At 44.6% G+C, this 144,179-nt stretch overlaps 3 protein-coding genes across 10 annotated transcripts in view; 2 read left to right on the plus strand and 1 right to left on the minus strand.

Moving 5' to 3' along the window:
- Window positions 1-9,931: 9,931 nt before the first annotated feature.
- Window positions 9,932-77,711, minus strand: LAG3 (lymphocyte activating 3). 3 transcript variants are annotated; one of them, XM_056529687.1, is made up of 8 exons: window positions 77,480-77,711; window positions 32,070-32,202; window positions 29,102-29,319; window positions 22,040-22,285; window positions 20,080-20,328; window positions 18,624-18,875; window positions 11,816-11,931; window positions 9,932-10,279 (listed from the first exon to the last, which is right to left on the minus strand). In XM_056529687.1, the coding sequence occupies exons 1-8, from the start codon at window positions 77,583-77,585 to the stop codon at window positions 10,196-10,198; spliced, it is 1,404 nt and encodes a 467-aa protein (XP_056385662.1). In that variant the 5' UTR covers window positions 77,586-77,711; the 3' UTR covers window positions 9,932-10,195. The 3 variants fall into 3 exon arrangements, with proteins under 3 accessions (XP_056385662.1, XP_056385665.1, XP_056385663.1); XM_056529690.1 differs by having other exon boundaries at window positions 77,550-77,661; XM_056529688.1 differs by lacking the exon at window positions 77,480-77,711 and adding an exon at window positions 38,656-38,881.
- MLF2 (myeloid leukemia factor 2) lies at window positions 77,576-101,725 on the plus strand. Of its 2 annotated transcripts, none has more exons than XM_056529691.1 (9): window positions 77,576-77,717; window positions 88,814-88,923; window positions 89,504-89,636; window positions 89,761-89,796; window positions 91,927-91,980; window positions 92,508-92,639; window positions 94,134-94,293; window positions 95,182-95,345; window positions 100,992-101,725. In XM_056529691.1, exons 2-8 carry the CDS (start codon window positions 88,871-88,873, stop codon window positions 95,340-95,342), a joined length of 729 nt encoding a protein of 242 aa, XP_056385666.1. In that variant the 5' UTR covers window positions 77,576-77,717; window positions 88,814-88,870; the 3' UTR covers window positions 95,343-95,345; window positions 100,992-101,725. The 2 variants fall into 2 exon arrangements, with proteins under 2 accessions (XP_056385666.1, XP_056385667.1); XM_056529692.1 differs by lacking the exon at window positions 77,576-77,717 and adding an exon at window positions 77,745-77,848.
- Window positions 101,726-137,494: 35,769 nt separating this feature from the next.
- The window catches only part of PIANP (PILR alpha associated neural protein), a 53,409-nt gene continuing 46,724 nt past the window's right edge, over window positions 137,495-144,179 (plus strand). The window contains exons 1-2 of one of the 5 annotated variants that reach the window (XM_056533058.1): window positions 137,495-137,600; window positions 140,899-140,949. In XM_056533058.1, the coding sequence (XP_056389033.1) occupies window positions 140,942-140,949 (8 nt within the window). In that variant the 5' untranslated portion in view covers window positions 137,495-137,600; window positions 140,899-140,941. The other 4 variants (XM_056533060.1, XM_056533059.1, XM_056533061.1 and 1 more) reach the window with 4 other exon arrangements.

A 144,179-nucleotide genomic window follows, 5' to 3' on the forward strand; every position in this document is an offset into this window, starting at 1 on the left:
CACGTGTCTCGGGAAACGCCCAGTTTAGAAGCAAATCCCCATAGCAAACCTCTTCTAAACTGGGCAGTTCCTGAGACACCTGTCATCAGAGAGCACTTAGACAGAAAAGAACAACCTTAACTTCAGAAGCTCATAAGTACTGAAAGGATTAAGATTTTTTAATAGAAGTAATTTACAAATCTGTTTAACTTTCTGGAGCCAGTTGATATATATTTTAAAAAAATAGTTTTTTCTTGGATAACCCCTTTAACCCCTTAAGGACACAGGACGTAAATGTACGTCCTGGTGCGGTGGTACTTAACGCACCAGGACGTACATTTACGTCCTGTGCATAACCGCGGGCATCGGAGCTGATCGCAGCCAGGTATCCGCCGGCAATACAGATCCCGGCATCTGCGGCAGTGCGCGATTTGAATGAATGATCGGATCGCCCGCAGCGCTGCTGCGGGGATCCGATCATTCAGAACGCCGCACGGAGGTCCCCTCTCCTTCCTCCGTCCAGCTCCCGGCGTCTCCTGCTCTGGTCTGTGATCAAGCAGACCAGAACAGAAGATAGACGATAACACTGATCTGTTCTATGTCCTATACATAGAACAGATCGGTATTAGCAATCATGGTATTGCTATGAATAGTCCCCTATGGGGACTATTCAAGTGTAAAAAAAAATGTAAAAGTAAAAGTAAAAAAAAAGTGAAAAATCCCCTCCCCCAATAAAAAAGTAAAACGTCAGTTTTTTCCTATTTTACCCCCAAAAAGCGTAAATAACAAGAAAGAGAAAAACGGAGTCACTTATAAAATGTATATCATTTTATTAATTCCGTGGAATATAAGTACATAAAAATTGTATATATATTAGTTAAAAAATATTATTTTTCAAGGAGGAATGAGGCTAAAAGGTGGTGTCACCGGCTCTGCAATGAAGGCTGGGTATGGTGTATATATTACTGGATCCACCACAATTTGTACACAAATTTGCAAAAACAGGATGTTTTAGCAACATGTAGGAAACATGTATATGAATCTCACAGTGAGAGCGAAAAAATTATTATATATATATAACATGCAAAATAAAGTGCAGTGTGCATGTAAACAAGCATAACATTGTGGGGATACAAATCAGTATAGCGATATACCAGAGTACAGCAGCAATCAGCAGAGACCGGGACAGCACCACTCCAACGTACGTTTCGGTACGCAACCTTCGTCTGGGAGTGGCTCTATCCCAGTCCCCAAAAAGCGTAAAAAAATTTTTTTATAGACATATTTGGTATCGCCGCGTGCGTAAATGTCCGAACTATTAAAATAAAATGTTAATGATCCCGTACGGTGAATGGCGTGAACGAAAAAAAAAAAGTCCAAAATTCCTACTTTTTTAATACATTTTATAAAAAAAAATTCTAAAAAATTTATTAAAAGTTTTTTATATGCAAATGTGGTATCAAAAAAAAGTACAGATCATGGCACAAAAAATGAGCCCCCATACCGCCGCTTATACGGAAAAATAAAAAAGTTAGAGGTCATCAAAATAAAGGGATTATAAACGTACTAATTTGGTTAAAAAGTTTGTGATTTTTTTTTAAGCACAACAATAATAGAAAAGTATGTAATTATGGGTATCATTTTAATAGTATTGACCCTCAGAATAAAGAACACACGTCATTTTTACCATAAATTGTACGGCGTGAAAACGAAACCTTCCAAAATTAGCAAAATTGCGTTTTTCGTTTTAATTTCCCCACAAAAATAGTGTTTTTTGGTTGTGCCAAATTTATGATATAATGAGTTATGTCATTACAAAGGACAACTGGTCGCGCAAAAAAACAAGCCCTCATACTAGTCTGTGGATGAAAATATAAAAGAGTTATGATTTTTAGAAGGCGAGGAGGAAAAAATGAAAACGTAAAAATTTAATTGTCTGAGTCCTTAAGGCCAAAATGGGCTGAGTCCTTAAGGGGTTAAAGGGGTACTCCGGCGCTAAGACATCTTATCCCCTATCCAAAGGATAGGGGATAAGATGCCTGATCGGGGGGGGGGGGGGGTCCCGCCGTGATCTTTCATGCAGCACCCCGTTACCATCAGTCCCCAGAGCATGTTCGCTCCGGGTCTGATGACTGGCGATCAAGTGGCCGGAGCATTGTGACATCACGGCTCCGCCCCGTGTGACATCACCCTCCACCCCCTCAATGCAAGCCTATGGGAGGGGGCGTTTCACGCCCCCTCCCATAGGCTTGCATGGAGGGGGCGGAGCGTGACATCCCACGGGGCGGAGCTTTGACATCACAATGCTCCGGCCCGTGATCGCCCCCTCCCATAGGCTTGCATTGAGGGGGCGGAACGTGACGTCACACGGGGATGGAGCCGTGACGTCCCAATGCTCTGGCCCAGTTATCGCCAGTCATCAGACCCAGAGCGAACATGGGACTGATGGTAACGGGGTGCTGCGTGAAAGATCACGGGGGTCCCCAGCGGCGGGACCCCCACGATCAGGCATCTTATCCCCTATCCTTTGGATAAGGGATAAGAGGTATTAGCGCTGGAGTACCCCTTTAAATAGTTGTCTTTTTGTTTTACCTATACAATATAGGCCGCATGAACATGTTAGGCAGTATACCATGTAAGAACTATGGGGGAGATTTATCAAAACTTGTAGAAAGGAAGAGGGGTGCAGTTGCCCATAACAACCAATCAGATCGCTTCTTTCATTTTGCAGAGCCCTTGTTAAAAATGAAAGAAGCGATCTGATTGGTTGCTATGGGCAACTGGGCTACTTTTCCTCTTGACAGATTTTAATAAATCTACCTCTATATCTCTATATCACAACCTCCCAGTAGGATATTTTTACACAATAAATTATAATTCTTCCATCAGACTATTATATATTTATTTTTCCCTTTTTTTACCAGTTTTTTTTCTTGTCATATAGTAGCTCTCTTGTATTTATTTTTTCTGCTTCATTAAAAGCTTAGTTTATTATTTCCATAGGATATCCTCTTTCTATGATACTGGTTTTTTATTCTTCAGTTTACTGTAAATAAGCTGTAGGCTTATTGTTTATCCAGTTTAGTCTTAGGAATTGACTGATTGATTATTTCTGTAATTCCCCTATGAACAATTGAATAAATGAATCCATAAAAAAAAAAAACTGGTCTATGCTCGAAAAAGACCCTAAGATCTCTACAATTGCCGGGAATAAACCTATAACAACATTTAGGCATTATAGAACAATTAAAGATCACATTAAAAATAAAAAGAAGTAAAAAAAATGGTTAAATAAAACAATAACCTTAGGAAACTATGGCTGTGGGAGTTGATTGTTCTTTAATGATAAATTATCGTGCGAAAATGTCCGATTTGAAGGTTGTGATGAAGAAATTAGACAACTTATAATGTGCAGAAGTTCTTACGTTGTAGTCCATGCGGTCTATGCTATATCGGCAAAACAAAAAGACAACTCTGTAAATGGATAAGGGAACCACTATATTTAATAAAAACAAGAAAAAGAGTTTCCAAGCTTATAAGTCACATACGTGAAGTATGTGGTGGGGATAGTAGTATTCTGAAGTTTGCCGAGATAGAAAGAATAGGGATATAAAAAACAAATCCCCCCCCCCCCCCAATCCAGGGCAAAATGTGCAAACAACAACTTTTAGGGGTGCTCCCACAAAGGGGTTAACCCTAAAACTAGAAATCCCCCTGTTTAAAACTTCAATGTTTTATTGTAACTCTTAAAATGAAACAAATAGGAAACAACATTAGTGTTTAAAGGAGTAGTCCAGTGGTGACCCAGTGGTGAAAAACTTATCCCCTATCCTAAGGAAAGGGGATAAGTTTGAGATCGCGGGGGTCCGACCGCTGGGGCCCCCTGCGATCTCCTGTACGGAGCCCGCGGGAAGGGGGCGTGTCGACCTCCGCAGGAAGCGGCGGCAGACACGCCCCCTCAATACAACTCTATGGCAGAGCCGAAGCGCTGCCTTCGGCAATCTCTGGCTCTGCCATAGAGATGTATTGAGGGGGCGTGTCGGCCGCCGCTTCGTGCGGAGGTCGACACCCGCTATCTGGCCGGAGAGCCTGGCCCCCGTACAGAGAGATCGCAGGGGGCCCCAGCGGTCGGACCCCCCGCGATCTCAAACTTATCCCCTATCCTTAGGATAGGGGATATGTTTTTAACCACTGGACTACCCCTTTAATGCACATTTAAAAACACGACCGTTGCTCAGCTTATTGTATCTATGAGTCCACTAGTATATCAGCCTTTCACTCTTTCACATGGCTTTTAGCTGTGGGCTCATATATGTCTTTCTGTCTATGCTTGCATTATGGTTGCTACTTAAAATAAATCGCTAGCCATCTGCCCCCCGACGTTTCGTCAGCCCACGCTGACTTTATCAAGGGAGTCTGGCTGGGGATGCCCCATTCAGGAGAAGACATAGATACTGCAGCTCTTATGCAAAAAGGTGGATTCTCCACTTCAATACAATAAGATCGCTTGGTCTTAACAATCGATACCATCTCAGCATGTTCTTGTAGTTTTGTATGGAACTATTGTTTTTAGATTTGTCCCTTCAGTGTCCCCTGGGTCCCTTGTGCTTGTCCCCCCCCCCCCCCCCCCCCCCTATATATATGTTTTGCTATGTATTATAATATATAATGTGTTGTTGCTTTAAGATATATACCATGTGATTGTTGCCCAGGAGGTACCAGTGACCAGGTGATCCCAGGGGTGACCTATGGGCTCCCTGCTAGTCTCCCCTATATAAGCCCTGGGTTTGCTAGCTCGCTCTCTTGTTGCTAAGGTCCAGTGCAGTCAAGTCGAGTCTAGGTGTGGGTCCAGAGTCATTGGAGGCCTCAAGTCAAGTCTGCAGCCACAGTCAATTACAAGTAAGTTACAGTCATAGCTTTGTCAGTCATCAGTCAAATCAGTCCCCATCAGCAACTGTCAAGTCAGCGTGGTCTGCATTAAATTGTCCAGTCCTACTACAAGTCCCAGATAATTACTGTAGGATGTTTTGCTGCACTGTATATGTGTTGTGTTCTGCTTTACAAATAGATACTTCAATACTTCAATGTGGTGGGCTACACTACTCAGTGGTGCCACCATGTTGGAACGCAGTGGCTGGCAACAGGAATGAAGGACTTCTTCGGCCCTAAGAAAGTTGAGTGATGGCAAGTAGACCTGTCCAGTGGTATTGGTGCACCACGCCATCACATTGAAACCTGCCTGACAGTGAGTGTGAAGAGTCAGCTGATATAGTGCTGTTGGTCTGTGTGTACTTCAGGCTTGTACATCACAGCTTTGGCTTGTTCCTCTGTATTAGGAGAGGTGGAATGAAGGCTTTAAAGGTGCTGGGAGGTAGCACATAACCATGTGGAGGTGAAATGATGACCCCTCACTGAAGAGAGAGCAGTCTTGCATAGTGAGCTGGTGACATAAATGCTTCCATTGTCCTAGCTGTAAATAGGGACTGGCCATGGGTGTGGGTGGCCTGGGGTTTGTAGTGGGAACGACTTCTACAACCATTGAGGCTGTGTGCACCATCCTGGGAGTAGCTGAATGTCACATGTCCACTGGGGCTGTGATGTAAATGAGGCCCAGCAGGGGGAACATTGGAGTCCTCAAACTGTGGGGAGGCCGGACTTGGTTGTGAGGTGGGAGGGGATGGAGGAATCGGAGGAATCGGCCTCCCTGTGGGCCAGTAACGTGGCCTGGGAAGTTAGGTCTGCTGCCTGTATAATGTGGGCTATAGAGTAGCTCCTATAAATTCTGCTAGCAGTGACTACCAACAAAATTGTGCAAGTTATAAGGTTTCCCTCAATGGATTTTAATTATAAATCAAGGCATATCCTGGCTTCAGCTGTTGAGAAGGGGTTAAATACCCAGAGACCCAGATCACTGTCAGTCCATCCCTGCTCTCAATATGCCACAACACAACACATACAGGGGCGGACTGTCCCATATCCCCAGGCAGATGCTGCTTTCAGCTTTATGCGTGGTTCATGCGTATACAGCTGAAAACCTCCTCTCAGTGTGAGCCGCATATGTGGCCTACACTGAAAGGAGACATGACCTCCACCCCGCAGTGCATGCGCCGATGACGTCACTCATCAGCACCTGCACTGTGGAGGCTGAAGAATGCTGCCGGGGTAGGTCGAGGAGATCGCTGTGTGTTTTGTTTTTTACTTTATTTTATTTCTACTTGGCACATAGGGAAGGGGAGGGGGCCTCCACATACCTGGCTGCCTAACTACCTTTGTACATGTGGTGGCCCAGTACGGGAGTTGTTACCCTGTACCCTTGCAGGCAGCCTCCCTGCATTGTCCCCTGCCACCCCCCCCCTCCCCCCCTGCATCTGTTCTACTGTAATTGTATATTGTCCCCTATGTTATGTATATGAGAATGTTGTATCTTTAAGAAAGGTTAACATGTGATCATCACTTGTCATGTGATTGTTACCCAGGAGGTATCAGTGATCAGGTGACTTAGGGTAGACCAATGGGACCCCACCAGAGTCTCCCCCATAAAAGCCCTGGGAGGTGTCTCTTCTCTCTCTTAGTTCCTGAGTCTTTGCTGAGATGCAGTTGAGCCTAAGAGTCTGGAGTCCTAGGAGCCTCAAGTCAAGTCTGCAGCCACAAGATACAAGTCTACAAGTAACTACAGTCACAGCTTAGTCTGTCTCCAGTCAAGTCAAAGTGGCTTGCACTAAATTGTCCAAAGCCACTGCAAGTCCCAGCAAGCCCTTATGGTCTGTGAAGTCACCAGTTACCTCCGTGGGCCATGCTACAATATATAGACTGTACCATCTGTCACTCAGTAAAGCTACCAATGTCCGTAACTTGGCGTCAGAGTCATTATTGCCCCCATGCCTAGCCCAGGATCCAGCAGTATATAAACCACGCCCTGGTGTCATGAATTCAAGGGGTTAATGCCATCTGCCCTGCATCCCACCACATACCACATACATATTTGGCTGCCTAACCACATACAGTACCTACATACCTGGCTACCTAGCCATCTACCTATTTACCTGGCTGCCTACCTACAAACCTGGCTGCCTAATTACCTACTTACATACCTGGCTACCTAACTAGCTACCTGGATTAGTACATAATGAAATTCATACCTACCTACATACCTGGCTACCTAACTACCTAGCTAGCAACCTAACTACATATTTGGCTGCCTAACCACATAGTTAGCTACCTGGCTACATACCTGCCCTTTTCTGTGCAGGACACCAAGGAGGGCATTATAACCGTTCGGGCCCTATAGATGGGGAGATTGATAGGAGACAGCAGAACTGGAAAAATGCAGAGTCTAACATGTTTGTCCTGCAGATGTTAAGAGATGAGTTTTGGATGGATGAAGTCGTCAAGGCGGTCTGATCTGGACGGAGAAGAAAAGGAAAGAGGATGCCACCAAACAGAAAAGACGTCTGTGAGTTCCCTAAATGTAACTGCAATCACTTATATTGTGTATATATCCAGTGTACAGATGGTATCTACCTCTATATGGTCCTGTATATACTCACCTATATGGTATACTGATCCCGGTTAAAGCTGATATCTATCGCCATATGGTACGGTAAATAATCACTTTTTTGGATACAGATCCTGTGCACATCTGGCATCTACTGCTACATGGACCTGTATATAATCAGTTGCAGACTGGGCCGGTCCAAGACATTGTGCTGCCTGGGTCCAGGAGTGAAATGCTGCCCTCCCCCCTCCCAAGGAAAAAAAAAAAAGTACTATGCCATTGCACATCAGGAGGACATAATAAAAAAGAACGCAATTCTGGGGTTTTGTATTTTGTTACTTTTACACCATTTACCGTACGGGATTAATAATGTTATATTTTAATAATTTGGACAATTACGCATGTGGCGACACCTAATATGTTTATTTTTCTTATGTTTACATGTTTTTTATATGGAAAATGGGAAAAAGGGGGTGATTTGAACTTTTAATATGGAAGAGGTTAATGTGTGTTTTTTTTACCAGTTAAGAACACAGGGCGTCTGGATACGCCCCCGTTCCCAAGTCCTTAAGGACTCACGGCGTACCTGTATGCCCTGAGTATTTCCGTACCCCGCCGCTCGCTGGGCAGGGACTGGACCGGGATGCCTGCTGAAATCATTCAGCAGGCATCCCATGCAAATACCCGGGAGGGGTCCTGAGACATCGTCGAGGCACACTGGTTGGGAAACATTGTCTGTTTCCTAACTCAGTGTTACCCGTGTGCCTCCAGCTGTTGCAAAACTATAACTCCCAGCATGCACTGACAGACCATGCATGCTGGGAGTTGTAGTTTTGCAACAGCTGGAGGCACACAGGTTGGGAGACACTGAGTTAAGTAACAAACTCTGTGTTTTGCAAACACTGTGCCTCCAGCTGTTGCATAACTACAACCACCAGCATGCACGGACAGCCAAAGGGCATGCTGGAAGTTGTAGTAGTATGCCTCCAGCTGTTGCATAACTACAAGTCCCAGAATGCCCTTCTGCTGTCTGTGCATGCTGGGGATTGTAGTTTATGCAACAGCTGAAGGCACACTGGTTGCGAAACACTGAGAGTTTGTTACCTAACTCAGTGCTTGCAACCAGTGTGCCTCCAACATGCACGGACAGCCAAAGGGCATGCTGGGAGTTGTAGTTTTGCAACAGCTGGAGGTTTGCCACCCCCCATGTGAATGTACAGGGTACAATCACACGGGCAGTGGTTTACAGTGAGTTTCTCGCTGCAAGTTTGAGATGCAGCAAATTTTCCGCTGCAGCTCAAACTCCCAGTGAGAAACTCGCTGTGAACCCCCACCCGTGTGATTGTACCCTAAAAACACTACATTTTCACCTCCAACTTCAACGCAAAGTCGTCAAACACCTGTGAAGTGTTAAGGCTCACTATACCCCTTGTTACGTTCCTTGAGGGGTGTAGTTTCCAAAATAGTATGTCATGTGGGGGTTATTTTGCTGTTCTGGCACCATGGGGGCTTCCTAAATGCAACATGGCCCCCAAAAACCATGACAGCAAAATTTGTTTTAAAAAATCCCACAGTTTCTCTTGCCTTTTGAGCCATGTTGTGAGCCCACAGAGCACTTTATGTCAACATATGAGGTATTTCCATACTTGAGAGAAATTGGGCTACAAATTTTGGGGGCTTTTTCTCCTTATAACACTTTTAAAAATGAAAAAAATGAGGCTACAAGAAGATTTAAAAAAATGCAGATTTTGATTTTTCTCCTCCAATTTGCTGCTATTCTTGTGAAACACCTAAAGGGTTTACAAACTTTCTGAAAGTCATTTTGAATACTTTGAGGGGTGTAGTTTCTATAATGGAGTAAATTATGGGGTATTTCTCAAAGAAAGGCCCCTCAAATCCACTTCAAACTTAACTGGTCCCTGAAAAATTAAGATTTTGAAATTTTCGTGAAAATTTTGAAAATTGCTGCTTAACTTTGAAGCCCTCAAATGTCTTCAAAAAGTAAAATCATGCAATGCCGAAAATTTACCACTATGTTTTTACACTTTATTGGTCCCTTAGGGGACTTTTAGGAGGAATCAGTAGATTCCTCATACAGGTCAATAACTTTCCATAGAACTTCATTGATCTGTGTGCTCTGCGATCATTTGGTAGAGCCTGGTCCAGCCAGACTCTATCAAATGAAGAGTCATGGAAGGAGTGGAAGAGAGGGTTGGTAACTGTACCTGAGTATTTTTTTATTTTTTTTAAAGGAGTATTTATACATAATGTGACATTTATCTGTCTGTTATTAAATCAGACATTAGATTAGAAGCCAGATTTTGGTAATTAGGTTTTATAAATAATGTTTTTATCTTGATGTGGCGGCCATTTTGCAAAGGTGCTAACAGGAAGTGCGGCCATATTGGTTGGTAATTGTTGAATGATCTCTTAAATTCATGGTAAAAATGTTGTGATTGTATATTTTATTTAATTTTACATTAAACATACAAAAGAACCAAATAATAATTATAAAAATAAATTACAAAAATAAATGCAAAGATATTTTATATACAAAATATTGCAGGAATACAGTTTCAGCCAACGTCTCCCATTCTATGCAGGGGGTGGATACCCTACATAAGTATAAGCAAGCTGAATATGGGGTGGTTGCAGGTGAGGAGTGATAATGTTGAGGAGTCCAGATGGTCAGTAATGGCGGTATTTCCGGTACGGTCGGTATCATTCAGACACGGAGACATTCTTTGGCTGAGAGACTGCAGACGTGTCTATTGATGACAGAGCGGTAAGGTGAGACAGTCGCCGCTGAAATACACAAGACAATTGGATTAGAGAAAAGAGAGAAACAATTCTGTCAAAAAATGTAAGACGTAAAGACACTGGGGGAGATTTATCAAAACCCGTCCAGAGGAAAAATTGCTGAGTTGCCCATAGCAACCAATCAGATCGCTGCTTTCGTTTTAACAGAGGCCTTTTCAAAAATGAAAGAAGCGATCTGATTGGTTGCTATGGGCAACTCAGCAACTTTTGCCCTGGACAGGTTTTGATAAATCTCCCCCAGGAGTGAGCTGTATTAGACCCGCTGAGCAGATATGAGCATTGTGGTGCTGAAATGCTAGTAAGATGGATCTAGAGGAAGATGACTTACAGAGAGTCTGTCTCTATATTGTGGTGGCCCAGTACAGGAGTTGCACCCCTGTACCCTTGCTATCCTGTCAGGCAGCCTCCCTGCGGTGTCCCCTGGGCCCCCCTGTATCTGTCCCCCTTGCATATTCATTTGCATGTGTGTTATCTCCTGTAATATACCTGTAATGTGTTATAGCTTTAAGAATAGTTGACATGTGATTGTAACCCAGTGAGGTGTCAGTGACCATGTGACCTAAGGGTGACTTATGGGACCCCTCTTAGTCTCCCCCATAAAACCCTGAGAGGAGCTAGTTCGCTCTCTTAGCTCTTACTCTCTTGCATGCTGAGTTGCAGTGAGGTCAAGTCCTAGTGTGTGTCTGGAGTCCAGATGAGGCCTAAAGTCAGACGAGCAGCCACGGTTTCTCAAGTCCAGTACCCCACAGGTCAAGTCAAAGCCTGGTAAGCTACAGAAGGGGTGAAGTCAGTCATAGTCTGTCATAGTAAAGTCAGTCCAAGTCATCCTGTCAAACGTCAGCGCGGCCTGCATCCAAATTGTCCAAGTCCTCTATAAGTCCCAGCAAGCCCTAAGGTCTGTGAAGTCACTGGTCACCTCCTTGGGCCTAGCCAAGCTGTATAGACTGTTACACCTGTCTGACCAGTAAAGCTGCCGTTGTTCCGTAACTTGCTATCGGAGCCATTATTTGCCCACCGTGCCTAGCCCAGGATCCAGCGGTATTCCTTCAGGTGGTGTAGAGGATAAACCATTCCCTGGCGTCACGAACACACAGAGTTAATGCCATCTGCCCCTAGGATAATTCCATCTGCCCTCATCACACCCCTCACCACAATATACTAATATATACTGTCTTATTTACCTACATCATGTTGTAGAGCAGGAGAAGCTGAACAGATTGCTATATAGGGTTGAGGGAAAAGAGTCTAATTTGTATCTTATTCATGTAATTTTCTGTTCCTTCTGGGCCAAGTGTCCAGTGGGCTGTCTTACTCAGTGATTGGCAGCTTTTCCCACATTGCCATGTATACATGCAAGACGAAACAGAGGAATATGATAGAAACTTCTATATACATAAAGGGAATCAGAAAACCTCCCAGAATCAGACATCTTATCTCTTATGCTTTGGATAGGGGATAACATGTCTAACAGCGGAGTACCCCTATTAATCACTTGATTTTTTTTTTCTCTCCATTACTTACCTTATGATTACGGAAAGAAATAAAAGAAATGGCTGCCAAACAAGAAACCAGTATGATGATAAGGATGAGGAGGATGTGCCAAGAAGTGAACGAACCAACATCTGCAGTTTGGGCAGCTGGGAGAGAGAATATATAACAAGAGTCAGAACATAAGGGGGGGATTTATCAAAACCTGAGCAGAGGAAGAGTGGTGCAGTTGCCCATAGCAACCAATCAGATTGCTTCTTTCATTTTCCACAGGCCTCTTTAGAGGCCTGTGGAAAATGAAAGAAGCAATCTGATTGGCTGCTATGGGCAACTGCACCACTCTTCCTCTGCACAGGTTTTGATAAATCTCCCCCCATAATGATAGCAAAATACAATGAAACAGTAAAGAAAACGTGACAAAGAGTGAGGAAGACTATGAATCAGATATGTAGAGATACACCAAGAATAATAAATTAATAATAAAAAAGAACATAAATACACCGGCTGTTGAGATCATTCACTCTATAGTAACCAAGTTCCAAAAAGGAGTTTCCCTAAAGCACAAGTATAAAAACAGCACCAGTGTGGTATACAGCAGACAAATATAAAAAGCAAAAAGTATGAATAATATGCCATCATACAGACCAATAGCATCAGCCTTGTCACGATGCCGGCTGGCAGGTAGTGGACCCTCTGTGCCAGAGAGGGATTGGCGTGGACCGTGCTAGTGGACCGGTTCTAAGCCACTACTGGTTTTCACCAGAGCCCGCCGCAAAGCGGGATGGTCTTGCTGCGGCGGTAGTGACCAGGTCGTATCCACTAGCAACGGCTCACCTCTCTGGCTGCTGAAGATAGGCGCGGTACAAGGGAGTAGGCAGAAGCAAGGTCGGACGTAGCAGAAGGTCGGGGCAGGCAGCAAGGATCGTAGTCAGGGGCAACGGCAGAAGGTCTGGAAACACTGGCAAGGGACACACAAGGAACGCTTTCACTGGCACTAAGGCAACAAGATCCGGCAAGGGAGTGCAAGGGAAGTGAGGTAATATAGGGAGTGCACAGGTGATAACTCTAATTGGAACCACTGCGCCAATCAGCGGCGCAGTGGCCCTTTAAATCGCAGAGACCCGGCGCGCGCGCGCCCTAGGGAGCGGGGCCGCGCGCGCCGGGACAGAACAGACGGGGAGCGAGTCAGGTAGGAGAGCCGGGGTGCGCATCGCGAGCGGGCGCTACCCGCATCGCGAATCGCATCCCGGCTAGCAGCAGGATCGCAGCGCCCCGGGTCAGAGGACGTGACCGGGGCGCTGCAGCGGAGGAGGTGAAGCGAGCGCTCCGGGGAGGAGCGGGAACCCGGAGCGCTCGGCGTAACAGTACCCCCCCCCTTGGGTCTCCCCCTCTTCTTGGAGCCTGAGAACCTGAGGAGCAGACTTTTGTCAAGGATGTTGTCCTCAGGTTCCCAGGATCTCTCTTCAGGACCACAACCCTCCCAGTCTACTAAAAAAAAATTTTTTCCTCTGACCTTTTTGGCAGCCAAAATCTCCTTGACCGAGAAGACGTCCGAGGAGCCGGAAACAGGAGTGGGAGGAACAGATTTGGGAGAAAAACGGTTGAGGATGAGTGGTTTGAGAAGAGAGACGTGAAAGGCATTAGGGATACGAAGAGAAGGAGGAAGAAGAAGTTTATAAGAGACAGGATTAATTTGACACAGAATTTTGAAAGGACCAAGATAGCGTGGTCCCAACTTGTAGCTAGGGACACGGAAGCGGACATATTTAGCGGAGAGCCATACCTTGTCTCCAGGGGAAAAAACGGGGGGAGCTCTTCTTTTCTTATCCGCGAACCTCTTCATGCGTGAAGAAGCCTGTAAGAGAGAATTTTGGGTCTCTCTCCATATAATGGAAAGGTCACGAGAAATTTCATCCACAGCGGGCAGACCAGAGGGCAAGGGGGTAGGGAGGGGGGGAAGAGGGTGACGGCCGTACACCACGAAAAATGGGGATTTGGAGGAAGATTCAGAGACCCTGAAATTATACGAGAATTCGGCCCATGGAAGGAGATCTGCCCAGTCATCCTGGCGGGAGGAAACAAAATGTCGCAAATAATCACCCAGGATCTGGTTAATTCTTTCTACTTGTCCATTGGACTGGGGATGATATGCAGAGGAAAAATTTAATTTAATCTTGAGTTGTTTACAGAGAGCTCTCCAGAATTTAGACACGAATTGGACCCCTCTATCCGAGACAATCTGCGTAGGCAACCCGTGAAGACGAAAAATGTGTACAAAAAATTGTTTAGCCAACTGAGGCGCAGAAGGAAGACCAGGAAGAGGAATGAAATGTGCCATTTTGGAGAATCGATCAACGACCACCCAAATAACGGTGTTGCCACGGGAAGGGGGTAAATCAGTAATAAAATCCATACCAATCAGAGACCAAGGCTGTTCGGGGACAGGCAGAGGATGAAGAAAACCAGCGGGCTTCTGGCGAGGAGTCTTATCCCGGGCACAGATAGTGCAGGCTCGCACAAAGTCCCCAACATCCGTCTCCAGAGTTGGCCACCAATAGAAGCGGGAGATGAGTTGCACAGATTTCTTGATGCCCGCATGACCTGCGAGATGGGAGGAGTGACCCCATTTGAGGATTCCGAGGCGTTGGCGTGGAGAAACAAAGGTCTTTCCTGGAGGAGTCTGTCTGATGGAGGCAGGAGAAGTGGAGATCAGGCAGTCAGGTGGAATGATGTGTTGCGGAGGGAGATCAACTTCTGAGGCATCCGAGGAACGAGAGAGAGCATCGGCTCTAATGTTCTTATCGGCAGGACGAAAGTGGATCTCAAAATTAAATCGGGCAAAGAACAGAGACCACCGGGCCTGGCGAGGATTCAGCCGTTGGGCCGACTGGAGGTAGGAGAGGTTCTTGTGGTCGGTGTAGATAATAACAGGAAATCTTGATCCCTCCAGCAGATGCCTCCATTCCTCAAGTGCTAATTTAATGGCTAGAAGTTCTCGATCCCCGATGGAGTAGTTCCTCTCCGCTGGAGAGAAGGTCCTAGAGAAAAAACCACAAGTGACAGCATGCCCGGAAGGATTTTTTTGTAGAAGAACAGCTCCAGCTCCTACTGAGGAGGCATCAACCTCCAATAGGAAGGGTTTGGAAGGGTCAGGTCTGGAGAGCACGGGAGCCGAAGAAAAGGCAGACTTGAGTTGTTTAAAGGAGTCTTCTGCTTGAGGAGGCCAGGACTTGGGATCAGCATTTTTCTTGGTTAAAGCCACGATAGGAGCCACAATGGTAGAAAAATGTGGAATAAATTGCCTGTAATAATTGGCGAACCCCAAAAAGCGTTGGATAGCACGGAGTCCGGAGGGGCGTGGCCAATTTAAGACGGCAGAGAGTTTGTCTGGATCCATCTGTAGTCCCTGGCCAGAGACCAAATATCCTAGAAAAGGAAGAGATTGGCATTCAAACAGACATTTCTCAATTTTGGCATAGAGTTGGTTGTCACGAAGTCTCTGAAGAACCATACGGACATGCCGGCGGTGTTCCTCTAGATTGGCAGAAAAAATTAGGATATCGTCCAGATATACCACAACACAGGAGTATAATAGATCACGAAAAATTTCATTGACAAAGTCTTGGAAGACGGCAGGGGCATTGCACAGTCCAAAGGGCATGACCAGATACTCAAAGTGTCCATCTCTGGTGTTAAATGCCGTTTTCCACTCGTCCCCCTCTCTGATGCGGATGAGGTTATAGGCGCCTCTTAAGTCCAATTTAGTGAAGATGTGGGCACCTTGGAGGCGATCAAAGAGTTCAGAGATGAGGGGTAAGGGGTAGCGGTTCTTAACCGTGATTTTATTAAGACCGCGGTAGTCAATGCAAGGACGTAGGGAGCCATCTTTTTTGGAGACAAAGAAAAATCCGGCTCCGGCAGGAGAGGAGGATTTACGGATAAAGCCCCTTTTTAGATTCTCCTGGACGTATTCGGACATGGCAAGAGTCTCTGGGGCAGAGAGAGGATAAATTCTGCCCCGGGGTGGAGTAGTACCCGGGAGGAGGTCGATAGGGCAATCATAAGGCCTGTGAGGAGGTAGAGTCTCAGCTTGTTTTTTGCAGAAAACATCCGCGAAGTCCATATAGGCCTTGGGGAGACCGGTTACTGGAGGAACCACAGAGTTACGGCAAGGGTTACTGGGAACCGGTTTTAGACAGTTCTTGGAACAAGAGGACCCCCAACTCTTGATCTCCCCAGTGGACCAATCCAGGGTTGGGGAATGAAGTTGAAGCCAGGGAAGTCCAAGGAGAATCTCCGAGGTGCAATTGGGGAGGACCAAAAGTTCAATCCTCTCATGATGAGATCCGATGCTCATAAGAAGGGGCTCCGTGCGGAAACGTATGGTACAGTCCAATCTTTCATTATTTACACAATTGATGTAGAGGGGTCTGGCGAGACTGGTCACTGGGATGTTGAACCTGTTGACGAGAGAGGCCAAAATAAAATTTCCTGCAGAACCAGAGTCCAAGAAGGCCACTGTAGAGAAGGAGAAGGCAGAAGCAGACATCCGCACAGGCACAGTAAGACGTGGAGAAGCAGAGTAGACATCAAGGACTGTCTCACCTTTGTGCGGAGTCAGCGTACGTCTTTCCAGGCGGGGAGGACGGATAGGACAATCCCTCAGGAAGTGTTCGGTACTAGCACAGTACAGGCAGAGGTTCTCCATACGGCGTCGTGTCCTCTCTTGAGGTGTCAGGCGAGACCGGTCGACCTGCATAGCCTCCACGGCGGGAGGCACAGGAACAGATTGCAGGGGACCAGAGGAGAGAGGAGCCGAGGAGACGAAACGCCTCGTGCGAACAGAGTCCATATCTTGGCGGAGTTCCTGACGCCTTTCAGAAAAACGCATGTCAATGCGAGTGGCTAGGTGAATAAGTTCATGTAGATTAGCAGGAATTTCTCGTGCGGCCAGAACATCTTTAATGTTGCTGGATAGGCCTTTTTTGAAGGTCGCGCAGAGGGCCTCATTATTCCAGGACAATTCTGAAGCAAGTGTACGGAATTGTACGGCATACTCGCCAACGGAAGAATTACCCTGGACCAGGTTCAACAGGGCAGTCTCAGCAGAAGAGGCTCGGGCAGGTTCCTCAAAGACACTTCGGATTTCCGAGAAGAAGGAGTGTACTGAGGCAGTGACGGGGTCATTGCGGTCCCAGAGCGGTGTGGCCCATGACAGGGCTTTTCCGGACAGAAGACTGACTACGAACGCCACCTTAGACCTTTCAGTGGGAAACAGGTCCGACATCATCTCCAGATGCAGGGAACATTGGGAAAGGAAGCCACGGCAAAACTTAGAGTCCCCATCAAACTTATCCGGCAAGGATAAGCGTATCCCAGGAGCGGCCACTCGCTGCGGAGGAGGTGCAGGAGCTGGCGGAGGAGATGACTGCTGAAGCTGTGGTAGCAACTGTTGTAGCATAACGGTCAGTTGAGACAGCTGTTGGCCTTGTTGCGCAATCTGTTGTGACTGCTGGGCGACCACCGTGGTGAGGTCAGCGACAACTGGCAGAGGAACTTCAGCGGGATCCATGGCCGGATCTACTGTCACGATGCCGGCTGGCAGGTAGTGGACCCTCTGTGCCAGAGAGGGATTGGCGTGGACCGTGCTAGTGGACCGGTTCTAAGCCACTACTGGTTTTCACCAGAGCCCGCCGCAAAGCGGGATGGTCTTGCTGCGGCGGTAGTGACCAGGTCGTATCCACTAGCAACGGCTCACCTCTCTGGCTGCTGAAGATAGGCGCGGTACAAGGGAGTAGGCAGAAGCAAGGTCGGACGTAGCAGAAGGTCGGGGCAGGCAGCAAGGATCGTAGTCAGGGGCAACGGCAGAAGGTCTGGAAACACTGGCAAGGGACACACAAGGAACGCTTTCACTGGCACTAAGGCAACAAGATCCGGCAAGGGAGTGCAAGGGAAGTGAGGTAATATAGGGAGTGCACAGGTGATAACTCTAATTGGAACCACTGCGCCAATCAGCGGCGCAGTGGCCCTTTAAATCGCAGAGACCCGGCGCGCGCGCGCCCTAGGGAGCGGGGCCGCGCGCGCCGGGACAGAACAGACGGGGAGCGAGTCAGGTAGGAGAGCCGGGGTGCGCATCGCGAGCGGGCGCTACCCGCATCGCGAATCGCATCCCGGCTAGCAGCAGGATCGCAGCGCCCCGGGTCAGAGGACGTGACCGGGGCGCTGCAGCGGAGGAGGTGAAGCGAGCGCTCCGGGGAGGAGCGGGAACCCGGAGCGCTCGGCGTAACAAGCCTCAACACGTGTTTCACTGTGCTGCTTCCTCGGGGGGGGGGGGGGGGGCCCTACATTGCACTTGACAACCCTTTATTTGTCACCAGCCAATGAGCTTACACCAGTAAAATAATAATAGGAGGACCTTTGGCCAACCCCCAAAAATGAGATTTCATGATCATTGAATAGCATAGGGTGCCTTGGCTACCCACCTTTTTACAGTTTCTCGATATGCCCTCCCATTCCCATGATATGTGGGTGTAAGGTTTGTCTGACAATTCGGCGATGGGCGGAGCTTAAAGGAAAACTGTTCTGCGTTTGGCTAAGCTAGCTGTCACAGGTGTTGCAGGTGGGTGTCGGAGTGCGAGGAGGACCGGTTAGTAGCAGGACCTCATGCAGGAGATTATGGGGGGTCCCAGCAGTCGTAAGCGCCACCATCCCCACCCATGGGTTTTCTTTAAAAAGTGTGTAGATACCTCCCAAACCTATATACAGAATTTTTTATCTTGAACATATTTGGGTGTATATTGCTTATCATAGTTCAATAATATTATAATGTGATCAGATTTACCATGCACATAGACCCAATGCTCCACCTCTCCTAGATGTTCATTCATTCCATACACTGAGCAGGTCCAGGCCCCGGAGTCCTGTGCACGCACATCAGGCAGGTCCACTTCTGGTCCTTTGATGACAATTCTCTGTCCGTCTGGAAGGGATGGACCTGTCCATTGAAAACGCTCTTTCCCTGTTGAACCGCTGATGTTACACAGCATCTTCAGGTGGGAACCTTCTTTGGTAAACATAGAGCCGAGGGTTGACACTGTGGATCAATAAGAAAAGCATCATGTATACAAGTGTGGTGGCCCAGTACGGGAAGTGTTACCCCGCACCCTTGCTGCCCTGTCAAGCAGCCTCCTGCTGTGTCTCATTTTAATCGTATGGACCTACAGAATAAAGAGAAGGTGTCATTTTTACCGAATTACTGCGTAGAAACAGAAGCCCCCAAAAGTTACAAAATTACGTTTTTTTTTCAGTTTTGTCTCACAATGATTTTTTTTCCCGTTTCGCCAAAGATTTTTGGGTAAAATGACTGATGTCATTACAAAGTAGAATTGGTGGCGCAAAAAATAAGCCATCATATGGATTTTTAGGTGCAAAATTTAAAGGGTTATGATTTTTTAAAGGTAAGGAGGAAAAAACGAAAGTGCAAAAACGGAAAACCCCCTGGTCCTTAAGGGGTTAAGGGTGACCAATGGGACCCCACCAGAGCCTCCCCCATATAAGCCCTGGGAGGAGCCTCTGTTCTCTCTCTTAGTCTATGCTGAGGTCCAGTCTAGTCGTGCTTGGTGTGTGTCCAGAGTCATAGGATTCCTCAAGTCCAGTCTGCAGGCACAAGCTACAAACCTGCAAGTAAGACACAGTCACAGTATTGTCAGGCCCAATCAGTCAAGTCAAAGTCATCTGTCTAGTCAACGTGGCCTACACAAAATTGTCCACCTCTACTACAAGTCCCAGCAAGCCCTTAAGGTCTCTGAAGTCACCGGTCACCTCCGTGGGCCCTGGCTGAACTGAATAGACTTTTCCACCTGTCAAACCTCAGTAAAGCTACCATTGTCTGAAACTTGGCGTCAGAGTCATTATTGCCCCCGTGCCTAGCCCAGGATCCAGCGGTATACCTTCAGGTGGTATTGAGGATAAACCAAGCCCAGGCGTCACGAATACAAGGGGTTAGTGCCATCTGCCCCTAAGGTAATTCCATCTGCCCTTTGCATCACACACCCCATACCATACAAGAAAGTAATTGGAAGTAGATGAGAATATGTATCCATAAGATGGACCCCAACAGCATATCTGTCCATGAGATGGACCCCGCTGTGTCAGTGTGATGGGCTACACAACAACCTGTCTGAATGATGCACCCCTATATGACAACCAGCCCATATCATGTTCCCTTTGTCACCCAAGTTACTTGACACATTTGATTAAATGGTAAAACCATCCTGTAAAATAAGTCCACCACTTACCTTGGATCACCCTCAATTCAATATGCCTGGTCAGCCTTTTGCCTTTGTAACTGATGGAACATTGGTAACTTCCAGCATCTTCTGGTCTCACATTATTGAGAGAAACCACTTGTTTGTTTTCACGGATCGTTTTTGCATCTTTGCTCCAATGAAAACCCTTTTCCATGGGCAGGTGTGTGATGTTACAGGGAAGCTTAACAGAAGAGCCAATGGCAGTGTAGATGGCGAGAGGATCTGGACCCGAAATACCTGATAGAAGAAGATGTATGGTACAATGACTAGTGGGCAATGGATACAAAGCTGGACCATTGACAATTAACACTTTCATCTAAAGGAAGAAAGACACATCAGGGAGATTTATCAAAACCCGTCCAAAGGAAAAGTTGCCCATAGCAACCAATCAGATCGCTTCTTTCATTTTTCAGAGGCCTTTTCAAAAAAAAAAGAAGCGAGATGATTGGTTGCTATGAGCAACTGGGCAACTTTTCCTCTGGACAGGTTTTGATAAATCTCCCCCTATCTTGTTTTGGAATCTTGTCCCACCCATATATATATTTTAATCAAAATTGGCTTGGGGCTAAATTGTTGTGTTGTGAGATTACCATAACGCTGCTGCTATCTTATAGAGAAGTGTCTATTTCCTGTTGGAGTTTCCTCCCTCCAACTACAAGTCCTGGGATCCCTTGTTTGTAAGTGTGAAGTCACTGTTCTCCCTCCCACACATAAATCACCCCACCCATTGAAGCACACCTGAGCTCCCTACCATGCTGTGCCGTGTTTGAAACTACAATTCCCCAGTGGTTGCTCCACCTATGGAAGCGGACAGGCTCCCTTTCAACATCTAACTAGTGATGTAATATATCGGGTTGCACTTTAGCATGGGAAAACCTGAGATGACCTCATTTTGTATGCTGTTAAAAATAAACATTGGGACAAAGAATTGCGAGGCCAGTCATCAAACACAGGTACACACACTATACAGTATTATAAACTACACTAACTTTACAGCCCCTTTAGCATAGTCAAATAAAAAAAAAAATCCTGAAATACCCCTTTAAAGCTTGGACCCAGATTCATGGTATTTTTCTGACATGGTCAAAAACTGGTCCTAGAACCCAGTTATAGAGAAGTAAAGGCAATGCATGTTCTCTATAAGAATTACAGACAGTATCAGAATGGGCTTCATTGGAATCAAACCTATGCCACTGGTGGGGTCAAAGTCAGAACCTAATGGGGTTGTCTTCTGCTGGACCTTTCATAACCATTATTATGACAGGGCTTTGGCCCAGTAGAAGACTATCTGGTATTCTGTTACACCAGTTTGATTCAGAACACAGAATCAGTCAACTGACTGGACAATAACTGGTAGGAAACGAACTGATGTCCAACTGATACACCCTTTATGGTGAGAAAGGTTCCTCAAAGAAGTTGGGATACAGGGGGTACTCAACTGGTGCCAGAAAGTTAAACAGATTTGTAAATGACTTCTATTAAAAAAAATGTTAATCCTTCCAGTACTTATCAGCTGCTGTATGCTCCAAAGAAAGTTGTATACTTCTTTTCAGTCTGACCACAGTGCTCTCTGCTTACACCTCTGTCTGTATCAGGAACTGTCCAGAGCAAGAGAGGTTTGCTATGGGGATTTGCTCCTACTGGACAGTTCCTGACATCGACAGAGGTGTCAGCAGAGAGCACAGTGGTCAGACAGAAAGGAAATTCAAAAAGAAAAGAACTTCCTCTGTAGTATACAGCATCTGATAAGTACTGGAAGGATTAAGGTTTTCAAATAGAAGTCATTTACAATTTTTTTTTTACTTTCTGGCACCAGTTAATTAAAAAAAAAAATAATAATCTATCAGAGTACCCCTTTAAGTCCTACTACATGGGAGTTCACAAACTATAATCATTTAATAGGATTTATAGATACGTCTAAAATTATTATCCATCAATGATGACTCACCAACCACCAAAAGGGTCACACTCGATCTTACTCCATCCACCGCACAGCTCCACTCGCCGTGGTCTTCTTGAGTAAGACTGTGGAAGTGAAGATTTCTCCCGATCACGGATATTCTGCTGGATGGCTGGACAAGGTTTCCACGATGTAACCAACGAACAGAGGTGGAAGAATTATTTGGGCCGACAATTCTGCATGTGAGGTTGACTGCACTGTTCTCGGGGAGAGGACCACCGGGGAACTGTATGACTGCGCGAAAAATAAATTTAAGACCAGTGAGAACATAGAATGTGATAAAACCATTAAAAATAAATCAGCATCACCATGTTGTTGTATAAAACAAATATTTTGAGACTAAATGTGTTCATAGGATCCACCATACAGATTTAAAGGAAATCTGTCACCAGTGTCACCTGCACTAACCTGTCGGTAACGATAGGCAGTGCAGGTGACACTGATGACAACGTTACTTACCTTGTCCCGTTCTGTGAAGGGGATCTCCGGTAATCTCCTCCATTAGCTTCAGCTCTGGCCCAGCTTGGGGCATGGGCGGAGCTTAGCGACGTCATCACTGCTGTTCTCTAGCAGCGGGACTCAGCAGAGAACAGGAGCGGCTTGGTGCATGGGCGGAGCTTAGTGACGTCACCTCTGCTGAGTCCCGCTGCTAGAGAACAACAGAAGTGACATCACTAAGCTCCGCCCGTGCCCCAAGGCGGACCAGAGCTGAAGCTAACGGAGGAGATTACCGGAGATCCCCTGCACGGAACTGGACAAGGTAAGTAACGTTGTCATCGGTGTCACCGGCACTGCCTATCGGTACCGACAGGTTAGTGCAGGTGACACTGGTGACAGATTTCCTTTCATTTTAAAGTTGTACTCTGGCGGAAAACTATTCTTTTTCAAATCAACTGGTGACAGAAAGTTAAACAGATTTGTGGATTACTTCTATATAAAAATCTTACCCCTTCCAGTACTTATCAGCTGCTGTATGCTCCACAAAAAGTTATTTTCTTTTAGAATTTTTCTGTCTGACCACAGTGCTTTCTGCTGACACCTCTGTCCGTGTCAGGAACTGTCCAGAGAAGGATAGGTTTGCTATGGAGATTTTCTTCTACTATGGACAGTTCCTAACATGGACAGAGGCGTCAGCAGAGAGCAATGTGGTCAGACAGAAAAGAAATTCAAAAAGAAAAGAGCTTCATCTGGAGCATACAGCAGCTAATAAGTACTGAAAGGATTAAGATTTTTTAATAGAAGTCATTTACAAATCTGTTTAACTTTGTGGCACTAGTTGATTTTAAAAAAATTGTTTTGCACCGGAGTACCCCTTTAAATGGAATTCACTTTTAAACAACTGTAGAAAAGTATCAAAGGCACTCACCTATAAAATCACTTTACTTTATTTCCTTCATTAAAAATGGCTGGCCGCTGGCCAGTGTAAAAATGTAAATATTTCAAGATTTTTTTATGTATAATGAATCACTTTTTTAAACACTTATTTGAAATAAAAGCTTTCTTTAAAAGGGTTGTGGAACTATACCTGCTTAACTATACATTCATATATACATATGTACTATGCATTCTTATATACATCCTTAACTATGCATTCATATATACATATGTACTATGCATTCTTATATACATGCTTAAAGGGGTAGTCCAGTGGGGAAAAACTTATCCCCTATCCTAAGGGTAGGGGATAAGTTTGAGATCGCGGGGGGTCCGACCGCTGGGGCCCCCTGCGATCTCTCTGTACAGGGCCCCGGCTCTCCGGCTAGATAGCGGGTGTCGACACGCCCCCTCAATTCATCTCAATGGCAGAGCCGGAGATTGCCGAAGGCAGCGCTTCGGCTCTGCCATAGAGTTGTATTGAGGGGGCGTGTTGGCCGCCGCTTCGTGCGGAGGTCGACACGCCCCCTTCCCACGGGCTGTCGGGGCTCCGTACAGGAGATCGCAGGGGGCCCCAGCGGTCGAACCCCCCGCAATCTCAAACTTATCCCCTATCCTAAGATAGGGGATAAGTTGTTCACCACTGAGTCACTACTGGACTACTCCTTTAAAGGGGTATTCCAGGCAAAACCTTTTTTTATATATATCAACTGGCTCCGGAAAGTTAAACAGATTTGTAAATTACTTCTATTAAAAAATCTTAATCCTTCCAATAGTTATTAGCTTCTGAAGTTTTCTGTCTAACTGCTCAATGATGATGTCACGTCCCGGGAGCTGTGCATGATGGGAGAATATTCCCATAGGAACTGCACAGCTCCCGGGACGTGAGTCATCAGAGAGCAGTTAGACAGAAAACAACAACTCAACTTCAGAAGCTAATAACTATTGGAAGGATTAAGATTTTTTAATAGAAGTAATTTACAAATCTGTTTAACTTTCCGGAGCCAATTGATATATAAAAAAAAGTTTTGGCCTGGAATACCCCTCTAACTATGCATTCATATATACATATGTACTATACATTCTTATATACACATATACTATACATTCTTTTTTTTCCCATTTATTATTTTATTCCATATAAAAAGGAATTTTAGATACAAATAGTCCACTTAAAACATATAACTCCCCCCCCCCCTTTACTATCCTTTATAATAGGCTCGGTACCACATCCGACCCCATGTATATACTATACATTCTTCTATACATATATACTACACATTCTTTTATATATATATATATATATATATATATATATATATATATATATATATATATATACTACTTAAAGTGTCCAGGTCGGGATTCAACAAATGTAAAAAATTTGTACTCCCACGCCATGATCCCCCACCTCTGCTGTTCTAACAGTTCTTGGTCCCTGCTGCCTATCACTTACTGGACACAAGGCAATGCCCGCTCAGCCAATCAGTAGTTAGGTTGGTTCAGCGCCGTGATTGGCAGAGCAGCCACTTTTTTATGTCACCAGAAGGGGTGAACAGTGGGTATCAGAGATCATGGGAACAGCAGCTGCGGCAGGAGATTGTGGTGGGTAAGTACAGGCTTTAATATTTATTTAGCTCAGCCTGGCCACTTTTAGAATGCTCTAACTGCAAAGAATCCCTTCCTATACTAAACATATGGCGTTAATGTCCTAAGGTGCTATACTTTATAGAATTGTGTACTAAATCTGTTTTTAACACTGACCCTAGATAAATTTAGACCTACCAATAAGACCACCTACCTACAAGACGTCTTTTTTCCAAGCAGCAAACTTATTCAACGCTTCTCTCTCCCACTCTATGTGACCCAATTAGTTTATTTTTGTCTTTTTTTTCTTGCCCTTTCTCTCATTGTTCCCTGGTTTCTTTTCTTACACCTTCAGTCTTATTACTAATGGTTTATATTTAATATTATTACCTAAAGGAAACTGTGATAGCAGCCCTATCGGAGACCCTCACACTACGTTCTTTCGATGTGTCACCAGTTTCCTGAATCCCCTCCGCGTGCGTCAGCGGAGCCCCTTCTACATAGAAGATAATAACAGGATGTGGGGGAGGGATAAGGGGCACCGCTGTTCACATCTGCCGACTGTTTGATCTACTTTGTACCCACAGTCTTGTAGTATATCCCATTGCGATGTACAATGAAGATACTGAGAGACACATTGTCGCTTGGTGTCAGGGAGGATGGTTCACAATTTCCACCACTCCACCGTATTCCCCGCACTATTTTTAGTTTTTCAGTTTGCCCATCTCTGTACAATACTGATACATCCCACAGTAATGTGCCGCTGCCTACAGACCGCTGCAGACCCAGATTAGACATTGGAATTACGTAGCTGTTCACATAGAATGACAGATTACAATAGAGCTTTGTGAAAAATCCAGTGCCCACCTCTATTGCATTCAATCTCAGACCTAAAATTTTTGGAAATATACCCATACTACTTTGGCTGTGATCCTTTATGATAGACTTTACCCTTCATCAGGTCGCAAATATCCAAAATGTGGCCAATATATTAGTCAAAGGTAAAATTCTGCATAATTCCATTTACCATTTTTTTCTTTCAGTTTTTTCATAACTGGAAACCATAATCAAGCAGGTAACCCGCTGTTGGCAGATCTTTTATTTTCTATTTATTCTTTAGCACATTCTGCACAGCAAAATATGTTATTGTTCACACATGGTTGTATTACAGCTTCACGTGAGCGCCCTTAAAGGGGTACTCCGCCCCTAGACATCTTATTCCCTATCCAAAGGATGGGGATAAGATGTTGGATCGCCGGGGTCCCCAGCCTGCCGCACCTGGCATTTGTTTAGAGTGTCATAGGCTTGTGATGTCATGGCCACTGCACAATCGGGACATCATTACCATGCCCCCCCTAATTCAAGTCTATGGGAGGAGGCGTGAAGTCGTCACGCCCCCCCCCAATGACTTGCATTGAGGGGCGTGGCCATGACATCACGAGCTGGGCGTGGCTGACTACCTCAATGAATACGGCTGTTCAGTTTTTACAGAAGAAAACTAAGAAAAGGGACCACAGTTAGGGAGGAAGACTAATGAATAATTTGATGCATGTGTCTTTACAGAGGAAGAGGTTCTCCATTAGTTGTGTAAATTAGGACAAATAAGTCACAGGATACGCCAAATGGAAAAGGATTTAGGCCAACTAAAAAAAATGGTCAGGGCTCTGGCAACTGTGATACAGTCCTAACCTCAGTACCTGAGGAAAAGGATTTAGGGGGCAATATTTTAGAAGACTTAAAGGTAGGTAGATAAGGAAATAGAGCATCAGGAAATGCTACCAGAAAGCTTGGATGCATAAGGAAAGGTATGAGCAATAGAGAGGGAAGTGCTCGTAAGTGTATAGGGAGAGGTATTAGCAGTAGAGAGGGAAGTGCTCGTTGGTGTAAAGGGAGAGGGATTAGAAGTAGAGAGGGAAGTGCTCATTGGTGTAAAGGGAGAGGTATTAGAAGTAGAGAGGGAGGTGCTCATAGGTGTATTGGGAGAGGTATTAACAGTAGAGAGGGAAGTGCTCATGCCTCTGTACAGAACACTGGTGAGACCTCTCTTGGAGTATTGTGAACAGTACTTGAGGCCGTAGGATATAGATACTATGGAGTTCAGAAAAAACTAGTACATGGATTGCAGGATAAAACTTATCAGAAAAAGGTTAAAGGACATTAACATGTATAGAAGAAAGAAGAGACAGAGGGGATATGATAGAGACTTTTATATACATAAAGGGAATCGACACGGTAAAGGAGGAGAGGAGATTTATATAGGAGAAAAACTACCACAAGAGGACATAGTGTTATATAGAGGACATAGTGTTATATAGAGGACATAGTGTTATATTAGAGGGTAAAAGGTTTCTGCAGTAATATCAGGAAGTATTACTTTACTGAGAGAGTAGTGGGTACATGGAATAGCCTTCCTGCAGAGATGTTCGCTGCAAATACAGTGAGGAGTTTCAGCATGGGAAAGGCATAAGGCTATCCTTTATGTAACATAGGGATAGGCATAAGGCTATCCTTCATATAAGATAGGGATAGGTATAAGGCTATCCTTTATGTAACATAGGGATAGGCATAAGGCTATCCTTCATATAAGATAGGGATAGGTATAAGGCTATCCTTCATATAAGATAGGGATAGGTATAAGGCTTTCCTTCATATAAGATAGGGATAGGCATAAGGCTATCCTTCATATAAGATAGGGAGAGGCATAAGGCTATCCTTCATATAAGATAGGGATAGGTATAAGGCTATCCTTCATATAAGATAGGGATAGGCATAAGGCTATCCTTCATATAAGATAGGGATAGGTATAAGGCTATCCGTCATATAAGCTAGGGGTAGGTATAAGGCTATTCTTCATAAAAGATAGGGTTAGGCATAAGGCTATCCTTCATATAAGATAGAGATTGGTATAAGGCTATCCTTCATATAAGATAGGGAGAGACATAAGGCTATCCTTCATATAAGATAGGGATAGGTATAAGGCTATCCTTCATATAAGATAGGGATAGGTATAAGGCTATCCTTCATATAAGATAGGGATAGGCATAAGATTATTCTTCATATAAAATAGAGATAGGCATAAGGCTATCCTTCATATAATGTATGGATAGGTATAAGGCTATCCTTCATTTAAGATAGGGATAGGTATAAGGCTATCCTTCATATAAGATAGGGATAGGTATAAGGTTATCCTTCATATAAGATAGGGATAGGTATAAGGCTATCCTTCATATAAGATAGGGATATGTATAAGGCATCCTTCATATAAGATAGGGATAGGTATAAGGTTATTCTTCATATAAGATAGGGATAGGTATAAGGCTATCCTTCATATAAGATAGGGATAAGGACTATTCATATAGTATTCAGAATATTGGGCAAACTAGATGGTCCAACTGGTTCTGATCTGGTGACACATTCTATATTTCTATGCAGTCCGGTCATGCTGGTAGTTTTGAAAACCCTGGATGTAAGCTGTTTGGGAAACACTGGGTGTCCAGGTCATCAAGGACAGTGGCGCCCCCGTTAGTAATGACAGATTCACATGACTGAACGGTGGTATGACGCCCCCCTCTCCTTCTATTAGGTCCAACTCCAAACAAATGTCAAAAAATAAATGAGATACGCTTATCTGACGGACGGTGCGGGAGCGGGACTTTACCTTCCCAGCGCACATTTCATTAGCGCTGAACTATCCTTATCAGGTATCTTGAGTGGAAAATGGAAAAAAAAAAAAAACGATTCTGGCTTTTAATGTTTTATCAAATTCCTAAAAAGTGACTCAATCTCCAGAGGGACAAAAAACCTAATGGTATCTGAATGGTATTTTATATATCAACGTAGACACAGATTCAGACGTCTCAAATTAACCCAAACCGAACCCTCGGTCCCAAAAACACAGAAGGGGGAGATTCATCAAAACCTGTCCAGAGGATAAGCTGCTGAGTTGCCCATAGCAACCAATCAGATCGCTTCTTTCATTATTCAGAGGCCTTTATAAAAATGAAAGAAGCGATCTGATTGGTTGCTATGGGCAACTCAGCGACTTTTCCTCTGGACAGGTTTTGATAAATCTTCCCCAGAAGTTCTCACCTTCCACAGTTCTCAGTCTTACTAAACATTCCGTCTTGCTTTTCCCACATTTGCCAACCGCATAATACGTTCCGGCATCTCGTTCCTTCAGATTTTTCAGGTGCAGTGAAAAGATTCCTTGACCGATCAAAGATGTTTGGACCAGGGCTCGAGACACGGCTGGGAGGACTGTGTAGGTCACTCCGCTTGGAAGCAGCTTGAGCACGGTCCTTGGAGTCCTGGAATAAGGAAAGAATTGTGATCAGATAGAGGAACATGATGGAAAAGTCTAGATGGAGGGAAGATAGAAAGTAGAGTTGGGGCCTATTCACACTGCGGAATTCTGCCTCAAAGGAAAGCCCGAAAAACACTTCTATGGGATTCCGCACTCCCATTGACACTTCTGAAATTCCGCAAGCGGAATTTCAGAAGTGTCAATGGGAGTGCGGAGTCCCATAGAAGTCTATCGGGTTTTAATTTAAGGAGGAATTCCGCCACATGAATAGGCCCTAAGAATGGAAGATGACTGGGAAATTTTGAATAGAAGACATGAGCGTCAAGAAAGAAAGCCCCCGGAATGTACAGCATGGGAGAGGAGGGGGCACATGACAGGGGGTGTAGGAAGCGATAGGAAAGGATAATAGGCTAGAGTTGGAGTAATGGGTGGTAAGGGGTTAAGATAAGAGGAGCGAGGTAGTCACGGGCACGGGGTGAGGAGGAACAGGAAGAGGAGGAGTCAGTCTGCAAGGAGAAGCTGTCTCCCGCCCGCCCACCCTTTGTGGTGACGATTTGGGTATGTGGGAGTCATGGGGTTCTGTGGGGGCTTGGTTTCCTTTTGTCACGGCGGCATGAGCTGGGGGAGGATTTGGTGGAGGCCCTGGTCATAATGGTCAGGGGGGGGGGGAGCTGGGATGGTAGCCAGCTAATCATGGGAGTCCCTAGCGGAAGGGACAGAGTGGGTCTCCGAAGGTGGTGCCCTTGGGTCAGGTGATGGTCGACCAAGGGCAAAGTAGGAGACAGTGCCTGGACGAGAAGCTGCCTTCAGGTCCCCTTCCAGAATTGTGAAGATTATTTATATTTGTATGGGAGGGTATGTTACCCCTGTATGAGGTGTTAAAATATTGTTATTTATTTTGTTTATTATTTATCAAGAGAGTGTAAAGAGGTTATATATTTGTTACATGTTTAATGAAATTGTTGCTCCGCTGTGGCCCTTGCACCATACAAAGAGACTGTGCTTCTTGGTCGGAATGGTGGAAATTAGAGGGGGTGGTTAGGGTGCAATGGTAGCGTAACTCTACTCTCCCCTAGTCAAGGGACATTTGACCTATAGGCCTCTACATACTATATATATATATATATATATATATATATATATATATATATATAGACATAAAGGGTCAATGCAGAGATCTGTCTAATGATATATATACTCAGCAGTGACCACTACCTTAGGATAGAAGGATAAGAGCAGTTTCGGTGCAGATTTGGCGGCTACGGTAAATTGAAGGGAATGGGGTTTTTAGAATTGAAGAAGCTTCACTACGTTCAGGGCATGGTGCAGATCCTTATATAGCTGAATGCTCTGCAGATTTCTTCTCCAAGGGTCATTGGCTTATCTGTTCTCCAACATACCCAAACCTTTTCTCCAACAACAAGGGATGGTCAACACATTTGATAGTTGTCCAGTCCCCCCACAACTGATGGGTTCAGCCGATGTTTAAAGGGGTACTAATCAACTGATGCTAGAAAATTAAACAGATTTGTAAATTACTTCTATTTAAAATTCTTAATCCTTCCAGTACTTATCAGCTGCTGTATGCTCCATAGGAAGTTCTTTTCTTGTTTAAATGTATTTTCTGTCTGACCACAGTGCTCTCTGCTGACACCTCTGTCCATGTCAGGAACTGTCCAGAGCAGGAACAAATCCCCATAGCAAACCTCTCCTGCTCTGGACAGTACCTGACACAGACAGAGGTGTCAGCAGAGAGCACTGTGGTCAGAGAGAAAAGAAATTCAAAAAGAAAAGAACTTCATGTGGAGCATACAGCAGCTGATAAGTACTGGAAGGATTAAGATTTTTATATAAAAGTAATTTGCAAATCTGTTTAACTTTCTGGCACCAGTTGATTTAAAAAAAAAATTCCACTGGAGTACCCCTTTAATGCATCTGGCCGGCTTTAGATTGGAGGACTAGAAGGAGAGTAAAGGTGACCATCCACCTCAGATACATTTAGTCCCAACCTTCGGATTTCAATGGAATCAGCTGAATAAGCATATGGGAGTCTCCCAACTCAACATGATCCTCCTTTCTTACCATAAGAGATAAGATGCTGCCAAATCATTCAGGTAGTGAATAAAGGTGCCCATACATATGCAATCGCTGTCAGCCAACATCTCTCCTGATGCCACCCTACACGTGCATGTTTGGCTTGGTGGTGGAAGATGATTTCTCTCTTGTTTTTTGACCAGGCATCCATTTTTATTAGGGTTTCAGAGGAAAAGTTCTTGGCCAAAAGAGTCTTCTGGGACAGCCATAGAAGGTGTATGGGACAGCCATAGAAGGTGTATGGGACAGCCACAGAAGGTGTATGGGACAGCCATAGAAGGTGTATGGGACAGCCATAGAAGGTGTATGGGACAGCCATAGAAGGTGTATGGGACAGCCATAGAAGGTGTATGGGACAGCCATAGAAGGTGTATGGGACAGCCATAGAAGGTGTATGGGACAGCAGAGTAGAGGTAGAGTGGGGGGTAGAAGACTATAGCTGGGATTAGGGCAAAAGGCTAGACGTGGAAATAAGATGGGAGGATAGAAAAAAAGATATGAATAGAGATAGAAGAGGTAGAGGAGAATAGACCAGATAACTAGTAACATCCAGATAAGTACAATCACCGAAATCATGAAGAAGCCACCAAGAAGCCCGATGACCCAAGGAAAAGACAGAGAGGCATTCACATGGCTGACAAACGTATATTATTTCTTTACCTATCTTTTCTTTGCCAATGCACAGAGCTTATTGGGTATTCGGACCGACGTCCAGCGTCCACCAGATTCTTGGTCATGGTACATGGCAGAATCACTTCACCACCCAGAACACCAGTAACCTGCACAGCAGAAACTATAGAGAGAGAGAGATATCAGGTGAGACACAGAGCAAAAATCTACCACATACTACTATGATCCACAGCTAAAATCATCATTTATATCATCTTTAATAAGATTGTAAACCATGTCTGTCTGGACTAAACGGACAACCACTGCGGAATAAGGACTATTGAGAAGTATTTCTACCCCCAGAGAACTACTTTAATAATTTCACCATCAGAGTCCAGAGATGAAAAGTTACAATCATCACAATGTAGCCTGACACTAGGTAGATTATGGTTGTCCAGAAGACTGTATGGTCAAGGTAACTTCTCTGTGGAAGCAAAGTTGTCAATGAATTATAGAAATAGGTAAGACAAATGTCTAAGAGTCAAACCATAATGTCAGTAGTGGGCACAGTATGCTGCACACCATCAACAGTGGGCACAGGGTGCTGCACACCATCAGCGGTGGACACAGGGTGCTGCATACCATCAGTGGTGGACACAGGGTGCTGCATACCATCAGTGGTGGACACAGTATGCTGCACACCATCAACAGTGGGCACAGTATGCTGCACACCATCAGCGGTGGACACACAGTATGGGCACAGGGTGCAGCACACCATCAGCGGTGGACACAGGGTGCTGCATACCATCAGTGGTGGACACAGGGTGCTGCATACCATCAGTGGTGGACACAGTATGCTGCACACCATCAACAGTGGGCACAGTATGCTGCACACCATCAGCGGTGGACACACAGTATGCTGCACACCATCAGCCGGTGGACACACAGTATGCTGCACACCATCAGCCGGTGGACACACAGTATGCTGCACACCATCAGCGGTGGACACACAGTATGCTGCACACCATCAGCCGGTGGACACACAGTATGCTGCACACCATCAACAGTGGACACAGGGTGCTGCATACCATCAGTGGTGGACACAGTATGCTGCACACTTTCCGCAGTGGACACACAGTATGCTGCACACCTACAGTAGTGGACACAGTATGCAGCACACCATCAGCAGTGGACGCACAGTATGTAGCACACTATCAGTGGTGGACACACAGTATGCAGCACACCTCCAGCAGTGGACACACAGTATGCAGCACACCTCCAGCAGTGGACACACAGTATGCTGCACACCTTAGCAGTGGACACACAGTATGCTGCACACCATCAACAGTGGGCACAGTATGCTGCACACCATCAGCGGTGGACACACAGTATGCTGCACACCATCAGCGGTGGACACACAGTATGGGCACAGGGTGCTGCACACCATCAGCGGTGGACACAGGGTGCTGCATACCATCAGTGGTGGACACAGGGTGCTGCATACCATCAGTGGTGGACACAGTATGCTGCACACCATCAACAGTGGGCACAGTATGCTGCACACCATCAGCGGTGGACACACAGTATGCTGCACACCATCAGCCGGTGGACACACAGTATGCTGCACACCATCAGCGGTGGACACACAGTATGCTGCACACCATCAGCCGGTGGACACACAGTATGCTGCACACCATCAGCCGGTGGACACACAGTATGCTGCACACCATCAGCGGTGGACACACAGTATGCTGCACACCATCAGCCGGTGGACACACAGTATGCTGCACACCATCAACAGTGGACACAGGGTGCTGCATACCATCAGTGGTGGACACAGTATGCTGCACACTTTCCGCAGTGGACACACAGTATGCTGCACACCTACAGTAGTGGACACAGTATGCAGCACACCATCAGCAGTGGACGCACAGTATGTAGCACACTATCAGTGGTGGACACACAGTATGCAGCACACCTCCAGCAGTGGACACACAGTATGCAGCACACCTCCAGCAGTGGATGCACAGTATGCAGCACACCTCCAGCAGTGGACACACAGTATGCAGTACACCTCCAGCAGTGGACACACAGTATGCTGCACACCTCCAGCAGTGGACACACAGTATGCTGCACACCTACAGCAGTGGACATACAGTATGCAGCACACCTACAGCAGTGGACGCACAGTATGTTGCACACCTCCAGCAGTGGACGCACAGTATGCTGCACACCTACAGCAGTGAACACACAGTATGCAGCACACCTCCAGCAGTGGACGCACAGTATGCAGCACACCTCCAGCAGTGGACGCACAGTATGCAGCACACCTCCAGCAGTGGACACACAGTATGCAGCACACCTCCAGCAGTGGACGCACAGTATGCAGCATACCTACAGCAGTGGACGCACAGTATGTAGCACACCTCCAGCAGTGGACACACAGTATGCAACACACCTCCAGCAGTGGACGCACAGTATGCAACACACCTCCAGCAGTGGACGCACAGTATGCAACACACCTCCAGCAGTGGACGCACAGTATGCAGCACACCTCCAGCAGTGGACGCACAGTATGCAGCACACCTCCAGCAGTGGACATACAGTATGCAGCACACCTCCAGCAGTGGACATACAGTATGTAGCACACCTACAGCAGTGGACGCACAGTATGTTGCACACCTCTAGCAGTGGGCACACAGTATGCTGCACACCTACAGCAGTGGACACACAGTATGCAGCACAACTCCAGCAGTGGACGCACAGTATGCAGTACACCTCCAGCAGTGGACACACAGTATGCAGCACACCTCCAGCAGTGGACACACATTATGCAGCACACCTCCAGCAGTGGACGCACAGTATGCAGCATACCTACAGCAGTGGACGCACAGTATGTAGCACACCTCCAGCAGTGGACACACAGTATGCTGCACACCTACAGCAGTGGACATACAGTATGCAGTACACCTCCAGCAGTGGACACACAGTATGCAGTACACCTCCAGCAGTGGACACACAGTATGCAACACACCTCCAGCAGTGGACGCACAGTATGCAGCACACCTCCAGCAGTGGACGCACAGTATGCAGCACACCTCCAGCAGTGGACGCACAGTATGCAGCACACCTCCAGCAGTGGACATACAGTATGCTGCACACCTCCAGCAGTGGACATACAGTATGCAGCACACCTCCAGCAGTGGACATACAGTATGCAGCACACCTCCAGCAGTGGACATACAGTATGCAGCACACCTACAGCAGTGGACAAACAGTATGCAGCACACCTACAGCAGTGGACGCACAGTATGTTGCACACCTCCAGCAGTGGACACACAGTATGCAGCACACCTCCAGCAGTGGACACACAGTATGCAGCACACCTCCAGCAGTGGACACACAGTATGCAGCACACCTCCAGCAGTGGACACACAGTATGCAGCACACCTCCAGCAGTGGACGCACAGTATGCAGCACACCTCCAGCAGTGGACACACAGTATGCAGCACACCTCCAGCAGTGGACACACAGTATGCAGCACACCTCCAGCAGTGGATGCACAGTATGCAGCACACCTCCAGCAGTGGATGCACAGTATGCAGCACACCTCCAGCAGTGGACGCACAGTATGCAGCACACCTCCAGCAGTGGACGCACAGTATGTAGCACACCTCCAGCAGTGGATGCACAGTATGCAGCACACCTCCAGCAGTGGACACACAGTATGTAGCACACCTCCAGCAGTGGACGCACAGTATGCAGCACACCTCCAGCAGTGGACATACATTATGCAGCACACGTCCAGCAGTGGACATACATTATGCAGCACACCTCCAGCAGTGGACACACAGTATGCAGCACACCTCCAGCAGTGGATGCACAGTATGCAGCACACCTCCAGCAGTGGACGCACAGTATGCAGCACACCTCCAGCAGTGGACACACAGTATGCAGCACACCTCCAGCAGTGGACGCACAGTATGCTGCACACCTTAGCAGTGGACACACAGTATGCAGCACACCTCCAGCAGTGGACACACAGTATGCTGCACACCTTAGCAGTGGACACACAGTATGCTGCACACCTCCAGCAGTGGACACACAGTATGCAGCACACCTCCAGCAGTGGATGCACAGTATGCAGCACACCTCCAGCAGTGGACGCACAGTATGCAGCACACCTCCAGCAGTGGACGCACAGTATGCAGCACACCTCCAGCAGTGGACACACAGTATGCAGCACACCTCCAGCAGTGGACGCACAGTATGCAGCACACCTCTAGCAGTGGACGCACAGTATGCAGTACACCTCCAGCAGTGGACGCACAGTATGCAGCACACCTACAGCAGTGGATGCACAGTATGCAGCACACCTCCAGCAGTGGACACACAGTATGCTGCACACCTTAGCAGTGGACACACAGTATGCAGCACACCTCCAGCAGTGGACGCACAGTATGCAGCACACCTCCAGCAGTGGACGCACAGTATGTAGCACACCTCCAGCAGTGGACACACAGTATGCAGCACACCTCCAGCAGTGGATGCACAGTATGCAGCACACCTCCAGCAGTGGACGCACAGTATGTAGCACACCTCCAGCAGTGGACGCACAATATGTAGCACACCTCCAGCAGTGGACACACAGTATGTAGAACACCTCCAGCAGTGGACGCACAGTATGCAGCACACCTCCAGCAGTGGACGCGCAGTATGTAGCACACCTCCAGCAGTGGACGCACAGTATGCAGCACACCTCCAGCAGTGGGCACACAGTATGCTGCACACCTTAGCAGTGGACGCACAGTATGCAGCACACCTCCAGCAGTGGACGCACAGTATGCAGCACACCTCCAGCAGTGGACACACAGTATGTAGTACACCTCCAGCAGTGGATGCACAGTATGCAGCACACCTCCAGCAGTGGACACACAGTATGTAGCACACCTCCAGCAGTGGACGCACAGTATGCAGCACACCTCCAGCAGTGGGCACACAGTATGCTGCACACCTTAGCAGTGGACGCACAGTATGCAGCACACCTCCAGCAGTGGACGCGCAGTATGTAGCACACCTCCAGCAGTGGACGCACAGTATGCAGCACACCTCCAGCAGTGGACATACAGTATGCAGCACACCTCCAGCAGTGGACACACAGTATGCAGCACACCTCCAGCAGTGGACACACAGTATGCAGCACACCTCCAGCAGTGGACACACAGTATGCAGTACACCTCCAGCAGTGGACGCACAGTATGTAGCACACCTCCAGCAGTGGACACACAGTATGCAGCACACCTCCAGCAGTGGACGCACAGTATGCAGCACACCTCTAGCAGTGGACGCACAGTATGCAGTACACCTCCAGCAGTGGACGCACAGTATGCAGCACACCTCCAGCAGTGGATGCACAGTATGCAGCACACCTCCAGCAGTGGACACACAGTATGCAGCACACCTCCAGCAGTGGACACACAGTATGCTGCACACCTTAGCAGTGGACACACAGTATGCAGCACACCTCCAGCAGTGGACGCACAGTATGCAGCACACCTCCAGCAGTGGACGCACAGTATGTAGCACACCTCCAGCAGTGGACACACAGTATGCAGCACACCTCCAGCAGTGGATGCACAGTATGCAGCACACCTCCAGCAGTGGACGCACAGTATGTAGCACACCTCCAGCAGTGGACGCACAATATGTAGCACACCTCCAGCAGTGGACACACAGTATGTAGAACACCTCCAGCAGTGGACGCACAGTATGCAGCACACCTCCAGCAGTGGACGCGCAGTATGTAGCACACCTCCAGCAGTGGACGCACAGTATGCAGCACACCTCCAGCAGTGGGCACACAGTATGCTGCACACCTTAGCAGTGGACGCACAGTATGCAGCACACCTCCAGCAGTGGACGCACAGTATGCAGCACACCTCCAGCAGTGGACACACAGTATGTAGTACACCTCCAGCAGTGGATGCACAGTATGCAGCACACCTCCAGCAGTGGACACACAGTATGTAGCACACCTCCAGCAGTGGACGCACAGTATGCAGCACACCTCCAGCAGTGGGCACACAGTATGCTGCACACCTTAGCAGTGGACGCACAGTATGCAGCACACCTCCAGCAGTGGACGCGCAGTATGTAGCACACCTCCAGCAGTGGACGCACAGTATGCAGCACACCTCCAGCAGTGGACATACAGTATGCAGCACACCTCCAGCAGTGGACACACAGTATGCAGCACACCTCCAGCAGTGGACACACAGTATGCAGCACACCTCCAGCAGTGGACACACAGTATGCAGTACACCTCCAGCAGTGGACGCACAGTATGTAGCACACCTCCAGCAGTGGACGCACAGTATGCAGCACACCTCCAGCAGTGGACACACAGTATGCAGCACACCTCCAGCAGTGGACACACAGTATGCAGCACACCTCCAGCAGTGGACACACAGTATGCAGCACACCTCCAGCAGTGGACGCACAGTATGCAGCACACCTCCAGCAGTGGACACACAGTATGCTGCACACCTACAGCGGTGGACACACAGTATGCAGCACACCTCCAGCAGTGGACGCACAGTATGCAGCATACCTCCAGCAGTGGACACCCCACTCTTACCTGGGATTATGGTGGACAGCAGTAAGAGACAAACAGCTTTCGCATACATTGCTGTGCATGTCAGGTGCTGTCAGCAGTCAGTCTCCCCCTTAAATATGTATGTCACACGTCACAGACAGAATGTGCTGACTGTCTTCCCGCCTGTCAGTAGAAGCAGCTGAGAAGTGACATATCCGAGAGCCCATACAGACACTGGAAAATGTAAGTCTTGTTCTCGTGTTCTCTGCGCGCTGTCTCTGACTGTCTCTCTCACTGGAAAATGTGAGACTACTGTGTACTAGAGAGAGCAGAGTGCCACCTGATAGGAGAAACTAATCACTTCATTATATATAAGAGGAGAGAGACCTATGGTGAGGTGGTTGGCTATCATAGGAACCAGAAGTCCCAGCAAGCCCTGCCATCTTTAAAAAAAAACGTAAAAAGAAATCCTCACTACAATGGCTTCCATAGTTCCTCTGAAGTAAATTGGACTGTGCGGTGGTACTACACACAACCTGTGGACAGACATTGCCCCATTTTGGGTAGTAAGTGGCCATGTTTTGCCTAAACTTGCTACTAGGTCAGTGGTCTCCAAACTGTGGACCTCTACATGTTGTACAACTACAACTCCCAGCATGCCGGACCAGCCAACAGGCATTTGCAGCCCAAGATATTTTCTCTTCCTTTTTTTTCTTTATCCAGAGAATATGTCCACCCACCGCCCGACACAGGCACTAGTCTGCTAATGGGGAATTAAGGACACTTTTCCTGGGTAACCAGGTGAGCGAGCCCCAATTGTATGTGTATGTTGAAAGCTGTCTGTTAGAGAGAGCAGGTCGTGACCTCTGCCCTGATGCAGGAGCTGATGATGTCATTCATCAGCGCCTGCACTGAGGAGGAAGTAAGACGCGACCCGGCAGCACTGCATGGGATAAGAGTAAGTATGTGTTTTTTTGTTGTAGTTTTTTTTTTTTGTTATCCTTGACTACCTTCCTATCAACTTGCCTATCTGGCTACCTACCTGGCTACCTTCCTATCTACTGAACTACATGACTACCTACCTACACAGCTACCTACTGGGCTACCTTTCTATCTACCTAGATACCTACTTACTACTAAAGATGTATTTACCTATTGGGGGGGCTACTTCTTGAGGACATATCTACCTATGGTGGGACTATCTAATAAGGTAACTATTCTAACTAATTGTTGTTCTCCACCACAGAATTGCGCAGATCTGTAAATTTTAAGTGGAAAAAAATAGAAAAACATATCTGTGCCAAATATATGGCCTCTGCTGAATGAACGGGTTACCTGCGGTGGCTTGTGGCTTCCTGCAGAATAATAACACTATTATTTTTTATTTAGTTTACATTAAATGCAGCTCTGGAGGCGTCTTTGTACACATCTGAACGTTCCATCTGGGCACAACCGCATATAAAACCACAGCTTTGTCTTCAAAACATCAAATAAGATGTGAACCAGACAAGTGTGAGAGGACAGAGGAAGCGCTAACACCTGAAGACGTCACCCAGGGAAGGTGAACTCTGCTGGAGGAGCGCAGACAACTAGGGAAAATTAGGGCGCTCCCTCTGACTTACAAAAGCACGCCCATTTCAGACACAGCCCTGTCTATATAGATCCCACACCTGACAATACCTATCAGAGCAAAAACCAAGCTATGAGGCGGAAAGAACTGCCTGTAGAGCTCAGACACAGGATCTGGAGAAGGGAACAAAAATGTTTATGCTGCACTAAAAGTTCCCAAAAGCACCGAGGCCTCCATAATTCTAAAATGGAAGAAGTTTGGAACAATCAGGATTCTTCCTAGAGCTGCCGCCCCACCAAACTAAGTAATCGGGGGAGAAGGACCTTGGTAAGAGAGGTGACGTCATGGCCATGACCCCTCAATGCATGTCTATGGGAGGGGGCGTGACGCCCGTCACGCCCCCTTCCATAGACTTGCATTTAGGGGATGTGACCGTGACGTCATGAGCGGGGCACTGCCATGATATCACTAAACGAACACCGGGTGCAGCAGGGAGATTCAGGGGCGGAGTACCCTTTTAAGTTCTCATATGGGATTTTTTGCATTCACTGTTCAATGCTATGCTATTGCATAACATTTAACAGTGAGATCGGAGCTCTCTGGCTCTGCTAGACTGCATCATTACAGCACCGATCCGCCTGCTGAAGGCAGGTAAGTGGGCCCACTGCTTCCATTTTAGCTCATGGCCCCCCAGGTTTTTGGGGTTTATTTTTTTACCCATATCATGCACACTCCCCATCAGTAGTCATACAGAGCCATTTGTTTCATTCCAGCGCAGCTGCATCCTTCTGTTTTATTACTGTAAACCCAAAAAGTTACATGGCCTAATGTGACAGAGGAAGTGGTCTGCCCTGGGTCAGCTGACTATCTATGATCTACAGGATGACATCAATATCATCACCTATTACCGTAGATCCTTCCTACTAGCTCACAGACCCTTCTTAGCTCTATCTGTATACTGCTGCTGCTATCGCTATAAGATCAGGTCATATAGCAGTTATACAACTTCCCTGTTGCTGCATTTTTATTTTATTTTATTTTATTTTTTGCTGTAATTTTCCTTAAAATCAATTTTACCACAATTGTGCATATCACAATTTTGGAAAATGGCAGCAGAAACAGACAAAAATGTAGTAAACACGTGCGGAAAAAGCATCAAACATTCAACTTTCAAACATGCTTTGGATCTTCAAAAAACCACCTTGTAGTTATAGGTCAAATCACTAAAATGCATTAAAACTGCACATAATCTGAACTGACCTTAAAGGGGTACTGCGGCGGAAAACTTTTTTTTTTTTTAAATCAACTGGTGCCAGGAGAAAATCCCCATAGCAAACATATTCTGCTCTGGGCAGTTCCTAAAATGGACAGGGGTGTCACCAGAGAGCACTGTGGTTGTGACAGAAAAGAAATCCAAAAAGAAAAAGAATTTCCTGTGTAGTATAAAGCAGCTAAAAAGTACTGGAAGGATAAAGATTTTTTTAATAGAAGTAATTTACAAATCTGTTTAACTTTCTCGCACCAGTTGATTTGAAGAAAAAAAAAAAAAAGGTTTCCACCGGAGTACCTCTTTAATTCACTTGATGAGTCTAATGAGTTCACCTGGGTAAATTACAGCACCAGTAGCCTAATTAGATGACCAGGTGCAGTGATCAAAAGCCACACCTTCAGCCAGAGCATTATTCGAAAATGTAGGAAGGGTTATCAAGTAATTTCATTAAAAGGAAACCATGAGATTTCCCCATATATAATGCTTTACAGCACGTTTTGTATGGTAAAATCTTCTTCCTCACCATTCCTGAAGGATTTTCCTGCCCGGAGGGATGATGAGGATATTGTGTTAGAAAGTCTCCCCCGACGGCCCCGTAAGTAGTCCCCTGGGCGGGGAGCTATACCTACCTAGTTCTGTCTTCTCGACCAGAAAATCCCCAAATCCAGGTGTGTAAACCTTGTGGCCTCATCCCCAAGAAGACTGGAGGCTGGAATCACTGCCAAAGAGGCTTTAAAGGGGTACTCTGCTGCCCCAGCCTTCGAAACATTTAGTTCCAAACACTGGGTGTGGGCTGCAGGGGTCGTGAGATGACCACACACCCTCAATGCAAGCCTATGGGAGGGGGCGTGGCTTGCATTGAGGGGGCGTGGCCGTGACATTAAGACCCCTACAGCCCACACCCAGTATTTTAAACTAAATGTTCCGAACACTGGGGCAGCAGAGTACCCCTTTAACTAAGTCCTGAGTAAAGGGTATGAATACTTATGTCACTTATATTATAGTTTTTCCTTTTCAATAAATTAGCCAAGATTTCTTACATTCTGTGATCACTTTATGGGGTATTGATTACAGAATGATAGAGAAAACTTTTTTTTTATTTAATTATTTTTGATGAATTTTTTTTATAATTTTAGGAGCAACATAAGAAAATATATAATTTTATTTTTTTTTTTAAAGTAAAAATGGTCTGAAAACGTCCTAAATGTTTTGTTTACTTTTCTGCAGCCGTGCATCTGTCTAGCCCGTTTCGCAGGGTGTATCCAACACAGGGCCATCTCTGTGCATGTGCGCTTATTCTGTAATACAGTCGTTTTAGTCTTTTTGCTGTTTCCATGTTTTTTATCATTTTAGTATAATTTCCTGTGGAAAAAAAAAAAGACTGCAATAAAAAATAAAAAAAAATAAAAAAAAATGTCTCCCGATTTTGATATGACACGTTCTGTCATTAATTCCATCTGTTCTGCAGTTTTGCACTTTTTTCTAGCTATCTCCCCTTCTATGGATACTCGGTCCACTATGAATGTAGATGAGTGCTGCTCTGGGTCTGACATCTATCTGTGATTCCTTTTAGTATTCTTTTTGTTTCTTCTCTTCTACAATTAGAGGAATGAAGTAACATCTTCGCCCTTAGGGAGTTTTTCCTCTACATCACTTAGAAGATTCCCACAGCTGCTGCTGCTGCTTGGAAACCAACATGACAGAGGCGACGCGTTTCAGTGCGCCATGTTATTGTGCATCCAGATACGCATGGCTTCAAACAAACACTTAAAGGGGTACTCTGCCCCTAGACCTCTTATCCCCTAGCCAAAGGATAGGGAATAAGATGTCTGATCGCAGGGGTCCTGCCGTTGGGGACCCCCCGCGATCTCAGCTGCAGCACCCCAGACATCCGATACACGGAGCGAACCTCGCTCCCTGCCAGATGACTGGCGATGCGGGGCGGAGGCTCGTGACGTCACGGTCACGCCCCCGCGCGTGATGTCACTGCTCTGCCTCCTCAATGTAAGTCTATGGAAGGGGGCGTGACGGCTGTCACGCCCCCTCCCATAGACTTGCATTGAGGGTGTGTGGCCATGACGCCACGAGCGGGGGCGTGGCCGTGACATCATGAGCCTCCGGCGCTGCACCATACACTCAAAACGAACGCAGGGTGCAGCAGGGATCAGACATCTTATTCCCTATCCTCTGGATAGGGAAGGGGATAACATGTCTAGGGACGGAATCATCCACAAAAGAAATCAATACAGGTGGGAGCAGGGGCATAAATTAAAATTGCTGTGCCCCCCAAAAAAAAATTTGGAGTCATGCATTTCCCTACTGTATTACCTGGTGTGTGCTTTATAACAGCTGGAATTATTAGGAGTAAAAAAAAAAAAAAAAAAATTTTTAAACAGCTCATTTCTTTCAAAGACAGTGCCACACCAGTCTTTAGGTTATGCGTGGTATTACAACTTGGCTCCATTAAAAGACATCTGCAGCGAAAACAACTTATCCCCTATCCACAGGATAGGGGATAAGTGTCTGATCGCGGGGGGGGGGGGGGGGGTCAGACCGCTGGGACCTCCCATGATCTCCAGAACGGGGCCCCCGCATTGCCGCGCTGTGCGCCGGCTAATGTGCGTATCGTCGACCTCACTGAGGTCGACTGTATGCCCCCTCCCCATCAAGCTCTATTGGAGAGGCGGGGATGCACAAACGCTGCCAGTAAGCCTACTATGTATATTCTTGTGTCTAGGATAATGTTTCCCAACTAGTTTGCCTCCAGCTGTTGCAAAAGTCCAACTCCCAGCACGCCCAGACAGCCTTCGGCTGTACAGGCATGCTGGTAGTTGTAGTTTTGCACTGTTAGTACAATAGAAATGTCATTAAATAATAATGAGATGACTATGCTGCTCTTGTCTCAGTGTACACAGCCGAGCTGAAAAGTGAACTGTCAGCCTACTATGTACATTCTAGTGTCTAAGCCAGTGTTTCCAAACCAGTGTGCCTCCAGCTATTGTAGAGCTTCAACTCCCAAGGCTGTCCAGGCATGCTGGAAGTTGTAGTTTTGCACTGGCAGTACAATAGTGATGTCATTAAATAATAATGAGATAACTGATCTTGTCTCAGTCTACACGGCAAAGCGGAAAGGGGAACTGCTTACAACAGGAAGTGCCCGGAAGCTTACTATGTGTATTCTAGTGTCCAGGGTAGTATTTCCCCACCAGGATGCCTCCAACTGTTGCAGAACTACAACTTCCAGCATGCCCGGACAACCAAATGCTGTCTGGGCATGCTGGGAGTTGTAGTTTTGCAATAGTGATGTCATTACATTGTAATAAGATGACTCTGCTGATCTTGTCTTATTCTACACAGCAAAGCTGAAAAGCTTTTGGCTGTCCAGGCATGCTGGGAGTTGTAGTTTTGCAACAGGTGGAGGCACACTGGCTGGGAAACACTGGTCTAGGGTGAAAACTATGATTTTTTTTAGGTAAGCAGTGGCAAAAAAAATATGTTTAAATGAAAAACTCACAGATATATAATATAGAAGGTAAACAAGTAATACATTAAACATATTCATATTAGTTGTTCATGTTCATGTGATGTTTTTGTGATCCCAATAACCCCTTGAAACGGCCATTTACATTTTCTCCATCTCTTTTTGCGCAGATCTGATCGGACTATTATGTAACAGTGAAGTGCTTGTGCCTTCTAAAGATGAAATAGCCCGAAAGTTACCTAAATTAAAGCTGAAAAACCACACAGAGGCTTTTATGTAAATCGAGGCAAGAAGTCAGAAAAAATTCTGCCGGTTATCACGAGCACAATTGGAGATGAAAATCCAGTATATAGAATTTCCATTGATGTAAGCACATTCAATTAATTAGCCATGTGTTCTATGTATTCGGCAGATTCATATCGACGCCTAATTTCCCGGCCTGTTAGTTTCACAAGTCTTCAAGATTTCTACTTAATTTTTTTTTTGTTAAAATAAAATGGGCTGAATAAGTGAAGGGAATCGATCCATAGAGGGCTATGGGGGAACTCTGAATGTAAGTTTTATTGAAGATTTTTCATAATACAAAGATATACAATGTTTTGTATAAAACATATAGAAATAATCACATAGCGCATAAAGCAGATAGATCAACTTGTTATAGTACAGTATCCTGTACACAGTCATATTTAGAAAAACTGCATTTATGAGCTCTATATAATACACTATGCTCACCCTAAGAGCAAACTTTTAGTATACTAGAAAAGTCATATGTGGTATGACACCTCGGGGGGTGTAGGGTAGCTGGGGTGTTGCTGAGCAGGTATCAGGGGTTCATTAACCCTTGTCACTCGTGACGCCAGGGTGGGGTTAAATGCTGAGGTAATGCTGGGCCTATCGCCACCCTTCCCAAGAGCGATAGGTGAGTGTAGAATAACGGATTGTCCACAACCAGTGCTTAGCTGAAAACTTGTAGAAACTTTACTGATGCTTTTCTGTAACATGCAGCAATAACAACAGTCCACATAACAGAGTCTATATACAGCTGAAGCAGCGATTGACAGGTGGTTGGGACCTTGTAAGTTCTCTTTAGTTTAGGAGGATTCTTGTAGCATAGATCCGCTGGATATAGGGGTAGGTTTAGGTCCAGTGATCTTGCGAAGATAGCGGGGGATTGTAAGAACTCACAGTCTTAAGCGTAGGCCGAGGCTGCAAGGCTTAGGCCTAGTAATTGTCTTTGTAAGTTGCGGGGGTCCTACCTCATCCAATGTCAGCAACCCAAGAAAGAGATTATTGGCTGCAGCTCCCTTATATGGGCAGGGGCTGAGCGGTTTTGGATTGGTCCATAACAGCTGTCACTCACCGTTACATGGCATTGTGGGTGAACACGTGACACAAGAACCACTGAAGGTCCTTCAACAAACCATAGAGTTCTGAACACCGAGTCACATGACCTAAGGTCCTGCAACGCTAACAGGTAGGCATTTAAATATACATATTTACATTGATATTTGTATGAATATTAGCTAACTGAGCAGTGACGAGGGGCTAACTAGAAGAGAGGGACCCCACCGTTCCTAGGAACTCTTACTTTGGGGACCTCTACCAAGGTACGGTATGCAATACGGTACCGGGACACCACAAACCCCCTAACTTAAAACAAGTCGACCCCGACGTCTGTCCCCTAAGGCAGAGGGACTAGGACGAAGGCTAAGGATGAAATTACTACACATATATACATCCTGACAAAAATTTTCTCTGACTAGAGATAATTTCTTACTCCGAAGATAGTGAGAGTAAACATTAGACACTTTAAAGCTTTCTAGATATTTATGGTTTCTTTTAAAGCTTACTAGACAGTTATGAAGCTCACTAGACATTTATTAAGCTCACTAGACATTTATGAAGCTCACTAGACATTTATGAAGCTGTCTAACATTTAGTCTCAAGCTCCCTAGATTTTTATACACAGCTCTCTATACATTTAGTGTCAAGCTGTCTAGACACATATATCTCACTATGATATTTTACTTTTTTGACATTTGAGTTTACCTGTTAGTACACAGAAAGGTATATTGGCTTGCCTGAGGCTATCTACCAATAAGTTTAGCTGCTAGGGTCTATTGGCTACATGCTTCTTACCCCTAGAACACAACAGTATAACCTTACCTAGGTTACCTTTAGAAATACGTGTATAATTTTTAGCTCGCAAGAGAACCTACTGGCCAGGTAGTGCATCTCACACACGTAATAAAGAAAAAAGAAAGTTAGTGTACATAACAGTGGCAGGAATTGAATATAAATAGGCTACAATTCCTAAAGTGTTTCTTGAGTGTGAGATATATTTTTGTTTGGTATACTGAAAAGACTGAGGTAGTAGATTTAAGTGAGCTATTTAAGGTACTATGTGTGCAAGTACTGCTTAAACGTTAGTCTTGATATCTTAAGGGTAGTTTACCCTGAGTATTCCTTTGAGACCGTCGCAACACCACCTCTGAGCCATCAGGAGTCTCTTCACCTAAAGATTCTGCAGAAACTTCATTCCCCGAGGGACCAGCTTGAGGGCTGGAAACAGAAGCAACATCTTCGGTTGGACTGGGAGATTCTCTGAAGTCAGGTGGAGAAGGTGCAGCAAGACTTGGAGCAGCCACAGGAGCAGGACTGGTACTGGGTGTAGCAACCAATGGTGGCTGACTGGGTAGAGCAGCTATTGGCAGCTGGCTGGATGAAGCGGCTACTGGCAGCTGGCTGGGTGGAGCAACCAGTGGCGGTTGGCTGGGTAGAGCTGGACATGGCATACCCCAATACATGGCAGTCTAATGAGAGGAGAACAAAGGAATATCCATAGTAGGATGAATCCCCTCTACCGGTACGTATTCTCTCACTGGCCTTGCTGGAGGCAGAGTAGGTGGAGGTGATCCAAGCACATCTTCTTTTAGGCACACTTTTATTCTGTTCCTGTGGAGCACTTGTGGCTCGAACCCTTCTTTCTGTACCTCATATACATCCGTATCGGGATAGGGTATCGCAGTAATAGTATAAGGTTCCATTTCCCACAGCGAGTCCAATTTATGGGTCCTAGGGAACTTTCTTAGCCACACCTTATCTCCAAGCTGTAAGGGCTGAGCTGAAGCATGCCGATTATAATCTTTCTGCTTGCGGGCGTGGACCTCGCCCATCTTCTTCTCAACAATGTCTCTATCCTCCTCCGATGCTCTGACACCCAACCTTGAGACACTTGAGGGGAATTGTTGAAAGGGGCTTGCAGCCCAAAGGTCCGATCCTTTGGCAATTGGCCATGTCGGCCCATCATCAGGAAAAAGGGTGAATACTCTGTAAAGCAATGAACAGTATTGTTATAAATTTACAGGAGTTCAGGCAGCAAGCGAGGCCACTCTTTGTGCTTTTAGACAGAGGTGGCTCTGAGCATAGGAATGAACACTTGATTAATCCTCTCGCAGAGCCAGTTCCCATGGGGATGGTAGGCCGTCGTCCGAAGCTTCTTGAAGTTGTGCAACTGGCAAAGTTCTTGGAACAATTGAGCTTCAAAGGCTGTTCCTCGATCCGTGAGGACCGATTCGGGACACCCCAGAGGTTGGATCCAGTGACTGTAGAAGAGCTGGGCAGCCGTCTTGGCAGTAAGGTCCTTGACGGGGACCACGACCACCCACTTAGAATAATGGTCCACCATGGTCAAGGCGCAGCAGTAGCCAGACCAAGTGGGGGTCAGTTTCACATGATCCAGGGCAACAATCTGATTAGGCCTCTCTGTGCGGATGGGATGTAAAGAGGCCCTCGCGTCCCTCCGGGGATTCCTGATAACATTACACACGGAGCATTCAGCGCACCACTTCTCAATGTCTCCCCGCATCCCTATCCAGTAAAACCTTCTTCGGACAGTGGCTTCAGTCTTATGGACCCCGAAATGCCCTGACTGGTTATGGTAGGCATTCAGGACCATGGCTGCATCCCTTCGAGGGACCAAGATCTGGTGTAGGCGGTCTGCTGAAACTGGGTCCAGGGAGTTCCGATATAGCAACCCCTTGTGCAGGAACAGGCGATTCCTCTGTCGCCACAGCCGCTTCAACTCAAAGTCCCCTTGTGACTTGTGAAGCCAAGTGGGTATTTTCTTGTAGAGGCAATAGTCCAAGAGGTCCCCGATAATTCGGCTCTCGTCCTGAAGTGTCTTCCAAGTGGATAAATCTTCAGGGACTTTGAGAGGTCCAGGTTCATCACCTCCTGGGCAGTTAGAGCACTCTGGCTCACGAACGTTTGATAGAAGGGGAGCATCTCTACATCTTCCCACACATCTTCGGCAGGGGGTTCCTCCCCCGGGGCCATACGAGAAAGTACGTCCGCATTAACGTTAGTCTTTCCACTACAGTACTAAATGTTGAAATCATAATTGGCCAACCGGGAGGCCCAGCGCTGTTCAAGAGCCCCCAACTTAGCAGTGTTCAAATGGGCCAAGGGATTGTTATCGGTATAGACCGTGAAGGGAGTAGCAGCCAGATAGTCTTTGAATTTCTCAGTGATGGCCCAGACTAAGGGCAGGAGCTCTAGTTTGAAAGAGCTGTAGTTGGCGTCATTCCGTTCGTCGCCTCGGAGGTGTCGGCTGGCGTAGGCGATTACTCTCTCTTTGCCATTCTGGACCTGAGATAGGACTGCTCCCAGACCTTCGGAGCTGGCATCTGTATACAGGACGTAACAGCAGTCTGTAGTCAGGATATGCCAGAATAGGAGGTGCCGTGAGGAGGTATTTTAAAGCTGGGAAGGCATTTTCTTGATCTTCGGCCCACTGTATCGGTAGCCTCCCATTATAATTCTCCCGGGCAGTGCCTCTCAGTAGCTCGGTCAAGGGCCCAGCAATTTGGGCAAAGTGTGGGATGAAACGCCGGTAGTAACCAGCAAATCCCAGGAAACTTCGGACGTCTCGCACCGTCTTGGGTGTAGGCCACTCCCTCACAGCACTCACTTTATCCAGATCGGGCTGGACACCTTCGGCACTGAAGACATGCCCCAGGTAGTGTACTTGCGGCTTCAACAGATGACACTTGGAGGGTTTAATCTTGAGTCCATGTTGAATAAGGACTTCTCTCTATCTTCTTCCGCCATCGGTATTTGCCAGTATCCACTTGTCAAGTCCAGCATAGAGAAGTAGGCGGCGGACCCCAATGCAGTCAAAGATTCTTCAATACGGGGGAGAGGGTAGGCGTCCTTGTGGGTTACCCCATTCAGTTTTCTGTAGTCCACACAAAAATGGATAGTCCCGTTCTTCTTCTTCACAAGGACCAAAGGCGCCGCCCAAGGGCTCTGGCTCTCCTGGAAAACATCAGCATTCCTTCATTTCCACGAGCATTTTCTTTATGGTCTGATACATCCCAGGAGCCACGGGGCGATGCCTCTCTTTAATGGGTGGACTGTCTCCAGTGAGGATCCGGTGCTTGATCATCGTGGTCTTGCCGAAGTCAGTGGGAAACTTACTGAAAGCTTCTTGGTATTGCTTAGCTACCTGGATGACTCCTCCTACCTGCTCCTTTGGGGGTGTCTTCATCCCCTATTTGTAGTTGGGTCCACCAGGGTTCTACAGGGTTCGGATCAGGCCCTCGTTGGACAACTTGTGACTTCGAGACCACATCTCTTGCATCCAAACGGTGCAGTTTAGCCACCGGGTATACTTAGATAGTCGTGCAGCAACTTCAGAGAGGTTAATAAGTCTTACTGGAACTTTCCCATTTCGTACTGTTACCAGGCTTCTAGCTGCTCGCACCAAGGGATAATCTTCCAGTATGATGGGCTCTAAGAGAGCTTGGTAATCCCGATTCTTCACCCCAGGTCGGGCACGACACCAAACAACCGTCTCCGCCTGAGGCTGTAGGGTAACAGCACGTATGTCCTGGATCCTGACTCGACAGATTTCTCCCTGATGGTTCACAAACTTCTGTTCTGCTTGGAGTATCTTGAGGTGGTGTTGAGCGGCTCGCCGGCCTGGAGGTGACATGTGAGGGAGAGATGCATGCAGTGAATCGACAATGTCATCAAAACAGTGCCTCATGATGTTCATCCCTAAGATGAAGTCAGCTTCCCCTTCATCCCTAACACTGGTGACAATTACCCCCTGCCTTTCTAAAACATGTTCCCCCACCTGCACCGTGGGCTCCCAGTAGCCATGCCTGGGTACTGGTTTCCTGTTCCCTGTGATTACTCTAAACTCTGCCTCCTTAGGCTCACACAACCTTTCTGGACCCCAATACGTATAGAAAACTCCCTGAGGAATAGTGGACACCTGAGACCCCGTATCTATTAGAGTTTGCAACCAAATACCTTCAACTATCACCTGTACATAAGGGCAAGGAGCAAAATACATAGACAGTCCTTTCTTGGTGCCGGTTGGTTCTGGACCTTCAACAGCTTCTCCTGGGGTGCGGTCCTCGACCCCAGGGGATGCCCGTTTAAAGCCCAGCATTGGCTCTTTCAGTGTCCATTCTTGTTACAATAACTACAAACAGGTCTCTGACTCCCAGGCGGTCTCACAGGAGGGGTATCAGGTGGATTGGCAGGGCGGGGGTCAGGTTTCTTAGGTGGGAGTGTCGCAGATCTAGGGGGATTGGGCCGGACGGCCATTTCTTTAAAGGCCTGAGCTAACTGTTCAATGTCCTGCTTAATGTCTTGTAAATTAGCCGTCCAAGGGCTAGGGGGAGGTGTTGTAAGGACAGTCTGAGAAGGGACAGGTGACTGAGGTGAGGCCCCCGGGGTTTCTGCAGTGGGGATACTAGCTTCCTCTGCCTGGGGTCCTGATTCAATCACCTTAACCGCTAGTCTCTTAAAAGTTGGGAAGGCCATGTCGGGATTTTGCACAGCAAACATCCTAAGTTGGGCCTTGTCCCATTTATTCTGTGCTCCCTCTATAAATCGGTCCATCAGCACTTGGTTACCCTGACTGGGCGTGATGCCATCCAGCTTCTGCACTGCCTCTAATGCATTCTGCAAAGCTACTGCATATTTCTGACGTCGCTCATGTAGTCTGAGGCGTACCTCAGAGGGGGAATGGGATTCCCTGGAATGGGAGTCCCTCGAAAATCTGTCCCACTGTGGCTTTGTCAGTTGCTGGCCAGGTGCGGAGCTCCTCCAAGGCAGGTCCCTGGTGCTGTCCAAGAAGCAACTGTACCTGCTGATGAGGAGGAAGTGCATAGAACTTGAAGAGGCTGTAGATCTTTTCTTTAAAATCTCTCAATGTAAAAGGGTCGCCGTTGTAGATGGAAAGCACAGGATTCCCCAAGAAGACAGGTGCGGCAACAGGGGCTCTCAGCACATAGGGAGAAGCTGGAGGTGGGCTAGATGGACCCTGCTCTGCCTGTGGTGAAGGCCTTGCTGGAGTCGCAGGAAGACCACGTCTTTGTAGGGTAGGCAGGATTGGTGAGGGTGGCAGCACCCTTCTGACTCGTGGTGGAGACCCCATTGGCGGGGTCACTGGAGCATCACCCTCCTGTTGCTCAGGTGGTGACAATGGCGCTGCAGGCTCTGACATTTTTGTATTAGGTGTGCTGGCCCTTTAAATAAATCTTGAATTCCTGGGTCCCAAGGAGGTACGCAGTTGTTCTCTAATCTGGAACTTGAGTGCGTATATTTCAAATTTGAGAGCGGTGACTTGAAACTGGAGTGCGTTAAGCTGAAATTTGAGTGCGTTGATCGGCAGCTGAAGTGAATCTATACAGGACTTCAATTTTTCAATCCGGCATCTCAGAGTCCTGTATTGCTCCGGCTCTTCACAACCTTCAACCCGCTGTCGCACTCTGCGCTTTTTCGCGTGTTGTGCTATGTCCTTTTGCAATCTCCGACTCTGGACTCCGGCAAAATGGCCACCGCGGCACCGAGGCCTTCGGTGGGCGGGGTCTCTGGATCACACACGCGGGTGGGCCCCGCACTAGCTTTAACTCTTTCCACTGCGAATTGTAACTCCGCTGTACTCTTCGCCTCCCCCCTTACTTTTCGTGCGCACCTCTTCCCGTATGCTAGAATATGATTCACAGTTCCTTAACACAGTCTCTTATATTGGGGGGAGTACACTTTCACTAGTGGCAACAGCAGCAGGCACACACCCGAATCCTGTTCGTGACGCCAAAAAGGTTTTGTGGTACGCCTCGGGGTTATAGGGTAGTTGGGGTGTTGCTGTTCTGAATAATAAAGGGCGCTGTTAACCCTTGTCACTCGTGACGCCAGGGTGTGGTTTAAATACTGTAATGGTTGTGGGACCTATCGCCACCCTTCCGAAGAGCGATAGGTGAGTGCGTAATAAATGGATTCTCCACAACCACTGTTTAACTAAAAACTTGCAAGAACATTTACTGAAGATTTTCTGTAGCAGGCAATATCAATAACAGTCCAGATAACAGAGTCTATTTATAGTTGAGCAGCGATTGACAGTTGGTTGGGATCAGATAAGCTCAATTTAGCTTTTCGAAGATTCCGTAGCATAGATCCGCTTGATTTAGGGGTGCATTTGGTGTAGTGGGGAATCGTAGATGTACAACAGCTTTGGTATAGGCTGAGGCCGCAAGGCTATGGCCTAGTAAACGTACTTGAAAGTTGCGAAGGTCCAACCTCGTTCAGTGACAGCAACCCAAGAGGGAGAATCATGGCCGCAGCTCCCTTATATGGGCGGGGGCTGAGCTGTTTTGGATTGTCCATAACAACTGTCACTCACCGTTACACGGCATTGTGGGTGAACACGTGACACAAGAACCACCTAAGGTCCTTCAACATACCATAGAGTTCTGAGTAACGGGTCATATGACCTAAGGTCCTGCGACGTCAAACAAGTGAGTAATGCAATATACATATTTACAATGATAATTTTTATAAATATTAACTTACTAAGGGGTGACTAGGGGCTTACTAGGGAAGTGGACCCCCACAGTCCTAGGGACTCTGACTTTGGGGACCCCCCACCAAGGCACAGTATGAAATACGGTGCCGGAACACCACACTTGAATTAGTATTAAAGAATTAGACTTAAGGAGAGGTGACTAGGGGCTGTCCCACCTGAGGGACCCTACCTGAGCGTAGTTATTCTGACTTTGGGGACCTCTATACTAGCTACAGTATGAAATACGGAATCGGGCTACCACAAACCCTCTTACTTAAAATAAGTCGGCCTCGGCGTCTGTCCCCTAAGACAGAGGGACAAAGTGAAGGTCCGGTAACAACATTATAAAGCTACTTAACATTTTCTTGAGGTACATACATTTGTTTGGGTAAACTCATGAACAGGATTGGCTGGTTCATGAATTTAGTAACAGGATGATATTATTCACATGAGATACATCCTACTTAACATTTTTTCCTAAGCTCACTAGACAATTTAAATCTCACTATATATTTTTGCCATGTTAGCTACCTGTTTAGTACATTGGAAACTTTACTGGCTTGCCTGAGGCTTTCTACCAATAAAATTGGCTACTAGGGTCTATTGGCTACACGCTCTTATCCCTAGAACACAACAGATAAACCTTATCTAGGTTACCTTTAATTACGTGTATTCTTTTTAGCTTGCAAGAGCACCTACTGGCCGGGCAGGGCATCTCGCACACGTAGGAGAGAAGAGAATTAGTGTACATTACAGTGGCAGGAACTGGAGAATAACATTAGCTACAATTCCCAAAGCATTTACTTGAGTGTGAGATATCTTTGTTGTTTGTTTGGTGTACTAAGTTTAAGTGAGGTAAGTACACTTAAGTAATTATTTTTCAGGTACTATGTGTGCAGTACTATGTGAGACGTCAGTCTTGATTCGTTGGGGGTAGCTTTCCCTGAGTGGACCTTTGAGACGGTGTTAGTGATGGGTGACGGAAATGTTATTCCTCAGAGGAGCTAAGGAAGTCACCTACTAGCAACTACTACAACACCTATTATTTAATTTTTTTTATGTACATGTGTACAAGGCAAATTTTTCGGTGTACAATAACCATTTACATTTAGTTATACTAGCTTAAACATTTATTAGACACTCCAACAGGGTTCAGGTGCATTCACCTGATAAGTGCAATTTTTAGCAAAAACGTCACGTTACTATTGAGGTATATACACGTAAACAAGCGTGCAAGGCTCAGCAGTCCACCTGCACTAAGAGTCTAAACTTCACAGCTACCAGCTCTAGCCGAGCACACACTTACGAATCTCCTACCACTAGGAGTCTCTTGGTCTAAGGACCAGGCACAAAAGCTTGATGGTTACGTTACAACTTGAACAGTCTTAGCATAGTCCTGCTAGGCACACTTCTTGAACGTTGCAGAAAGTCTGTGAAGAAGAAAAAAAACTTTAAAGCAATGTGGGTGTCACAGCTCAGATGAAACTCTTGAGATGTTGTCCTGCTCCTCGCCTAGAGCCTCTACCCCTCTCAGAATCACGAGCAGGCAAAGAGTTAATGTGGCTCTCCCACACCACATTGGTAAGGGTAGAGTGTGACACTGCAGGATTGAGGTAAACAGTTGGTGCTGGTTGATTCGGCCCCACCTCCTCGTCGGGGAATGGGCCGCAGCACATTCGTCGGTACCTAATGAACAGGCCAAACCTCAGTGTTGGGAGTAGGCCTAGGTATTTTGATTGGTACCCGCGGTCGAGGCCAAACCTCCTGGATAGGAGTAGGCCTGGGTACTTTGTTGAAGGCAGAAGTAAGTGGCTGCTACTGTAGAGACTCCTCCTCCTTGGATACGTGGGTGGAGGCATCAGGAGCAGGCCATTTCTTGGGGATGATCCCACTTGCGAATGAAGAGTGCCTCCATCTCCTTGGTGTTCTCTTGGTAGCGGATCCTCTCCTCATGAGGCAGATGCACATGCTTGGGGGCATAGAGTTCTCTGTGTGTGGCCTTTAGCTTGTCCATCAAGTCGGCTATTTCAGCCTCCTGACAGGCCCCTTCTTGCTGTGCCTTAGGAACCGATGGAAGGGGCTTCCCAGGCAGGGGTTGAAGCACATCATGCATGTACCGAATAAAGTCAGGTTCATCCCCAAAGACCCATTGGGGCAACTTTGGTGAGCGTGGTTGTGCACTCTGCAAAGCGGACAGGGGTATTTCTGGCTCAGGGGTGGTGGAGGAAGAGAAGGCAGCCTCTGATGGTGTACTTGCAGAGGATTCCTCAGGCGGGATCTCAGCCCACGAACCCCATGTCCGGTGGTGAGGGGACAGTCTCACCGATGAAGGAGTTCCAGGTGTCCCTGCGGTGTCCCCTGGAGGGGTATCTTGCCAGTCGTCGTCATCATCGGGCAGTGGGGGAAGATTGCAGGCCCCCTCTTCATCCAATGACAACCTCTGCAAATGATCAGCAAGATCGTGGAACAGTTGGGCTGCGACCGCCGCAACTTTCTTTTGTTCCGGTGCCATCTTGGGGGCGCATGCCACGTGGAACGCTGCTCTCCGCCATGTCTGTACCTTCCGGCTCGCCTTTGTGCAGACTGAAGAGGTCGCTGTGCAGGGTTCCCTTTATAATGGGCTTCGACAAAATGGCTGCTGGCCGGAAGGACGTCATCGGTGCAGCCCTGACTTCCTGTCCCCCCAGAAACAACAACTGTGAATTTAAGTTCCCTTTTGGCTGCGATATGCTCACTTGATAGCCACGCCCAGGTCGTGGCACAGCGTGGGCTTTCTTTGCGCGCTTTTCCGGCAGCGGGTTAACTGACCGGACCAGAGGATCGTAGCATACACTCGCATCTCACTTTACACATTTCTGCAGCAATAAAATTTTCGTCTCCCCCTTACGTTTTGCATGTGCTCTCTGCACGCGGCACCATATGCAATCTTCCGTACACTTATATGGTGCTCCGTAACACATGGGTACAGTGTTTTATACAGGGGGAGTACACTTTACTTAGTACACTTTACTTGGTGCAACAGCTGGAGGCACACACCCGTATCCTGTTTGTGACGCCATAAAGCTATGTGATAGCCTGGGGGATGTAGAGTATGGGGAGTGTAGCTGTGCGGTGACTAAAGGGTGCTTGTTAACCCTTGCTATTCGTGACGCCAGGGTGGGGGCTCCTCAGTAATGCTTGTCCTACCGCCACCCTTCCCAAGAGCGATAGGGAGGTAGATAATAATAGATTGTCCACAACCGGAGAGTTTTCTGAAACAGGTATAACTTTTACTGAAGATTTTCTGTAAGCTTCATAAACTGAACAGTCTCTATGCATACAACTGCTTTCTTTGGAGATTGACAAAGGTTGGGACTTTCGCATTTTAGAGTCTTTAGGTATTAGGCGCTGTTCCACTGGATTTAGGGGATTTAGTTGCGGTCCAGTAGTCACGATAGCATTAGCGGGATAATTTAGAACTCACGGTTTTAGTTCTGCTGAGGCCGGTAGGTTTTGAGGCCTAGCGTGTCTTTGAAAGTTGCACAGATCCGTCCTGCTAGTCCGGCATCCACGAGAGCAGCAACCCAAGAGAGCGATAATTGGCTACAGCTCCCTTATATGGGCAGGGGCTGGACTAGTGCTAATTAGTCTGTACTGATGTCAATCACCATTACAAAGGCTTGTGGGTAACACGTGACCCATAGAGGTCATTAACATGGTCACATGACCGAAGGTCCTGCGACGCTAAACAAGGTAAGTACTATACATTATATTAGATATACACTATATATTAAATGTATACATGTATTAGCATTAAAGAATTAGACTTAAGGAGAGGCGACTAGGGGCTGTCCCACCTGGGGGACCCTACCTGAGCGTAATTACTCTGACTTTGGGGACCTCTATACTAGGTACGGTATGAAATATGGTACCGGGCCACCACACGATCGTTAGTGTCCCCCTCATCTCCCCTTATGTGTCACGATCATTAGTGTCCCCTATGTGCATTAACAGGACAGGAGGGCGAATTACAGCAGTGGTCTCCAAAATGTGACCCTCCAGATGTTTCAAAACTACAACTCCCAGCATGCCCGGACCAACAACGGCTGTCCGGGCATGCTGGGAGTTGTAGTTTTGCAACCTCTGGAGTCACCACTAATTGGGGACCACTGAATTAGAGTCCATGGCCTGGTTAGTCAACATCAAGCAATTTGCAGCACAAGAGGTTTCAATGTTTCAAAGAATGTTTCAAAGAAATCAGATTTCTTAAGAAAAAAGTGGCTGAATGACCTAAATAAGATTTACAAGCAGAACGGAAAACATTTGCCGCCGGCCACTGATATTGGCTCTTGTCACCGAAACGTCATGGAGCAGACGTTTGCAAAACAAAGTAAATACAATGTAAAAAAAAAAATTTGACAAGATCTGAAATTAGGAAAATGAGGTGATGACAAATATATAAATAAATATATATATATATATATATATCTTCCATTCAGAACGAAAAAGGCTGCATCAAGCATCTGGGGATCTGTAGTAGACAAATATGGCTCATCATATACAGAACTGAAACCACCAAGCACGCGCAGATCCAGCTCTGTATAAAATCCACAATATACAATTTACACCATTAGTTTTCCCAGGTCAAGCCATGTACAAAAAGAGTCTTTTGGACCCACACTGACAGCAACAGTGTTTTTTTTAATCAACTGGTACCAGAATGTTAAACAGATTTGTAAATTACTTCTATTTAAAAATCTTAATCCTTCCAGTACTTATCAGCTGCTGTATGCTCCACAGGAAGTTCTTTTCTTATTGAATTTCTTTGCTGTCTGACCACAGTTCTCTCTGCTGACACCTCTGTCTGTCTCAGGAACTGTCCAGAGCAAGAGCAAATCCCCATAGCAAACCTATCTTGCTCTGGACAGTTCCTGACATGGACAGAGGTGTCAGCAGAGAGCACTGTGGTCAGACAGAATCGTAAATTTCTAACGATAATTTGTTTTCCCTTAGTCCTAACAGTAGCAAAGATGGGGTATTCCACCCCCCGCGAACTGGTTAGGACAGATGGAAGTTTTATTTATTAATAAAGTGAATAATTACACACACCCACATAGAACAAATTCACTGATTTTGTAAAAGATAGCGGATAATGAATAGAGCGGAGGATGGATGTGGAGCAAAGAATGGAAGAGATATGACTTGGTTTATATTCTGAAAGGATGGAACTTTAGGGATTAAAGATGGCATAAATCTTAATAACACCTGATCAGGCAAAAATGTAATGTATGGTTCATGCGCGGAAAGCACTTGAAGTTCCCCAATTCTTTTACCCGATATAATTGCCAGTAAAAAAGTTCTTTTAATGGTGACAAATTTCATATCCACATCCTTCATAGGCTCAAAAGGGGGAGATTACAAACCTCAACCCTTTGAGCAGAACTGATAAGTCCCAAGCAGGGACCAGTTGCACAATTGTAGGTTTTAATCTTGAGGCGCCCCTCAAGAATGTTTTGACTAGTGGGTCTTGAGATCAAGGCTTATTAAGAAAAGCAGAAATGGCTGATACTTGAACCTTCAGAGTGGAAGGAGACAGATTCTTGTCTAGTCTGTCTTGAAGAAAGCTGAGGATGGTAGCAACAGATGGATTTAGTCCAGAAACGTGTTTCCTGGAGCACTAAGATTGGAAATATGTCCAAATTCATCTGTAAGCTTTATTTGTGGATTCCGCTCTAGAATGGGAAAGAGTATTCTAGACCGCACTAGAAAGCTCTTCTAAATGTGGAAGGGACTAATCAACCTCCAGGCTGTCAGGTTGAACATTTGAAGATTTGAGCAGCTGTGAGTGTCACCCAACACTAGTGCTTGCTCTAGGGGAAGCCTCCAATATTGTCCCCGACTCATCTGAAAGAGTTGGGTAAGCCAAGCTCTCTTGGGCCAAAATGGGATTATGGCTATGACAGAGGCTTGGCCCTGCCTGATTTTCATCAATACCCTTGGGATCAAGGAAATTGGAGGGAAGGTGTAGGCCAGCCTGAACCTCCATGGGATTGAGAGAGCATCGATCGCTTCTGGGTTGTCCTCCCTGTACAGGGAGCAAAATCTCACCAATTTGGTGGTGAACTTTGCTGCCATGAGATCTATTTCTGGCACACCCCACCTGAGCGTTATCTCTTTGAATACCTCTGGATGGAAAAACCACTCTCCGGTTGAAAGTCCTCTGCTCAGGGGGTCGCTATCACATTGAGAGACCCCCGAATGTGAACTGCCGAGAAGTGGGTTAGGTTCCTCTCTGCCCAATCCAAGATCAGACCCACCTCTCTGAGGAGGCTTTGTGATCGAGTGCCTCCCTGCTTGTTGATATACATTACAGCTGTCATGCTGTCAGATTGGATCTTTACTGCTTTCCCTTGAAGAAGGAAAGCAAAGTGGAGGAGTGCTAACCTGATTGCTCGAATCTCGAGAAGATTGGAGGTTAACAATCTCTCCTGTGGAGACCAAGACCCCTGTACCGTTAGATCCAGATGCGCTCCCCAACCTACTAGGGATGCGTCAGTAGTAAGTATGATCCAAGAGGGTTGGATCATGGACTTGCCATCTTCTAGGTGAGACCACCATCTGAGGGAAGACCGGACTGCATAAGACAGGGAGTGGCACTGGTTTAGGCCTGATGGCCTGAGATTCCAAGTGGCAAGCACCTCTGATTGAAGAGGGCATAGATGCAAAACAGCCCAAGGAACAGCATCCACGGTAGCGGACATAAGTCCCAACATCCGCATGAGAGTGCGAATGGACACTCTCCAGGGTACTGAAAGAAAAAGAGCCTATTCTTGAACCCGAGATTTCCTCTTGGGAGTGAGGTAAAGAGTCACGGAGACTTTTTCAACTATGAAGCCGAGGAACCTCACTGATGTTGTTGGAAAGAAATTTGATTTGGCCCAATTGACTATCCACCCCAACTGGTGAAGGAAGGATACTGCTAACTGAAGATGTTGGAACAGGATCGCTTGAGAAGGAGCTCTGAGGAGCCAATCGTCCAGGTAAGGAACTATGCTGAGCCCCTGGAGCCTTAGAGCAGCAACTTGGGTAAATTTGTGTGGGGCCGAAGAAATTCCAAATGAGCGGGCTACAAACTGAAGGTGTTTTAGAATTCCCCTACCTAGACCGCACTCCTTAGATACTTTCTGGACACAGGATGAATGGGTATATGAAGGTAAGCATCCTTTAGATCCAGGGTAGCCAGGTAGTCCTGTGGCGCAATAAGGTTGACCACAGATTGAATAATTTCCATACAAAAGCATTTGTGTTTTATGTACTGATTGAAAGATCTCAGATCTATAATCATTCGCCAGTCTCTCAATACCTTGGGAACTAGGAATATTGGGGAATAAATTCTCGACCTCCGCTCTGACAGGGGAAATCCCTCTAGAACACGCTTCTGGATATATTCCATAATGTAGGTTTATAGCACAGCTTGCTTGTTTGGTGGAAGAACTCTTGTCTCCACATACTTGGATGGGGGAATTGATTCGAGGTCTATCGAATATTCATCCGAGATTATTCTCAGGACCCAAGGGTCCTGAATGTGGAGAGACCAAGCTCTTAGAAAATGATGAAGGTGACCAACTACAGGAATATGGGGGTGGGATGGGAAACTGGAAAGGTCAAACCGGCAGGGAACCCAGAGCTTCCTGGAAGCCCATAGTCAGAGTTTCTTATCTTTTGAGGCACGGGAGCGTTTACCGCCCCGGCACTGATTGCCCCAATCTTCTGGAACGGGATCGCAGAGAGAAGCGCGCTCCCGATACATCGTCTGGCAAGCCAGGTGGGTCTGGGCTGAGACTGGGGAGGAAGAATCAGAAAGATTCCGAAGAAGAAACCCCTAAACCAAAACTAAAGAAAGGCATAATCCCAGTATAGGGAAAAGAAAAAAGGAGGCAAGCTCCTGGGCAGTAACAAGAGAAACAGTAACAAGACCCCACACATCTTCATGGAAGGGGGTCACCATCTGTCCCACTGTCCGGGAGGACAGAAAAAAAACAAGGGGACAGAGGATGACCCTCCTACTTATACAGGGCTATGTGGGTGGGTGTAATTAATTATTCACTTTACTACTCAATAAAACTGCGATCTGTCCTAACCAGTTCGCGGGGGTTGGAATACCCCATCTGTGCTACTGGTTAGGACATAAGGGAAAATAAATTTAAAGAGAAAATAATTTCCTGTGGAGCATACAGCAGCTGATAAGTACTGGAAGGATTAAGATTTTTCAATATAAGTAATTTACACATCTGTTTAACTTTTTGGCACCAGTTGATTTAAAAAGAAAGTTTTTCACCGGAGTACCCCTTTAAGTTACAAGTTACACCTCTGCCCAAATCTTGCTCTAGGACAGTGGTGTCCAAACTGTTGGCCTCTAGGTGTTTCAAAACTACAACTGCAAGCATGCCCGGACAGCCAATGGCTGTCCAGGCATGCTGGGAGTTGTAGTTTTGCAACATCTGGAGGCCCACAGTTTTAAGACCACTGCTCTAGGAGCTAAACATTTGGTCAATAAAGTGCTTCCAGAAGCACGTTTTTTATAACTGTATTTTCTTCTACACCATAAATAATATCTGCTACCCTGAGCAGTATATATGTTGACCTGTTTTTCACTAGGGTGCATGGAAAATCTGCACGTTCGACTGGTTTGTCGCTCGGTACTTAACACCTTAGTGTTAGTCAGATGTTTTCTCAGCTTACTCTGTTTCTATAACGTTATATGGTGCGTGAAGTCTATCATTTTTTTCCTCTTATGGTCTCTTTATGACGAAAACAACAGTAAGTCGTTATTTTTATTTTACACACTAAAAAAAAAAACATGTATTATTGTTTATTATTTTATGTTATAATTGTTTATTATTTTATTATTATTTATAAATGAAAATATTCTAAATCATTATTAGATATTATTTATAATAACTATATAAAAAAGGGTAAAAAAATAAATAAATATTAAAGAAGATATCCAGTGGGAAAAAACGTATCCCCTATGCGTAGGATAGGGGATAAGTAGCTGATGGCAAGGGGTCCGACCGCTGGGACCCTGATGATCACCCGTATGGAGCCCCAGCTCTGCATCACTAAAGCGTGTCTCGTACACAGCGGTTAAGCTTGTCCTCAGTGTACAGAACCCTGCTTGTCCTCAGTGTACAGAGCCCTGCTTGTCCTCAGTGTACAGAACCCTGCTTGTCCTCAGTGTACGGAGCCCTGCTTGTCCTCAGTGTACAGAGCCCTGCTTGTCCTCAGTTTACAGAACCGTCTTGTCCTCAGTTCACAGAGCCCTGCTTGTCCTCAGTGTACAGAGCCCTGCTTGTCCTCAGTGTATGGAGCCCTGCTTGTCCTCAATGTACTTAGCCCTGCTAGTCCTCAGTGTACAGAGCCCTGCTTGTCCTCAGTGTACAGAGCCCTGCTTGTCCTCAGTGTACAGAGCCCTGCTTGTCCTCAGTGCACAGAGTCCTGCTTGTCCTCAGTTTACAGAGCCCTGCTTGTCCTCAGTGTACAGAGCCCTGCTTGTCCTCAGTGTACAGAGCCCTGCTTGTCCTCGGTGTATGGAGCCCTGCTTGTCCTCAGTGTACAGAGCCCTGCTTGTCCTCAGTGTACAAAGCCCTGCTTGTCCTCAGTGTACAGAGCCCTGCTTGTCCTCAGTGCACGGAACCTTGCTTGTCCTCAGTGTACAGAACCCTGCTTGTCCTCAGTGTACAGAACACTGCTTGACCTCAGTGCACAGAGCCCTGCTTGTTCTCAGTGTACAGAGCCATGCTTGTCCTCAGTGCACAGAGCCCTGCTTGTCCTCAGTGTACGGAGCCATGCTTGTCCTCAGTGCACAGAGCCCTGCTTGTCCTCAGTGTACAGAGCCCTGCTTGTCCTCAGTGTACAGAGCCCTTCTTGTCCTCAGTGTGCAGAACCCTGCTTGTCCTCAGTGTACAGAGCCCTGCTTGCCATCTTAGGACGAGCAGGGGGCCGTCCGGTATGGCACGGGCTCGAGTCAGGAGCCCGCGCCATGCCGGCCGGCCCCCAGCTGATTCCTGTAGCTGGGGGCCGGCGTTAATAGCCAACATGCGGCGATTGCCACGGCCGGCTATTAACCCTTTAGATCGCAGAGCACACAGATCAATGTGGTTTTATGAAACCATATTGATCTCTAAGAGGAATCAAATGATTCCTCCTAAAAGGGACTAAAAGTGTAAAAAAAAAAGTTGAATAAGAAGTATAAGACAAACCATTAACCCCATTAACCCCTTCCTTATTAAAAGTTTAAATAAACATGTGGTATCGTCGCGTGCGTAATTGTCTGAACTATAAAAATATATAGTTAATTAAATCGAACAGTCAATGGCGTACCTGTAAAAAAGGTCCAAAGTCCAAAATAGTGTATTTTTCGTTGCTTTTATATCATGAAAAAATTTACAAAAAGCAATCAAAAAGTCATATCTATATAAAAATGGTACCGCTAAAAACTTCAGATCAGGGCACAAAAAATTAGCCCACACATTCCCCCGTATGCAGAAAAATAAAAAAAGTTATAGGGGTCAGAAGATGACAATTTTAAATGTATACATTTTCCTGCATGTAGTTATGATTTTTTCCAGAAGTGCGACAAAATCAAACCTATATAAGTAGGGTATCATTTTAATTTAATGGACCTACAGAATAAAGATAAGGTGTCATTTTTACCGAAAAATATACTGTGTACAAACGGAAGCCCCCAAAAGTTACAAAATTGTGTTTTTTCTTCAATTTTGTAGCACAAAGATTTTATTTTTTGTTTCACCGTAGATTTTTTGGTAAAAAGACTGATGTCATTACAAAGTAGAATTGGTGGCACAAAAAAATAATTTTTGGGTGCAAAATTGAAAGGGTTATGATTTTCAAAAGGTAAGGAGGAAAAAACGAAAGTGCAAAAGTTGAACGGTCCTTAAGGGGTTAATTGTATAAGCAAATCCTAACACTTATAGTTATACCCAGACTGTTGTTGTTATTATTATGTTTATTTGTATACATTTTTACTTTGCATTTATCGGGTTGGGGTTTGTATAAAAATATATAATTTATTGTATTAAGAAAAATATATTACAAAAAATTAAATAACTACAAAAATGTAATCAGTTAAAGAGGTATTCCCATCTCAGTTTAACAAGCTGATCAGTATTTTTATTGACCTTTTATTTTTTTTTATTTTTTTTTTTGTTCCCTTAGGGGACATGAAACAGTGATTTAATGATCTCTGTTAGGCTGGGTTCACACTACGTTTTCTCCCATACGGGAGCGCATACGGCAGGGGGGAGCTGAAACCTCGCGCTCCTGTATGCCTTCGTATGCGCTCCCATATGTCATTCATTTCAATGAGCTGGCCGGAGTGAAACGTTCGGTCCGGTCGGCTCATTTTTGCGCCGTATGCGCTTTTACAACCGGACCTAAAACTGTGGTCAACCACGGTTTGAGGTCCGGTTGTAAAAGCGCATACGGCGCAAAAATGAGCCGACCGGACCGAACGTTTCACTCCGGCCGGCTCATTGAAATGAATGACATACGGGAGCGCGAGGTTTTAGCTCCCCCCTGCCGTATGCGCTCCCGTATGGGAGAAAACGTAGTGTGAAAACTTTGCCGCCCCCTTGACTTGGCCCATTGGCCCGTCCTTTGACCGCCCACCTTACTACTAGGGTAAGACACTGTAAGGGTATGTTCATGTTGAGTAATGTGAACAGAATCTCCATTTGCAGAGATTCCATCTGATATACTTCGGCGGTAGGACTGCGCGACACTGCGCTGTCACCATTGACGGCTATGCAGTGCTCGCAGACTTTCGCTTAAAGAATGATTATGTTCTATCTTTGTGCGGATCAATTTCAGCAGCGGAATTGTCTGCTGCTAAAATTCGGCAATGTGAACGGGTCCAAGAAAGAACCATTCACACTAATGTTAGGAGTTCACACCGCGGAATTCCGCACTAATTACTCTGTGTGAACACACTCTAACAAACCCCCTCCTCATGTAATCACCATACTACTGAGGTGACACACTGTAACAAACCCCCTCCTCATGTAATCTACTTACTACTGGGGTGACACACTCTAACAAACCCCCTCCTCATGTAATCAACATACTACTGAGGTGACACACTGTAACAAACCCCCTCCTCATGTAATCACCTTACTACTGGGGTGACACACTGTAACAAACCTCCTTCTCATGTAATCTCCTTACTACTGGGGTGACACACTGTAACAAACCTCCTCCTCATGTAATCTCCTTACTACTGGGGTGACACCCTGTAACAAACCTCCTCCTCATTTAACGTCATTACTACTGGGGTGACACACTGCAATAAACCTTTTCCTCATGTAATCTCCTTACTACTGTGGTGACACACTGTAACAAACCTCCTCTTCATGTAATCTCCTTACTACTGGGGTGACACACTGTAACAAACCTCCTCCTCATGTAACATCATTACTACTGGGGTGACACACTGTAACAAGCCCCCTCCTCATGTAACGTCATTACTACTGGGGTGACACACTGTAACAAACCTCCTCCTCATGTAATCATCTTACTACTAGGGTGACACACTGTAACAAATCTCCTCCTCACGTAATCTCCTTACTACTGGGGTGACACACTGTAACAAACCTCCTCCTCATGTAATCTCCTTACTACTGCGGTGACACATTGTAACAAACCCCCTCCTTATGTAATGTCCTTACTACTGGGGTGACACACTGTAACAAGCCCCCTAATCATGTAATCACCTTACTACTGGGGTGACACACTCTAACAAACCTCCTCCTCGTGTAATCACCTTACTACTGGAGTGACACACTGTAACAAACCTCCTCCTCATGTAATCACCTTACTACTGGGGTGACACACTGTAACAAACCTCCTTCTCGTGTAATTACCTTACTACTGGGGTGACACACTGTAACAAACCCCTCCTCATGTAATCACCATAAAACTGGGGTGACACACTGTAATAAACCTCCTCCTCATGTAATCACCCTACTACTGGGGTGACACACTGTAACAAGCCCTCTCCTCATGTAATCTCCTTACTACTGGGGCGACACACTGTAACAAACCTCCTTCTCATGTAATCTCCTTACTACTGGGTGACACACTGTAACAAACCTCCTTCTCATGTAATCTCCTTACTACTGGGGTGACACACTGTAACAAGCCTCCTCCTCATGTAATCAGCTGCTATGGCAGTGGTTCAGATGCTGGTTGTCTAACTTTCTTGTAGTAAGTAGACCGGCGCCCCCAATCAAGATAGCGCTCCAGGCAGCTGCCTATTTTGCCTATAGGTAGAACCGGCCCTGTATTCTGCATTTCATCTGTACTGCAGAATAGGCTGAGCCTCACAGGCCACTGTAGCTGGCATATGACAGGTTAAGTGGGTGCTCGGCTGTGTAGGACAGCCAGTTTCCACCTCGATTGCTGCTCCCACTGCTTCTTAGCCTCCCAACCTTCTGTATACCCGTCACAGAGTGTTAACTATCTTGCCACTATGATGTGTATACACATCATATAGTAGGTAGGGGTTAATACAAGACATCACAAGAGCACTTTATGTCTAGACAGGGGCTGAACTTTAAAGACCAAGGGTGGTGGAATATATTCTAATACCGATGCCTTGGCCAGTGTAATTGGGCTTGTCTGGACCTTATTTTGGGGAATCGTTGACTTGATTCTAATGATCCTCAGGGTTCCTAAAAACTCTGGTTAGAAATCACTGCTTATCACCACCACAGCCTCTACAATACATTGAACAAATTAATTATAGTGACATATGAATATTGTAAAAAAAAAAATTACAAAACTGATCATCAGAAAAGCTGATACAACTTAAATTCTTACGTGTATGGAAAAATGTCACCTAAGAAGAAGAAGAAACCTCCCACAGATACTTTGTAACAAAAATAAAAATTATGACTGTTAGAAAACAAAAAACATTATCAGGTTGTATAAACAAATACAGGGCCTTATATCTGACACTGAAATAGTTGAATTATACACATTATGGTACAGGACTTCCTCCCTTGCTTTAAAGGTATGTTCACACATGGTGTTTTAGGTAACACATTTTTTATTTAAAAAAAGTCAGGGTAACATATCCAAGTAACAAAAAATGTGCATGAAAAAGCAGGGCTTTGTACAATGAGGACAAGCAGGGCTCTGTACACTGAGGACAAGCAGGGCTCTGTACACTGAGGACAAGCAGGGCTCTGTACACTGAGGACAAGCAGGGCTCTGTACACCGAGGACAAGCAGCGCTCTGTACACCGAGGACAAGCCGGGCTCTGTACACTGAGGACAAGCAGGGCTCTGTACACTGAGGACAAGCAGGGCTCTGTACACTGAGGACAAGCAGGGCTCTGTACACTGAGGACAAGCGGGGTTCTGTACACTGAGGACAAGCGGGGTTCTGTACACTGAGGACAAGCGGGGTTCTGTACACTGAGGACAAGCGGGGTTCTGTACACTGAGGACAAGCGGGGCTCTGTACACTGAGGACAAGCAGGGCTCTGTACACTGAGGACAAGCGGGGTTCTGTACACTGAGGACAAGCGGGGTTCTGTACACTGAGGACAAGCGGGGTTCTGTACACTGAGGACAAGCCGGGCTCTGTACACTGAGGACAAGCAGGGCTCTGTACACTGAGGACAAGCAGGGCTCTGTACACTGAGGACAAGCGGGGTTCTGTACACTGAGGACAAACGGGGCTCTGTACACTGAGGACAAGCGGGGCTCTGTACACTGAGGACAACCAGGATTCTGTACACTGAGGACAAGCAGGGCTCTGTACACTGAGGACAAGCGGGGTTCTGTACACTGAGGACAAGCGGGCTTCTGTACACTGAAGACAAGCGGGGCTCTGTACACTGAGGACAACCAGGATTCTGTACACTGAGAACAAGCAAGGTTCTGTACACCGAATACAAGCAGGGCTCTATACACCGAGGACAAGCAGGGCTCTGTACACCGAGGACAAGCAGGGCTCTGTACACTGAGGACAAGCAGGGCTCTGTACACTGAGGACAAGCAGGGCTCTGTACACTGAGGACAAGCAAGGTTCTGTACACTGAGGACAAGCATGGCTCTGTACACTGAGGACAAGCAGGGCTCTGTACACTGAGGACAAGCAGGGCTCTGTACACTGAGGACAAGCGGGGTTCTGTACACTGAGGACAAGCTGGGCTCTGTACACCGAGGACAATCAGGGCTCTGTACACAGAGGACAAGCAGGGTTCTGTACACCGAGGACAAGCAGGACTCTGTACACCGAGGACAAGCAGGGTTCTGTACACCGAGGACAAGCAGGGCTCTGTACACCGAGGACAAGCAGGGCTCTGTACACTGAGGACAAGTAGGGTTCTGTACACTGAGGACAAGCAGGGTTTTGTACACTGAGGACAAGCAGGGCTCTGTACACTGAGGACAAGCAGGGCTCTGTACACCGAGGACAAGCAGGGTTCTGTACACCGAGGACAAGTAGGGCTCTGTACACCGAGGACAAGCAGGGTTCTGTACACTGAGGACAAGCAGGGCTCTGTACACTGAGGACAAGCAGGGCTCTGTACACTGAGGACAAGCAGGGTTCTGTACACTGAGGACAAGCAGGGTTCTGTACACTGAGGACAAGTAGGGCTCTGTACACCGAGGACAAGCAGGGCTCTGTACACTGAGGACAAGCAGGGCTCTGTACACTGAGGACAAGCAGGGCTCTGTACACTGAGGACAAGCAGGGTTCTGTAAACTGAGGACAAGCAGGGTTTTGTACACTGAGGACAAGCAGGGCTCTGTACACTGAGGACAAGCAGGGCTCTGTACACTGAGGACAAGCAGGGTTCTGTACACTGAGGACAAGTAGGGCTCTGTACACCGAGGACAAGCAGGGCTCTGTACACTGAGGACAAGCAGGGCTCTGTACACTGAGGACAAGCAGGGCTCTGTACACTAAGGACAAGCAGGGCTCTGTGCACTAAGACTCTATGATATGTCACCGGCTCACACGGCAGGCTGATTGACAAGCCAGGAGCCTGCACAGAGCCCTGCTTGCTCCGCTGCATACATAAAACAACAGTACATATGCAATGGAGAAATGAATGCCAAATTAGTTGCAAATGTACAGAAGCCATGTAAATGTCCTTACAAATCTAGAAGGAAGTATAATCTATCTAGGTCAGCGCAGACTATTCATACTGTCTATAGACTTTACTGTAAAACAACTTCTCTACTCAAACACAGATATTGCAGAGTCAGATTGGCGTCCCAAATGGATTTGCAGATCTCTCAGGCGCTGGTGCAGGGATGATGTGCCCGTCAGTAACATGTGAGATTAGTGCTCTATCCATCAGAGTAATGCGCCAGCCACCAACATGAAAGAGAACTGGGTCGCCTCATCCCTAATGGATTCGGTTAGTGGTTACCTATGTTTTATCTGGCATCACGTGATTATTATTTTAAGCTTATTATTACATAGCCCAGGGGGGTGGTACGACATCCATCTAAGAGACGAGAAGGCTCTCAGAACATCACCAGTCTTATCTATCCCATCTCACACACACCACACATTATTTAAAAAAATTAAAAAAAAATTAGTATAAACATTTGATTTAAAGATTACCTGTCACTTAACTAAACTTTTAATATATTGTTCCTTATATAATTATAAGACACTTTGCTATTTACTTGCTGTTAAAATTCTCAACCTTTATATGTTTTTAATGTGATTGAATAAACACGGCGGTATTGTGACAGTAAAGCAACAGTACCGCAAATAAAACGCAGCATGTGAACACAGCCTAAAAATAGGCAAATCTTTCACTTATTTCTGCAAGTAAATCTTTCTCAGCATGTGAAATTTTTATTTATTTTTTATTTGAGGGGGGGGGTTACTTTTTTGCCTTTTTTTCCTCATCTTTTAAAATCCATAACTCTTTAAAGGGGTACTCCGCTGCTCAGCGTTTGGAACAAACTGTTCTGAACGCTGGAGTCGGCGCCGGGAGCTCGTGCCTTCACTGCTCCGCCCCCTCATGACATCACACCCCGCCCCCTCAGCCGTCACGCCCCTTCCCATAGACTTGTATTGAGGGGGCGGGAAGTGATATCATGACTAAGCTAAGACGCTAGAGAGAGTGTGATGGTGCAAGGGTTAAAGCCGCCAGAACTCTGGGTATCCACTACAAGTCCCAGCAAGTCACCAAATTAACCCTTAGATAAACGTGTTTTACCAGAGCCTCCTTCAGAAAGGTGAACTCATATATTTAGAGATCAAAGACCAGAGCTGATTGATTAAACATTTAATCTGATAAAAGGTATCACAGTGCTAAATATATAAAAATACAGAAACAATTGATATACAGTTACAAAAATGTATAAAAGAGTTTAGCAAGGCAAGTTCAGAAAACAAAAGATGAGGTTCTTACAGCATGATGATATAGCAGTCCATGAGAGAGCTGGTCTTGTCAGCTTGTTGCACAGCTTTTAACAACCAACTTTTAGTCTAGCATTATTTAAATATCATATCTGCTACTTTGGAGGGAAACTCCATTCCCCCTCCCCTCTGATCCCACCAGGTGGGGCATCTCTCTTCCTGGCCCCTTATCTGTTTGATTATATGATGGGACCAGAGTGCATGACTTCAAAAAAGCCTCTGACTTCAAAGGAGATGTAAACAAACAGCCAGACCCCCAATAAAATGCAATACACAAAACACAGTCTTAATGACCTCTCACCCATGTCTTGGATAAGACATTACACAGTTACAATTATAATACACATATAGGATTTTAATGATCAGGCCTTGGGCCTGACAGCGGGGCTATGACGTCACAAGCTCCCGGCTCCAGCGTTCGGAACAGTTTGTTCCAAACGCTGAGCAGCGGAGTACCCCTTTAAATTTTCCCCTACAGACCTGTATGAGGGCTTGTTTTTTGTACCACCTATTGTACTTTGTAATAACACCTTTCATTTTACCACAACAAAATCAAAGGTGTAAGAAAAATGTAAAAAAGGCGGAAAAAAAAACAAGTTTGCAACTTTAGGGGGCTTCATTTTTACGCAGTGCACTTAAAGGGGTTATCCAGGAAAAAACTTTTTTATATATATATATATATATATATATATATATATATATATATATATATACCGTATATACTCGAGTATAAGCCGACCCGAGTATAAGCCGAGACCCCTAATTTCAACCCAAAATCCCAGGAAAAGTTATTGACTCGAGTATAAGCCTAGGGTGGGAAATACATCATCCCCCCCTGTCATCATCCAGACCCGTCATTAACATCCTCATCATCATCCCCTTGTCATCATCCCACACATCCCCCCTTCATCATCCCCTTGTCATCATCCCACACATCCCCCCCTTCATCATCCCCTTATCATCCCACACATCCCCCCTTCATCATCCCCTTATCATCCCGCACATCCCCCCTTCATCATCCCCTTATCATCCCACACATCCCCCCTTCATCATCCCCTTGTAATCATCCCACACCCCCCCCCTTCATCATCCCCACACCCCCCCTTCATCATCCTCTTCTCATCATTCGCCCTCAGTGGTCTTCAACCTGCGGACCTCCAGAGGTTTCAAAACTACAACTCCCAGCAAGCCCGGGCAGCTATCGGCTGTCCGGGCTTGCTGGGAGTTGTAGTTTTGAAACCTCCGGAGGTCCGCAGGTTGAAGACCACTGCGGCCTTCAACATCATCCAGCCCCCTCTCACCCCCTTTAGTTCTGAGTACTCACCTCCGCTTGGCGCTGGTCCGGTCCTGCAGGACTGTCCGGAGAGGAGGTGGTCCGGAGAGGAGGTGGTCCGGGCTGCTATCTTCACTGGGGGCGCCTCTTCTCCGCGCTTCAGGCCCGGAATAGAGGCGTTGCCTTGACAATGACGCAGAAGTACGTTGGCAATGAACGCACCTCTGCGTCGTTGTCACGGCAACGTGACTATTCTGAGGCCGGGCCCGAAGCGCTTAGAAGAGGCCTCCCCGGTGAAGATAGCAGCCCGGAACCAGTATCCCACCGGACCACCTCCTCACCGGACAGTCCTGCAGGACCGGACCAGCGCCGAGCGGAGGTGAGTACTCAGAACTAAAGGGGGTGAGAGGGGGCTGGATGATGTTGAAGGCCGCAGTGGTCTTCAACCTGCGGACCTCCGGAGGTTTCAAAACTACAACTCCCAGCAAGCCCGGACAGCCGATGGCTGCCCGGGCTTGCTGGGAGATGTAGTTTTGAAACCTCTGGAAGTCCGCAGGTTGAAGACCACTGCGGGTGGGGAGTTCACTCGAGTATAAGCCGAGGGGGGTGTTTTCAGCACGAAAAATCGTGCTGAAAAACTCGGCTTATACTCGAGTATATACGGTATATATCAACTGGCTCCAGAAAGTTAAACAGATTTGTAAAATCTTAATCCTTTCAGTACTTATGAGCTGCTGAAGTTGAGTTGTTCTTTTCTGTCTAAGTGCTCTCTGATGACATGTGTCTCGGGAACCGCCCAGTTTAGAAGCAAATCCCCAAAGCAAACCTCTTCTATTCTGTTAAGTTCCCAAGACAAGCAGAGATGTCAGTAGAGAGAACTGTTGCCAGACAGAAAACAACTCAACTTCAGCAGCTGATAATTATTGAAAGGATTAAGATTTTTTAATAGAAGTAATTTACAAATCTGTTTAACTTTCTGGAACCACTTGATATAAAAAATTTAGTTTTTTTCTGGAATACCCCTTTTAATAGTTATAATGACACTATGGGGAAGATTTTTCAAAACCTGTGCAGAGGGAAAGTTGCTGAGTTGCCCATAGCAACCAATCAGATCACTTCTTTCATTTTTGAAAAGGCCTCTGAAAAATGAAAGAAGCGATCTGATTGGTTGCTACGGGCAACTCAGCAACTTTTTTTCTGGACAGGTTTTGATAAATCTCCCCCATTATCTTTATTTTGTAGGTCCATATGATTACAACGATCCCCAATTTATTTAGGTTTTGTTTTGTAGATTACTACTTTAAAAAAAAAATAACTTTTTGTACAAAAATAAGTATTTTTAAAACTGTCCTCTTCTGACCCCTATGAGTCTTTTATTTTTCCGTTTATGCTGCTGTGTGATGCTCATTTTATTGTCCCATAATTTGTAGTTTTTTGGTTCCATTTTTGTTTTGATGGGATGGGACTTTTTAATCAGTTTTTATTAATTGTTTTCTGCTATATGAAGAGACCAAAAATCAGCAATTCTGGACCTAGGTATTTTTTTCTGTTAATGCCATTGACCGTACCGTTTCATTAACATTAAATATTAACCCCCTAAGGACCAAGGACGTACCGGTACGTCCTTGGTCCTGCTCCCGTGATATAACGCGGGGTTACACAGTAACCCCGCATCATATCACGGCGGGCCCAGCGTCATAGTGAAGCCGGGACCCGCCGCTAATAGCGCGCAGCGCCGATCGCAGCGCCGTGCGCTATTAACCCTTTAGCCGCGCACTCAGAGCTGAGCCGCGCGGCTAAAAGCGAAAGTAAAAAGTGCCGGTTAACTCAGTGGGCTGTTCGGGATAGCCGCGAAATCGCGGCATCCCGAACAGCTTACAGGACAGCGGGAGCGCCCCTACCTGCCTCCTCGCTGTCCGATCGCCGAATGACTGCTTAGTGCCTGAGATCCAGGCATGAGCAGTCAAGCGGCAGAATCATCGATCACTGGTTTCCTATGAGAAACCAGTGATCAATGATAAAGATCAGTGTGTGCAGTGTTATAGGTCCCTATGGGAGCATGAGAGATCATTGTGTGCAGTGTTTTAGGTCCCTATGGGACCTATAACACTGCAAAAAAAAAGTGAATAAAGATCATTTAACTCCTCCCCTATCAAAAGTTTGAATCACCCCCCTTTTCCCATAACAAAAAAAACACAGTGTAAATAAAAATAAAAATAAACATATATGGTATCACCGCGTGCGGAAATGTCCGAATTATAAAAATATATCGTTAATTAAACCACACGGTCAATGGCGTACGCGCCAAAAAATTCAAAAGTCCAAAATAGTGCATTTTTGGTCACTTTTTATATCATTTAAAAATGAATAAAAAACGATCAAACAGTCCTATCAATGCAAAAATGGTACCGTTAAAAACTTCAGATCACGGCGGAAAAAATTAGCCCTCATACCGCCCCATATGCGGAAAAATAAAAAAAGTTATAGGGGTCAGAAGATGACAATTTTAAACGTATTAATTTTCCTGCATGTAGTTATGATTTTTTCCAGAAGTGCGACAAAATCAAACCTATATAAGTAGGGGATCATTATAATCGTCTGGACCTACAGAATAATGATAAGGTGTCATTTTTACCGAAAAATGTACTACGTAGAAACGGAAGCCCCCAAAAATTGAAAGAGTTATGATTTTTTAAAGGCAAGGAGCAAAAAACGAAAATGCAAAAACGGAAAAACCCCGGTCCTTAAGGGGTTAAAAGTTCGCACATGAAAATACTAAAAACGTTCATTTTTATTTACAATATTTTATTTGAAAAATGCCAAAAGGGGAGTAATTCAAATTTTTATTTGGGGGGGAATAAGGCTTATTTTCATTTATTACAATTTTTTGTATTTATTTATTTGTTCACAAATTTTTTGTATCCATAAGGGACTATACCTGCAATCTTAGGCTGGGTTCACACCACGTTTTTCAAATACGGTTACCGTATACGGTTTTCCGCTAAAAAAAAGTATGGCAAAAACCATATACAACCGTATGACTCCAAATTAAAACGTATACGGTTTTTTCCCCCTACGGTTCTATCCGTTTGCATCAGTTTTTGCCAACGGTTTTGCTATTTTGTTGGAATTCGTTTTCCAGCAATTTAATAAAGTTACTATTGTTCTATTGAAATTCCAATCTGCGCATGTGTCAACTCCAAAAACGGATTAGAAAAACCGTGTGCAACCGTATTCTGAAATTCTGTGTACGGTTTTCATAGACAACAATGTTAAAAGAACCACATACGGTTCGCATACGGTTCTCCAACCGGAGGCAAAAACGTGGTCGACAGCGTTTTTGCCTACGGTTGAAAAATCGGCAAAACCGTCTCCGAGGCAAAACGGATGCAACCGTACACAACATTTGGAATACGGTTTACAATGCATTCTCTATGCATACGGTTTCCGATACGGTCGTATACATTTTATTGCGGAAAATCATATACGGTTACCGTATTTGAAAATCGTAGTGTGAACCCAGCCTTACACTGTTTAGACCAGTGTTTCCCAACTAGGGTGCCTCCAGCTGTTGCAAACCTACAACTACCAGTATACCCAGACAGCCAAAGGCAATCTTACACTATTTACCCCAGTGTTTCCCAACCAGGGTGTCTTCAGCTGTTGCAAAAGTACAACTCCCAGTATGCCCGGACAGCCAAAGGCAATCTTACACTGTTTACCCCAGTGTTTCCCAACTAGGGTGTCTCCAGCTGTTGCAAACCTACAACTACCAGTATACCCAGACAGCCAAAGGCAATCTTACACTGTTTACCCCAGTGTTTCCCAACCAGGGTGTCTTCAGCTGTTGCAAAAGTACAACTCACAGTATGCCCGGACAGCCAAAGGCAATCTTACACTGTTTACCCCAGTGTTTCCCAACTAGGGTGCCTCCAGCTGTTGCAAACCTACAACTACCAGTATACCCAGACAGCCAAAGGCAATCTTACACTGTTTACCCCAGTGTTTCCCAACCAGGGTGTCTTCAGCTGTTGCAAAAGTACAACTCCCAGTATGCCCGGACAGCCAAAGGCAATCTTACACTGTTTACCCCAGTGTTTCCCAACTAGGGTGCCTCCAGCTGTTGCAAACCTACAACTACCAGTATACCCAGACAGCCAAAGGCAATCTTACACTGTTTACCCCAGTGTTTCCCAACCAGGGTGTCTTCAGCTGTTGCAAAAGTACAACTCCCAGTATGCCCGGACAGCCTTTGGCTGTCCGGGCATACTGGGAGTTGTTCTTTTGCAACAGCTGGAGGCACCCTGGTTGGGAAACACTGATGTAGGGAATAACAGGTTGATGGCTTTCAATCCAGGTTACTAGGTGAGTCTATAAGGCGAGCGCAGAAGCGAGGCCCAGCTCCTGCACTCGCTTCAGACCCAAATTGCGTAAATATACATCATATTGCGCTAACGTATTCCCACCCATGACATAACTACACGTCATAGGGAGGGGAAAGGGTTAAACATCTCCCAAAATTGTTATGTGTAATAAGAATTTTCCCATTTGAATTTTTCAAGATTTTTTAATTCTTGTTTAATTTTTTTTATTTGGTCAGATTTATATGGTCAGATTTAGCAAAAAAAATAAATAAAAAAAAAAAATTGGGAAAAATTAATTCAAAATTTACTGGGAATAAAATAAAGGCAAATACAATGAAGAGACATAAAAAAAAAAAACATAAAAATATCTGTGTACACTCAAAACCCGTCCAGAGGAAAAGTTGCTGAGTTGCCCATAGCAACCAATCAGATCGCTTCTTTCATTTTTCAGAGGCCTTTTCAAAAATGAAAGAAGCAATCTGATTGGTTGCTATGGGCAACTCAGCAAGTTTTCCTTTGGATGGGTTTTGATAAATCTTCAAATCTTCCCCGGACTGTTTTAGAAGCAGCGCGCATGCGCAGTGTACCGATTCCAAGCCATCCGAACGTGTTTCCTGCGCCCTCTATCGGCGTTCTCGGAACTGTTCGTTCACGGACCACGCCTCTTAAAACGTCACATGGTGCTCGGTGCATGCTGGGGGAAAGAAGGAAGTCCACAGGCTTCTCTCCGTTATGGAAGAGAGGGCAGTCTGACGTCACTTCCGCTGCGAGACTGTGTTATTGTTGTGTTATAGGGAGCACGGAGCCGATCCCGGTGGTGACCAGGTAACGGAGAACAGCGGAAGTGAGCGGGCGGGACCTAGGAATAGCAGAGAGGAGTGTATCACTGAGCCATCTATAGGAATCACAGAGGGGAGGGGTACAGCGCTGGCCTGTCTATAGGAAGAGGAGACGGGGTATATAGGAATAGTAGAGGAGTATATAGCTGATCTGTGTATATAGGAATAGTAGAGGAGTATATATCACTGATCTGTATATATATATATATATATATATATATATATATATATATAGTAATAGTAGAGAGGAGTATATATCACTGATCTGTATATATATATATATATATATATATATATAGGAATAGTAGAGGAGTATATATCACTGATCTGTATATATATATATATATATATATATATATATATATATATATAGTAATAGTAGAGAGGAGTATATATCACTGATCTGTATATATATATATATATATATATAGGAATAGTAGAGGAGTATATATCACTGATCTGTATATATATATATATATATATAGTAATAGTAGAGAGGAGTATATATCACTGATCTGTATATATATATATATATATATATATATAGGAATAGTAGAGAGGAGTATATATCACTGATCTGTATATATAGGAATAGTAGAGAGGAGTATATAGCTGATCTGTGTATATATATATATATATAGGAATAGTAGAGAGGAGTATATAGCTGATCTGTATATATAGGAATAGTAGAGAGGAGTATATAGCTGATCTGTATATATAGGAATAGTAGAGAGGAGTATATAGCTGATCTGTATATATAGGAATAGTAGAGAGGAGTATATATCACTGATCTGTATATATAGGAATAGTAGAGAGGAGTATATATCACTGATCTGTATATATAGGAATAGTAGAGAGGAGTATATATCACTGATCTGTATATATAGAAATAGTAGAGAGGAGTATATATCACTGATCTGTATATATATAGGAATAGTAGAGAGGAGTATATATCACTGATCTGTATATATATAGGAATAGTAGAGAGGAGTATATATCACTGATCTGTGTATATATAGGAATAGTAGAGAGGAGTATATATCACTGATCTGTATATATATAGGAATAGTAGAGAGGAGTATATATCACTGATCTGTATATATATATAGGAATAGTAGAGAGGAGTATATATCACTGATCTGTATATATAGGAATAGTAGAGAGGAGTATATATCACTGATCTGTATATATAGGGATAGTAGAGAGGAGTATATATCACTGATCTGTATATATATATATATATAGGAATAGTAGAGAGGAGTATATATCACTGATCTGTATATATATATATAGGAATAGTAGAGAGGAGTATATATCACTGATCTGTGTATATATAGGAATAGTAGAGAGGAGTATATATCACTGATCTGTATATATATAGGAATAGTAGAGAGGAGTATATATCACTGATCTGTGTATATATAGGAATAGTAGAGAGGAGTATATATCACTGATCTGTATATATATAGGAATAGTAGAGAGGAGTATATATCACTGATCTGTGTATATATAGGAATAGTAGAGAGGAGTATATATCACTGATCTGTATATATATATATATATATATGAATAGTAGAGAGGAGTATATATCACTGATCTGTATATATATAGGAATAGTAGAGAGGAGTATATATCACTGATCTGTATATATATAGGAATAGTAGAGAGGAGTATATATCACTGATCTGTATATATAGGAATAGTAGAGAGGAGTATATATCACTGATCTGTGTATATAGGAATAGTAGAGAGGAGTATATATCACTGATCTGTGTATATATAGGAATAGTAGAGAGGAGTATATATCACTGATCTGTGTATATATAGGAATAGTAGAGAGGAGTATATATCACTGATCTGTATATATATATATATATATATATATATATATATATATATATATATGAATAGTAGAGAGGAGTATATATCACTGATCTGTATATATATAGGAATAGTAGAGAGGAGTATATATCACTGATCTGTATATATATAGGAATAGTAGAGAGGAGTATATATCACTGATCTGTATATATAGGAATAGTAGAGAGGAGTATATATCACTGATCTGTATATATATATATATATATATATATATATATATATAGGAATAGTAGAGAGGAGTATATATCACTGATCTGTGTATATATATAATATATATATATATATATATATATATATATAGGAATAGTAGAGAGGAGTATATATCACTGATCTGTATATATATATAGGAATAGTAGAGAGGAGTATATATCACTGATCTGTGTATATATAGGAATAGTAGAGAGGAGTATATATCACTGATCTGTATATATATATAGGAATAGTAGAGAGGAGTATATATCACTGATCTGTATATATATAGGAATAGTAGAGAGGAGTATATATCACTGATCTGTATATATATAGGAATAGTAGAGAGGAGTATATATCACTGATCTGTATATATATATATATATATATATATATATATATATATATATATATAGGAATAGTAGAGAGGAGTATATATCACTGATCTGTATATATATAGGAATAGTAGAGAGGAGTATATATCACTGATCTGTGTATATATAGAAATAGTAGAGAGGAGTATATATCACTGATCTGTATATATAGGGATAGTAGAGAGGAGTATATATCACTGATCTGTATATATATAGGAATAGTAGAGAGGAGTATATATCACTGATCTGTATATATATATAGGAATAGTAGAGAGGAGTATATATCACTGATCTGTATATATATAGGAATAGTAGAGAGGAGTATATATCACTGATCTGTGTATATATAGGAATAGTAGAGAGGAGTATATATCACTGATCTGTATATATATAGAAATAGTAGAGAGGAGTATATATCACTGATCTGTATATATATAGGAATAGTAGAGAGGAGTATATATCACTGATCTGTATATATATATATAGGGATAGTAGAGAGGAGTATATATCACTGATCTGTATATATATAGGGATAGTAGAGAGGAGTATATATCACTGATCTGTATATATATATATAGGAATAGTAGAGAGGAGTATATATCACTGATCTGTATATATAGGAATAGTAGAGAGGAGTATATATCACTGATCTGTATATATATATATATATATATATATATATATATATATATATATAGGAATAGTAGAGAGGAGTATATATCACTGATCTGTATATATATAGGAATAGTAGAGAGGAGTATATATCACTGATCTGTATGTATATAGGAATAGTAGAGAGGAGTATATATCGCTGATCTGTATATATAGGGATAGTAGAGAGGAGTATATATCACTGATCTGTATATATATATATATATAGGAATAGTAGAGAGGAGTATATATCACTGATCTGTATATATATATATATAGGGATAGTAGAGATGAGTATATATTACTGATCTGTATATATATAGGGATAGTAGAGAGGAGTAGATAATTGATTTGTACTGTGGGGATCAAAAGTTTGGGCACCCCAGGTAAAGATTTGTATTAATGTGTATAAAGAAGCCAAGGAAAGATGGAAAATTCTCCAAAAGGCATCAAATTACAGATAAGACATTCTTATAATATGTCAACAAATGTTAGATTTTATTTCCATCATTTACACTTTAAAATAACAGAAAACAAAAAAATGGCGTCTGCAAAAGTTTGGGTACCCTGCAGAATTTATAGCATGCACTGCCCCCTTTACAAAGCTGAGACCTGCCAGTGTCATGGATTGTTCTCAATCATTATCTGGGAAGACCAAGTGATGTCAATCTCAAAGGTTTTAAATGCCCAGACTCATCTGACCTTGCCCCGACAATCAGCACCATGGGTTCTTCTAAGCAGTTGTCTAGAAATCTGAAACTGAAAATAGTTGACGCACACAAAGCTGGAGAAGGCTATAAGAAGATAGCAAAACGTTTTCAGATGTCAATATCCTCTGTTCGGAATGTAATTAAGAAATGGCAGTCATCAGGAAGAGTGGAAGTTAAAGCAAGATCTGGAAGACCAAGAAAAATATCAGACAAAACAGCTCGCAGATTGTGCGAAAAACAATTCAAAACCCACGTTTGACTGCACAATCCTTCCAGAAAGATCTGGCAGACACTGGAGTTGTGGTACACTATTCAACTATAAAGAGATACTTGTACAAATATGATCTTCATGGAAGAGTCATCAGAAGAAAACCTCTTCTACGTCCTCACCACAAAAATCAGCGTTTGAACTTTGCAAATGAACATATAGACAAGTCTGATGCATTTTGGAAATAAGTTCTGTGGACCGATGAGGTTAAAATTGAACTTTTTGGCTGGAATGAGCAAAGGTACGTTTGGAGAAGAAGGGGAACAGAATTTAATGAAAAGAACCTCTGTCCAACTGTTAAGCATGGGGGTGGATCAATCATGTTTTGGGGTTGTATTGCAGCCAGTGGCACAGGGAACATCTCACAAGTAGAAGGAAAAATGGATTCAATAAAATTTCAGTAAATTTTAGATGCTAACTTGATGCCATCTGTGAAAAAGCTGAAGTTAAAGAGAGGATGGCTTCTACAAATGGATAATGATCCTAAACACACCTCGAAATCCACGGGGGATTACATCAAGAGGCGTAAACTGAAGGTTTTGTCATGGCCTTCACAATCTCCTGACCTCAACATAATTGAAAATCTATGGATAGACCTTAAAAGAGCAGTGCGTGACAGACAGCGCAGAAATCTCAAAGAACTGGAAGACTTTTGTAAGGAAGAATGGGCAAAGATACCTCAAACAAGAATTGACAGACTTGTCTGGCTACAAAAAGCGTTTACAAGCTGTGATACTTGCCAAAGGGGGCAGTACAAGATATTAACTCTGCAGGGTGCCCAAACTTTTGCAGACACCATTTTTTAGTTTTTTTGTTTTCTGTTATTTTAAAGTGTAAATGATGGAAATAAAATCTAACTTTTGTTGACATATTATAAGAATGTCTAATCTGTAATTTGATGCCTTTTGGAGAATTTTCCATCTTTCCTTGGCTTCTTTATTCACATTAATGGAATAGTAGAAAGGAGTATGTCACTGATCTGTCTGTTCATACACAACCAGCACCCAATTACTATAGTCCAGGGGCGTCATGATAATCCTTAGGACCCCATAGTGATATGAGATGGGCCCCAACTACATACAGTCATGGCCGTAAATGTTGGCACCCCTGAAATTTTTCTAGCAAATGAAGTATTTCTCACAGAAAAGGATTGCAGTAACAAATGTTTTGCTATACACATGTTTATTCCCTTTGTGTGTATTGGAACTATTATTGGCATCCTTTCAAAATTGTGGAAAAAAATACGATTGTTTCAAGCATGTGATGCTCCTTTAAACTCACCTGGGGCAAGTAACAGGTGTGGGCAATATAAAAATCACACCTGAAAGCAGATAAAAAGGAGAGAAGTTCACTTAGTCTTTGCATTGTGTGCCTGTGTGTGCCACACTAATCATGGACAACAGAAAGAGGAGAAGAGAACTGTGTGAGGACTTGAGAACCAAAATTGTGGAAAAATATTATCAATCTCAAGGTTACAAGTCCATCTCCAGAGATCTAGATTTGCCTTTGTCCACAGTGCGCAACATTATCAAGAAGTTTGCAACCCATGGCACTGTAGCTAATCTCCCTGGGCGTGGACGAAGAGAAAAATTTATGAAAGGTGTCAATGCAGGATAGTCCGGATGGTGGATAAGCAGCCCCAAACAAGTTCCAAAGTTATTCAAGCTGTCCTGCAGGCTCAGGGAGTATCCGCCGACATTTAAATAAATGAAATGAAACGCTATGTCAGAAGACTCAGTAGTAGTACCCCACTGCTGACACAGAGACATATAAAAAAGCAAGACTACATTTTGCCAAAACAAACTTGAGTAACCAAAATCTTTCTGGGAAAACGTCTTGTGGTACAGATGAGACCAAGATAGAGCTTTTTGGTAAAGCATATCATTCTACTGTTTACCGAAAAAGGAATGAGACCTACAAAGAAAAGAACACAGTACCTACAGTGACATATGGTGGAGGGCAATGATATTTTGGGTTTGTTTTGCTGCCTCTGGCACTGGGGGCCTTGAATGGGTACAAGGCATCATGAAATCTGAGGATTACCAACGGATTTTGGGTCGCACTGTACAGCCCAGTGTCAGAAAGCTGGGTTTGTGTCTGAGATCTTTGGTCTTCCAGCAGGACAATGACCCCAAACATACATCAAAAAGCCCCCAGAAATGGATGGCAACAAAGCGCTGGAGAGTTCTGAAGTGGCAGCAATGAGTCCAGATCTAAATCCCATTGAACACCTGTGGAGAGATCTTAAAATTGCTGTTGGGAAAAGGCGCCTTCCAATAAGAGAGACCTGAAGCAGTTTGTAAAGGAAAAGTGGTCCAACATTCCGGCTGAGAGGTGTAAGAAGCTTATTGATGGTTATAGGAAGCGACTGATTTCAGTTATTTTTTCCAAAGCGTGTGCAACCGAATATTAAGTTAAAGAGGCACTGTCATTGTTAAAAACTTTTCATATATTGCAGTACACATTATAATATGACATTTCACAATATACAATTTTTTTAATTTTTACCTGAAATTGAAGCTCAAAATAGCCGCCACTAGGGGTCGCCTGTCTTTTAGCCAGACAGACTAGTCTTGATTTTACAGCATACTGGATACCGGCCATAAAGCATACCGGTATCCAGTATAGGAGATTTCTATTGAGTGCATGCAAAACTACAGATAAAGGATGTGTGGACATGCTGGGAGCTGTAGTTTTACAACAGCTGGAGGCCACACTGCTCTAACACAGTTATCTACAAACATTGCAGCTTCAGTTGTTACTAAACTACAACTCCCAGCATGCTGAAATAGTCAAAGCTTTCTCGGACTCCTGAATGACAAAGAAGTTGATCAGACATTCAGGAGCCTGTGAAAGATGAATGACACACATAGTGACAGCTATGCTGATTAGCATCCAGCTTTACTAGGAGAAGATAAAACAGATAGAACATGTATTCATAAAAATGCTGTACTTTTATCTAAAAAAATCCTTGCACTAATTTTATAAAGATCTATTCTTATATTTATACATTTTATCCTGTTATGAATTCACCATAATGTCTTCTGATTACTGCAGGCAAGCTCCAAGCATCTTCCTCTGTGTAACATGACACAGCATAAAACCAGAGAGGAAAGGGTTACAGAGTAGAGAGTACTGATTGGCTGACTGCCCAGGCTTGCTCCTGTGAGGGAGACAGACTGACACGCCCCCTCCAGCCTGCACAATGAAAAAGTAACTCACCAGCAGATAAATGCTTATATCTCTGGATATATAGGTCCGAGACACATAAAAATGATATGCCCATGATCAGGATTGGGTCCTGAGTAACAAATCACATCTTTTTTTATTTTTTATTTTTATTTATTTATTTTTTTTTTTGCACTATGACAGGTACGCTTTAAGGGTGCCAATAATTTTGTCCAGCCCATTTTTGGAGTTTGGTGACATTATGTCCAACTTGCTTTTTTTTCCTCCCTTTTTTGGCTTAGTTCCAATACACACAAAGGGAATAAACATGTGTATAGCAAAACGTGTTACTGCAATCCTTTTCTGTGAGAAATACTTCATTTTCAAAAATAAAAATTCGGGGGTGCCAACGTTTACGGCCATGATTGTAATATCAGCAGGTATAGATAACATCATATAAAAGAGAACCTGCATAGTAATGCTGGATAGAAAGCCACCAACATGGTATTCCCTACTTAAGTGTTTCCCAACCAAGGTGCCTCCAGCTGTTGCAATACTACTACTCCCAGAATGCCCGGACAGGTGACGCCAACTTAGGTGTAGGAACATCGTAGAGATGATTAAGAGAAATGGGAGGAGGCAGAGCTAAATTTTGGGTCATAGTAAAGGGTCTGAATACTTATGTCCATGCAAAATTTTAGTTTTTTTTCTATTTTAATGTATTCGCAATAATTTCTAAAATTCTCTTTTTACATCATCATGATGGGGTATTGAGTGCAGAATTGATGGGGGATATCAATTACGGATTATATTTTCTTATAGCTCTGTGTTGCCTCACTCCTCTGTTATTCCTCCTGGTAATGTATGGCTAAGTAGTCAACTAGGTAATGATAATGATGATAAGCAGTGTTTCCCAACCAGGGTGCCTCCAGCTGTTGAAAAACTACAACTCCCGGCATGCCCAGACAGCCGAAGGCTGTCTGGGCATGCTGGGAGTTGTAGTTTTGCAACAGCTGGAGGCACCCTGGTTGGGAAACACTGACGATAAGGAATACATTCAGGAGGGAACTCTTTGTAGATAGTAGGAACACAAGTATTTACCCAGAACATGATAGATGTTCAGAGATGAGAGAGAAGCCTTGAATTAGCTTTTAAAGGGGTACTCCGGTGGAAAACTTTTTTTATTTTTAAAATCAACTGTTGCCAGAAAGTTAAACAGATTTGTAAATTACTTCTATTAAAAAAATCTTAATCCTTCCAGTACTTGTTAGCTGATGAATACCAAAGAGGAAATTATTTTCTTTTTGGAACACAGTGCTCTCTGCTGACACCTCTGTCCATTTTAAGAACTGTTTTAGAGTAGGAGAAAATCCCCTCTGGACAGTGAGAGCACTGTGGTCATGATGTCAGCAGAGAGCTCTGTGTTCCAAAAAGAAAATAATTTCCTCTTGTATTCAGCAGCTAATAAGTACTGGAAGGATTAATATTTTTTTAATAGAAGTAATTTACAAATCTGTTTAACTTTCTGGCAACAGTTGATTATTAAAAAAAAAAATTCCACCAAAGTACCCCTTTAAGGACGATGATAATCCTCTGGAGGAGGCAGACCGGCTTATGTATTGCAGGTACGCAGCCCAGGCTTTCTCCTGCACATAGCACATGTTAAGACCTGCAAAAACCTCTTGCAGTCCATCTTTGTGTCTCTGTTACTAGAGATCTGATCCGGATCTGTCTTAACGACAGGCAGATGACAGCAGATTGCAGGGAAGTGAGACACCTAGTGGCCAAGACTTTACAGCTATTTTTTAGATTTACAGCTATTTTTCAGATTTACAGATATGTTAGGAATCACATAGGCCATCACAGAGGGAAGTTGTTTGAGACAAAAACGACCATTTAACCCCTCCGAACATGAGGGAGGGGAAATATGGCGCGGGACTGCGCATAGGGTCCGAGACATAACCGGCAGATGTCCTCTGCTATGAGCAGCTGACTTCTGCTGGTAATGACAGACATCGGAGATCACAATAGCGATCACGGCATTTAAACATTAAATACCAGTAAACCCTGGTGTCTAAGGGACCCATTGGCACCCTCGTGATGTAATCGCAGGCTGCCGATGGGTTGCTGTGGAAGAACGGGGGCTTCTGTCTTTTCCTGTGCTCAGTGGATTGACAATTGCTTAGGCAGCCCTTAGCAATCGAGCACTGATAACCTAGATCTGTGTTAAAAATGTTAAACCCCCCCCCCCCCCCCCCTCCAATAAAAAATGACTCACTCCAATTTTTCAAATAAAACACTGTATTAAAAAAAAATTTGGTATCGCCGGGTGCGTAATTGTCCAAACTATTTAATGATCATGTTCCTGATCCTGCATGTAGAACGGCGTAACCCCCCCCTCCCCCCCTCCCAAAAAAAAAAGTTATCAAAAAGTCACATATAAGCCGAAAGTCACAAAGTGAACCCTAACAACGCTCCGTAGGTGGAAAAGTAAAAAAGAATAGTTATAGGGGTCTGAACATAGCAATGAACCGAATTTTTATTTTGCCTTACATATAATAATTTTTATTTTTTTTAAGCTCCGTAATACACAACATGATAAAATAATAAGCGCCAACGAAAAGTACAACTTGTCCCACAGAAAATAAGCCCAAAGAATGTGGATCAAAAAGAGTTATTGGGGCCATTCTCATCGCCCCCCGGGGCCCAATATTGGTTTGGCTCCCTAGGGGTTATCCTAGGATTAAAAGATATCCCCCCAGACCAGTGGTCTCAAACTGTGGCCCTCCAGATGTCGCAAAACTTCAACTCCCAGGATGTCCGGGCATGCTGGGAGTTGAAGTTTTGCAACATCTGGAGGGCCACAGTTTGAGACCACTGTCCTATACACCTGGCACCAGTTGATTTGAAAAAAAAAAATTCCAACTAAATACCCGTTTTAAGGTCGTAAGACCGAAACGTGTCAGGCCTGATGCGTAGTATTTTTATGTTGTGTGATTTCGACTCTTAAAGGGGTATTCCAGGAAAAAGCTTTTCTTTTTATATCAACTGCCTCCAGATTTGTAAATTACTTCTATTAAAAAATCTTAATCCTTCCAATAATTATCAGCTGCTGAAGTTGAGTTGTTCTTTTCTGTCTGGCAACAGTGCTCTCTGCTGACATCTCTGCTTGTCTCGGAAACTGCCCAGAGAAGAAGAGGTTTGCTATGGGGATTTGCTTCTACTCTGGACAGTTCCCGAGACACGTGCCATCAGAGAGCACTTAGGCAGAAAATAACAACTCAACTTCAGAAGCTCATAAGTACTGAAAGGATTAAGATTTTTTTAATAGCCGTAATTTACAAATCTGTTTATCTTTCTGGAGCCAGTTGATATATAAAAAACCTTGTTTTGGCCAGTGCTCGGGACCAGTTCAGACCATAGCCGGTTTCTATTTTTCTACCACATGTAGACAGACTATAGAGGTTAGTGCAGGAGATGGGGGACCACACGCCTATAGTCTCGTAGTTTAGCAACAGCTGCAGGCACACTGGTTGGAAAACGCCAACTCCCAGCATGCCCGGAGTTGTAGTTTTGCAACAGCTGGAGGCACCCTGGTTGGGAAACACTGGTCTAGCTGCACAGTCCTCTCAGTGAATGCTCTGCCCGATTCACAGCTCGGGAGGCGGCTAAAATAGTCACAAATACAGAATATCATTGGGCTCATAAGTTTTTAGATGAAGAAGTCAAAGTCTGGTATCGAAACCCGGTGGGAATGGGCTTGGGGGCGGGGGGGGGGGCTTGTCATATAAGAACAGCAGAGAAGTCTATGTCACTGATGTTGTCCATTTTTGTTCCCCAGTTTCTCTCAAGACTCTACTAAGAATAATCCAGAAGAAGAACCAAAACCTCGGCCGCCATGTTTCGCTTCATGAGAGACACCGACCCACAAGATCCCGCCATGTTCCTGATGTGAGTGCTGATGCCGACCCCCTTCCCATATTAAAGGCAACAATTAAAGGGGTACTCTGGTGTAAAACTTTTTTTTTTTTTTTTTTCAAATCAACTGGTGCCAGAAAGTTAAACAGATTTGTAAATGACTTCTATTTTTAAAAATCTTAATCCTTCCAGTACTTATCAGCTGCTGTATGCTCCAGGGGAAGTTCTTTTCTTTTTCTCTCTGACCACAGTGCTCTCTGCTGACACCTCTGTGTATTTTAGGAACTGTCCAGAGCAGGAGAGGTTTGCTATGGGGATTTGCTCCTACTCTGGACAGTTCCTGACATGAACAGAGGTGTCAGCAGAGAGCACTGTGGTCGTGACAGAGAAGAAATTCAAAAAGAAAAGAACTTCCTGTGTAGTATACAGCCGCAAAGAAGTACTGGAAGGATTAAGATTTTTGAATAGAAGTAATTTACAGATCTGTTTAACTTTCCGGCACCAGTTGATAAAAAAAAAAAAAAAAAAAATTAGTTTTCCACCAGAGTACCCCTTTAGTATTAGCGGTGGTCTTATTTCTCTTATCGTGCCTATTACTGTCTTTCCTTCCTAGGGATCCCTTTGCGTTGCACCGTCAGCACATGAGGCGCATGTTTTCTGGTAATTTTGGGATGTCACCCTTCCTGAGTCTAACGGACGGGAGTGTGCCGGCGCTTCCACGAACTGCGGCCCCTCGTGACATGCAGGTGACCCCTCTGAGCCCGCTCTCCTCCACCCTAATGTATATATGTAGTATTATGTGAATCTCTCCTTTGTCTTCTCTCTTTCTTTCTTGGTGTTCTGCGGACCTCCTCGTGACGTACGTGCCAGGCCGGAGCACTGAGTCCATTTGGCATGATGGGAATGGTAAGAAAAACTTCATTTTATTAAAAATAGTTCACATTATATTTTTATTTAAAGGGAATTTTTTTCTTTTTTTTTTTTTTTTTTAATGTACTGGTGCCAGAAAGTTAAACAGAATTGTAAATGACTTCTATTTAAAAATCTTATTCCTTCCAGTACTTATCAGCTGCTGTTATGATCCACAGTTCTTTTCTTTTTGAATTTATTTTCTGTCTGACCACAGTGCTCTCTGCTGACACCTCTGTGCATGTCAGGAACTGGATAGGTTTGCTATGGGCATTTGCTCCTACTCTGGACAGTTCCTGACATGGACAGAGGTGTCAGCAGAGAGCACTGTGGTCAGACAGAAAAGGAATTCAAAAAGAAAAGAACTTCCTGTGGATCATGACAGCAGCTGAGAAGTACTGGAAGGATTAAGATTTCTTAAGAGAAATAATTTACAAATCTGTTTAACTTTCTGGACCAGTTGATTAAAAAAAAAAAAAAAAAAAATGTTTTCCAGTGGAGTACCCCTTTAAATTTACATGTGCTAAATTCCGTGAGATAGGAACCAGAACACAGTAGTGAATGGGGATTAGTTTTTAGTTTTTTTTCCCTTTTTCACTGGTTCATCCGTGCAGGAATTCATGTTTTCAGTATATGTTTTTGACAGATCATATACAATAGAAGCAAACCCTCAGCTGTGAGGAGTTATTAGGTCTGTATTTTAACTTAAAGAAGCACTATATAAGCAAAAAAATATATTTTCTTATATAGTGCAGCATAGGCCATCATTAGATAATAGGATAGAGGTTCTTTTGTACGGATAGTTCTTACCTGTTTTTGCTGATGTGGCAGGCATAGGTTCTGTAATGCAGCCTACATCTCACATAAATAATCTGGCTAAGGATCAGATGTTTGATCACTGCCCCTTTGTCTCATCAGGCTCCTGGTGCTGGAGATCACCAAGGTGAACTCACAAGTGGGTTGGGGTCAGTTCACATTATGTGCAGTTTCGATGCATTTACTTATTCAAATTGCTTTTTTTTTTTTTTTTTTTTTCTTTAGAGAAATATTGCCGTGAGGCAAAAGTAGTTTGACCTATAATCACAATAAAGATGTTTTATGACAATTCTATGAAGTCTATCGGCTGTGTCTGTGTGTCGAATTTTTGCTACATTTGTCAACTTTGTACTGCAATTTGGCTGTTTTGGCTTTGACTTTCAAATATCTTGAAAAAAATTACATATTGTTACAGTGATCTGCACAATTGCAGTAAAATAGCACCTTAATATAGCACCTTGCTGCCACCGTTTTGGGAAAATCAGGGGGAAAAAAAGAATAAAATGTAGCAAAAACGCTAAAAATCCCATAGAGATAAAGCTGGAGGGGAGGTGTATAATTGCTATATATCCTGATCCCATAAAGATAGCAGCAGTATACAGATAGATCTGGGAAGGGAGGTGTATAACTACTATATATCCTGATCCTGTAGAGATAGCAGCAGTATACAGATGGGCCTGAGAGGGGAGGTGTATAACTCAAATATATATCCTGATCCCATAGAGATAGCAGCAGTATACAGATAGAGCTGGAGGGGAGGTGTATAACTACTATATATCCTGATCACATAGAGATAGCAGCAGTATACAGATAGAGCTGGAGGGGAGGTGTATAACTACTATATATCCTGATTCCATAGAGATAGCAGCAGTATACAGATAGAGCTTGAGGAGAGGTGTATAACTACTATATATCCTGATCACATAGAGATAGCAGCAGTATACAGATAGAGCTTGAGGAGAGGTGTATAACTACTATATATATATATATATATATATATATATATATATATATATATCCTGATCCCACAGAGCATTTTTTCCCAACCTATGTATCTCCAGGTTGGTGATCACATGACCCAGTTACAGTAGTGAAATGCATACATGCTGCTGTAATGGCATAAAACAAATGGTGCTGTATGACTAGTGATAGTGAGTGTGCATGATACGGGCAAAAAAAAAAAAAAAAGCCGATCATGGGTGGTCTCATGCATACAATAGACTAAGCCATGTTTGGGTGGGAGTGTTATTCGCATGACGACGATATGTTTCCCTCCATGCGCCTGTATTCACGTGTGGTTTTTTTCTGCAGGGCGGTGGATTTATGGACATGTTTTCTATGATGAACGACCTCATGGGAGGGATGGTGAGTATGTCATCTTTTACGTCATTGCCTGGCATCCTTAAATGGGCACGGTCACTTAAAAAAAAAAAAAAAAAAAAAAGTCTGTAGGACAGTGTTTCCCAACCAGTGTGCCTCCAGCTGTTGCAAAACTACAACTCCCAGCATGCCCGGACAGCCAACGGCTGTCCGGGCATGCTGGGAGTTGTAGTTTTGCAACAGCTGGAGATGCACTGTTCAGGAAACTCAACACTGTGACAGGTACAATTTTTGAAAGAAACACATCTATTTTTTTTCTCTTAACAGCGCCACCCCCCTGTTCTCAGGTGGTGTGTGGTATTACAGTTTGGCTCCATTCACTTCAGTAGAACTGAGCTGTAATACCACACGCAACCTGATGACAGGGGTGGTGCTATGTTTGATTTTTCAAGAAATCAGTTTTTCTAATCATGGATAATGGAATGTCCGCCTTATTGCCTCACAGCGACCTTTCACCTCTCCCCCTTCCTCCGGATTCTGGTTCTGACTTTAGTTTTTCTTTTCTCCCTCAGGAGCAGATGACAAACTCCTCGAACTGCCAGACCTTCTCTTCTTCCACAGTCATCTCCTACTCTAATATGGGGGGAAGCGGGGCCCCCAAAGTCTATCAGGAGACATCCCACATGCGCACCGCACCGGGAGGGGTGAGTTCTACCACCAAAGCCTCTGTTTGCAGGGAAGCTACACATTGGCCCTGATTTACTAAGAGTGTTAAAGGGGTACTCTGCTGCCCGAGCGTTCGGAACATTTTCACACTTGAAGCAGCAGGCGGCGGGGGTCGTGACGTCACTGCCACGCCCCCTCAATGCAACTCTATGGGAGAGGGTGGGGAATGGCCATGATGTCACGAGCCTCCGGCCAGTCATCTGTGCACCGGATGTCTGGGGTGCCGCAGCCAAGATCAGACATCTTATCCCCTATCCTTTGGATAGGGGATAAGATGTCTAGGGGAGGAGTACCCCTTTAAGGAGTTAAAGTAAAAAAAATAAAAAATTCTGCAATATTTACTCCACATTGTGTTAAATAGGGGTTCCTGCTATCCTGTCTGCTGGAATTTCCGCTGCAGAAATTCTGCTTTCCGGATTCTGCAATAAACATTGAACATGTCTTTAAATTTTGCAGAATTTCGGACGGAATCCTGTTGAAGTCAATGGGGCTTTTAATTTTGTCAGAATTCTATGTTTTAAGCAAGTGTTTCCCAACCAGGATGCCTCCAGCTGTTGCAAAACTAAAACTCCCAGCATGCCCGGACAGCCTTTGGCTGTCCGGGCATGCTGGGAGTTGTAGTTTTGCAACAGCTGGTGGCACCCTGGTTGGGAAACACTGTTTTAAAGGGGTGAAAAACATTTTTAATTTTTTTTTATTTTTTATTTTTTTACTCAACTGGTGCCAGAAAGTTAAACAGATTTGTAAATTACTTATTAAAAAAAATCTTTACCCTTCCAGTACTTTTTAGCAGCTGTATGCTACAGGAACTGTACAGAGCAGCATAGGTTTGCAATGGGGATTTTCTCCTGCTCTGGACAGTTCCTGACACGGACAGAGGTGTCGGCAGAGAGCACTGTGGACAACACAAAAAAGAAATTCAAAAAGAAAAGAATTTCCTCTGTAGCATACAGCTGCTAAAAGGTACTGGAAGGGTAAAGATTTTTTTAATAAAGTAATTTACAAATCTTTTTAACTTTCTGGCACCAGTTGATTAAAAAAATAATAATAATTTCCACCGGGGTACCCCTTTAAGCAAACAGAAATTCAGCCAAAATCCAACTCAAATTTTGCAAAAAAATTCCGGAGTAAGCTTTGCAGAATGGAATATTGAGCAGAATAGTAACATTTCTGCTGTGTGAACATGACCTTACATGGGACGACTATCTGCTGAATAAGCAAATATCACCCTGTGCAAAATCCCTAGTGATCAGCGGATGAACACGCTGGGTGGTGACTACACCTGGGATTGCATTTGTCCCATTGAACTGAAGGTAAAACCTGCCGGGATATTTATCCTAAAGAAACGGTGAAATAATATAAGGGCAGAGCGGGTGGACAAAGTGATATTGATGGACACAAGAATCAGGTTTATTTGATATAATTTATTTATTTTATTTGTAATACATTTTTTTGTCATTTACCTTATAAAGATCCGTGAAACGCGGCACGCAGTGCGGGACTCAGACAGCGGAATGGAACAGATGAGCATCGGACATCACATCAGAGAGCGATCGCACATCATGCAGCGTTCACACAACCGCCGCACCGGGGACCGGGAGGAAAGACAAGAGTTCATCAACATGGATGAGAGTGAGCAGAGAGGCCTCGTACCCATAGTCCTCCTCCTTTATGCTCTTTTCTTATGGTTCTAGCTAGGGAGGCACCAATACCTATTTATTATATTTATAAACACAGAGTGTGAATACCAGTTACCAAGTTATATTTATTTATTTTAAATGTCATGTGAAAGATAGGGGCAGCTATAATTACATTATATAATATAGGGGAAGGGGGGATACATGATATAATACAGGGGATGGGGGGGGGTTACATGATATAATACAGGGGATGTGGGGGGGGATACATGATATAATACAGGGGATGTGGGGGGTTACATGATATAATACAGGGGATGTAGGGGGGGGGATACATGATATAATACAGGGGATGTGGGGGGTTACATGATATAATACAGGGGATGTAGGGGGGGGGATACATGATATAATACAGGGGATGTGGGGGGTTACATGATATAATACAGGGGATGTGGGGGGTTACATGAGATAATACAGGGGATGTAGGGGGGGGATACATGATATAATACAGGGGATGTGGGGGGGGAATACGTGATATAATACAGGGGATGTGGGGGGTGGAATACGTGATATAATACAGGGGATGTGGGGGGGGGGAATACGTGATATAATACAGGGGATGTGGGGGGGGAATACATGATATAATACAGGGGATGTGGGGGGGGATACGTGATATAATTCAGGGGATGTGGGGGGGATACGTGATATAATTCAGGGGATGTGGGGGGGGGATACATGATATAATACAGGGGATGTCTGTATGTAGATCCTTTGAATAGGGGATAAGATGTCTTTGGCCGGAATACTCCTTTAACAAGGGAACCAACAATTTTGTCTGTGTCTATGTCCCCCTCCCCATACCATTTTGCCTTTTGTCCTCCAGACGATGCTGCAGAGTTTGACGAGGAATGGCAGAGAGGGACCTCCCGCTTCAGAAACCAGAGAGCGGTGGGGTACAGAAGGAGAGCGGGCCCAGAGGAGCAGCTCGCCATCCAGGGACCTGAAGACAGCACAATAAGGCCGTCTCGCAGATACGACTGGTGATAGGTGAGCGCGCGTCTACCAGCCCCGTCTGCTGTACAGGAGATGGCAGAGCACTGGAGCTGGAGAAAGAATTCTTTATACTGCGGCTTCTGTGTTCATGGTGAAGGGGTTATAATTGATGGCCTATCATCCAGCGCGGGCCTAACTACCAGGCACCCTGACCAATCAGCTGATGAGACTGCAGTGCTTAGTACAGGGGAAACACGAAAAATTAGAACATCGTGCAAAAGTTCATTTAGTTCAATAATGTAACTTAAAAGGTGAAACTAATATATGAGAGACTCATTACATGCAAAGCAAGAAAGGTCAAGCCGTGATTTGTCATAATTGGGGTGATTATGGCTCCACCCCTTACAGCAGCGCTCTGCCCCTTACAGCTTGCAGCACCCCTGCCCCTTGCAGCAGCACCCCCCCCCCCCCCCCTAGATATCTTATCCCCTATCAAAAGGATTTTGCCTGTGGCACCCCAGACATCCGGTGCACGGAACGAACTTCGCTCTGTGCCGGATGACTGGTGATGCAGGGCGGAGGCTTGTGATGTCACAGGCACGCCCCTCAATGCAAGTAAATGGGAGTGGGCCTGATGGCAGTCACGCCACCTCCCATAGACTTGCATTGAGGGGCCCGGTCGTGACGTCATGAGCCTCCGGCACCGCACCCAATGCTCTAAACAAACGCTGGCTGCTGCAGGGAGATAATGGGGGTTTCCAACGGTGGGACCCCTGCGGTTAGACATCTTATCCCCTATCCTTTGGATAGGGGATAAGATGTCTAGGGGCGGAGTACCCCTTTTAAGTCCAAGGTCAACCCACCCGTCTACCAGGAGATTTTGGAGCACTTCATGCTTCCTTCTGCAGACGTGTTGCTTTACTGAAATAATTGAACTTTTGCACGATATTCACATTTTTGGAGTTTCACCTGTATTTTCAACTGCAAATATTAAGTACAAAGCCAGAAACAGATCATTAATGTAGAAACCGTATAATGGGAAGACTGGGAACGTCTCTTCTAAGATCCATTCCCAGCTTGGCTTTTAATAAATACAATTTAACCCCCTGACCATGTGAACACAGACTTATACACAGCTCTTCAGTGTTCCCCACTGCTCGTCCTTACACTCTGTAGTATTAGGGTGCACAAAACTTGAATGGGACGACGCTGCAGTTTCTTGCATCCTTGCTACTAATAGTATGGTGAGTGCAAGGCCAAGAGCCTTTAAACGTTGGGGAACCCACCGTGAGTGCTGCGGCAGCTGATCAGCGAGAAGGCTGGGACTTGGGTTTTAAAAGCTTGAAAAATACCTTTTAAAGAGCAACTTTGGTGATGGCGCCCCCTCAACGTAAGTCCATTATGGGAGGGGGCATGACGGCTGTCACGCCCCCTCCCATAGACTTGCATTGAGGGGGCTGGTGTGATGTCATGAGGGGGCGGGGCTATGACATCACAAGCTACCGGCTCCAGTGTTCGGAACAGTTTGTTCCCAACGCTGAGCATCAGGGTACCCTTGTCATATCACAGGAAAAAATGCTTTTATGTTACTCAGTACATCATGCAGATTCTTTACATTCCTTTTTGTGTGTCTAGCTGTTGTATTTGGCTCACAAATCCTGCTGCTCACTCATTCTGACATCCACTGCACAAGAAAAGGGGTCCGAGACAAGCACTGAGCCCGCCCACACTCACCATGCAGTCACTTCCTCTCTGATTCTGCTGTTTAGTGCTGGGTCACTTCATCCAACCACTGCTGACCGCTCTGTAACCCCCTTCCTCTCTGTTTTCATGCTGCAGTCTGATAGGACAGGAGTGATCACAGAGGAGTTATAGTCCCTCCCTCACTTCCTGGACTTTATCCCAGCCTGTGCTTTAGCTGGGACGAAGATGATGCTGCAGCCGGACTGGATAATGTTGTGGATGTTACAGATTTGTAAATGACTTCTATAAAAAAAAAAAAAATCTTTACCCTTCCAGTACTTTTTAGCAGCTGTATGCTACAGAGGAAATTCTTTTCTTTTTGAATTTCTTTTTTGTCTTGTCCACAGTGCTCTCTGCTAAGAATCTGTTGGGCTGTTTTGCTGTACAGTCGGCCGCGCCTAGTCAGGAGCGGCAGTATATTAGAGAAAAAGCTTTATGCGTACCCCACTGATCAGACACTAATGGTAGATCCTAATTGTATTACATCAGTGTGTATGGCTGAAACACAAAAATGTAAGATAAAGACACTTCTTTGGAGGTATATTTATTTTTGACGATGGTCATTGCAGTACCGTGTACTAACCAGCAGGTGGAGCTCTGTGTTTTTGGAAGTTTTTTATTTTATTTTATTTTTTTTGTTTAGCTTTTTTTCCTCCCCTTAAAGCATCGGCTTAGGTTTGGCATAATCAAGAAGAAAAATCCCGCTGAGCTATAAAGTCGCACTATTTCTGATGAAAATTGCTAAATGATGGTCTAAGTAAGGCCTGTAATTTACATTAACGAATGCACCTAAAGCATCATCTTCATGATGAGTGAAATGGGGGGTGGAGGGGAGAAGCTGCTGTCACATTCAGAGGTTCCAGGATTGTATAGCGCCCCCATGTCATTGCAGGAAGGCTGGGCAGGTGCGCAAAATTTACATATTATCTTACGCCAGTCCAGTGTTTCCCAACCAGGGTGCCTCCAGCTGTTGAAAAACTACAACTCCCAGCATGCCCGGACAGCCTTTGGCATCAAACGTTTAATACATTTTTTTATGAGGTTTCTTCCAGAAATGGCGCCACTCCTGTCCATGGGTTGTGTATTGCAGCCCGGCTCCTTTTGATGTGAATGTGGATAAGGCTGCGTTCACACCACATTTTTCCAATACAGTTCCCGTATACCTTTTCAATTTGAAAACCGTATGCGTGGACTCTCCATTAAAAAACGTATTATGCCAAACGATGCATCCGGCTGTGTCCGTTTTGCATATTGTACGGTTTTGTCTGTTTTATTTCCCGTACCCAAAACGTTTTTTTGTCCTGGTGAAAAACCGTATTGAAACTGTTTTTTTCTTTTTGTTTTTTTTTTTAACATGGGAACTGTATGTGCGTACGGTTCCATCCGGTTTGCATCATACGGTTTTTGACTTTCCACATGCGCAGTGCACACTGAGTTTTTATTTTTTTTTTTGAGTTTTCAATCAAACAAGTGAAGCTTTATTCATAATGGAATTAAAAGTTAAAAATGTATACGTGGTTTTTTTCTTAAAAAAAACGGATGCAACCGGACACCGTTTTTCAAACCATATACGGGTTAAAATTTGTACACACGTTTTGATACGTTTGTCAGGTTTTGAGGAATCCGTTTTTCATCAAAAATCTAATACGGGAACTGTATTGCAAAAACGTGGTGTGAACCCGGCCTAAGCTTGCAATACTATACGCAGCCTGTGTTTAAGTGTGGCGCTGTTTCTGTTAGAAATTAGCCATGTTTTTCTAATCCCAGACATCATCTTTCACCCCTTAAAGTGTACCCGTCAGATCCCAAAAAAATATTTTTAATATATCACTCAGTACCTAATCCTGACCATGTACATCTATTTTTGTGTCTAGCACCTTTTTTATAAATTTTTTATTACATTTTTAAATTTTTATTACACTTTTAATTTAGCTCACTAGTCTGAATTCCTCTCTGAGAGGGGGTGTGGCCTCACTGTGCAGGTCTCCGCCCCCTCCCTCAGTATGCTGTCTGCTCACATCTCACCTAGCATTAGCAAAACTACAACTCCCAGCTTGTCCTCACTGACAGTAGCGGGACACAAGATGACAGTGGGAGGATTTTTCCTCCAGCTGTGAGCCCTGCCCTCACAGCTGTCAATCAAAAAAGTGTGTCCATGACATAGGTGATGACTCATGGACACAGCAGGACTAGTATGTAGCAGAGCTGGCAGGGGGGCAGTTGTATGACTGGATTTTTCAGTTTGAAATACAGAATTTTCAAATGAAAGCAATTGCAAAACCTATTGGTTATACATGCTTTACAACATATCAAAAGTCTTTGTATCTGACAGCGCCCATTTAAGGACACAACCAATTTTAAATTTTTTTGCGTGTTTTTCTCCTTGCTTTTTTACAGCCATAAAGCTTTTATTTTTCCATCTACAGACCATATGTAGGCTTTTTTTTTTTTCTTTTTTTTGCTGTGACCAATTGTACTTGTACAGTGTGATGTGATCAAAATTTTAACCTTTTTTTTTTTTTTTTTTTTTTTTTTTTTTTACGTTTAAAGGACATCTGCAGCGTGATTAACACTTATCCCCTATCCACAGGATAGGGGATAAGTGTTTGATCGCGGGGGGTCCGACCGCTGGGACCCCTGTGATCTCCTGTACGGGGCCGCAGCTCTCCCGTGCAGGGGGCGTGTCGTCCGCAGCATGACGTTGCAGCCGGCATGCCTCCTTCATACATCTCTATGGGAGAGGCGGGGAGGCGTTTGTGCCTCCCTCATAGAACTGTATGGGGACGGGGAGGAGACGGGGCATCACCGTCGACCTCTAGGTCGACGCTACGCGCCTTAGCGCTCACCATGAGCACTAATGGCGGCGCCCCGTTAGGGAGATGGTGGGGGGTCCCAGCAGTCGGACCTCCTGCAATCAAACACTTATCCCCATATCGTGTGGATAGGGGATGTGTCATGCCGATGCAGTTGTCCTTTAAAGGGGTACTTCGCCCCTAGACACCTTATCCCCTATCCAAAGGATAGGGGATAAGATGTTAGATCGCCGCAATCCCGCTGCTGGGGACCCCGGGGATCGCTGCTGCAGCACCCCGCTATCATTACTGCGCAGAGCGAGATCGCTCTGCACGTAATGACAGGCGATACAGGGGCCGGAGCATCGTTACGCCACAGCTCCGCCCCTCGTGACGTCATGGCCCGCCCCTTTCAATACACGTCTATGGGAGGGGGCGTGGCGGTCGTCACGCCCCTGCCATAGACTTGCATTAAGGGGACGGGCTGTGATGTCATGAGCGGCGGAGCCATGACCTCACGCTGCTCCGTCCCCTGTATCGCCCGTCATTACGCACAGAGCGAACTCGCTCTGTGCAGTAATGATGGCGGGGTGCCGCAGCAGCGATCCCCGGGGTCCCCAGCAGCGGCACCGCGGCGATCTGACATCTTATCCCCTATCCTTTGGATAGGGGATAAGATGCCAGGGGCGGAGTACCCCTTTAAGCTTTTCACCGCACTGGATCTTTAACATTATATTTTAATAGTTCAGATGCGGCAATACAAGATGGGAAAAGGGGGTGATTTTAATTTTTTATTAGGGGAGGGGGTATTTAAATATATATTTATTAAAACATTTTTTATTTTTTTTTGTACTATTAGTTTTACATTTTTTTTAAGGCAGTATTTTCCAAACATATTGCCTTCTAGCTGTTGAAAACTACAACTCCCAGCATGCCCGGACAGCCATCGGCTGTCCGGGCATACTGGGAGCTGTAGTTTTTCAACAGCTGGGGAGACACAAGTTTGGAAAATGCTTCCATAGGGGAACTTTTACATGTAATCTTTCGGTTGCTATTACTGTTCTTTGCTATGCAGTAGATCAGTAATAGCAGTGATCTACTTGTACAGACTGCCTCAAGGCATTGAGTATCTAATCTATTTACATGTTCTCTTCTCTTCTTACAGGATACCTCTGCACGGATGAGACAAGATTCCGAATATTCCCAAAGGGACCACTCCCTCCGCTCACCGCTACATCATCTCCTGATACCTCTGTCCTCTCCCCCCCTCGCTCCCTAATTATTATTTTTTTTTATCCACACATCTGCACTTTTTTTGTTATTTTTTAATCTCCCCTCTCTCTAAAAAATTCCATAATATGTTCCGTACAAACAGGAGCTTACATTTAGGGAGAGGGTGAAAAAAAAAAAACTTTTTAGGGTCATAAGGAGGGGTAGATGGAGTCTTGTTACAATGGGGTTGAGTAGAGGGAGGCGGGGCCTGTGAATTGCGTGGGAGGGGGATCGGGAGGGGGCGGCGGGGAGGGAGTTAATATTTAAGTTCTTTAGATGTAGTTTTTTTTTGATCTGCTGGCTATGGGCTCTCAAGTGGACGGTGAAACTGTCACTCCCAGTTGTGGGTATGCTGGGTGTTGTAGTTTCACGGGTGCCAGAGAGTTGCGGCATGCACGTCACTGGGGGGGGTAGATACGGTGAGAGTTCCGAGATGGTGATGGAAGAGAAGAGGGAAAGCAAGTACAGACAGGAAAATACAGGTGCTCTGCAGGTGCAATGAAGGCCAATTCGCTCTACCTGATAGGGGTTGTAGTCTAACATTAATTTTTTTATTTTTTTTGTTTGTTTCACAATGTTTAATAATAAGTGTACATCTGTATTAATAAAAGGAGAACGTGTTCTGTTCCTTCATCTGGATTCTTCAGCATCGTAACAAGAAATATAGCTCCTCTGCTGGCATTAAATAATAATGAGATGACCCTGCTGATCTTGTCTCAGTCTACACAGTAAAGCTAACTGAGAACTACTTACAATTAGAAGTGTGTGACTGTTATCTCGTGTCCCGGGCAGTGTTTCCCACCCATGGTGTTTTCCAGCTGTTGCAAAATGACAACTTCCAGCATGACCGGGCCTTCGGCTGTCTGGGCATGCTGGAAGTTGTCCTTTTGCAACAGCTCGAAGCTTACTGCCTGGGAAACACTGTCCTAGACATTGGATTACACATAGTAGGCTGACACTAAGCGGTTCACTCTTCAGCTTTGCTGTGTAAACTGAAACAAGATCGTCAGGGTCGTCTCATTATTTAATGACATCACTATTGAACTGCAAAACTTTAATTCTGGCACTTGCAAAACACTTTTATGTTTTAGATACATAACAGGTTGCACAGGCAAGTGTAACATTTTAACACCTTAAGGACACGGGGCGTACATGTACGCCCTCATCGCTCTCACCTTCTATGACGCTGGGTGGTTTTAATCAATTTTGATTATTTTTTTTTCTGATTTCACCGTAGATCTTGTGGTGAAATGATTGATGGTATTACAAAGTAAAATTAGTGGCGCAAAAAACAAGCCCTCATATGGTTCTTTAGGTGGAAAATTGAAAGTGTTATGATTTTTAGAAGGTGAGGACGATAAAACGAAAGTGCAAAAATGAAAAATGGCCGGGTTCTTAAAGTGGTACTCCGCTGTTCCCCTATCCAATATGTCTGAGTGCGGGGGCCGGCTGCTGGGGACCCCCTGCGATTCCCCCCCCCCTGCAGCAGCCCGGAGCTAAGTTTTCTCCGAGGCTAATGACGAGCGGTTCAGGGGACAGGGCATCATTATGTCACGGCGCGCCCCCTCAATACAAGTCTATGGGAGGGGGTGTGACTCCCCTTCCATAGACTTGCATTGAGGGGGGTGGACGTGACGTCACGAGGGGGCGGGGCCGTGATGTCACCGCCCGTCATCAGCCTCGGAGAAAACTTAGCTCCGGGCTGCTGAGGTACCGGGCTGCTGAAGGGGAGGATCGCAGGGGGTCCCCAGCGACGGGCCCCTGCCATCAGACTTATTATCCCCTATCCTTTGGATAGGGGATAAGATGTCTAGGGCCAGAGTACCCCTTTACAAAGAAGCCATCAAAAACACGTAATGCGCACACCAAAATATCGATTAAATATTAATCTTTATTGATACAAATATTAGAAAATATATACAAAACACACAGTATTAAAATCACTTAAAAAGAGAAGCGATTGTGTGTTTTGTATATATTTTCTAATATTTGTATCAGTAAAGAATATGTATTGATATTTTGGTTTTGCGCATTATAGTGTGTTTTTGCTGGCTTCCTTGTAAAGTGTTCATGGTATCATGTAAAACAATGGCAGCACCCAGATGATGAAATATAAATATATATATAATATAATATAATTTTGTAGGGGTTGGAGACCACAAATTTGTGTGTTCCAACGGTTTTAGAGGTTTTCTAGGAATAGAATAGATTTCTTCAAAACAGCGCCATACCTGTCCCTCAGGTTGTGTGTGGTATTGCAGCCCAGTTCTATTAAAGTGAATGGAGCCAAGTTGTAATGCCACACACAAGCTAAGGACAGGTATGTGCTGTTTTGTCTATTCCTGTATAACCCTTTTGGGTACTTTTTTTTACCTGTTGATAAATGAGGAATCCCATAACACAGGAAGAACGTACAAACTCCTTGCTGATGTTGTCGACAGTTGACTTTGAACCCAGGGCTCCAGTGCTGCAAAAGAACAATGCTAACCCCGTAAACCATCGGTAGGGTGTGATGGGTACCCATTACTGGAACAAAGGGGCTCTACCAAGTACGGTGCCCATTCAGGGTATTCCTCTGCCAGGTGGATGTTACTGCACACTTACACACATTTTAGTTATAGACACTATAAGTATAAACTTATTTTAGACCTCCATATTTTGGATGCAGGATTTGCACCGTCTAGGACTTACTGAATCAAACTAGTCATGGGGAAAACTATTGCTGGATTATTATATTTTCTAGATAATTGGATGCAATACAACAGTTACCTTCCATTCTTAAAGGGGTACTCTGCTGCTAGACATCTTATCTAGAGATGAGCGAACTTATAATAAATTCGATTCGTCACGAACTTCTCGGCTCGGCAGTTGATGACTTATCCTGCATAAATTAGTTAAGCTTTCAGGTGCTCCCGTGGGCTGGAAATGGTGGATACAGTCCTAGAAGACTCTTTCCTAGGACTATATCCACCTTTTCCAGCCCACCGGAGCACCGGAAAGCTGAACTAATTTATGCAGGATAAGTCCTCAACTGCCGAGCCAAGAAGTTTGTGACGAATCGAATTTACTGTAAGTTCACTCATCTCTAATCTTATCCCCTGTTCGTTGAGGGGTACCGCTGCTGGGGTCCTCGGCAATCTTGCGCAGGACTCGGTGTTCTAAATAAACGTCTGGTCCTCGCGGCAGTGGTCGTGATGTCACGCCATGCCCCCTCCATTCATGTCTATGGGAGGGGGCGTGTCTGCCGGCACCCCCCCCTCCCATAGACATGAATAGAGGGGGTGTGGTGTGATGCCACGTCTAGATCACTGCCTCTGGTTCCGTGCTTTCTGAACAAAATGTTCAGAACGCTGAAGCACCGGAGTACCACTTTAAGTGAGGTGAGGCAAGAACCTTAAAGGGGTATTCCAGGCAAAAACTTTTTTTATATATATCAATTGGCTCCGGCAAGCTAAACAGATTTGTAAATTACTTCTATTAAAAATCTTAATCCTTCCAATAGTTATTAGCTTCTGAAGTTGAGTTGCTGTTTTCTGTCTAACTGCTCTCTGATGACTCACGTCCCGGGAGCTGTCCAGCTCCTATGGGGATATTCTCCCATCATGCAAGGGATATTTTCCCATCATGCACAGCTCCCGGGACGTGACATCATCATTGAGCAGTTAGACAGAGAACTTCAGAAGCTAATAACTATTGGAAGGATTAAGATTTTTTTATAGAAGTAATTTACAAATCTGTTTAGATTTCCGGAGCCTTTTGATATATATAAAAAAAAAAAAGTTTTTGCCTGGAATACCCCTTTAACCATTACATGGAGGTGGGCACTACAAATCCCAGAATTTCCTTCTGATGCCTAGGTTTTTGTCAGCCTGAGCAGTGGTGACATAAGGAGATTAGATACACCTGGCGGCTGATATATCCCCTTAAATCCAGCGCTAAACCATGTGTACAGAGAGAAACACTGTTCAGTGCTGCCCCTAGTGGTGGCCAGCAGTAGCTCCTTCAGCACTTCCCCCTCATTCAGGCTGTCCAGGCATGCTTGGTGGTGTAATTTTGCAACAGCTGGAGGTGCACTCCTTGGGAAACACTGTTGTACAATCTCCAATGACCAAAGCAGAAAGGGAGGAACTTTTCTTCAAGCGATCACCCCTCCAACCAGACACATCCTGTTGGGCTCTGTTCACACTACCATCATAGCTTCTATTAGAACGGAATCCATGAGGGCAGTGGCAGACCCGAGAACCCCAATTATTTATTTTTATGGGGTCTGCAGTTCCACCATTTTGAGGACAGGAATGGCGCGGCATGCTGCACTTTTTTTCTATCCCATCCAATCTGAAGAAACTAGTTAGGTTAGTGTAAATGGTGCCTTACACTACATATTGGAAGTTCCAGTGCAGCAGCCTCCCATCGTTTTCAATGGAATTCTGCTGCACCATTCAGACTGCGGAATTTCTGCAGTTGACATTCTGCCGCCAACTGCCCGTGTGGCCTAGCGCCAACTTGTTCTGCTGACACCTGGGATTCCGTAGTGTGACTAGGGCCCTTACTGTCCATCCCCCTTTCTCCCGCCAGTTTTGCGCCTGTATTATTTAGGAAGTGTTGATGCAAAATTCGGACAATTATAAAACGCCGGGTGCGTGATTTATCCTGGCAGCGAAGGGGTTAAAGACAACTACCATAAACCCTCTTCTGCTGCGTCATCACATCTGGGGGCTGTAAATCGCGCCCTAGTACTGGGGACGTGGGATTTTCCCGGCGCCCGGCCCGCTCCGATATATTTCCCTGGACCCATGCTGGAGATTTTGCACATTTTATCTGTCAGATTTGAAAAAAACCAAGCGAAGTTCTTATTAAAAATGCATTAGAACAACCGAAACGTTCCCATCCATCTAATTGTCAGCGGCGAGGAGGCGCTCTCAGTCCCCGAAGAATAATAACCAGCGTGAGCGAGCAGGCATTGTTATTATTGTGAACAGAATTGACCTTTTCGTTATTTTCCCTCGTAGTCATCTTACAGCCGTCCCAGTCTCCACGTTTTATTTCCCAGCGGTGACCCCGAGAGTTTGCGGTGTATACCGCCATTGGTTACCCTTAATTGGTGTATACCACTTATATGGCAGGGTGGTCTGATCTGCTCCGAGGTCCTAACATTCTCAGAACAGCCTGTGTTACCTCATCCTAATTACGATTATGGGGGAGATTTATAAAACCCGTCCAGAGAAAAAGTTGCTGAGTTGCCCATAGCAACCAATCAGATCGCTCCTTTAATTTTTCAGAGGCCTTTAGGCCTCTGAAAAATGAAAGAAGCGATCTGATTGGTTGCTATGGGCAGCTTTAGGCCTCTGAAAAATGAAAGAAGCGATCTGATTGGTTGCTATGGGCAACTCGGCAGCTTTAGGCCTTTGAAAAATGAAAGAAGCGATCTGATTGGTTGCTTTGGGCAACTCGACAACTTTAGGCCTCTGAAAAAATGAAAGAAGCGATCTGATTGGTTGCTTTGGGCAACTCAGCGACTTTTCCTCTGAACAGGTTTTGATAAATCTCCCCCATAGTGTTAGAGTTGCACTCCAGGATTTTGTTGGGTATTTTTGCCCATATCGTGCACATTTGTCATTACTAGTCACACAGCGCTATTTGTTTTATACAAGCACAGCTGCATCTATGTGTTTAATTGCCATAATTACGGTAGGTCATGTGATCACAAGTCTGACTCTCTAAGTTACTGTGCTTAAAGGCCATCTGTGGCCGAAAACAACTGCAGATAGGGGATAAGTGTTTGATCGTGGGGGGGCCTGAACGCTGGGACCCCCGTGATCTCCTATAGAGGGCCACGGAGGCGTGCCGGCCATAGCATGACGCCGTGACACGCCTCCTACATGTAGTTCTATGGGAGAGGCGGGGAAACAGTGTTAGTGCCTCCCCGCCTTTCCCATAGAACTGTATGGGGGGAGGCGTAACCGTCGACCTCTCTAGGTCGACGCTACGTGCGGGGGCTCCATTCAGGAGATCTCAGGGGGAGGGGGGGTCCTCGCCGGTCGGACCCCCTGTGATCTAACACATCCCCTATCCTGGGGATAGGGGATAAGTGTGATAACGCTGCAGTTGTCCTTTATTGTGTGACAGGTAATGTCAGTCCTGGGTCAGCTGACCTTCTGTGAACTATAGGATGACCTCATCACCTACCAGATCCCCTCCTGCTAGCTCCCAAACCCATCCCCTTCAAGATCTGTATACTGATGCTGCTATTTCTATGGGATCAGGATATATTATATTTATACCATCTAATGAGTTTACCTAGGTGACCTTCAGCACAAGCAACTTAAAGGGGTACTCCCCCCCCCCCCCCCCCCCCCCCCTAGACATCTTCTCCCCTATCCAAAGAATGGGGGATAAGATATCTGATTGCGGGGTTCCCGCCGCTGGGGACCCCCGCAACCTCAGCTACCAGACATCCGGTGCATGAAGTGAACTTCACTCCGTACCGGATGACTGGCGATGTGGGGCGGACACGTTCACACCCCCTCAATCCAAGTCTATGGGAGGAGGCGTGACTGCACCCGATGCTCTAAACACACGCCGGGTGCAGCAGGGAGATCGCGGAGGTCCCCGATCAGACATCTTATCCCCTATCCTTTGGATAGAAGATAAGATGTCTAGGAGTGGAGCTCCCCTTTAATTACATGACCAGGTGCAGTGATCAAACTTCAACCCCTCAGCCAGAGTATTCATGGGAAATGTAGGCTGCATTACAGAATCACTTCAGTGATGGAATTGCAAACCAACATGGAGCCAATGGAGTGCCTGCCACATCAGCTAAAACAGGTAAGCACAAGGCATGCACAACAACCTCTAAATGATTCGCTAATAATGGTCATAATAGTCTATGCTGCAGTATATAAGCAAAAAAAAACAACTGAAGTGCTTCTTTAAGATGAGTGGACTGTGAATGCCAGGGAGGGAAATCTTGCTGTCATGTTCCCCGAGCCAATCCATGTTTATACAACTCTAGCGATTCATGCTGCTTCTGCCAAATTTTGGCGCCCTCATCAGTATGGAGCCGGTCATCTGCTGATATAGCCCATCCGTGTTACTGAGCGGGGAGTTGCGGTCTTGGACATAGGGTTGCCACCTTTCCTGCAAAAAAATACCTGCTATGCTAATTTGCATAATTAATTATATATGCGTGACATCACAGGAGACACATATGTGGGGGAAATGTCCTATTCTGACCCCTATAACTTTTTTTTCTTTCCCCTTATACGGGCCTGTTTTGCGCCCCAATCTGAAGTTTTTAACAGGACCGTTTTTGTTTTGATGGGACTTTTTGATCGCTTTCTATTTTTTATTTTGTTAAATTCAGGAGTTGTAGTTAGTTACTAACTACAACTCCCAGCATGCCCTGATACAGCCTGTGGCTCAGCAGCTGCCCCAAATAAAAACTACAACTCCCAGCATGTTGGACTATATAGTAGTATATAGTATAGGTCAGTGTTTTCCTATCAGTGGTGCCTCCAGCTCTTGCAAAACTACAACTCCCAGCATGTTGGACTATATAGTAGTATATAGTATAGGTCGGTGTTTACCAACCAGGGGTGCCTCCAGCTGTTGCAAAACTACAGCTCCCAGCATGTTTGACTATATAGTAGTATATAGTATAGGTCAGAATTTACCAACCAGGCGTGCCTCCAGCTGTTGCAAAACTACAACTCCCAGCATGTTTGACTATATAGTAGTATATAGTATAGGTCAGAATTTACCAACCAGGGGTGCCTCCAGCTGTTGCAAAACTACAACTCCCAGCATGTTGGGCTATATAGTAGTATATAGTATAAGTCAGTGTTTACCATCCAGGGGTGCCTGCAGCTGTTGCAAAACTACAACTCCCAGCATGTTGGGCTATATAGTAGTATATAGTATAAGTCAGTGTTTACCATCCAGGGGTGCCTCCAGCTGTTGCAAAACTACAACTCCCAGCATGTTTGACTATATAGTAGTATATAGTATAGGTCAGAGTTTACCAACCAGGGGTGCCTCCAGCTGTTGCAAAACTACAACTCCCAGCATGTTGGGCTATATAGTAATATATAGTATAGGTCAGTGTTTCCCAACCAGGGGTGCCTCCAGCTGTTGCAAAACTACAACTTCCCGCATGTTGGGCTATATAGTAGTATATAGTATAGGTCGGTGTTTACCAACCAGGGGTGCCACCAGCTGTTGCAAAACTACAACTCCCAGCATGTTTGACTATATAGTAGTATATAGTATAGGTCAGAATTTACCAACCAGGGGTGCCTCCAGCTGTTGCAAAACTACAACTCCCAGCATGTTGGGCTATATAGTAGTATATAGTATAAGTCAGTGTTTACCATCCAGGGGTGCCTGCAGCTGTTGCAAAACTACAACTCCCAGCATGTTGGGCTATATAGTAGTATATAGTATAAGTCAGTGTTTACCATCCAGGGGTGCCTCCAGCTGTTGCAAAACTACAACTCCCAGCATGTTTGACTATATAGTAGTATATAGTATAGGTCAGAGTTTACCAACCAGGGGTGCCTCCAGCTGTTGCAAAACTACAACTCCCAGCATGTTGGGCTATATAGTAATATATAGTATAGGTCAGTGTTTCCCAACCAGGGGTGCCTCCAGCTGTTGCAAAACTACAACTTCCCGCATGTTGGGCTATATAGTAGTATATAGTATAGGTCGGTGTTTACCAACCAGGGGTGCCACCAGCTGTTGCAAAACTACAACTCCCAGCATGCCCGGACAGCCGTTGGCTGTCCGGGCATGCTGGGAGTTGTAGTTTGACAACAGCTGGAGGCACTCTGGTTGGGAAACACTGGTATAGTGTATGGTGGAACATTCCGAGAGTTGGAGGATTGGTTGGATAAATACTGGCCATTGTATTACCAGTATTTATAATATAAATATACCGGTCAGGTGGCAACCCTACTTGGACACGGTTGGACATCAACATTGTATTCAGCTACGGGCAACCACAGCCGTCATGCCCCCTCCACTCATGTCTATGGGAAGGGGTGTGATGGCTGCTGTCGAGCAGCTCCCTCCGCCCCTCAAAGACATGAATAGAGGGGGCGTGGCGTCACGACCATGGCCGCCCGAAGCAGGCATTCTGAACTAACTGTTCAGAACACCAGGGTGCGGAGATCACGAGCACAGACATTGCGGGGGGGGGGGGGGGGGGGGGGACATCAGCGGCCAGACCTCACCGCAATGAGACATCTTATCCCCTATCCAAAGGAAGGAAATCTAGGGGCAGAGTACCCCTTTAAGAGATTAAATGCGCCAAAAAAAAAAAAAAGGCCACTTTGTGGTGCACAATTTTGTTGTAAAACTAATTTAACTAATAGAAGGTGGAAATTTAAACTAGACTGTGTAAAGATGCTCCATATTTTCAACAGAGATGAGAAACTATTAAAAATCGGAAGCATTCTTAGGCCATGTTCACACACAGTATAAATGGGACATATTTTTTGCTATAAAACTGCAATTTTCACCCTGTTCCAAATTATTATGCAAATTATATTTTCCCATTTACCTAAATAATTGATGCAAATAACAAGTCAGCATAATTCTCATGTTATCAACTATTAAGAGTACAATTCAAATTTTATTGAACAAACATCCTAATTTAAACATAAAAAACGTACAACGCACTGTTCCAAATTATTACGCACCGTAAGTTTCAAAACACTATAGGTTGTAAAGAACTGAAAATTGTCATTTGTGTTTGCAGCATTTACTGAAATTAAAAGCTATTTACATCAAACTTTTAACAACATTTTAACTTTTTAAACATTTTAACAGGTCACATTACATTTTAACATAGGGCCCCTTATTTGATAGCAGCTTCACAAGTCTTGTATATATTGAACTTGTGAGTTTTTGGACAGTTTCTACTTGAATTTGTTTGCAAGATGTCAGAATAGCCTCCCGGAGCTGCTGTTTGGATGTAAACTGCCTCATAGATCTTTTGCTTGAGGATGCTCCAAAGGTTCTCAAAAGGATTGAGGTCAGGGGAGAATGGAGGCCACACCATGACTTTCTCTCCTTTTATCCCCATAGCAGCCATTGATGCAGAAGTATTCTTCGCAGCATGAGATGGTACATTATCGAAGATGATTTTATTACGGAAAGCATAGTTCTCCCTTCTGTACCAGGGAGAAAGTGGTCAGTCCGAAACTCCACATACTTTGCAGAGGTCATCTTTACACCTTCGGGGACCCTAAAGGGGACAACCAGCTCCCTTCCCATGATTCCGGCCCAAAACATGACTCCACCACCGCCTTGCTGATGTCGCAGCCTTGTTGGAACAGGGTGGCTGTCCACCAACCATACACTAATCCATCTATCTGGACCATCCAGGGTTGAACGGCACTCATCAGTGAACAGGACTATTTGAAAATTAGTCTTCATGTATTTTTCTGCCCAATGCAGCCATTTCTGCTTGTGAGCATTGGTTATTGGTGGCCGACTAGAAGGTTCGTGCACAGTTGCAAGACTCTGGAGGACTCTACACTTAATGTCTGTGGTACTCCAGAGGCACCAGCAGCTTCAAATATCTGTTTGCTGCTATGTAAATAGTATTTTAGTAGCTGCTCTCTTGATCAGATGCATGGATCTGGCAGAAATCTTCCTCAATGTGCCTTTATCTTTACAAACCCTAATCTGCTCTGAATCAGCCACAAATCTCTTAATAGTGCGATGATCACGCTTAGGTTTTCGTCAAATATCTAATGTTTCCATACCTCGTGCAAGATATTGAACTATTTCCCTCTTTTCGGCAGCAGAGAGATTTTCTCCTTCTTTCTTGGAAATGCTGCTCTGCTTAATAATGTGCAACCTTTAGTAGTTTTTCCTTAAATTGGGCTCACATGGCAATCTAAGTATCACAGGTGTCCGAGATTGTTTTCAGTGATCAAAAGAGTCTGAGACACAATGCCATCCATGAGTTAAACTGAAAAACTAAATATTTCATCTTTGTGACACTTAAAGTGGTACTCCGGCGCTAAGACATCTTATCCCCTATCCAAAGGATAGGGGATAAGATGCCTGATCGTGGGGGTCCCGCCGCTGGGGACCCCCGTGATCTTGCACGCAGCACCCCGGTTACAATCAGTCCCCGGAGCATGTTTGCTCCGGGTCTGATTACTGGCGATCACGGGGGCCGGAGCATTGTGATGCCACAGCCCCGCCCCCATGTGACATCATGCTCCGCCCCCTCAATGCAAGCCTATGGGATGGGGCATGACAGCTGTCACGCCCCCTCCCACAGGCTTGCATTGAAGGGGCGGATAGGGGATAAGATTACTTAGCACCGGAGTACCCCTTTAAATAGAATTTGCATAATAATTTGGAACAGGGTGTAACAGTTTAAAAATCAGATTTTCTTACAATAATGTCTTTCTTTGTTGTCGCTGGCCATAAACATTATAAAAACAGGAGATTTTTTTTTTTTTTACCAACTTGTAAAAAAAAAAAAAATTGTTGCTTTTTGCTTTTCGGCTACAAAAAAATAAATAAATAAAAAAGGCCAAAAACTGTGTGAACATGACCTTAGGGTGCACGCACACCACGTTTTTGCTTTACAGTTCCTATATACGGTTTCAAGTTAAAAACCGTCTGCATTGACTTACAGTTTACAATGTTATGTCAAACGCATCATCCAGTTTAGTCCATTTTGCAACTCATACGGTTTTGTCCGTTTTTTTTTTACCCGTACCCAAAACCGTAGTCTACCACGTTTTTTGGTCCGGGTGGAAAACTGTATTAAACCGTATACGTTTCTTTTTTTTTAACATGCGAGTCAATGGGAACCGTACAGAACTGTATGTGCGTACGGTTCCATCTGGTTTTCCCCATACGGATTTTGCCTTTGCAGTTTTTTTTCATGGAATTTCAATCAAACAAGTGAAACTTTATTCAAAATGGAGTGAAAAGTTAAAAAACATATACGTTTTTTTCTTTAAAAAACGGATGCAACCGGACACCATTTTTCAAACCATATACGGTTTTTAACTGTATATGGGTTAAAATTTGTACACACATTTTGATACAGTTTAGGCTGCATTCACACTTCGTTTTTACATTACGGTTGCCGGACACGGCTTGGGGAGGAGCAAACCGGGCGCTCCCGTACCCCAGCCGGACCAACGCTGAACTCCATTTACTTTAATGAGCCGACCGGAGTCAAACGGTGACTCTGGTCGGCTCATTTTTTTTTACCTGTATCCGGTTTTGTGACCAGACCTAAAACTGTAGCGCTGAATGGAGTTCAGCGTTGGTCAGGGGGCTGGGGTACGGGAGAGCCCGGTTTGCCCCTCCCCCAGCCGGATCCGGCAACCGTAATGTAAAAACGAAGTGTGAATGCAGCCTTAGTCAGGTTTTGAGGAATCCGTTTTTCATCAAAAACCTGATACGGTTTACACTGTCTGACAACTACAGTTTTTTTCTTTTGTTCTCCCCCAATGTTTCCATTCACTGACAGCAAGCAGAGATCTTGAAAATGTCAGTGAATTGAAACCAAAAGACGCTGCAGAACTGTTATTGCAGTGTTTCCCAACCAGGGTGCCCCCAGCTGTGGCAAAACTACAACTCCCAGCATGCCCGGACAGCCTTCGGCTGTCCGGGCATGCTGGGAGTTGTAGTTTTGCAACAACGATGTGCTCAGCTCTACATAGTTAAGAGTAGACGTAGATGTTTGTTCTTCACCTGCAGCAGGGTCTGGAGAGCCATAGGCAGAACATAGCGTCTTCTTCTCTTATCTCCACCTAACAGAACGCGGGCCGCGGCTCCCTTGAGAGAATCCGGTCGCCATCCTTTGAAGCGCGCCACTTCTGATGCTGCGCGGATTTACATTTATCAGCAAATATTAACCCACGTCCCCTTCATTAAAAACAATCGCTTTATCTACCCGAATCATAAGAAATCCCCTACAAGGAACAGGAAGGCTCCTCACAAAGTTCTTTTATGTCTTCCCAATGCGCTATTCGGTTCTACCACTTTAAGGACCTCCCCCCAAAAACAAAAACCCAAACACACACTAATTAATTATATCTTTAAAGGGGATTCATAAATTAATATAAACATCCAGCAGTCGCCGCAAACATTTTCACTTACCCTTTCTTGGTTCTATCAGTATCTGGGAAACAGGATGTGATGGTGGATGACAATACAGCTTCCATAGTGGCTGTCACCCAGCTTTCCCAGACATCTGCAGAGTGAGGGCCTGTTCACACACATTTTGTCATGGAATTCGTGTGGATGTCTTTGTCTTTCCCAAAGCGCACTTGAAGACAGGACTAAAAGAAGCAGGATGGTTGTTTAGACAAATTGCCCATTATGTAGACCAGTTTGATCAATCTGTTGGGAGATGTTGGGAGCAGTGGTTACATTACATTGCCCAGACAGACCACCAGTAGATGGGATTGACACACACGAGCAGCTCCCACAGTTTCCTTGTCCACCATCCAGACACAGGTGGCCCTGTCATTACACACCCCTGTCTCTTCATTAGACCCCCCCTGTCTTTTCCTTGCATACCCGTCCCTTTACTACACACCTGTCCCTTTACTACACACCCGTCTCTTCATTACACACCCCTGTCTCTTCATTACATACCCGTCTCTTCATTACACACCCCGTCTCTTCATTACACACATGTCACTTCATTACACACCCCTGTCTCTTCATTACACACACCTGTCTTTTCATTACACACCCCTGTCTCCTCATTACACACACCTGTCTCTTAATTACACGCCCCTGTCTCATCATTACACGCCCCTGTCTCTTCATTACACACCCCTGTCTCTTCATTACACACCCCTGTCTCATCATTACACACACCTGTATCTTCATTACACACCCGTCTCATCATTACACACCCGTCTCTTCATTACACACTCCTGTCTCTTCATTACACGCCCCTGTCTCATCATTACACGCCCCTGTCTCTTCATTACACATACCTGTCTCTTCATTACACACTCCTGTCTCTTCATTACACACCCCTGTCTCTTCATTACACACCCCTGTCTCTGCTTAAACCGTTTCCAAGCGCTTAGCAGAATACATTTTGGTATCATGGTACCCATTACAGTGGTCCCCCAAATTACAATATTAATTGGTTCCAGGACGACCATTGTAGGTTGAGACCATAACTCTATGATTGTTTATTGAATCCATTGTATGTTGAGACCATAACTCTATGGAAACCTGGTGATTGGTTCTGAAGCCACCAAAATATCATCCAAAAAATAGGAAAAAGTGAGGATTAAAGAAAAATAAGTAGATAACTAATAGAGATAAAGCAAATCCTTACATATAAAAGTAATAAGGATCTGCTGGGAGCTGTAATCACTGTGTATGTAGAGGACAGGAGCTTCTTCAGGGTCCTGTACAGTACACACAGTGTCCTAAAAATGTAACATGGAGCCGCCCCCACCTGGTGTCCAAAGGAGGAGCTAACCCTGGTGCAGGTAAAGAGTACAGAACATGTAATACCTCCCTGTACTGTAGGGGGCGCTACCAGACACCAGTCAGTGCATACACTTCAGTAATACAGGGGTTTTAACCCCTTATGGACCACGGGTTTTTCCGTTTTGGCACTTTCGTTCTTTCCTCCTCACCTTTTAAAAATCATAACTCTTTCAATTTTGCACCTAAAAATCCATATGATGGCTTATTTTTTGCGCCACCAATTCTACTTTGCAGTGACATTAGTCATTTTACCCAAAAATTGACGGCGAAACGGGAAAAAAAATCATTGTGCGACGAAATTGAAGAAAAAAACGCCATTTTGTAAATTTTGGGGGCTTCCGTTTCTACGCAGTACATTTTTCGGTAAAAATGACACCTTATCTTTATTCTCTAGGTCCATAAGATTAAAATGATACCCTACTTATATAGGTTTGATTTTGTCGCACTTCTGGAAAAAATCATAACTACATGCAGAAAAATTTATACGTTTAAAATTGTCATCTTCTGACCCCTATAACTTTTAAATTTTTCTGCACATGGGGCGGTATGAGGACTCATTTTTTGCGTCGTGATCTGAAGTTTTTATCGGTATGATTTTTGTATTGATCGGACTTTTTGATCACTTTTTATTCTTTTTTTCATGATATAAAAAGCGACCAAAAATAAGTTATTTTGGACTTTGGAATTTTTTTGCGCATACGCCATTGACCGTGTGGTTTAATTAATGATATATTTCTATAGTTCGGACATTTAAACACGCGGCGATACCACATATGTTTATATTTATTTTTATTTACATGGTGTTTTTTTTTTATGGGAAAAGGGGGGTGATTTGAACTTTTATTAAGGAAAGGGTTAAATCATTTATTAACTTTTTTTTTTACACTTTTTTTTTGCAGTTATAGCTCCCATAGGGACCTATAACGCTGCACACACTGATTGCCAGCACTGTTCACTGCAAAGCCATAGCTTTGCATTGATCAGCGTTATCGGCGGTCGATTGCTCAAGCCTGAATCTCAGGCCGGGAGCAATCAATTGCCGAAGGGACGCGCCGGAGGCAGGTAAGAGGACCTCCCTCGTGTCCCAGCTGATCGGGACACCGCATTTTCACTGCGGTGGTCCCGATCAGCCCTGCTGAGCAGCCGGGCAGCTTTCACTTTCGGTTTAGACGCGGCGTTCAACTTTGAACGCCGCGTCTAAAGGGTTAATAGAGCGCGGCACCGCGATCGCTGCCGCGCGCTATTAGCCCCGGGTCCCGGCATCAGATACACCGCGTGACCCCGCATTATATCGCGGGAGCCGGCCAAGGACGTAAATATACGTCCTTGGTCGTTAAGGGGTTAAAGGTGAAATGCCCATTCTGATTGGTCAGATCTTCCGGCCATTGGCACGTTTCGCAGATCTGGACTGTCTGTAGCATTAGATGGTGAGTCTGGTGTCAAGTTACAATGGTCCAGAAAAGACCATTGTATGTTGGAATTATTGTAAGTTGAGGGATCACTGTACATAACTTGCTATTGACAGCCAACCACCGTTGCCTTTGTTTGCATTGGAGTCCTTAACAAGAAACCGGGACTGCTACGGACTGGTTTAGTTTTAGTGACAAATTCCGATTTTGTTTGTGATCAGGGATGGAGGCCTCGTGGTGAACGCTTCATTCTTTTTCATTCTCACCCACACACAGCTAGGGTTTCCCAGGAATGTCAGAAGAAACCATAGCTGGCGGGTGTCAAGATTTATTACTAATAAAGTTGTGGTATGGGGTGGGATGCAGGGCAGGTGGAATTATCCTAGGGACAGATGGTATTAACCCCTCGTATTCGTGACGCCAGGGCATGGTTTATCCTCAATACCACCCGAAGGTATACCGCTGGATCCTGGGCTAGGCACGTGGGCAATAATGACTCTGACGCCAAGTTACGGACAATGGTAGCTTTACTGAGGGTGGACAGACGGAGACGGAAGTGACCAGTGACTCAAAGAACTTAAGGGCTTGCTGGGACTTGCAGTAGATTTGGACAATTTTAGTGCAGGCCAATCTGACTTGACAATAGATGACTGTGACTGCCTTGACTTGAGACTGACAATGCTGTGGTTGTAGCTTACGTGTAGAATTGTGGCTGCTGGACGGACTTGAGGCTCCTATGGACTCATCTTCTATCCAGGTAAGAGGCGCCCACCAGGGTACTAGAGCCTCCAATCAATCGTACAGCTTTCCCCCATAATTATTTTGCTCTAATATTGTAATCGCTTACGTATATCACCATTACTGCCACACAAATAAAACTTCATTTGACTACAACAACTCCTCCTTGGTGCATTATTTCGTCATTGAGTGCAAGTTTAACAACTCTACTCCAGCTAGGGGCTCATTCACACAGCCATTGTGCTCCGGTAAAAGTCAGCTAAAATGGTAACTCTCATTAAAAAAAAACTTTTGCTATTGCACTCAAATACAAAATCTTTCTAATGTACTTTGTTTAAAAGAAATGAAGTTTTCTTTGTTTTATTTGTGTTTAAAAAAAAAGCTGCCACTAGGTGTCTCCTCCGTACTTGTCCAGAACACATTTCCCCCCCATCTCTTGCACAGACTTTGGACTCCTGCTGGCCTGGCAGAAGTCCAAACACAGGAAATGCAGTCTGGAGTGCTGAGGGGGGGGGGGTGCAGCCTTATCCAATCATAGCTCATCTCACACTGAGCTGCTCTGGGCTGTGCGTAGCAGAGTGAGGGAGGAAGTTCTCCCCTGTATGGCTTCAGATGATGTCACGCCTGCTGGGGAACGCCCCTTCCCAGTCTGTGAATCTGACTGAGACTGAGCAGAAAATACAGAGCAATATCAAGGTAGAAAACTAAAAAATAATAAAAAATAAAGGCAGGGGGTGGTTTATCATGATGGGGGCAGTGAACTGGGAGGATTATAAAATGTAATAAAATCATGAGAGGTTCTCTTTAACTCCTGCAAAATACTGGACACCCACCGGACCCCATTCAAGTCAATGGTAAAAAAGAGCCGAACGGACCCTGAACGGTCAGAACACAACAGCAGTGTGAACTTAGCCTTTGTTACACCCCCAACATCCGTCATAAAATGAAACTGCTGAGCAAGGTGCAAATGTATAATAAATATACATGTATAAATATACAAATGTACAATAAATATTCCTGAACAAAGCTGGCCATGAAAAAGTACCGCAGGTAACCTGAAAATAAAGGCGCACAAGCCATGAAACATTCTTCTGTATGTTATCCTGTATTTCTACACAGCTTTACCTTTCAGGATCCTTATAAAGCTGGATATCAACTCCTACTGGAGCCTTTATAGCAGTTATTACCAACCAGGGTGCCTCCAGCTGTTTCAAAACTACAACTCCCAGCATGCTCTGGTTAAAGGTAGCTTCGTCGGAAGGGCAAAAGTTGAGTGGAGAAAAAAAATACTGCATGTCCTATTTTTTTTTTCAAGTCAATGGGATCCATCAGGACAAAAGAAAAGAAAGAAACCCCGAATGGGTCGGAACACCACGGCAGTGTGAACTTGGCCATAGTTAGACCCCCAGAAAACAAAACTGCTGTGCAAGGCACAAATGTATAATAAATATGCCTGAGTGAAGCTGGCCATGAAAAAGTACCGCAGGTAACCTGAAAATAAAGGCGCACAAGCGACAATACATTCTTCCTAATGTTTTCTGGAATTTCTACACAGCTTTACCTTTCAGGATCCTTATAAAGCTGGATATCAACTCTTACTGGAGCCTTTATAGAAGTTTCCCAACCAGGGTGCCTCCAGCTGTTGCAAAACGACAACATAGTAATAAATATGCCTGAGCTAAGCTGGCCAGGAAAAACTACAGCTGTTGCAAAACTACAACTCCCAGCATGCCTGGACAGCTAAAGGCAAATGTGTAATAAATATGCCTGGCCATAAAAAAAAAGTTCAACAGGTAACCTGAAAGTATAGGCGCACAAGCCATGATGCATTTTCCCCTTTATATTTTCCTGTATTTCAAGATCCTAATAAAGCTGGATGTCAACTTTTACTGGAGCTTTTATAGCAGTGTTTACCAACCAGGGGTGCCTCCAGCTGTTGCAAAACTACAACTCCCAGCATGTTGGATTACATAGTAGTATATAGTATAGGACAATGTTTCCTAAACAGGGTGCCTCCAGCTGTTGCAAAAGTACAACTCCCAGCATGTTGGATTACATAGTAGTATATAGTATAGGACAATGTTTCCTAACCAGGGGTGCCTCCAGCTGTTGCAAAACTACAACTCCCAGCATGTTGGATTACATAGTAGTATATAGTATAGGACAATGTTTCCTAACCAGGGGTGCCTCCAGCTGTTGCAAAACTACAACTCCCAGCAGGTTGGACTATATAGTAGTATATCGTATACGTCAGTGTTTACCAACCACCGGTGCCTCCAGCTGTTGCAAAAGTACAACTCCCAGCATGTTGGACTATATAGTAGTATATCGTATACGTCAGTGTTTACCAACCACCGGTGCCTTCAGCTGTTGCAAAACTACAACTCCCAGCATGTTGGACTATATAGTAGTATATCGTATACGTCAGTGTTTACCAACCACCGGTGCCTCCAGCTGTTGCAAAACTACAATTCCCAGCATGTTGGACTATATAGTAGTATATCGTATACGTCAGTGTTTACCAACCACTGGTGCCTCCAGCTGTTGCAAAACTACAACTCCCAGCAGGTTGGACTATATAGTAGTATATCGTATGCGTCAGTGTTTACCAACCACTGGTGTCTCCAGCTGTTGCAAAACTACAACTCCCAGCATGTTGGACTATATAGTAGTATATCGTATGCGACAGTGTTTACCAACCACCAGTGCCTCCAGCTGTTGCAAAACTACAACTCCCAACATGTTGGACTATATAGTAGTATATAGTATAGGACAATGTTTCCTAACCAGGGGTGCCTCCAGCTGTTGCAAAACTACAGCTCCCAGCAGGTTGGACTATATAGTAGTATATCGTATACGTCAGTGTTTACCAACCACCGGTGCCTCCAGCTGTTGCAAAACTACAACTCCCAGCATGTTGGACTATATAGTAGTATATCGTATGCGTCAGTGTTTACCAACCACCGGTGCCTCCAGCTGTTGCAAAACTACAACTCCCAGCATGTTGGACTATATAGTAGTATATCGTATACGTCAGTGTTTACCAACCACCGGTGCCTCCAGCTGCTGCAAAACTACAACTCCCAGCATGTTGGACTATATAGTAGTATATCGTATACGTCAGTGTTTACCAACCACCGGTGCCTCCAGCTGTTGCAAAACTACAACTCCCAGCATGTTGGACTATATAGTAGTATATCGTATGCGTCAGTGTTTACCAACCACCAGTGCCTCCAGCTGTTGCAAAACTACAACTCCCAGCATGCCCGGACAGCCAACGGCTGTCCGGACATGCTGGGTGTTGTAGTTTTGCAACAGCTGGAGGCACCCTGGTTGAAAGCAACAGATGATGTTTTCTGCTTTTTTACGTGTTTTCGGGTGTCTATTTTTTGGTCATGTGGGTGAATCAACATGCACGGCACAATTTGGAGGCCCACATCATTTGTAATCTAAAAATAATGGAGTGGTCGGCGCTGGCGCGGCGGGCTGGAGGGCAGCCGCTAATGAACGTGACAGGCGGGAAGCCTCAGCTTCTCTCTTGTCGCCTTTTGATCAGTGAAATAATGGCTCATTTACGGCTCTGAAGCACTGCGCGCTTCTCCTTGTCTTCTGCCGCGACAATCTGTTCTCTCTCTCTCTCTCTCTCGCCGCTTCTTTCTTTTTCCAAACTAACCAACTGTGTCGCGGGTCTAATGTGCCCTCCGCGCTGCAATATTGATTCCTGTATATTCGCACACAAAGCGCCACTTGGGCCAGCAGATGCAGTCATTGCCGTTGTGGGCGCACATCTTCTCTTGCTCATGAATCTGGGGATGAGCCAGGATGGAAGAGCTGGTAGACCCCCCCCCCCCTCCCCCCCAATGAACACAGAACATCTTCGCGTTATAATTACGTGAATCTGCGACGAAAGTTGGGAAAGGGTTAAAATGGCGTCTCGTTTCCAAAAAAAACGACCTAGACCGCTGTGTGGGTGCTCGGAGGAAGGTTTCTGCGTACTCTGTGTGTGTTTTCAGGTTGATCGCCACATGGGAACTAGATGATGTCATTTGAGGGGGTGTAGATTTTCGCACCGGAGTCGCTACGATAGTAGACATTCCCAGCCGTAGTTGTGGCAATAGCCACAGAAGCTATGGTGTTGGCCGGGGGGGGGGCTGGGTTTTAGGTTACGTTCACAGTACGGAATCTCCGCTCGGAAATGCCATCTGGCGACTGTGCGGACCTGCGCTGTCACCATTGACGGCAATGTCAACGCTTAAAGGGGTACTCCGGTGGAAAACTTATTTATTTTATTTTTTTAATCAACTGGTGCCAGAAAGTTAAACAGATTTGTAAATTACTTCTATTAAAAAATCTTAATCCTTCCAGTACTTATTAGCTGCTGAATACTACAGAGGAAATTCTTTTCTTTTTGGAACACAGAGCTCTCTGCCGACATCATGAGCACAGTGCTCTCTGCTGACATCTCTGTCCATTTTAAGACCTGTCCAGAGTAGGAGAAAATCGTCGCGCGCCGATATTTTTGGAGAGAATAGCCGGAGAAAAAGACGGTGCAAGCACTAATTTTTTCTCCGGCTATTCTCGATTTTAAAATAACGGGCTTCACATTGCTGGAGACAACCGGAAACAACCGGCGGTATTGAATTTAGCCTAAAACGGGTTCCTATGAATAGCAGATAGTGTCGTGTTAGAATGTAATCACTAGAGATAAGCGAACTTACAGTAAATTCGATTCGTCACGAACTTCTCGGCTCGGCAGTTGATGTCTTATCCTGCGTAAATTAGTTCAGCTTTCCGGTGCTCTGGTGGGCTGGAAAAGGTGGATACATTCCTAGGAAAGAGTCTCCTAGGACTGTATCCACCTTTTCCAGCCCACGGGAGCACCGGAAAGCTGAACTAATTTATGCAGGAAAAGTCATCAACCGCCGAGCCGAGAAGTTTGTGACGAATCGAATTTACTGTAAGTTCGTTCATCTCTAGTAATCACTTTTTGGCTACAGTCCAATGTACCATACAGGCCCAGGACCATGTCCACCTACAGCTGCATGGTTTAGAAGGCAGAAGAGAAGATGGAATAGAAAGGTTTCGGCTCCATATTGTTATTGATGAGTTGTTTTTAGGAATAGTATCTGCAAACGTTCAGGTTCCTTAGAATTACCTAAAAAAGATTTCCTGTTGCCTAGCAACAGGTTATCTGGGGTGTAGAGGTCACAGTAACCCCAGAGCCTTGAGTTCTAGAAGACACAGTAACTGGTGACTCTGGGAGTGAAGTCCTGGGGTACAAAGATCACAGTAACATCAGTTACTTTTATATAAAAATCTTATTCCTTCCAGTACTTATCAGCTGCTGTATGCTCCAGAGGAAGTTGTGTAGTTCTTTCCAGTCTGACCACAGTGCTCTCTGCTGACACCTCTGTCCATGTCAGGAACTGTCCAGAGGAGGAGAAAATCCCCATAGCAAACCTCTCCTGCTCTGGACAGTTCCTGACATGGACAGAGGTGTCAGCAGAGAGCACTGTGGTCAGAATGGAAAGAAATTTAAAAAGAAAAGAACTTCCTCTGTAGTATACAGCAGCTGATAAGTACTGGAAGGATTAAGATGTTTAAATCAAAGTAATTCACAAATCTATTTAACTTTCTGGCACCAGTTGATTTAAACATTTTTTTTTCCATCGGAGTCCCCCGGAGTACAACAGAAGTGATACAAACATGGGATCCAGTAGGGGTGAGGTAGGTGGCTGAGAGTGGTAGTATGTAGTTTTCAGTATAAGCAGAATAAGGGTCTATTCACACGGGTGGAATTTCCGCACCAATTCCGCTTCCGCTCCTTGGGTGGTTTCTGGCTTGTGCAGAATTGGTGCGGAAATTCAGAAGTTTGGAATCCCATAGAAGTCTATTGGGTTTTCATTTGAGGTGGAATTCCGCAAGCGAATAGACCCTGAGGAGGTAGTTGTTGTCCAGTAATGGAAGAGTAAGTTCCAGTGGTGGGGGCAGGAAGGTTGTTGGTGCCAAAAAGCTGGACAATGGTAAATAGTGGCAGTTGTCCATAGAAACCAATCAGATCGCTTCTTTCATTTCTAAATAGGCCTTTAAAAAAATGAAAGAAGCCATCTGATTGGTTGCTATGGGCAACTGCACCGCTCTTCCTCTACACTGGTTATAATACATCCCCCCTGTCTTCCTAACCCTCCTAGTTAAACAGAAGGGTTACACTTTGATCATATTTTATTATGTTGTGACCTTGTGCTAAAATAAAAAAGCCACATTTTCCTCCATCATCTCCCAAAAAGGGACATACAAGGTAACGTGCCCCAGCCACACCCAAGCACACCCAGCCTCCTTCTTCAATATTCTCCCACCGCTGTACACCACTAGGGTTGTTACTAGAGATGAGCGAACTTACAATAAATTCGATTCGTCACAAACTTCTCGGCTCGGCAGTTGATGACTTTTCCTGCATAAATTAGTTCAGCTTTCTGGTGCTCCGGTGGGCTGGAAAAGGTGGATACAGTCCTAGGAGACTCTTTCCTAGGAATGTATCCACCTTTTCCAGCCCACCGGAGCACCGGAAAGCTGAACTAATTTATGCAGGAAAAGTTAGCAACCGCCGAGCCGAGAAGTTTGTGACGAATCGAATTTACTGTAAGTTCGCTCATCTCTAGTTGTTACCTTTCTTGCAAAAAAAAATACCGGCCATGTTAATTTGCATAATTAATTATATATGCGTGACATCACAGGATACACATATGTGGGGGAAATTTTGTCCTATTCTGACCCCTATAACTTTTTTATTTCTCCTTATACGGGGCCTGTATGAGGCCCATTTTTTGTGCTCTGATCTGTAGTTTTTAACACGACCATTTTTGTTTTGATGGGACTTTTTGATCGCTTTTTTTTTTATATTAAATTCGGGAGTTGCAGTTAGTTACTAACTACAACTCCCAGCATGCCCTGATATAGCCTGTGGCTCAGCAGCTGCCCCAAATAAAAACTACAACTCCCAGCATGTTGGACTATATAGTAGTATATTGTATAGGACAATGTTTCCTAACCAGAGGTGCCTCCAGCTGTTGCAAAACTACAACTCCCAGCATGTTGGACTATATAGTAGTATATCGTATACGTCAGTGTTTACCAACCACCGGTGCCTCCAGCTGTTGCAAAACTACAACTCCGAGCATGTTGGACTATATAGTAGTATATCGTATACGTCAGTGTTTACCAACCACCGGTGCCTCCAGCTGTTGCAAAACTACAACTCCCAGCATGTTGGACTATATAGTAGTATATCGTATACGTCAGTGTTTACCAACCACCGGTGCCTCCAGCTGTTGCAAAACTACAACTCCGAGCATGTTGGACTATATAGTAGTATATCGTATACGTCAGTGTTTACCAACCACCGGTGCCTCCAGCTGTTGCAAAACTACAACTCCCAGCATGTTGGACTATATAGTAGTATATCGCATACGTCAGTGTTTACCAACCACCGGTGCCTCCAGCTGTTGCAAAACTACAACTCCCAGCATGTTGGACTATATAGTAGTATATAGTATAGGACAATGTTTCCTAACCAGGGGGTGCCTCCAGCTGTTGCAAAACTACAACTCCCAGCATGTTGGACTATATAGTAGTATATTGTATACGTCAGTGTTTACCAACCAGGGGTGCCTCCAGCTGTTGCAAAACTACAACTCCCAGCATGTTGGACTATATAGTAGTATATCGTATATGCCAGTGTTTACCAACCACTGGTGCCTCCAGCTGTTGCAAAACTACAACTCCCAGCATGTTGGACTATATAGTAGTATATTGTATAGGACAATGTTTCCTAACCAGAGGTGCCTCCAGCTGTTGCAAAACTACAACTCCCAGCATGTTGGACTATATAGTAGTATATTGTATATGCCAGTGTTTACCAACCACTGGTGCCTCCAGCTGTTGCAAAACTACAACTACCAGCATGTTGGACTATGTAATAGTATATCGTATACGTCAATGTTTACCAGCCAACGGCTGTCCGGGCATGCTGGGAGTTGTAGTTTTGCAACAGCTGGAGGCACCCCTGGTTGGTAAACACTGGTATAGGTTATGGTGCAATATTCTGAGAGTTGGAGGATTGGTTGGATAAATACCGGCCATTGCATTGCCAGTATTTGTAATATAAAAATTGGCCAAAATACCAGCTGTGCCAATAAAATACCTGTTAGGTGACAACCCTATACACAACATACCACACATACCTGGCCAACACTATTTATTGTTGATAGTGCCTATCCATGGATATTGAATAGAGTGTTTGTCTGCTCCCTTTATTTTGGGTGACATTTCTTGGCCATTTTGCTGATGGGCCGGGGGGTTCCAGTGGTCAGAAACCCACCGATCACTTAGTTTTCAGGATAAAGGATCATTTTTAATTGTGGGAATACCTTTATAACAACAATAACGTTGTCAGCTTGTCACCTGAGTATGGGAAGAACTCCTGTACTCATGGGAGAGACTGACAACCATTATCATAACCAAGACAGAGCATATAAGTGATTACAGTGCAGTTATGTCTATTGATGCCCCTACTTAATGCCTAAATACAGTCATGGCCATAAATGTTGGCACCCGGGAAATTTTTCAGGAAAATGAAGTATTTCTCACAGAAAAGGATTGCAGTAACACATGTTTTGCTATACACATGTTTATTCCCTTTGTGTGTATTGGAACTAAACCAAAAAAGGAAGAAATAAAGCAAATTGGACATAATGTTACCCCAAACTCCCAAAATGGTCTGGACTAAAGTATTGGCACCCTTAACTTAATATTTGGTTGCACACCCTAAGGAAAAGATAACTGAAATCAGTCACTTCCTATAACCATCAATAAGCTTCTTACACCTCTCAGCCGGAATGTTGGACAACTCTTCCTATAACCATCAATAAGCTTCTTACACCTCTCAGCCGGAATGTTGGACCACTTTTCCTTTACAAACTGCTCCAGGTCTCGCTTATTGGAAGGCGCCTTTTCCCAACAGCAATTTTAAGATCTCTCCACAGGTGATCAATGGGATTTAGATCTGGACTCATTGCTGCCACTTCAGAACTCTCCAGCGCTTTGTTGCCATCCATTTCTGGTGCTTTTTGATGTATGTTTGGGGTCATTGTCCTGCTGTAAGACCCAAGATCTCGGACGCAGACCCAGCTTTCTGACACTGGGCTGTACAGCGCGACCCAAAATCCATTAGTAATCCTCAGATTTCATGATGTCTTGTACACATTCAAGGCCCCCCAGTGCCAGAGGCAGCAAAACAACCCCAAAACATAATTGACCTCCACCATATTTCACTGTAGGTACTGTGTTCTTTTCTTTGGAGGCCTCATTCCGTTTTTGGTAAACAGTAGAATGTTGTGCTTTACCAAAAAGCTCTATCTTGGTCTCATCAGTCCACAAGACGTTTTCCCAGAAGGATTTTGGTTTCTCAGGTTCATTTTGGCAAAATGTAGTCTTTTTTTTTATTATGTCTCTGTGTCAGTAGTGGGGTCCTCCTGGGTCTCCTGCCATAGCGTTTCATTTCATTTAAATGTCAATGGATAGTTTGCGCTGACACTGATGCTTCCTGAGCCTGCAGGATAGCTTGAATATCTTTGGAACTTGTTTGGGGCTGCTTATCCACCATCCGGACTATCCTGCGTTGACACCTTTCATCAATTTTTCTCTTCCGTCCATGCCCAGGGAGATTAGCTACAGTGCCATGGGTTGCAAACTTCTTGATAATGTTGCGCACTGTGGACAAAGGCAAATCTAGATCTCTGGAGATGGACTTGTAACCTTGAGATTGTTGATAATTTTCCACAATTTTGGTTCCCAAGTCCTCAGACAGTTCTCTTCTCCTCTTTCTGTTGTCCATGCTTAGTGTGGCACACACAGACACACAATGCAAAGACTAAGTGAACTTCTCTCCTTTTTATCTTCTTTCAGGTGGGATTTTTATATTGCTTACACCTGTTACTTGCCCCCGGTGAGTTTAAAGGAACATCACATGCTTCAAACAATCTTATTTTTCCACAATTTTGAAATGGTGCCAATAATTTTGTCCAGACCATTTTTGGAGTTTGGTGACATTATGTCCAATTTGCTTTTTTTCCTCCCTTTTTTGGTTTAGTTCCAATACACACAAAGGGAATAAACATGTGTATAGCAAAACATGTGTTACTGCAATCCTTTTCTGTGAGAAATACTTCATTTTATTGAAAAATTTCAGGGGTGCCAACATTTATGGCCATGACTATATATATATATATATATATATATATATATATATATATATATATATGTGTGTGTGAATATTGGACTTGTTGAACACCTCTTGAAATTCTCTCTGGGATGTAATCCATTCACACGTTTCACCTGTCATAGCTGTCAGATTTGTTACTTTGCTGGATGGGACATAGAATATTGTTGTTAGGTAGCTGGTGTCCGTCCAATGGCTCATGGTAGTAGTGAGTGGTATCCAATGTTTACAGAGTATGTTGGGGGCCAGTATCATGTAGAAAAGGGGCATAAATGGGCCCCTGGTACCCAGTGGGCAGATATGTGGTTACCTGGTGTTTGTGAAGGGTTAAGAGATGTCTAGTGGGAGACTGGGTAGCTTATGTTCTGTAAGGGTTAATGGGGTACTTCGCCCCTAAATATCTTATCCCCTATCCAAAGGATCTTAGCTGCGGCACCCCAGACATCCAGTGCACAGAGAAAACTTCACTCCGCGCCAGATGACTGGCGATGTGGGGCAGAGGCTCGTAACATCACGGCCACGCCACGCTCGTGACATCACGCCCACGCCCCCTCAATGCAAGTCTATGGGAGGGGGCGTGACATCCGTCACGCCCCCTCCCATAGACTTGCATTGAGGGGGCATGGCCGTGATGTCACAAGTGGGAGTGGCTGTGACTTCACAAGCGGGTGTGGCCATGACATCACGAGCCTCTGGCACTGCACCCAACGCTCTAAACGAACGCCGGATGCAGCAGGAAGATCGCGGGGGGTCCCCAGCAGCGGGACCCCTACAATCAGACATCTTGTCCCCTCGATGTCTAGGGGCGGAGTACCGGAGCTTCTCTCTATCTGTATGGGATGATTTCCATTGATGCTACAGTAGACTCTTCCACTCTTGTAGGACATATGTGTTTCCCCAAATCTTTGCCGGGATCTATAATTATTCTCAATGACTGGTGACGATAGTCCCTTCTGGCGCTCAGCTCCACATAGCGCAGGGCGGCGGGGTCCGCCACGTATAAATATCTCTAATCACCGCAGCAGATGGACGTCTTGTGATTGACAGGAAGAGGACGGAAGTGTGATGACAAGACCGGGACCCACATGAAAGGACGCGATGATGCTGTAGGAAGCCACACAGATTGTGAGCCTACAAGCCGAGCCTTCCTTGTGTTCCCACAATGTGTTCCCTCCATCGCCTGCCGTACGGCGGGTCTTATGTAAGACGAGTATTATTATTATTAATCGAGAATGTAGGCAGATAACAGGGAAGCCAGGCTGAAAGCCGAGGCTCATGTCAGGGGAGAAAAGAAAAAGGACCCCCCAGCCAGTGTGTGGGGGGAACACGCAGCGCTGTCGACGAATCTTACATGAATTCATTCACCGACTCATTGAATGCTTGGAAGCAGCTTCCTAAAATTAGCAATAACTTACAATGGACACGAAGAAAAAAAAAAATCTTCTCCTTCAAGGACTAAATGTAAAGAGAACGTTCTGCAGAAGACGGCTATAATTTTCCTTCAATGATCCTGCTGAGAAAAAAAGTGATCACATGAATTGGCTGCAGATTATCTCAGTGTGGTGTCCCGGTACCGGATTGCATCCGTTACCTTGTGGTGAGGTCCCCAAAGTCAGAGTCCCTAGGTACAGGTGGGGTCCTCATCAATAGTTAGCCCCTTGTCACCCCTTTAATAGTTAAAGTCATTCAAATTCAATGTGTAAATATGTAGATAAAGTGTACTTACCTTGTTGTAGTGTCGCAGGACCTGCGGGTCACGTCATGCGTTCCAAAACTCTATGGTTTCTGGTTCAAGGACCTTTGGAGGAAGTCAGGTGATCGCCCACCATGCATTGTAACGGTGAGTGACAGCTGACACGGACCAATCCAAAACGGCCCTGCCCATATAAGGGAGCGGCGGCCATTACTCGGTCTCTTTCCTCGTGGGCTGCTGATGAAGGAGGATCTGCGCAGCTGTCATCAGCAGTGACTAGGCCCAAGCCTTGCTCCAACGGCCATCTTACAAAACTCTGAGTTATCTCAATCCCTGTTAACTCCGCAAGATCACCGGACCTAAACAGACCCCTAAATCCGGATGGATCTCTGCATCAATCCTAATTCTAATAATCCTTTGGACAAGTCAATGGTCCGCAGCATCTGTCAATCACTGCCGTGCTGTATAGAGACTGTATTACTAAGACTGTTGCTGTTAATTGGATGTACCGCAAGTACCTCAGTAAAGTTTGTGCAAGTTCAAGTTCATCTCTATTGTGGACCTTCATTTATTTAAGCACGCACCTATCGTTTCTGGGAAGGGCGGCGATAGGCCGAAGATTTACCTCAGCGTATTAACCCTCACCCTGGCGTCACGAGTGACAGGGGTTAAATTAACCCCTCATATACCGAAGCCACACCCCAACTACACTACACCCCAAGGCAGTTACCACATCAGGCTGAGACGCCCTGCGAACAACAAGTACAAGGTCTCCCAAGCAGCCTTATTAAAGTGATACAACGTGCCCTACGTTTGGAAGCACCCGAGACTCCCATCATGGATAAGTGTCCTACTCCGGCCCCAGCACCTCTATGGGGTATATCAATTGGTTAGTAAAACCTGCTATCGAAAAAGAAAAGGAAAAATGTATATTCTTTAACCAATATGGCTGCCTGAAAAGGGGTTGTCTTAAATGGGCACTATCATCAAAATGAATTTTTGCTATTGCACTTATGGTAAATAAAAAATCATTCTAATGTACTTTGCTTAAAAACATTTAAAAAAAAAAGTTTTCTATGTTTTATTTGTGCTTAAAAAAGCTGCCACTAGGTGTCTCCCTACTTGTCCAAAGCACATTTCTTCCCATCTCTTGCACAGACTTTGGACTCCTGCTGGCCTGGCAGAAGACCAAAATCAGGAAATGTTGAGGTGGTGTGTGTGCAGCCTTAGCCAATCATAGCTCATCTCACACTGAACTGCTCTGGGCTGTGTATAGCAGAGGGAGGGAGGAAGTTCTCCCCTGTATGGCTTCAGATGATGTCACGCCTGCTGGGGAACACCCCTTCCCAGTCTGTGACTGAGACTGAGCTGAAAATACAGAGCAATATCAAGGTAGAAAACTAAAAAAGAATGAAAAATAAAGGCAGGGGGTGGTTTGTCATGATGGGGGCAGTGAACTGGGAGGATTATAACATTTAACAAGATCATGACAGGTACTTTTTAAGAATAAATGTAATCCCTTATCTACAGTGTAGAGCAGTGTTTCCCATCCTGTGGCTCTCCAGCTGTTGTAAAACTACAATCACCATCATGCCTGGACAGCTAAAGGCAGCATGGTATAGGGCAGTGGTCTCCAACCTGCGGACCTCCAGATGTTGCAAAACTACAACTCCCAGCATGCTGGGAGTTGTAGTTTTGCAACATCTGGAGGTCCGCAGGTTAGAGACCACTTGTATAGGGTACTGTAGATGTAGAAGATCCAGGTAAGTACCCACATGTGAGTACATTCAATGAGTACCCCAGATTACATTATCTCAGTGCCAACGTGATATCAGTGTTTCCCAACCAGGGTGCCTCCAGCTGTGGCCAAACTACAACTCCCAGCATGCCTGGACAGTCAAAGGTTCTCCGGGCATACTGGGAGTTGTAGTTTGGCCACAGCTGGAGGCACCCTGGTTGGGAAACACTGGTCCATATAAACACTCATCATAGGTGAAGGGTTTCTTTGAAGGGTTCAGAGTGCCCACATAGGGTATTATCTCTGTGCTTGCCTACAGGATACTAGCAAACGCCAACAAGGAACATCATAATCATCGTCTAGGAGTTTGGGTGAAAATCAACAAAGAACATCATTGTGCCCACCTAGAGGATCACAGGGTGCCCACAGAGAGCAGATCAGGATGCATGTTGAATTTAAACACAGCATTAACGGGGTATTCCAGGAAGAAACTTATATATATATATATATTTTTTTTTTTTTTTTTTTTTTTTCTATAGGGGAGCACCTATTAAACGGGTATTCCAGGAAAAAAAAGTTTTTTGTTCATATCAACTGGCTCCAGAAAGTTAAGCAGATTTGTAAATTGCTTCTATAAAAAAAGAAAATCTTAATCCTTCCAGTAGTTATCAGCTGCTAAAGTTGAGTTGTTCTTTTCCATCTGACAACAGTGCTCTCTGCTGACACCTTTGCTTGTCTCAGAAACTGTTCGAAGCCTTAGAGGTTTGCTATGGGGATTTGCTCCTATTCTGTGCAGTTCCTGAGACAAGCAGTGGTGTCAGCAGAGAGCACTGTTGTCAGATAGAAAAGAACAACTCAACTTTAGCAGCTGATTACTACTGGGAGGATTAAGCTTTTTTTTTTATAGAAGTAATTTACAAATCTGTTTAACTTTCTGGAGCCAGTTGATATGAACAAAAACTTTTTTTCCTGGAATACCCGTTTAATAGGTGCTCCCTAGAGATGAGCGAACTTACAGTAAATTCGATTCGTCACGAACTTCTCGGCTCGGCGGTTGATGACTTTTCCTGCGTAAATTAGTTCAGCTTTCAGGTGCTCCGGTGAGCTGGAAAAGGTGGATACATTCCTAGGAAAGAGTCTCCTAGGACTGTATCCACCTTTTCCAGCCCACAGGAGCACCGGAAAGCTGAACTAATTTATGCAGGAAAAGTCATCAACTGCCGAGCCGAGAAGTTCATGACGAATCGAATTTACTGTAAGTTCGCTCATCTCTAGTGCTCCCCTATAGAAAATACCCATAAAGGCATGTGTACCCAAATCTGGTATTAAAGGAGTAGTCCAGTGGTGAAAAACGTATCCCCTTTCCTAAGGATAGGGGATAAGATTGAGATCGCGGGGGGTCCGACCGCTGGGGCCCCCCGCACTCTCTCTTTATGGGGGCCAGGCTCTCTGGCCAGATAGCAGGTGTCGACCACCGCACGAAGCGGCGGCTGACACGCCCCCTCAATACATCGCTATGGCAGCGCTCCGGCTCTGCCATAGAGTTGTATTGGGGGGGCGTGTCGGCCGCCGCTTCGCGCGGGCTGTCGGGGCCCCGTACAGGAGATCGGAGCCCCAGCGGTCGGACCCCCCGCGATCTGCAACTTATCCTTAGGATAGGGGATAAGTTCTTCACCACTGGACTACCCCTTTAACAAAGAACCATCAGAGCGGATGAGACTCTCCATACCAGTGGTCTTCAACCTGCGGACCTCCAGATGTTGCAAAACTACAACTCCCAGCATGCACGGACAGCCGTCGGCTGTCCGTGCATGCTGGGAATTGTAGTTTTGCAACATCTGGAGGTCCGCAGGTTGAAGACCACTGCTCTATCCTGTCGGCATTCTCTGTGGTACTCTCTTCTACATTGTTTTCACCTATTCTTATCAGTGGATGTAGCCTCTCACTAGCCGCTAAGTGGAATATCGGAAGATTATTTATCTTTAATAATTGTAAAAACTGTGCACAGTTGGAGGAATAAGGATAACATGGTGAAGTCTTCTACCAATCCTCAAGTATCGGGTTAATCTGTTGATAAAACTCCACTTCACTAGAAAATACGCCGTGCGGTTATGTCTTGCTTTGTATTATTGAGTCTTACGTTTACCTGTTGCTGATCTATGTAATCATCTATAAAATGGAATAATCTCACGTTTAGATACACCATTAATCTCCACACTTACACTGCCATCCCCTGATGATCCGTAGTACTATTGGATATAAGGGGAAACCCGTCGAGAACTTGTGGGATTGACCGATGTTTTACTGATTTTTGTTTGGAATCTTTGAATAATGCATGTCATGGGGTTTTAGATTATTAATAATAAAGATTCAATAGTTTAGCTATATTTTGGTAGTGTGGTGTCGGACAGGGTTATGTGTAATCAACCTTATCGTGACGCCAGGGTGTGGTTGACCTATACACCACCCGAGGCAGGTCGGCTTCACCTGTGGCAGGCATGGGGCAAGTAATCCTTCCGACGCCAGGTTACGGATAACTGGTTTGCTTTATTGAGGTTGGAAAGATGGTACAATCCGTTACAGCTCAGATTAGCGTGAAACTTCAGGAAGCTTATCAGTTTGCTGGGACTTATAGTGGATTGTGCTGTACAGTGGTCCCTCAAGTTACAATATTAATTGGTTCTGGGATGACCATTGTATGTTGAAACCATTGTATGTTGAGACCAGAACTCTATGGAAACCTGGTAATGCTGGGAGTTGTAGTTTTGCAACAGCTGGGGTCACCCTGCTTGGGAAACACTGGTCTATGTAGAGGACAGGAGCTTCTTCGGGGTCCTGTACAGTACACACAGTGTCCTAAAAAATAAAATGGATCCGCCCTCACCTGGTGTCCAATGGAGCAGCTAACCCTGGTACAGGTAAAGAGTACAGAACATGTAATACCTCCCTGTACTGTAGGGGGCGCTACCAGACACCAGTCAGTGCATGCACTTCAGTAATACAGGTAAAGAGTACAGAACATATAATACCTCACTGTACTGTACGGGGCACTACCAGACACCAGTCAGTGCATGCACTTCAGTAATACAGGTAAAGAGTACAGAACATACCTCCCTGTACTGTACGGGGCACTACCAGACACCAGTCAGTGCATACACTTCAGTAATACCTTCCTGTACTGTAGGGGGCGCTACCAGACACCAGTCAGTACATGCACTTCAGTAATACAGGTAAAGAGTACAGAACATACCTCCCTGTACTGTATGGGGCACTACCAGACACCAGTCAGTGCATGCACTTCAGTAATACAGGTAAAGAGTACAGAACATGTAATACCTTCCTGTACTGTAGGGGGGCACTATCAGACACCAGTCAGTGCATACGCTTCAGTAATACAGAGGTTTTACCAGTGAATGCCCATTTTGATTGGTCGGTTCTTCCAGCCATTGACAGGTATCACAGATCTGGACTGTCTGTACATTGTATGTTGAGTCTGGTTTCAACTTACGATGGTCCAGAAAAGACCATTGTATGTTGAAACTATTGTATGTTGAGGCCATTGTAGGTTGAGGGATCACTGTATATAATTGACTTGACCGATATGCAGCCCACGCTATACTTTAAGGACTTGGACATGACTAACTTGACTGAAGTAATCCCCGGACTGTAGGCTTACTGTAAGGCTTTGATTTTCACCTGGGTAGTGGGGTTAACTGGTAGTAGATGTGTGGTTGCCGGACTAGGCCTCAGGCCTCCTTCAGAATCACCTCACAGACAGACTCCACTCCTCACCAAACTGTACCTCAGAACAAATCTCAACTCTGAACTCTGGCTACAGTTTATAAGGGAACAATTTAGAGCCTTCCCATTGGGCAGATAAGTCACATGTTCACCACTGCATACTCCCCTTAAAAACAAGGACCTTGACAACAGGTTTCTTAAGGTAACAAGTGCATGGGAAAACCAATACATTAACCCTTATAAAGGGGTCAAGTCCTGGGGGAAAAAAAGTGAGGGAACTCACCCAAGATTTCCACTCAATAGCTGCTCCTGCAGGACTCCTGCTAATGGGAATGGGGATCCTGCTGTGGAAAAAGTTCAGGAACTCAGTTCCCACACGTTCCTGCAGGGCTTGAGCCTTGCCCTTATGTAACATGACATTATTTAATGCATTATGGAGAGTCCTGAGGAGTGTGGGCCCAGGACGGACATTGAAGCAGCATCTGCCACACAGGATGGGCAGGAGTACAGAAGAACACGTGATTCTGTACTGGGTCACCACAGTAGTTGTTTTGGTTTGGAATAGCTAAAGTGGATGTATTGGTCCATGTTTTCAGTGATAATGACCTTTTTCTGGCCTGCCCACACTGAGGGCTCAGTAGGATGTCAATATGAAACATCAATAAGTATAGGGTTCAGGTGAATGTCAAAGTAGAAGATCGGGAGGTGCCCAAGAAAGTTATTATCAAAGTGCCCACATACAAAACATATGTTGTATTGGTAGTGCCCACATCGAGGGTTCAGTTCACTGTCAACACAGAACATCAGTAAGTACCACATAGCAGGAGCAGGTGGCATTATCAAAGCGCCCATATACAGGGGCATCAACATACATGCCCACATAGAGGGTTTAGTTATCTGTCAACACAGAACATCAGTAGATTCCCACTGATAAGGTTCAAGTTAAAGGGGTACTCCGGTGGAAAACTTTTTTTTTTTTTTTTTTTTTTAATGAACTGGTGCCAGAAAGTTAAACAGATACGTAAATTACTTCTATTAAAAAAATCTTTACCCTTCCAGTACTTTTTAGCAGCTGTATGCTACAGAGGAAATCCTTTGCTTTTTTGAATTTCTTTTTGTTTTGTCCACAGTGCTCTCTGCTGACACCTCTGTCCGTGTCAGGAACTGTCCAGAGCAGCATAGGTTTACTATGGGGATTTTCTCCTGCTCTGGACAATTCCTGATACGGGCATCAGGTGTCAGCAGAGAGCACTGTGGACAAGACAAAAAACAATTAAAAAAGTAAAGAATTTCCTCTGTAGCATACAGCTGGTAATAAGTACTGGAAGGATAAAGATTTTTTTAACAGAAGTAATTTACAAATCTGTTTAACTTTCTGGCACCAGTTGATTAAAAAATAAAAAATAAATGTTTTCCACCGGAGTACCCCTTTAATGCCAACGTAGAAGATTTATCAGTCCCCAGAGACATTTTTTTTTTTTTAATCAAAGTTGCCGTATTTGGGATTATCAACATCTCGTGCAAGAAGTGCCCACATTATGGGTTCAGCAGAACATCAACCCATAAATAAGTGCCCACAGAGACTAATCAGGTGAATGTCACCATAGATAATGAAGGGGGTGCACACATTAAAGGGGTACTCCACTGGAAAACATTTTTGTGCCAGAAAATTAAACAGATTTGAAAATTATTTCTATTAAAACATCTTAATCCTTCCAGTACTTATCAGCTGCTGTTATGATCCACAGGAAGTTCTTTTCTTTTTGAATTTCCTTTCTGCCTGACCACAGTGCTCTCTGCTGACACCTCTGTCCATTTTAGGAACTGTCCAGAGCAGGATAGGTTTTCCATGGGGGATTTTTGTTCCTACTCTGGACAGTTCCTAAAATGGACAGAGGTGTCACTGTGAAATTCAAAAAGAAAATAACTTCCTGTGGATCATAACAGCAGCTGATAAGTACTGGAAGGGTTAAGAGTTTTTAATAGAAGTCATTTACAAATCTGTTTAACTTTCTGGCACCAGTTGATTTAAAAAAATAAAAATAAATAAATAAATAAATAACATTTTCCACCGGAGTACCCCTTAAATAAAGTTTCTGTAGACACTGAAGTGAATGTCAACAAAGATTATGGCCCAGATTTATCAAACTGTGTGAGAGAAAAAAAATGGAGGGAATTTCCCACAGTAACCAATCACAGCTCAGCTTTCACTTTACCAGAGCTCGATAGCTGAGCTGTGATTGGTTGCTTTGGGAAATTCCCTCCATTTTTTCTCTCACACGGTTTGATAAATCTTGGCCTATGTCCTGTAAAAGTGTCAAAACAACTGTGATGGTGGCATCAAAGCAAAAAATTGCAGTAGTAAGAAGATCCCAGCACTCACCAAATTGGATGCAATAATGGTAGTGTTTATTCAGATCTGGTCATGATACAGGTACAGACAGGACGCGTTTCGGCATAGCGGGCCTTCAAGGCCACCTCTTCTGACCCATCATCTTCATAATCAAGGATGACATAATCTTTGTTGTAGTAAGAAGATCCCAGCACTCACCAAATTGGATGCAATAATGTAAGTGTTTATTCAGATCTGTTCATGATACAGGTACAGACAGGACGCGTTTCGGCATAGCGGGCCTTGAAGGCCCGCTATGCCGAAACGCGTCCTGTCTGTACCTGTATCATGACCAGATGTGAATAAATACAACCATTATTGTATCAGACTTGGTGAGTGCTGGGATCTTCTTACTACAACAAAGATTATGTCATCCTTGATGATGAAGATGATGGGTCAGAAGAGGTGGCCCTGATATGTACACAGAGCGGGCGGCAGATGACCCCACTGGTGGGCACCGGGCACCTTCTTAGGGTGATCTTGACGGACCTTACAATGTAACTGCGCAAACATGATGTACATGCAATACTGAACCACAGAGACCAAAGAAGAGACATCTGTAGAGAACGAGAGACAGTGCCAGAGAGAGACGAGACAGGCCTATTGTCTCAATGAGACAGAGCTTGAGGCAGCTTGAGATAGTCTCAAACAGGTGATCAAGACAGACCGCTGCCTGAAGAAAGTCATAGGAGATGGAGGGAAGGAGAGACAGATGTAGAAAGCAAGAAGAACGAGACTGTGAAGGGAATGAGAGACAGACAGACAGACACATTGGAAGTGACAGCCATTTGCATCTAGAATTAGACCCAATCCATAGAGACAGGACATTTGTGCAATGAGAGGCTGAACACCATGGCAGATCACGGTGGGAGGAGGAGATGTGAGACACAGAGACAGGACAGACAGACCTGCAAAATAAGAGACAGACCAGACAGCTATGTGCAGGGGGAAAGAGAGAGGTGGACATTTGGGTGTAGAGGAGACAGCTGGTACCAGCGATGCGCTCTCCTCTGTCTCCATGGTAACCTCTAGGCATCTTGCAAGGAGACAGCAAAGGAGAGATAGGAGGGGTGGGGGGTTGTATAAAGGATGTAGAGAGACTCCGAAAGTACGAGGTAGAAAGAGAGAGCCACAGAGTGTGTGACGGACCCAGCACGGGTGTCACACCAAAAGAGACACCCTGAGTCATTCACACAAAATGAGAGAGTGAGGCAGACAGAGCGAGTCCGAGACGCTTCTCCAGTACACAATGTCCCCGTCTTGTCACAGCCAGCAATAACTTGTACCATTAACGCAGCTCTGCAGAGCATCTCGCCGTTAACCCCTTCTTCACAGGCGGAGATTTGCTATTCCTCTATTAACCTCTTGCCTCCGAAAAACCATCTCTCGTCATAACCTGTCAGGTATACGAAGTCTCCCCTGAGCTCGCCCCGCAGAGCGTCACTCCGGCTGCGCGCCCCCCCCCCCCCCCCCCCTATCGCCCCCCCCCTTGTTCCCAAGACACTGCAGAATGTTGCATCTTGCATGCAACAGTGGACAAGGAAGGGTAAAGAGCAAGAGAAGAGAAAGGTGGAGACAGTCTGCAAGGGAGGGAGAGAGATAATATGAGTGGATGGAAGGGAGAGAGGGGGAGAGAGTGAAAGTGTGAGAGGGAGGGAGAGAGAGCGCAGTGATCCTGCCAGACAGAGCGAGAAAAAGAGAGAGCAGAGGTAGAACCAGAAGCGTCACCCCAAACCCAGCCTGCACCCCAAAACTGAGGTCAGAGCACCGCTGCACCAGCTGTGTGTGTGTGTCCACTTGTGTCGTGTGTGAGCTTCACTAGGAAGGACAAAGATCCATCTTTGCTCAGGAGCTGTGGGCATGTCCACCTGTTGTGCATCCATGTAGCGGTGCGCCAGCTGGGTGTGTGTCTGCAGCACTTGGTGTGTGTGTGTGACACTGACAGTGCATGCTTTGTGGGTGTGTCAGGGACTCTGTGTGCAGCACTGTGCAGTAGTGCAAAGAGCACCACCAGTTGCTTTGTGTACACGGATAGATTGATGCCTACAGCCTCCACAAGGTGTGATACAAAGTATCACTGGGAAGGAATCGTTAGCTTACGTTCAAGAAGTGGAGCAGAGAAAAGAGCAACCTGTGGCTGAAAGGTGGTTAGAGAACTACAAGTGCCAGCTCAGGTGCCTTTGGTTCTACAACTGGACGCAGGTCTCTTTTCCAAACTATAACCTATGTCAATGTTTCCCAACCCGGGTGTCTCAAGCTGTTGCAAAACTACAACTCCCAGCATGCCTGGACAGCCGAAGGCTGTCCGGGCATGCTGGGAGTTGTAGTTTTGAAACATCTGTAGGCACCTGGTTGGGAAACACAGACCTATGTATTACGTTAGAGAACTACAAGTGCCAGCTCAGGTGCCTTTGGTTCTACAACTGGACGCAGGTCTCTTTTCCAAACTATAACTTATGTCAATGTTTCCCAACCCGGGTGCCTCCAGCTGTTGTAAAACTACAACTCCCAGCATGCCCGGACAGCCGAAGGCTGACCGGGCATGCTGGGAGTTGTAGTTTTGAAACATCTGTAGGCACCTAGTTGGGAAACACAGACCTATGTATTACGTTAGAGAACTACAAGTGCCAGCTCAGGTGCCTTTGGTTCTACAACTGGACGCAGGTCTCTTTTCCAAACTATAACTTATGTCAATGTTTCCCAACCCGGGTGCCTCCAGCTGTTGTAAAACTACAACTCCCAGCATGCCCGGACAGCCGAAGGCTGTCTGGGCATTCTGGAAGTTGTAGTTTTGAAACATCTGTAGGCACCTGGTTGAGAAACACAGACCTATGTATTACTTTAGGTTAAAGACAGTGAGAATATTGAGAATAAGTCATCTATATACCTCCACCTGACTACACTGATGGACCTTTCCTGTAGTCACAGTCCTGGCTAGACAGAGTCCTAGCTAGACTTTCCAAAGATTCACTTCACTGCCCTAGCCCTTTAAATACCCCCAGCTGAGGCAAAGTGGCTTATTGGCAAACTGGCACCCTGGACACATGCCTCCACCAGCTATGCCCACCATGCTTTATGTAACACATCATTATGACTACTCTTATCTATGAAGTTTTTTTTTTTTTCTGGCTCCCATTTGCAATTTTTTATTCCATTTTATTAGGTCCGTAAGATGTTTTCTATCTTGTTGGGAGGGTTCTGAAGGAATAAGGGATGGACCAGAATGATCATGTAGATAGCAATATGTAACCAGGGAAGTGCAGGCGATTCTACAGTTGTCTCTGTCTAACCAAATCTTCAACCCACAGGCAATGATCAGCTCGTCCTGGGGTTAACTCTGTGCCGTCCAACATGAAGTGGTATGTAAGATTATGCAATGGGGTAAATGGGTTAAACTGGGGGAGGGGGGGGGGTAACAGGAGGGAAGTCAGTGCTGGGTAGCAGGGTAAGAATGCAAGACTGAATCATGAGTCCTACCTAGTATATATGACTAAAGAATACAAGGTACTGTACACTTTTTGAGATTGGGGTATATAGGGTGGGTATATATTTGTGTGTGCACTTGGGTATATAAGGTAATTTACGTTTATATAAAATGTGTTTGGTTTTTAGGATTCATTGGATACACATTGCGTTGGGTAAAATCCCATTGCTTTGGGTAGATATCTGAGATGTTTATATAGAGAATGTATCAATATAAATGACAAAATTCAGTTAAGTCGATTCATTTCACAATGTTCTTTATACAATATAGTATTATCCAGATAGTAGTTGTTCGGAGGAAGCAATAGTAGAATGTCCAAGAAAAGAAAATAGAAAGTGCAAAGAGATGGATGTAGAAAGATCAGAGTACGAGGACGCCACAAAGGCCAAAGTGTGAGGAGAAACAAACAGGATTGTGGTAGAAAGGGTTAAGAAACAATGTTGGTTCCATAGAGAACAAGGAGAATGTGCCGAGTGTTTACGGAGACCTACAATGTGCTGTTTGTATAGGATCATAAGAGGAAATGTTATGTTTTATAATGCTTTGTGAGGAGGGGGACACAATGCTACAAGGTCTGGGCTGTGAGAAGGTAAATAATATGTAGAGTCCTTAAGGAGACAGGAACAAGGAGCCAGATTAGAGTGCTTCATGTACGGAAACAAATGTTACAACGACATGAAGACATATTAGAGTGCTGCATGTACGAAACAATGTATAGAAGGCACTGTAGGTGTGGTGACATAAGAGTGCAATGTTTAGGCTGTATACAATATGTAGAGTGCTCAAAAAAAAAAACAATAACAGGGAGCCAGATTAGAGTGCTTCATGTACGGAAACAATGGTACAATGCTCTGGAGTCAAGTACATGAAGACAGATTAGAGTGCTGCATGTAGGAAACAATGTATAGAATGGACTGTAGGTGTGGTGACATAAGAGTGCAATGTCTAGGTTGTGAGAATATATACAATTTGTAGAGTGCTCAAAAAGCAATAACAGGGAGGCAGATTAGAGTGATTCATGTACAAAACAAAAACAATGTTACAATGCTCTGTGGTGACACAATGCTAGAAGGTCCAGACTGTGAGGAAATGTATGATATTTAGAGTGCTTAGGAGGCAGATACGTTTGGTTCATGTAAGAAAACAATGTTAGTATGCACTGTATATACTGTGGCACAGTACTACAAACTCTGGGCTGTGAGGAAGTATTACATATGTAGAGTGCTCAAGGAGTCAAGTACATGAAGACAGATTAGAGTGCTGCATGTAGGAAACAATGCATGTAGGAAATAATGTATAGAATGCACTGTAGGTGTGGTGACATAAGAGTGCAATGTCTAGGCTGTGAGAATGTATACAATATGTAGAGTGCGCAAAAAAAACAATAACAGGGAGCCAGATTAGAGTGTTTCATGTACGGAAACAATGTTACAATGCTCTGGAGTCAAGTACATGAAGACAGATTAGAGTGCTGCATGTAGGAAACAATGTATAGAATGCACTGTAGGTGTGGTGACATAAGAGTGCAATTTCTAGGCTGTGAGAATGTATACAATATGTAGAGTGCTCAAAAAAGCAATAACAGGGAGGCAGATAAGAGTGCTTCTTGTACGGAAATAATGTTACAATGCATTGTGGTGACACAATGCTACAAGCTCTAGACTGAGAGGAAATGTATGATATTTGGAGTGGTTAAGAAGGTAACTACGAGGAAACAGGTTAGAGTGCTTCATATAGGGAAACAATTTTAGAATGCTTTGTAGGTATAGTGACACGATGCTACAATGTCTAGAGTAGACTGTGATGAAGACAGCTTTAATTTGTAGAGAGGACAGGGAAGAAGATTAGAGTGCTTCATGTAGGGAACAGTGTTGAAATAACACAACGCTACAAGGTTTAAACTGTGAGGAAATGTATGATATTTAGAGTGCTTAGGTACACAAATATATTGTAGCAGATAAGCTTGGTTCATGTGAGAATGTTAATATACCCTGTAGATATGGTGGCACAGAAGGAAAAACTCTAGGCTGTGAGGAAGTCTATAATAGGTAGAGTGCTTAAGGAGTCAGAAACAAAGATTAGAGTGCTGCATGTAGGAAACAATGTAGAATAGAATGCACTGAAAGGAGCCTTAGAGTGCTTCATGTACGGAAACAATGTTATACTGCTCTGTGGTGACACAATGCTACAAGGTCCAGACTGTGAGGAAATGTATAAGAATTAGGGTGCGTTCACTCTGAGGAATTCCTGTGGAATTTACTTTTTTTTTGCGTGAAATTTGCGCGGAATTAACGTGGAATTCTGCGCATATTTTCCCACGGAATATAGGAGGAAACTGTTTTTTTTTTTTTTTTTTTTTTTTTGCTGGACTACAACCACCAATTGGAATTTCCATTTTTATTTATTTTCGTGTGGAATTTCTGCGGGAATTCCGTGCAAACTCCACGCAAATTCTGCACGAATTTTGCGCAAATTCCTGTGCGGAAACAATTTCAAGCGGACATTTTTTTACCATTGACTTTAATGGACTTCTGCTCGCATATTCCGCAAGAAGAATGAACATGTCCTTGCTTCTAGTGTGAACAGCGCAGAGTAAAATACATTGAAGTCAAAGGCAAAGCAGATGTTAATTATTTCTGAGCAGAGAATTCAAGAGGAATTACTCAGTGTGAACGAAAATACAGGGAGGCAGAGTAGAGTGCTTTGTGTTGGAAAACAATGCTATAGAGTGCTCAAGGAGTAAAGTACGAGAAGACAGATTAGAGTGCTGCATGTAGGAAACAAAGTATAGAATGCACTGTAGGTGTGGTGACATAAGAGTGCAATGTCTAGGCTGTGAGAAGGGAAACAATACATAGGGCGAAATTTATCAAAACCAGTGCAGAGGAAGAGTGGTGCAGTTGTCCATAGACACCAATCAGATCGCTTCTTTAATTTTTAAAGAGGCCTGGGAAAAATAAAAGAAGCGATCTGATTGGTTGCTATGGGCAACTGCACCACTCTTCCTCTAGACAGGTTTTGATAAATCTCCCCCATAGAGTGCTGAAGAAAGCATGAACAGGGAGGCAGATTAGAGTGCTTCATGTAAGGAAACAATGTTACAGT

This window comes from Hyla sarda, chromosome 7, assembly GCF_029499605.1.
Source record: "Hyla sarda isolate aHylSar1 chromosome 7, aHylSar1.hap1, whole genome shotgun sequence".
Lineage (NCBI taxonomy): Eukaryota > Metazoa > Chordata > Amphibia > Anura > Hylidae > Hyla > Hyla sarda.

Bases quoted from the DNA above. Each gene is read 5' to 3' on its own strand.
- LAG3 (XM_056529687.1), bottom strand. From the start codon at position 77,585: ATGCACCGAGCACCATGTGACGTTTTAAGAGGCGTGGTCCGTGAACGA. The intron at 29,320-32,069 runs GTAAAGAAATAA...TCCTTATTCCAG, and splicing joins CATTGGCAAAGAAAAGATAG to GACTCCAAGGACCGTGCTCA. The intron at 11,932-18,623 runs GTAAATCTGATC...TCTCTCTCCCAG, and splicing joins GCATTGGGTCTATGTGCATG to CTGCCCAAACTGCAGATGTT.
- MLF2 (XM_056529691.1), top strand. From the start codon at position 88,871: ATGTTTCGCTTCATGAGAGACACCGACCCACAAGATCCCGCCATGTTC. The intron at 91,981-92,507 runs GTGAGTATGTCA...TTTCTCCCTCAG, and splicing joins ACGACCTCATGGGAGGGATG to GAGCAGATGACAAACTCCTC. The intron at 94,294-95,181 runs GTGAGCAGAGAG...TTTGTCCTCCAG, and splicing joins GTTCATCAACATGGATGAGA to ACGATGCTGCAGAGTTTGAC.